Genomic DNA, 133,020 nt, shown 5'->3' on the forward strand with positions numbered 1-133,020 from the left:
CACAGCGGGGGCACGCCAGCCTGGTGCCTCATCATGTCCCCACACCCGGAGTGTGTCATCTAAAGCCAGGTTGGGTAGATGAATGAGTTCCTGACGAGCTGGAGGTCCAGGCTGCCCAACTAGAAGGTCCAGAGCCCCGACCTGCAGCAGAGGGGCTCTCAGTGACCATGGGTGGGACCCCACAAAAGGGGCTTTAGCTTGACCTCCTCCCGCGCGCAACAAGGCCAGAGTCCATCACTCCAGTTGGAAAACCTGAGGCTTTGATTCATTTAAGGAACAGTGGCAGGCTGGGCGCCCACCAGTTCCTCAGTGAAGGTCTCCACAGAGTCCCCCTGGGGCTCCAGGTTCTGAACAGCCCTGCTCAGGGAACCCCCCAGGCTCAGGGATCCCTCGCCCTCCACACCCGGCTGCCCCAGCTGTCCAGAGAAGTTCCTCTTCAGCTAAGTTCCCGCCTTAAAGAAAGAGCCACCAAAAGCAGATGTGCTACAAGCATTTGGGGGTGCGCATGGCCACGCCAGGCTTACGGGCCGGGGCACCCTCCCCACTTCCAGGGCACCCATCCTGGGACTACCCACAAGTGCAACACGAACAAAGACTCATTTTCAAGTACAGAGAATGACAATGCAAATAAGAGGTCCCGGCCGAAAGAGTGACCCTGATCACCAAAGTGTTATCTGTCCATTGCAGAACGTTTGGAAAGAAAAGGCCACATGTCATTACCACTAACGCTTTGCTGTCCAGATCGTCCCAACCAGAAAAAACTAAACCAGCACAGACGGCATCACAGGTATGGTGCAGGGGGCACACACCTGGACACCCCTCGCAGCCTCAGCCTCCTCAGTGGTAAAGCCGGGATGCTGATGGGGCTGCCATGTCTGTGAAGGGCTCACCAGGGCGGCTGGACCGCGGGAGGCTCACAGTGCTGCTGGGGGCGCGGGGAGCAGCCGGCGTCCAGCCCCCATGTGCACTGCCTACTTGTCCCGAATTTCCTCACTTGGCCCTCGGTTGACTCCTTGCCTGGGGGAGATGCTGGCACACCCAGGCATCGCGTGCCAGGGAGCCCTCCCAGCTGACTGCGACCGCACACTGCCGGGCAGCACAGCGTGCCACACGCCAAGCCTATGGCCATCTTTCTCCTGCCACCAAGGGCCAGTCCTCACAGGGGTCATGGGCCCCGCCCTCCACCTCCCAGGTAGAAGCCCACGGGCCCTGCGGCAGGAGCGGCTGCTCTAAGACAGTACCCCGTCCGCCGGGCGAGGCCACACAGACCCTCATGGCTGCCGACTGCGCCACCCCAGAGGGGTTCCTTGTTCTCTCCGAAGAGTGGCCGAGCCTGAAGCAGTCGCAGCTGTTCGCAGCTCCGCAGAGGGGGCTGCAGAGGAGGCGGGGCTCGCGCCGAGCGGGCGTGGCCGGGGGCTCCGCCGGAGACCCGGGCACCGGGATGGGAAACCCCAAGGGCCAGGGAAGAAAGAGGGTTTGCTTGGACTGGACTTGTTTCAATAAAACTCCTTGCAGACAACACAACACAGGCAGGAACGGAGGGAAGAGTGCCCGTAACACTGTGAACACGGTGGGAGCGGAGCAGATGCCAGGGAAGCCTCCCTGCACCCCAGGCAGCATCTGGCGACTGACCGGAACCGCCGCCCAGCGGACGGGGGAGGGGACTCCTTGCGCCCTCAGATCTGGACGTCCTTTCCCGGGGCCTTTCCCCACCCTGCCTGCCCCGTGGGCCAGCTGGGTAGCCCTGGGCATGGTCCCCTACCGGCCTGGGTCCCCAAGTCCACGTGAGCCCCAGGGTCGGGAGCCGCCCCTGCCCCCATGTTCTCCATTGTCTGGCGTAAGGAACGCAGAGGGGCACCGCGGGGTAACAGGGGGCTCGGGGCGCAAAGAGCATACTGTAGGGTCCCACGAGGATCAGCCCCACACAGCGGGCGGGGCACAGCGCCCCGAGCGCCCCCGCAGGCAGGGCCCCCGGCGGGCGAGGGCAGGACCGCCGGAGCTGCCTGGTGGGGGGGTGCGGTCGCCTCCGGGGGATGGGAGGGGCGCGGGGCCCGTGACAGGGGACACGGAGAGTGTGCGGAGGGCCCCGAATGGGTGCGTAGGGACACGGGGCCCTCGGGGCGACAGTGAGTGCCCCTGGGGGGCGCCCCGGATACGCGAGTGTGCGGGGCTGGGGTGCTGGGCGGTGCGGCCGGCTGGGGACGTGGGAACGCGTGTGGCGGGCGGACCCGCGGGGTGTGTGTGTGGTGCGGGGGGACAGCGGTGCTGGGGAGAGGGTCCCATCCCGCCGCCCCCGGGGGGCGGGGCGGGGTGGGGCAGGCGGGGCGGGGCCTGTGCGCAGGCGCGAGCGCGCGCTCCCGCGGGCCGCGAGCCGGCGGACGCCTCGCGAGTCGGCTGCAGGGAGCGCGCCCGTCCCCGCACTTCCGGCCAGAGATCCGCGGGCTGCGATTGGGCGCGAGGCGGCGAGCGCGCGCCCGCCCCGCCAATTGGCGGCCGCGGCGGGGCGGGGACGGGGCGCGCGGCGGGGGCGCGCGGCGCGGGGCGGGGGCGGGGCGCGCGGCGCGGGGCGGGGCGGCCGCAGCCTGGTTGCCGCCCGCGGGCCTGTCCGCCGCCCGCCCGGCCGTCCCCGCCGCCGGCAGCCATGTGACCGCGCCGCCGCCCTCCGCGCGCCCGGCCCGCCCGCCCGCCCGCCCGCCGCGCGTCCGCGGCCCGGCCGCAGCCCAGGCCGCCGAGGGAGCGGCGGGGCCGGCGCCATGGCCGAGCGGGGCCGCCTGGGCCTGGCCGGCGCGCCCGCCGCGCTCAACACGCCGGTGCCCATGAACCTGTTCGCCACCTGGGAGGTGGACGGCTCCAGCCCCAGCTGCGTGCCCAGGTACGCCGCCGCCCGGCCGCTTTGTTCCCGCGCGCACCTGCCGGACACCGGGGATCTGCGCCCGGGACCTCCCGCCCCGGGCTGTCCATCCGGGCCCTGCGCACCGCGCCGTCCCCGCCCGGGACCGTCCGCCTCGCATCGTCCACTCGGGACCTGCGTCCTGGGCCGCCCCCACCCGGGACTGTCTATCTGGGACTCCAGCCGGGACCTCGTGCTTGGGGCCGTGCCGCGAGTCCTCGCGCCCGGGGCACCCACCCGCACCGTATGTCCCCTCGGGGTCCCCCACCCCGGGCCTCGCGTCGCGCGGCCCGCTCCGGCATGCGCATTCTCTGGGAGCAACCTCTGACGCGTGCAGGGCCTCTGAGGTCCGGGCACCGCCGGGAGGGAGTGGCGCGGGCGTCTCTCGTCCCGCGGTCTTGCGAGGCTCACCTGGCTTCGCTCACGGGCAGCATCCTTGCACCTGCCACTGATGCGGTGCTGCTGCTGCTGGACTTGACTCACGCGCTCTCCTCGCTCCACTGCTGTTAGGTTTCCTTTGCGTGTAGTGCGGCCACACTGTCAAGTCAGAGCGTCCTGGGAGTGACCTGCAGGGCGCCCCTGGTCCAGAGGACATCTGAAGTCGGGACCGTGACTGCTCTCTTTCATCTGGCACACACCTTTTTATTGGTGGTCTCGGGGGCCCGCTGCTGCCTGCTCAGTCCTGCTGGCCCTTTACCTGTTCGCGTTGCGTTTCCTAGTTTAGAGACACCTTCGTGTCCATAAGCAGAGCGCTTTGCACAGGGCTGTTAGTTTTGCCAGGCAAAGGCCTGCCTCCCTTAGGAGGGGGCAGTGGGGAAGCGGCTGGACCCCAGTGGGAATGTCTGGACTAGGTCTACCCACAGGCCAGTGCTGTAGCCGAGTCACCTCCACTCAGACCGGCCGCCTCGCTGTTTTTCTTGCCGGCTTGGCGCGCTCTTGGTTTCTCCGGACTCAGTGGTCCCTGACGATGAAGCTCTCAGGCTGAGGGGGAGAGACAGACTCGCACCAGGGTCCATTCTGGAATAGACACCAGGCCTGGAGGGCTGCAGAGAGGAACACTCCCTAGGGACTAGATCTCCTGGTGAGGACCTCAGGATTGCCATCCAGACCTGGGGAGTGGGTGGTGTACTGCCGAGGGGGACCCAGCTCATTCTATATGTGTCTCGGAGCGAGCCGTTGTGGATGCCAGTCTGTGGGGTTTGTCCCCCTGGGGGTGTGGGGCTGGGAGCTCAGGGCATTGGCTGTGCCAAGTGGGAAGGATGGGCCCTCCACGCACCTGCCAGATTTGCATGGGGCCCCCTTCAGGGTGCGGTGACCCTGTGAGACCTGAGGGTCAGTGTCAGCCAGGGCTGGGGGCCAAGGACTCCAGATCTGCCTGCTCGCCTCTTCTCTGGGAGGTCTCCGGGCCTCACAGCCAAGCCCAGGAGTGGAGCCAAGCCCTTTCCCATCTTGGCATTTGCCCTGGGGTCGAGTCCCACAGCCAGGGGTCATTATGGGCAGCTCTTACCCCCCAGTGTGTCTGTCTGTCCCTCTCTGCACTGTCACTACCACCACCAACCCTTAGATCTCTCGTGTCGGCGCCCCCCTGACAGAGTGTAGAGTATAGCCTCTGTTTGCTGCACCTCTCTAGCCGTTTCCTGGGGCCCCCCAGAGACCACTGAAGTCTAACTGGAGGGAGGTGGGGGGAGATTGCAGGAGAGACCAAGAGGGTAGGAGCTGGATTTAGGGGCCTTGCAGCGCCTTGTGGAGCTAGTCTGGGAAGCCCACTCTGGTGAGCGTCAAGGGAGGGTGTGGGGTGTGCGGGCTGGGAGAGGAGGGGTGACGTGGGGCCGTGCTCTTTGAGGCGAGCACACCAGCCACCGGGAGAGGCAGGCCCAGTTCATGGGTTGGGCATAGGGAACATTGGCTATAGCACGCGCCCCCTCCCTTTCCTGGTGAGGATGACCCCTCCCTGAGAGGTGGTGCCGGTCCCCTGCCCCCCTCTCCTGCACAAGCCTGTTCTTCGTATGTAAAAGGGGTGATACTCTCTCTGTTCATTTGCATGTCTTGCTTTTGCCCAGTCTTTAAGTTTCTGAGTGACATTGTGCCCATGTCATCATCCCTGCAAGATGACAGCGTGGGTTTCTGCTCTTCAGGGGACCTTTAGCTTGTTTCCAGGTTTTGGCCAATTTCGAACGTGCTGCTGTTGGCCTCGAGTCCCTGCCCTCCACACGTGTGTCCCTGGTGGGCGGCCAGGCCTCCACGGCAAGCACGTGCCGGTAGTAGGGTTTGGGGGGTGCCGGTGTTACTACCAGGCGGCTTTCCGGGGCGTCTGCGCCAACTCCAGCCCCCAGCGGCAGGGAGGAGCATCCCCGGTGCTCCACGTTCTTGCCAACACTTTGCCTGACTTTTCATTTTTGCCAGTCTGGTGGGTGTGAAACGGTCTCGTGGTTTTAATTTGAATTTCTCTGATTCCTGATGTAGACCATTTGCACTTCCTCGGCTGCTACATTGAAGGACGCTTCTTTTGCCATTTTTTCTTTCTCCTTCTTATTTTTATTTTGTCCCCCCTGGATCCTGGGCAGTTTCTTGAGGGGACAGTAATCCTTCCGCGGCCACACGGGTTAGGACCGTCTTCGTCCAGTGATGCGAGTTCTTGGCGGCCCGCGAGGTCTGGGCACCTTTCCTGGTGGTGGCAGAAGCTCCCTGCTCTCCCGGGGCTCCTGCGAGGTGTCCGGGCTGTAACTCCAGGGAGGCCCAACTTTGCGGGTTTCCTCGAGGGACCGTCAGCAGTGGCGCCCGACCGTGTCCGCCCTTCACTGCCGCCGCTGCTGGGGTTCCACAGGTGCCCCCCGACCTCCGCAGGTTCTGGTCACTCTACGCCCTTGCGTGCCCCATTTATTTCTTCTTTCCCGTTGGGGGTTATTGATTAATTTTTAAATGTTGGGAGGCTGGTCATGCCCTCTCCTCTCGTCATCCGCTCCCCTGGTTTGCATCCTTGGCCCATTTCAGGGACCGTGTGGTGGGTCGTCCGCTGGCAGGGGACGCTTGGCGGGTGTGTGTCCAGCGGCCACAGCCCAGCAGGACTGAGCGGCCGCTGCGCACCTGCAGGCTGGTCCCCTCCTCCTAGGGCCCCCCGTGGGGGGTCAGGCAGCCTGTGGCTCTGGGGCTCACCCACGCCCAGCCCGTGTCCGCGGCTCCTTCTCTGGGCGCGCGGTGTCCTGTGGGAGGAAGAAACCACGCTTTGTTTACACCTGCCCTGTCAGCAGGCGTGTGGGTTGTTTCCAGCACGAGGCGCCTGGGGTCAAAGCTGCTGCGGCCGTTGGGGGGCAGGGCTGTCACTTCTCCTTGGTGACAGCTGCCCACGGGGGAGGTGGGTGTGCATCAGTTTCGGAAGAAACTGCCAGTTTTCTGAAGTGGTGGCACCGTCTGCTGCTGCCCCTGGCTGCCCTGTGTGACATCGCCTTGTGACTTCTAGCCCTTCTGACAGCGGGTGCTGGCTTCTCAGGTTTTGCTCTGGGCTTGTTGTGCGTGGATGTTGAATATAACCAAACAGGTTTTTTTAAAAAATTAAGAGCATCATCTGAATCTCCGCAACCTGTTGCGGTACGTCACGTGATATAAATACATTTGCTAGTATTACACTGACCTCGGAGAAACCCCAGCCGGGTCGCGCGGCGTCACCCTTCCCGTTCACTGGCGGGTGTGGACGATTAAGGTTTCGTTTAGGGTTTGTGCCTGTGCACGTGTGGCCTGCAGTCTCACCGGATTCTGGTGCCAAGAGACTGTAGAAGGCGCTTCAGAGCGCGCCCCTTCGGCCACGCTGCGCGTCCTAGACGCGGGCCGAGCCGCTCTGCGGGGCGCTTGCGGGGCGCCGCCCGAGAGGAGGCTCAGCGAGGGGTCGCTGGACGGGCAGCGCCCAGGTTAAGCGGCTTCCGTAGCTGCGGGACACTTCTCCCTCTGGCTGGTGTTTTAAAATCTGTTTTCCTGAGAATTTGTCCATTTTGTCCAGATTTTCGAGTTTTTTGGCACATGGTTGTTCGTAATATTCTCTCGTTTTTCTTCAAGTGGCGGCGGCAGGGTCTGTAGTGCCGTCCCCTCGGGCCGTCACGCCGGCTGTGCAGGTGCACGAGCTCGGCCGTCTCGGTCACCAAGGGCTCAGCGGCGGGTGAGGCGACACCGCTCCCTGGTCTTCTGCCGCTCATGCTCAGGCCTGCGCTGCTGTTGCTTGTAATTTCTTCAGGTAAACGCGCGGCTCCTCGTCCCCTTGCCCGCAAGCATGTCTTCGTAGGAAGTCAGCTGCACCTCGCAGGCTTTTGTACAGTCGTTCCACCGAAGATGCGTTTTTCACTATTTTTTCTGTAGCCTGTCGGGATACTTCCAAGTTTCTTAATATGCAAACATATGGGTTTTCTTCCTACTTAGTTCTCCGTGATGCAGTCCATCTCTCTTCTGCCCGTTGTTCTTTTCTAACTTAATTGTGTTGTGGTCAGAGAGGGTGGGCAGGATGGCACCAGGCCCTTAACGTTTTTTGTGACTTGCCTTATGGCTCGGTTTGAGGTCAGTTTTCATACATGCTCTGTTTGTACCGAAAAGGAATGTGTTTCTGGCAGTTGTTGGCGTTTGATGTCTGTCCACACACGCCACGCTCGGTTCAGTGCCTTCATCAGATCTGGTCCCGTTTTCGTCTACTGGAGACGTGTGTTAGGATCTTCCGATGTTGGATTGATCTCACACACAACTCTTGGAGTTGTGTCAGCTAAGCTGTTAGGCACACACGTGCTTGGATTATGATACCTTCCGGCGGTTTTGAACTTTGAGTGCATGTGACTATCTGGGAATGCTGTCTGTCTGAACGTGGACTTTGGTGGCAGGAAAGCTCTCTGAGCTTCTGGAGAGCACCTGCCTGTTCTTTCTTTTTCCACCTTTCTTCAGCCTTGCCCGCATCCTTACATGTGACATGTGTCTTTGGTTATTCGACGTGGATCTAGTTTTTGGTCACTCTGAGAATCTTTAATTTTTAACTAGAACGTTCAGTCTGTTGTCATTTGTCCGAATTATTGACGTTTGGGTTCGCGTCTACCTGTTTATTTTTTGTGCTCATCAGTTTTTTATTTTTTATGTTTGCTTTCTCTTGGGTCTTATTTTGTACTGTTTTTTTTTTTTCCTTTTTTCTGTTTCTCCATCGTATATTAGTTTGAAACTTACCACTCTTTCTGTGTCTCAGTGGTTACTGTGTAGATTGTAATTTCCATACTGGTTGTATTTTCAAGGTACTTTATCTTATTCCGCTCCTGACAGACGCAAGGACGGGCCCTACAGCGTGTTATTTTGACAGAACCCTTTCACGCGTACATGCTCTTGTCCGGTGTACAGAGCCGTCCTGGAGACCCAGGAGGGCTTGTTCCCTCGTTATTCTGCTAACACGTGATTAACCTCAAACTCACTGCTTCCTTTCCTTCATTCTTCTTCTTTTTTTTTTTAAATACTTTTTTATTTATTTCTAGGAGAGACAGTGTGAGCAGGGGAGGATCAGAGAGAGAGGGAGTCACAGACTGAAACAGGCTCCAGGCTCTGAGCTGGCAGTCAGCACAGAGCCTGACGCGGGGCTCGAACCCACGAACCGTGAGATTATGACCCAAGCGAAAGTCGGACGCTTAACCGACTAAGCCACCCAGGTGCCCTTTTCCTTCATTCTTCTGGCGACTCAGATCCTGGAATTGATTTCCTCCTGGTTATGTCGGAAAATGCATCTTGAGAATTTTCTTTAGTGAGGCTATGTTGATAACTGTTCTTTCTGTGTATCTGGAAACGTTTGGAAACGTTGACCCTTTCTTCTGGAGGATGTCCTGTGGGTGTGGACGTGCAGGTGGCCTCTCCCCCCCCATGTGCAGGTGTCCTGCGGGTGTGGACGTGCAGGTGGCCTCTCCCCCCCCCATGTGCAGGTGTCCTGCGGGTGTGGATGTGCAGGTGGCATCTCCCCCCTCCATGTGCAGGTGTCCTGCGGGTGTGGACGTGCAGGTGGCCTCTCCCCGCCATGTGCAGGTGTCCTGTGAGTGTGGACGTGTGGGTGGCCTCTCCCCCCCATGTGCAGGTGTCCTGTGGGTGTGGACGTGCGGGTGGCCTCTCCCCACCATGTGCAGGTGTCCTGCGGGTGTGGACGTGCAGGTGGCACCTCCTCCCCCATGTGCAGGTGTCCTGCGGGTGTGGACGTGCAGGTGGCCTCTCCCCCCATGTGCAGGTGTCCTGCGGGTGTGGACGTGCAGGTGGCCTCTCCCCGCCATGTGCAGGTGTCCTGCGGGTGTGGACGTGCAGGTGGCCTCTCCCGTCTGCACACGGAAGGCACATCTTCCTGACTTTGCACTCAGTTTTGCTCTTGGGAAGTCAGCTGTCAGGTGAGACTCATCTGAAGGTCTGGCCTTCCTGGTGGCTCTGTGGTCGCCTCCGTTGCTGCAGGTGTGCCTTCCTCCTGACGCTGCCTGGTCCGGGTGCGGGCTCTCCAACTTTGTGGGTTGGTGGTTTTGACCGGTTCTGGGAAGTGCCAGCCAACCTCTCTTCAGTAGCCGTCTGTCTGCGGTGTCCTCGCTCGCGTCTGGAGCCCCGTCTGGATGCGCGACAGCTCATCCCACTTGTGCAGGTTTTGTGTCCCTGTGATGGTGGCCGGTTCTCAGCTCTTCCTTCTACTGGCCGCCCAGTGGGGACCGCACTGTGTCCTGCCCAGGGCTCGGCCTGGACGTGGAGTGGCTACTTGGTGAAGCTCCCAGAGCTGAACAGAGGTGCTTTGCTCACGGGTGTGGGATTTGTTTCGAGCGTGCGGGCATGTGCCGGGGGAGCCGCGCACTTGGCTGGCGGCGGGGCTGGTGGGTGTGTGCGAGGGTGGGGGTGGGCCCAGGGTGCCTGCAGCGTCTGAAGGATGAAGTCTGCTCCGAGGGGAGACCAGGGAGGCCGGCATTCCACGGCCCATGGGCTGGCAGCTGTGGGGGGCGCTGGGGCCTGCCGTGCCCCGCGCTGCAGCTCACCCGTGCGTGTGGGCCGGGCCGCGCTCTGCTGCCCGTGCTGCCCGTGCAGAATTGGCTTTTGTGTGGCAGGAAGCAGCTGTCACAGAGGACCTCTCGGCTGCCGCGCTGGGGCAGGTGTGCAGTCTCACATGCTGCTTAGGTGGGGACCCTTTGGTTGGGCTCCAGAAGCAGCTCTCCCCTGCTCCTGCCCCAGGTGCTGGCAGTCCCACCTGGGAGGGAGTCTGAGGGGAGGGCCGAGGGAGGGAGGGAGGGAGTCCGAGGGGGGGGCCGAGGGAGGGAGGGAGGGAGTCCGAGGGGAGGGCCGAGGGAGGGAGGGAGGGAGTCCGAGGGGAGGGCTGAGGGAGGGAGGGAGGGAGTCCGAGGGGAGGGCCGAGGGAGGGAGGGAGGGTGTCCGAGGGGGTAGGGGGACCACTCCAGACAGTGGCTGTAGAATCAGGAAAAGTGATTGGTCTTTTTGACCCTGTGATGGATCAGATCTCGAGGGTCCGACAGGAGCCCAGGCGGCGTGTGGCCCAGCCGGAGTGACCCGTCCCAGGGACGCAGACAGGCAGGGTGGAGGGCACCCTCCCGCAGCACAGCGGGTGCCCTCCAGCACCTCGGCAGCCCCAGGCAGCTGCGCCCGGGAACTGGCACACGCCTGCGTCCTGGCCGGCGGCAGTTTGGACTCGGTGCAGAGCGCGGCAAGTGTGCGGAACTGCTGGCCCGCGCCTGCCCCTTGTCGGCTCCCGGGGATCGCTAGGCAGCCTGGGCAACGGAAAGCCGGCCCTGAAGACCGTGTGGGCGGGTATTTAGAGGCCCAGCTCCCGTCTGCCCTGGAGGTGCCTCGGTCACGGCCACTGAACCAGAGCCGCAGCGTCTCGGCCGCCCGGGCCCCGCTCCCTCTGGAGGAAGGCCGGGTTCTGTGCTCTGCACCTGACAGCTGGGGGGGCCGAGCGCAGAGCGGCCAGGGCGGCTCCCCTGTGGAGGCGTCTGGGGAACGTCGGTGTCTGCACCTCAAGGGCAGGGGTGGTGGGGGGGCACAGGTGACGCCCGGCCATGGTGCCCTCACCCTGTGGGCACCGCTGCCCCGATGGTGGGAGAGGAGGGGTGGGGGGCCAGGACAGGCGGTGGGCACGGAGGGTCAGGCCAGGGAGGGGTTTGGGTTTGGGGCCCCCCCCTCTGAGCTGGGTTGTGCTCCTGGCAGCAAGGGAGGTGCCTCGAGTGTGTCACGGCTGGCTGTCAGCTGGCTCCGTGTCTGGTTTCCACGTGGCAACACCACCGTTCCAGCCCCCTCCCCCCGTGGGGTCTGAGGTGAGCAGCACGGTCACAGGCGTCTGTCCACACTGCCACCCTTTGCCCTCTGTGTGGGCGACTCCTGTTGCCAGGGGTTTAGCCCCTGTCGTTGCTCCCTCTCCCTGCAGGCCCCCGCCGCCCCCCACCAGGTAGGCCCTCATACCCCCCCAGCCCTCGTCCCCCCCCCGGCCCTCGTCCCCCCCAGGCCCTCGCCCCCCCAGGCCCTCGCCCCCCCCCGGCCCTCGTCCCCCCCAGGCCCTCGTCCCCCCAGGCCCTCGTCCCCCCTGGCCCTCGCCCCCCCCAGGCCCTCGTCCCCCCCGGCCCTCGTCCCCCCAGGCCCTCGTCTCCCCCCGGCCCTCGTCCCCCCCAGGCCCTCGCCCCCCCAGGCCCGGCTCTGCCCTGCGTGGACGGCACCGTCTCCATCTGTGTGGCACCCACCTCCTTTCTGTCCCCGGCTGACCAGCTCAGTGTGTAGGGCACACGTTGTCCCCACTGGGAAAGTGGCGACGCCCCCCAGGCAGGCCTGCGGTGACCTCTGGGGTGGCTTCTGTGTGAGTCAGAGCCTCAAACTGTGGACAGCTGGACGCCTGCATCTTCCACTACATTTTTTTTCCCCAGATATTTTTTATTCCTTCAAGTTTATTTATCAGGATCTTTAGGGTAATTTGAGTCTCACTTCGTGGCGTGACTATGGTTGACCTTGCGCCCCAGCTGGTTAGGCCCCCCCTGCCCTGGGCGGAGTGGGGCACACTCCTGGGCAGCAGGGGCTGCCTCAGGGCTTGCACACTCATGCCTGCCCACCCGGGAGGGGACCAGCTCCTTGTTCCCTGGGGTCCCCGTGGGGGTGTGAGGCCATTGCAGCGGGTCCTCCGGGGCGTGCGGGCTCTGGCCGGGCCCCAGCTTGGGCTGTGACCAGTGGCAGCGTAACTGGATGGCCGTCGCTGCCCGGGACGGGGCTGGCACACCCCTCCTCTGGGCGGCTCAGGCAGGAAATGTGTGGACAGGACCATGTTTACAAACACGGTGCTGGCCTGATGGAGCATCAGGGGCGGGACGACCAACTCGGGTGTGGGTGTGGGGCCCCCGAGAGAGGAGTGAGCGTGGGGGGCTGAGCAGGGGCCTGCTCGGGGTGAGCCCACGGGAGGGAGGGAAGACGACGGGGTTTCCTGGACAGAAGGGGCGTGGTGGGGGGGTGATGGGCCATTCGCTTGTGAGGGGCACGGGGTCCTGGCTCCCTTCCAGCCACTTGGCTCTCAGGCTGTGCTGTGACAACGGAGGCTGCCTTCCTGGTCTGTGCTCAGCAGTGTGGGCGCTACAGCCGAGCGAGGGGCCCTGCTGGGGTCCCCAGTGAGGAGACATGAGGCTGAGGCCTTGCGGTCTGGGCGGGAGGCGTCTGACATCTCTGCCTCCGACTTGCCCGCATGTGCTGGGGAGGATGGGCCACACCCATCTGTGGGTTCTAGAAAGCCACCTAGACCCTGGCAGGTCATGGAAGGTTCTAGATGTGTGGTTTTCGTGGCCTCGGTCTGGAGCAGGACTGTCGACAGCTGAGCTCCCGGAAGGTCACCAGTGGCATCGGTCTTGGCAGATAAAAGCCCCGTGCAGGCGGCAGACCAGCGTGGGGGCCACGGTGAGGGTTCCCTGGGGGAAGCCGGTGTGGACAGCCCGCGCCCCGTGGACAGGCAGACATTCCATCCTGTGCCACCACGGCACAGAGGCCCGCCAGGGAGGGGACAGCTGTGTCACCAGCCGCCGCCGTGGGGGACGCAGGAAACTGCTGGTCTCGCCTCGCCGTCACTTGAAAGCTGGGGCGTCCGCATGTGCTGTCCCTGCAACAGGAGCCCCGGGCGGTGTCTTCAGGCAGAGGAGGCAGCCCAGTGGGTGGGAAGACACCGCCCCGCGGACTGTGGCCGGGGCCCACGGCCTGGCCGCTCTCGGGGAGCACGCTGGGCGGTGATGGGCTCTTCGTGTCAGGAGCACACAGAAAACGTGTCTGGTTGGACTGGTTTACAAGAGGGCTCCGGGTGAACTCGCTCCGGCTGGGGGTTTCCTGTTTCCTTTAAGAGGAGGGGGAGGACAGGGTCCTTTCTGCCCAGAGCGTGGCCTGGCCTGGCCGCCCAGAGAGAAAGGCAGGCCGGCTCCTCCACCCAGAGCCCCAGAGCGAGGCCCGCCCCCAGGCCACGGAGCCGTGGGCGCGGGAAGCCAGGGCAGCGCTCCGGCGCAGGGGCCCGGGGCCCCCCACACGCCCTGCTGCCTCCATCTCGGCTGCTCCTGGCGCCCAGCTTGGCATTCCCGTGGTCATTTGAGATTTGCTCCGTGGCAGCTGTTGCCTTTCCTGCCTGGACGAGAAGCCCCTGGAACCAGGCCCAGCCTGCTCCCCCCTCCCTGCGGCCCCCCGGCCTCCCGCACCGTCCTGGGCACTGGACTGGCTGATGCTTGTGGGGAGGACGGGGGGGGGGGCGTCCAGAAGCTCCAGGAGAGTCTCAGGGGAGGGGGTTGCTGCGGTGTAAGCGGCCAGAGTGCCGCTGGAAATGGGGAAGCCCGGGGAGTGTCGTGGGCCCAGCGCTCTGAGCGAACAGGTGACTGGAGGGTCCACACAGGCTGCTTCCTCTGCACATGGAGCCCGTCTCCAGCTGCCGGGCACGGCGGGGCGTGCGCAGCCGGGACTCAGGGCAGGTGCGGGGGAGGGGCGAGCGCCCACCTGCACCTGCACCTGCCTCACACCGGCTCCACGCGGCACCCCACCCTGCCCCTTCCTTTTCGGGGTCTCGTGGCCCCCCTGGGAGGCCAGGCCCGCCTGAGCCAGTGTACCTCATCCTGTGCGATGACACCTTGACTCTTTCGTCCCGGCCACCCAGCGAGCTGTGGGCAGGATTCTGGCTCGGCATGGGGAGCTGTGCCCACAGAGGGTGGTGGGAAGTGGCCGCGCCTGCAGGCCAGTCCGCCTGACTGTTGGCCTGACTTCGGTGTGACCCTGGCCCTCACTTGGTGGGGTCCCTGGCAAATCTGAGGTGGTCCCTCCCGGATGGGCCCGAGGGCAGGGGTGTGGCTGAGAAGAGGAGCCCTGCACTCACTGTTGGGAAGGGTGAGAACCTCCCTGGATTCTGGAGGCTCGAGACCAGGGAGGCTGCTGCTGGAAGGAGATGTGTGAGCACAGACCCCTTGTTGGGACCCTCCAGGAGTTTCTCTGGCTGGGGCTGAGCCTGCTGGGGTGTGGCCCGCAGAGAGTGGGAGACGTGGGCACCGTCTGGGAGAGGAGGGGGTGGTGGTGGCTGGAGGGAACTTGGGGTCCGTGTCTGTGTGCCTTGGTTGGGAGGAAGGAGGCGAGGGGTGCGCGCCTGGGGGAGCAGGTGGCCATGTGTTTCTCCCTGACTGGTCACCTGATCCTCAGGAGAGCAAGTGGCAGAGCAGGGGGTTGGCGAGGCAGGGGCCCAGAGAGCTTAGCACAGACCCGGGAGCGCCTTGTGGACCTGGGTGGGCAGTCGGTGGCCGTGGCCAGCGTGTCTCGGGTGTTCGCAGGTGGAGCCAGTGGGGGGGCTGGCATGGGGTGAGGGGGGCCCTGGTGCCAGCAGAGGCTGCACGTGGTCTGTGTGGTGCTGGGAGCCTGGTGGCGCCCGGGGCGGACGCAGCCCAGGCGGGCGGGATGTGCAGGAAGCCCAAGATGGGTTTGTGAGAGGGGGTGGACGGGCTTCCTGGAGATTTCGTCTCGTCCTTTCCCAGCCGGGGCTGTGCTGCTTCCTCGAAGGCCTCTGGTGACGCGCCCCCGGCCGGCTGGGCGAGTGGCGTCTCCCCCTGGACCCTGGCCTGCTTCCCAGGTCACCGCTGCCGGGTGTGCCGCCTGCCCTCCTGCGCAGGTGGTCTGGGCGTGGCTGGGGCGGCCTCGGCTCAGCTTCCTGGTGACAGGCCCCTTGTCATTTCTGTCCTCCTCGCTTGAATCCCTCTGTCTTTAGCACCTCCCGGCCGGCTGTGTCTGCGCAGCCCCCGCTCTGCCCGGGGGTCAGCTCACACACAGTCCGCTTCTGACCGGCAGGCTGGCACCTCTGCGGCACTTGCTACGTTTGCTCTTTTGTCATGCTTTCTTTTCCTTTGCTTTTTTGTTCATTTTTTTCTGGGAAACAGATCAAGATTGATTTGCTTTCCTTTATTAGTCTCTCCAGGAAAGTTTTCTGTTCCTCTATCTGTTACTGGCGTGTGCTGCCCCCTCCCCGCCGCCCTGGCCCCAGGCCCTGCAAGCACAGTGCCCGGAGACCCCAGTGCCTGGCCCCTGCCCCACCCTCCCGGGCCCCTGGACACTGTCTTCTGGCCCCGCAGCGATTTTGAGAAGCTGGGGAGAAGCCTGCTCGTGGTTCCTCATGGGGAATGAGTTCTCGCCGGTTGCTTGGAAGGGCCCCCTGTGGGTTCGGTGTGTGCACGGTTGGCGTCACCACTGTCCTGGCCCGGGGTGGGGCCAGCCAGCACGCTGCCGCCGTCCTGCGCCCGCCCGGCTCCCTCGGGACGGGGCCCCGCTGCCCTGTCGGTGGAGGGGTGCGGTCCCGGGGCACCCGGGCTTGCTCGGCGGAGGCTCCCCTACCCGACACGGGGCACAAACGGAGCAGTGCCTGTGGGGGTCCTAGTCCAGCAGCCGGGGGCACCCCCCCCCGGGCCTCACCGTCCAGGCCCCACCTCCTGCCGCCATGATGCCGGAGGGGGTGGGTTTCTACTCGAATTTTGGAAGAAACAAAATTTAGCGCATGGCACCCACTGCCCCCAGTGTTTGGGAGGGTGCCCACCGCAGGCCTCCTCCGACCCCTCCCCGGACGGCGCCTGTGGGCAGCCTCATGCCTCTTGTCTGCCGGGACCCGGTGCCCAGCAGGGCCTGGTGGGGGCGCCCACTGAACCCCGGGCTCTGCTGGGTCAGAGCCCTTGAGGACGCCCTGCTGTGAGGCGTCAGCGATGCCAGGACCACACCAGCCCCTTTGCCTCGTGACTCCCCCCGCCCCGGCCCCCTTGGGGCTCCTATGCTTCCCTTCACCTCTGGGAGGTCAGGCTGCCCCAGGTGCATTGTCGTCATTGGACAATGTGGAACCACTCAGTGCCCAGCGGGGGCTGGTTCTGTCCCTCCACTGGGCCTGCCCGTGGGGGGAGGGGGGGACAGCCTGTGACACAGGTCCCTGCCACCAGTGTGGGCCCCACTCCTCTCGGCCCGCGTGGAGACCCATCACTGAGGGCAGTTCTGCCCAACATGGGGCACGCTTGAGAGAGAAGGTTCTGGCTCCTTTCTGGGTTAGCCTGGAGACACGCCTGGGGAGGCTAGGCTCGAGGTGAGCCCCTGGGGAAGGAGGCCAGACTGGGGGTGAGCCCCCAGGGAGGCCGGGCTGGGGGTGAGCCCCCGGGAAGCTGGATGCTGAAGGAGCTGGAGAGCGAGGCTGTCCCCCCAGGGTACCCTCTGAGTGTGCTCACAGCCCTCTCTGCCCTTGTCAGGGAGGGGCAGGAAATGGGTAGATTTTGGCCAGAGAAAGGCCTGCACTTGATCCTGTGTAGGCAGACCTTAGGGCTGGCAGCTGGCTGAGCATCCCCTGCCTGGAGCAGAGCCACCTAGGACCATCGTTGTGTCTCTGAAGTCCAGCCTGCAGGCTGCTCAGGAGGGACACATGGCTCTACCGAGGTACCCTGGGGGCTCCCCAGCCTGCCAACCCCACTTCCTCCACTAACGGGAAGGCCTCAGCAGGCGGGAGGGACAGCGCTGGGCGGGGCCTCGCCTGCCAGAGACCGTGTGGGGTTCCCCTCATGCCTGGGGCTGCTGGGCTGGAGGCCGAGGGGCCGAGGGTGACCTCTGGAGCACTTGGATCACCAGGTGGAGGACACAGGCCCAGGAGACCTCCCTGTGGCTGGTCCCAGAGCAGGCGCGTTGGCCAACAACCAATGCCCTTGTGTAACATGGTCATGTTGCTGGCTGGCTGGAGTTTTCGGGGTCCCAGGCCCCCTTGAAGCTCTCCCCGACAGACACATAGTGCTCCCTGTGGGTGGCCACGCTGGCCTCTGACAGCAACACCTCCCTTGGGAACCGGCTGTTTCCCCGCCTCCTCTGGTGCCCTGGCCCCACTGTGGGCAGGCTGGCTGGGCTGGGGCCAGAAGGGGGGCCCACGGTGACCCCGCCACTCCTCCTTCCTCCTTCCAGGATTCCCCAGCTCCGGTGACAAGGGCCATTCTGGCCCCACATGCCGGCCGGCGGAGACACTGAGACGGCACCTCTGACCTCGCCTCCTGATTAGCAGGAAGCAGCCGTGTCCAGATAAGGCTGGACAGCAGAGAAAGCTGAGCCGGGCCCGAGAGCTGGCGGCCACCCCGGGCTGCCAGGGGCAGGTGACCTGCTCTCAGGGCGTGGGTGGTTCCGAACTGTCCGGCCACAGCTCACCGCTGCTGGAACATTCCTACAGGAAGCACGCTGGGCCAAATGCCGGTCTCCAGGCCTCCAAGTGCCCCGGCCTTGCCCCGAGACTGGGCCGTGGCCCGGCTGCGTGGGCTTGCAGCCCTGCTGGAGCTGTTGGGGCAGCCGGTCTGTGTCCACCCCAGCCCTGCCCTTGGGCTGGCTGCTCCCCGAGCCATGGGCAGGGCGTGGGCACCCCCAGCCAGCTGCCAGCACAGAGCCCCAGCTCCCACCAGGGCAGACACGTGGCTGCACAGACGGGGCAGCTCCTGAAGACAAAGGGCCCCTCAGTTTTCCCTCTTGCCAAACACAGAGTCAGCGCCTTTGGGACCACAGAAGTGCGCCCCACGCGTGGCCGCCGTTTCAACCATTCCGCTCGTACCTGAATGAAAACCATAGAAGTCAGCGTTTGCTCCAGGGGCCAGCGGGTGCTGATTGTTTTGCAGAAACCCATAAAATGTCCTTGCCCCCTTCGGGCGCCGGGTGCCGTCCAGAGGGCTGCACCCGCCGGGGCCCCAGCTCGGCCGCCCTGGAGCAGTGTCCAGGCCCTCAGAAGGTTAAACGGAGTTACCACGTGGCCCAGCAAACCAGTCTTTCCTGAGAGGGGCGGGGGCTCCGGCAGAAGGTCGCCCAGCAGTCCGTCGTGGTTTTCTGGGTTCCCCACCATCAGCCGCCGTCTGGACAGGAGGTCCCCTCCCGACGTGCTCGGAGGGCAGTGCAGCCTCGCGCTGCGCCACAAGCCAGCGTCACTCACCTCATTCACCTCGTCCCCAGCGTCTCATGTCCCCCATCATCTGGGCAGGGTGAGTGCAGGTCACCACGGTCACAGCCTCCCTTGCCGGGTATCACTAGGATTGTCCTGTTACCGTCGCTCACGGCTGATGACCCCTTCCTGTGCCTGATTTCTGACCCCAACCTTATCCCGAATGTGCGCGTAGAGGAGATGTGTACGTGCGGGGTCGGGGCTATCCGAGGTTTCAGGGGGTCTCGGCGCACCTGCCTCAGGGAACGGGGGGCTCCTACACGAATAGGCACAGCACTGTCCCCAGCTGCCAGACAGGGGACGCCGCGTGTCCCTCAGTGGATGACGCATAAACAGGACATGCAGAGAGGTTGCCCTGCCTGTAAAGGAATGAGGATGCAGCGCAGACGAGTCCGGAAAAGTCGCTCAGCGGAGAACCAGGCACTGCAGCTGCCTGTACGTGTGGGTCCCTTTCTGTGAACCGTCCCTCACCCTTCTGTGAGGAGGACCCTCGGGAGCAGACTGCTGGCCGCCAGGGGCTGGGGGCGGCCATGGGGCTGACAGCCAAGGGGAAGGGCTTTCCCTATAGGCTGATGAGAATGTTCTGGAATTAGAGATGGTAGTTGCTCAATGCTCTGCGTGTACTAAGTACCACTGACTTGAACACTTTACGATGGTCAATTTTGCATTATGCGTATTTCACAAGAGTAATTCTAAGACAAAGGGGGCAGGATGGGTGTAGATCGGGGGGTCAGGATGGTTGTAGATTGGGGGGTCAGGGTGATTGTAGATTCGGGGGTCAGGATGAGTGTAGATTCAGGGGGCAGGATGGGTGTAGATTTGGGGGGTCGGGATGGGTATAGATTTGGGGGTTCAGGATGGGTATAGACTGGGGGCAAGATGGGTGTAGATTCCGGGGGCAAGATGGGTATAGATTTGGGGGGCAGGATGATGTAGATTGGGGGGTCAGTATAGGTATAGATTTGGGGGGGCAGGATGGGTATAGATTCGGGGGGCAGGACGGGTGTCGATTCAGGGAGACCAGCAGCAGGTGAGCCCATGTGATGCGTGGCCCGTTTGGACCCTGGCTTCCAGCAGTGGGGGGGCACCCCAGGTCGGGGCTCAGGAGTGGCAGTGGGCAGCCGGCCGCGGTGTGTGGCTGACTGGCGGGCGTGTGGACATCTCAAGGGACAGCCCACCACTCGCAGGGGACGCTTGCTGGGGGCTAAGGGTCTTGATGCCCTGACTCATCACAGATCCTCAGTCCACACAGGAGGGGAGGTGTCCCTCCGTGGGGGGGAGGGGTGAAAAGCACGACCTGCTGTGCCCTTGGAGCTCCAGGCAGCAGGGGGCAGACAGCAGCCCTGGAAGGTTCTGGAGCCTGAGGTCACTGGGGCTGTGGGTCTGCACTTCTGTGGGTCGCCTCTTCGCGGCTGTCGCCTACGTTCTGTGGATTGTTTGTCTCTTTGTTGTGCTTCTGTAAGAGGCTTTGTTCCCGGGACTTTGGCCCTTTGTCTGCCAGCAGCTGTCTTCCCGCATCTGTTGTGCATCTCGGACTTCGCTGTGCTAGCATCCGCGTTTCCCATCTCAAGGAGAGTCGGGGTCTCGCCCTGGGGTCTCGTGCCTTCCTCCACTCAGCTTGGTGCCCCTGGCGGGGACGTACCTGTGTGTGCTGGGCACTGTTCTGGGCCCTGCTGCCAGTCCAGATGGCAGGGAAGTGGGCGCTTCCCAGACCCGAGGGCCTTCGTTGAGGAGGGAGGAGGCAGTGACATGGCGGCAGGGCCTGGATCCTGAGCTGCATGTCGGGCCTGCCCAGAGACACCTCCATAGCAGCAGCCACCGGCAGGGCCACACGGGGCCTCAGGGCGGTGCGGAGGAGGACACGACAGCACCCAGGAGATGGAGAGAAGCAGGCGCAAGGGGTCCTGGGCTTCACCTCCGGGTGGTCTGCAGGGCACAGGGGCTGATGTGCCTCCTTCTGATGCCCGGCAGAGCCAGGAAGGGCTGGAGCCTCTGGAGGAGCCCTGGGAGGGCGCCCAGGGCAGAGGCTGGAGCCGGGTGGCGTCCTTGTCCCTGCTCCGGACTCCAGCGGCCACCAGTGTCCAGGATCAGCAGAGCAAGGGAGAGTGGGTGAACCGGGGGCAGAACTCAGCAGTGGCACACCCTGCATCTGTGAGATGGGAATGGGAGCCTCTGGTGAGAGAACATTCCAGAACATTCCATCATGGCCGCCAGAACTCAATGGCAGACACAGAAGGTGTTCAGAACGAGGGGCCAGACGAAGCTGAGAAGAGCCAGAGAGTGGAGCAGAAACAGGTGGAAACAGACAGAAAAGAGACTGGGGGCCTTGGCGCTCCTCCAGGAAGGGTCCGTCATCTGGGCCCCTCCCCCGGCCATGCAGGCACCGAGCTGCAGGCAGGGCCCAGGCAGGGACGAGGCCCCCTCCTCCAGGTCTCCTGACATGTTGGTCACGTGTTCTCCACGTGCTGTCTGCCCAGCGAGTGAGAGTGGCACACGGGTGTCCCCACTCTCTGGACAGGCCTGGGGGACACTTAGGAGAGACAGCCTTGCCTTCCTGTCAGGGTTGTGAGCCCTGTTTGTGGGAGAACCGTGCTGGCAAAAGTTTTTGACCAGAAGTTAAAACCGGAACCCCGCGCTCTGTTGGCGGGAATGTAAGTGGCACAGCCCAGGGGTCGTAGGGGAGGTGCTGAGCACAGAGCCCCCAGCAGCCGGGCTCCGGGGTCGGTGTCCTGAAAGCACTGGAAACGGCATGACGCACAGTGGCTTGTGTCCATCACTGGGTGAGTGGATAAACAAGCCCATCCGAGCGGGGGTAGCCCCCAGCCTTAGAGGCCGAGGAGATTCTGGCCCAGCTCCCACGTGGGTGGACCGTGAGGACACTGCCCTGAGGAACAAGCCAGCCCTGAAAGGACGCGATTCCACTCCCGCGAGGTCCCTGGAGGAGTCAGGCCCGTTTGGACACAAAGCAGGACTTGGGGAGGGGGTACCAGGGGCTGGGGACAGGGTGGGGTGAGCATTTCATGGGGACAGTTTCAGTTGGGAAGATGGAACGTTCTAGAGATGGACGGTGGTGATGGACATGTGACAGTGTGAATGTGCTTAATGCCTCCCAACTGCACAATGAAAAATGGTAAATTTTATGTTTACTTATATTTTACTGCAATAAAAAAGGGAACTAGACATTGCCAAACTGTTCCCCAAAATAATGCTGTGGCGATTAACACTCGCAGAGGGAGGGGTGGGGGTTGGAGCCATGGTGGTGACGAGCTCTGACCCTCAGTGCTGGCTGGACTCGCCTGGAGACCCAGGGAGGAGCCCGCGCGGCAGGTGACAGGTCTTCCTGCAGTGACGTGTGGTCGCCAAAGCCCCAGACCAGCAGGGGTCCCCAGGCGGGGACTGACCTTCCTCTGTCCCTGACCTCCTGGAGCCCGAGGGACCCCTGTGGTGCCCCACCCAGACCCCACTCTCGGAGAGCCGTCCCCACACAGCTCCTCATGAGTGCCCGCTGCCGCCCAGGCCCCGGGGAAGTTGGGAAGCGGCGCTCACACGTCTCCTTGGCCGCCGGGTGTGCACGGTCCCGTCTCTCTGGATTGTGTCACACGTGAGGATGTGGGGGAGGGGTCCCTCTTCTGCTCCAACTTGGAATTGAGGTCCTGGGGAGGGCGCAGGGGCTGGCCCGGTCTCTGGAGGCAGGAATGGGGAGCAGTGGGGCGGCGTGTGGGTCCCGAAGGTCGGGGCGGGGGAGGGGCAGGCGACAGACGCTCCTTGCAGGCCTCATGTATACACTTATACACTTACTCTGCAACTCACCAAAACCGGGGGGGCTTCCGGGTCTTGTCCCCCCCATGTCACTGCCCTGGGGGAACAGCATTGCCCCCTGCCGCCTGCCCTCCCCAGAGCGCCGTCCCCGACCCCAGGGCAGAGCGCCTGACCCTGCTCCCCTGGCTGTGCGTGTTCTGGCCGGCGGGACCTGCCGAGGGGCCCCACTCTCCCTTCCGCAGGGTGCTCTGCCCTCGCCCACCAGCCTTCTGTCCCCGGTCCCATGGCTCCGTTTACACCCACCCTTCACCCCGATCCCACACCCCTGTGCCCTCGCCCATACAGGTCCCCCGGAAGTGGTCGTGGCCCCCCTCCAGAGCCCCTCTCCTGCGCGGCCATCTCCTTTCCTCGCCTTCCTCCACCCCAGCTCCCAACCGCTGTCCCCTCCAACCTGCCGGCGCCTCCCTCTTCCTCCACACGCTGGCCCTCACGACCCAGGGCACCCAGGCCGGCCCTTCGGTTCGTGGTCTGAGTGTGGGGGGCTCCCTGCAGCAGCCAGGGTGCCTGCCCTCCTTGCAGGGACTCTGTCCTGTTAGCCCCCTGCCCCCCCACCGAAGACCACTGACCCTAGAACCCATGGAAGCCATAGTGCCCAGAGCCGGTGCGGAGACAGGCCCAGGGATGGGGCCTGGCACCTGCTCCAGCCTGATGACCGCCCGGCCCGGGGGGCCAGTTGTCCTGGGTCAGGGGCCCCTCGGCTGGCTGTCCTGTGGGCCGGCTCTTCCCTCACGGCAGGAGCCAGAGACCCTCAGGATCGAAGTGTGTGTTCAGGGCCCTTCACACAGAGGCACGGGCACCCCACCCCCTCACCAGGACCAGAGGCACGGGCACCCCCTCGCTGGGAGCAGAGGCACCTCTCGTGTGATTCCCCCGCATGCGTGCACACCAGGACTGACCTGTGACAGGCAGCTTCAGTAGATGCTGGGGAGGCCGCTCTGCCCTTACGCACGGCCAGGCCACTGCTTGGAAAGACAGGAGGAAGCAGCTCTTGGGCACACGCCCATGCTTGCACAAACGCACGGAGGCCCCCAGGTGCTTCACCTGCATGAAGAAGAACCCAGGGCCAGGGTGGGGCCAGGGAGGGGGCCAGGGCTGGCTGGTGGGCCCCAGTGGCACGTCTGTGGTGGGGTCGCAGGAGACAGGGGCCGCCCTCCCTGACCCTCGCTGAGGTGGTGTGAGCAGGACAGTGGAGTCCAGAACCCCGTGTTGGTGTCCACGCCAGCGTCGATTCTGAACACCGACACTCCTCACCCTAAGTGCAGATGTTAGGGACTAAGTGAGCGTTTCGTCACGGACACTTAAAGAACAGCATAAGTCTAAAACAAAAATGGAGGGGCCCCGGTGGTTCAGTGGGTTAAGCGTCCGACTTCGGCTCAGGTCACGATCTCACGGTTCGAGGGTTCGGGCCCCGTGTCGAGCTCTGTGCTGACAGCTCAGAGCCTGGAACCTGCTTCGGATTCTGTGTCTCCCTCTCTCTCTGCCCCTCTCCTGCTCACGCTGTCTCTCTCTCTCAGAAATAAATAAAACATTAAAAAAAATAAATTAAAAAAACAAACAAACCAAAAATGGAGATGCAGAGCAAAGCTTATTGAGATTGAAGCCGGAGGCCCACTGTGGGGAGCGGCTGAGCGTGGCCAGCCTGGGAGAAGTGGGGAAGGGGCAGGAGGGGCACATACAGGCGTGGCGGGTATGCACCGACACACAAAACGTCGCAGAGCGCTGCAAACGCCGGTCAATATGAAAGCTGAGAGGGCAGTTTGTGAGATTATGAATTAGTAACTGACTTCGTGAACGAAAAACCATGAATCACACTACAGTTTAATCACGTTGTGTTAAAACCACCTGTTTCCTAAACAACATCGGATGGTTTTATTGGTGAATTTTACCAAATCTTTAAGAAATAAGTCCTATCATACAAAGTGCTCCAGACATTGGAAAGGCATCCACTTTGTAAGGGCAGGAAGACCCTGAAAGCAGGAGTTCTGGAATGTTGATTGGCCCAAGATCAGCGTCCGGAATCCGTGTTGAAGTGCCTGCAGTAACCAATTGGAAAATAAAAACAAATTACCATCTATCCAGTTAGACATAAAAACAAGTAGCGTCTATCCAGGAATCAAGTGGACCACGGGCATTGAAGACACATGGCCCTCGCCCAAGGACAGGAAGCACCGGGGTGAGGGGTGCACAGACTCCTCTCTCCCCGGACAGAAATCAGGCGTGCGAGGAACCCGCGAGCTTAACCCTACAGTTTACGTGAAACAGAGAAGCAGCTTTAGGGAAGAGTGAAGGGTGTCTGTGCCTTCCTTCCCCGGCAGGTATTTATTTAAATAAGCCGTACTACTTAAAACTATGAATTTGGCAGAAGTACAGACTGATCGGCTGTGGACAGGATAGCGCAGAATCACACATGTGACCGAGGCAGGCTTCAGAGAGGGCCCGGGCTTCCGTAAGGACAGGTGTGCTCTCGAACAAGTGGGTGGGGGGCCACTGGACACCTATGAATGATCGTCTCCACGTGCACAGAACAGCCATGGGCGCCTGACCGACCTGGGCGTAACAGAGCAGGTGAGCGGTTGGGGGGGGGGGGGCGCTCGAAGAACAGTGCCCTGAAGCACAGGCCGCGGGAGACGTGTGTTACGTAAACACACTTTGGAAACACCTTCGTGTGATGGCCTACAGCCAGGAGATGGTGTCTGCCACGTTCATCTGGGGTAAACGAGTCCTGGACGGTCTGAAGTTACCGCACTAGAAAGAGAGGTGGAGGGCGCAGACAGGCTGCAGGCTGTGCTCGGCCCGTGGGCGCGTCCCCGGCAGCAAGTGCAAGCTGAAAACACAGCCGTGAACCTAAAGACCGCTGCTTCGGGCTGTTGGTGAGCCACGGTGTGGCCCCCTCGAATTCGCGTGTTGAATCCCGGACCCCAGAGCAACTCGGAGTGTGAGTGTGCTTGGAGCCGGGGCCGTGCAGAGGTGATAAGCTGAGAGGGGAGGCCACTCGTCGGGGCATTTAGGAAACATGAGGCCGTCGGCTGGGTCCGGGTCCGTGCCAGTGCCGCCAGGGTGCACGTGTGCAGAGGGAGGGGTGTGAGGGCGCTGCCCCGGGGCACACCCTTGTCTCAGGAGCGCCCCGAGACGCTGGTCTTGGACTTCCCACCTCTGGAAGCCGCCTGGCCCTGGTGGCCGTCGCAGCCGCCGAGCACGAGTGCGAGTCAACACGCCTCTGGGCCGGTGGGATGCATGTAGTCCCACAGCCCGGGAGCCTGGCGTGACAGCGCCCTGCGCAGAGCCCGGAGTGGGCGTGCTGCTGCGTGTCCGTAGGGGCCTGGCCAAGGGCGGAGCGCGCAGCGGGCAGGGCCGTGCGACACGTTTATTAGGTGGCCCAGTGCTGCCGCTGTCTGAGAGAAACCAGGTGTGGGGTGGAGAGGGCACATCACCAACACGTAGGCAGCGTGACATGCACTGTGCAACCTCAGAAACAATGCCCTGCCGTGTGTGTGTGTGTGTGTGTGTGTGTGTGTGTGTGTGTGTAGTGAAAACAGTGTGCCTGGCAGTCTGGCGCCAACAGGGAGCCAAACACTACCCCCCCCCCCAGCCTGGCGTAGCCCTGCAGGTGTTTGTGGTCCGGGGCGGCACATGGCATCCACGTCAGGGTCAGGGTGGCTGCCTAGGCCCTGGGGCTGCAGCCTGGAGAAGGACCCGACAGGGGAGCCACACGCCCCCACCCCCCCGTGGGTCCACCACCTGCCTGTGGAGAGGCCTCACCCAGCTGTCTGCAGGCAGGACTGTGGCCTCTGGCTGGGAAGTGGACACCCCGCTAATAGGGGTGGGGGGCCAGTTCGGGGATGGCTGGCCGACTCCTGGAAGGAGACCCCCCCGACGGTGACTCCCGCAGCAGGCAAGGAGGGAGGGGCGGGAGGCACATAGCGGGGGTCTGCAGTTCTGGTCCTGATCTCGACTTGATTCTGGATCTCGACTTGATTCTGGTCGTGGTGTAGGTGGGTGTTAGTGATGTCACTGTGCGATGTTTCTGGAAGCCCCACACTTCTGTGTCTCAGAAAACCAGAGGGCGCCTGGGTGGCTCAGTTGGTTAAGCATCCAACTTCGGCTCAGGTCATGATCTCACGGTTCGTGGGTTCGAGCCCCATGTCAGGCTCTGTGCTGACAGCTAAGCCTGGAGCGTGTTCAGATTCTGTATCTCCCTCTCTCTCTGACCCTCCCCTGCTCACGCTGTCTCTCTCTCTCAGAAATAAATTAAAAAAAAAAAAAAAAGAACAGAACAGTGCTTCTCCAGGGTTGTCTGTGCTGTGGGCTTTCTGGTCCGGAGCGGATGCCATCGGAGAGGAGGGGGAGGTGGTGCCCATTGGATGGGATGCTGGGTTTTTGCCTGTTGAAGGGACCGTGTGTTGTACTGACAGCATGACTCCTGAGGCCGGTATAATTGCAGGGCGCCTCACACAGTAACAGCCCTGTTTAGTGACGCATCTTCCTCTGTGGGGTTTTTAGCGGATCTGCTCACAATTTCCCTGAGGGCCAGTGCCATGCGAGGGTCTCGACCTTGGCTGTAATCTACAACCCGGCCCTCAGGCCTTGCTCTCAGAGCCAGCTTGGGTAAAAACAAATGATGTTTCTTCCTCCTGGCTCAGTGTCTGCGTGCAAATGACTCTCTGCTTTTCATGTTGTTTGCACAAGTAGCATCAGCTCGAATGTATCTTAGAATTTAAAAAAAAGGAGGGGGATCCAAATGGCGTGTGATTGTGCTGCCTGTCCGGGATGCGTGACTCTGAAGAGACCAGCCGCTCAGCACCCATGTAGACGGACCCTCTGCACGGCCACAAGCTTGCCTTCCCTTCCCACAGAAAGCCCGTGGCTCAGCTCGTGGCCTCTGAAGGGGCCCCCGTGCCGAGGACACGTCAGAGCCGGGTGCCGCTGGGCTTTCCAGATACAGTCGTCTCCGTCCCAGTTGTGGACACAACCAATTGTCTAGAAACAGGCGTCGTGAAAGTGCTGGGGAGCGCGAGACCCCATCCCAAATAAGGGCCGCGCCAGCATTTCAGATCATGCATTTCTTCGCAGCAGGACCCAGATAAGGCCTCCTGTTTGCACTGGCTGATATTGGGTCTTGCCGCTTTTTTTAATTTTTGAAAACTTACTGTTTACAACCCCCAGTGAAGTTCAGCCTTGCCCTGAGTTTGTCCACAGCTCTGACGTCCCCAATGCCCCCTCCACCAGGCTCAGGACACCGCACAATCCGCCAGAACCCGCCCTGCGGGAGGCGGGAGGTGGCGGCCCCTGTTGTTTTCATTTGCATATTTTCACGCACTGGTTTACTGCCCTTGTGCTTTTTTTGGTGAAGCATCTGCAAGTGTTTTGCCTACTTTTTCACTGCATTCTTTATTTTCCCATTGTTGAGTTTTGAGGGTTCTTTATATATTGTGGATTGAACCATTGGTCAGATAAGCAGTTTGCAAGCATTTTCTCCCAGTTCCAGCTTTTTTCCATTTTTTCACAAAACTTTGGTGAAGTCTGGTGTAGTGGGCTTCCTGCTTCTGCCCCGCGCCTCCCTGCTTTGCGCCACGAGCCTTGAGTGCCGCAGGCCCCGAAGATGTGGACAGCCCCCCCCCTCCCCATTCTCCTCCTCAGAGCCCTTTGGATCACTCGAGTCTCTTTGCCGTTCCGTGTGAACCTGAAAACCAGCTCACTGGGAGGTGCCAAAGAGTCGTGCCGGGATTTCACGGGTGCTAAGCCTGCAGGTCTGGTCTGCACGCTGGTGCCCGTGCAGCAGCTCAGGCCACCCCTGAGCCCCGCGGCCTCTCTCATCCGCCGGCAGGTCCTGCACTGGCCTCATGTTCAGGTGTTTCCATTTGGCTTGGAGTTCCTACAAATGCAAGTTTTAGGAAGCTGACTTCTAGTCGTTCGTTGCTAATATGTAGACCTGGGACTGTTTATCTGTTGAACTTGTATCCTGTGATCTTGCTAATAAGCTCATTAGTTCGGGGGAGTTCACGTTTTCCCATTTCCTTGGGGGTATGCTGCATACGCTGTTGTGCCGTCTGTAAGCAAAGCTGTGTTTTCCCCTCCAACCAGCGTGACTTTCGTTGCCTTTTCTTGCCTTATGGCGCGGGCAGCCCTTCCTCTGTGTGCCGGGCGGCTGAGGGGGAGGCCTGTCTCTGCTGTCCCGCCCCCAGCATGACACTGGCCGTTCAGGGTGCGCCGTCTGCCCCTAGTTCTCCAAGAGTTTTAATCACAAATGGAGTTGAATTTTGTCAATTTTTAAAAATCAGTTGAGGAGATTTTGCTTTTTTTTACTTAGCCAGTCGGTGGGGTTAATTACATTGATTGGTTACAAATTCCAGGCCTAGAATTCCTGGAACAAACCTACATAGTGGTGGCAGATTATATTCGTTCCTTTTCATGTATAAGGAGTTCAGTTTGCTAGTATCTGGTTGAAGATCTTTACGTGTGTCTTCATAAAGGAATATTGGTTTACAGTTTTCTTTTTTGTATGTTTTCATCTGGTGTTGGCGTCAGGGTAATTGCTGACCTCAGAATGAGCTGAGAAGTAGTTCTTCCTCTTCTGTTTTCTGGGAGACATGACGTGGGATTGATGGTGTTTCACCTTTTGGTGTCAGGTTAAGTCCGCCTGGAGTTTTCTTTTTCAGAAGGTGGCTCGCTGTTCAGCTTCTTTGATGGATTAGGCTGTTCAGATGATCTGTTCACGATCAGCCGCAGTGTGTAGCTTCGGGATAGCACTGCGTACGGAGACACGTTGTTAGAGTTGTCACATTGTGTCCAGGCTCCCAGTCCCCCTCCTGGGCTTCTTGTTGATGAGACCCCTGGACCTCCTTTCGTTTCTGGTATTGGTGGTTTTGTCTTTTCTTTTCTTTGTTGGGCTACAGGTCTTATCAATTTCATTGCTCTTCCCAAAGAACTAGATTTTGTTTTTATTTTATCCTTTACTCTACATTTTATTTCCGTATTTTTTTTTATCTTTGATTTCATTTCTGCTTTTGTCTTCTTATTTCCTGGCCCCGCTCGCTTTGGGCTCCGTTGGCTCCTTTCCCGGGGTAGTGAGGTGGAGCCCAGCCCGGGCACTTGAGACCCTTCTCACTGCCCAGCGTGAGCGAGCTCAGGACCGGGTGTAGCTGCCTCCCGGGGTCTGTGCTCGGATCACAAGCCCACAAAGTACTTCTGGCTTCCCCTGAACTTTCCTCCTGGGCCGGAGTGCTGCCTACTGTCCCCAGTGGTTGGCGTTACCAGCCGCCTGTCTACTGTTGATTTCTTTTTGTTTGTTTGGGTTTTTTGTTTTGGTTTTAAATAGGCTACGCAGCCAACATGGGGCTCGAAGTCCTGACCTTGAGATTAAGAGTCTTGCGCTCCACCGACCAAGCTGGCCGGGTGCCCCTCTACTGTTGATTTCTAGCTGAGTCTCTGTGGGTCAGAGAACACACTTTACGTGACTTCTGTTTTTTAGAGATGAAGCAACTCTGGCTCTACGTGACATCTTTGCAGTCTGTTTCTGCAGACTCAGAGTGGCCCACCGGGCAGAGCAGGCTGGGCTTCCCCAGGGTGCATGTGTCGGGGACCGTCGGGGACCGTCAGGGACCGTCAGGGACACATCCCAGCCTGGAGCCTCCTGCTGCCAGTCACCTGCCTTGCTGCCCGGGAGGCCCTCACATCTGTGTCTGGCTCCTGTGGGCTCAGTGGAGTGCAGTGGCCCTGAGTGCCGCATTGTGACAGCCTGGCGCTCGGCCCAGGACGGGAGGGCATGGTTTGTGCCTGTCCTGGCTTATCAGAGAGGTGGCTGCCGTTGAGAGGAGAGTTTACTGTCTTTTACTGTCCCTAGATACAGAAGGCAGCAGGTCCTGGGGGCTGGCCATGGGTGTTTAGGGCAGGGGATAGTAGGTTGGTGTTGAGGGTGGGTTAAGGAGGGCTTCAGAGTTTGGGCTCTGGATTCAGGGGAGATGTAACGGGCCTGGCCATGAGTTCGCCCTATAATTAATGGATGTCAAATAGGTAAATACAGAATCTAATAAAACACAGAACAGGAGGGTCTTCATGCCCAGAATGGCGGTGGGGTGTCTGCTCCATGCCCAGGACCATGGTGCGTGTCTCTGCCCCATGGGTGGTTGGCAAGTGCTCAGGGAGCCCATGGAACTTTCCAAGGCCACACCGTTGACCACAGGCCCCCAGGACCCTGCCCCCTCTCGACCCAGGGCCCCGTATCCAGACTGGAGGCCACCTGCCTCACAGGGTCGCTCCCTGCTGTCTGGATGTAGAAGTGTGAGCAGGCGGACTGTCTGAGGTCAGCGGACGGCCGCACCCCTGTCCTGGCCACAGCCACGCCTGTCCTGCTGCTCGGGGTTAGACGCACCCTTCGGAGACTGAGTGACGACTCAGCGGGGCACAGACAGTGTCTCTCCGAAACAGGCCGGTGCCGGCACAGGGGTCTGGGGCCCGTCCCGGCAGCGGAGCTGTGTGGCAGGCGTGGCGGCCCTGACCCCAGGTGCACCTGTCGCAGGAGCAGCTCACCGGCTTCCGGGGAAGGAACCGGGCTAGGGCTTCAGGGAGCCGCAGAGGGAGATCCGGCCGAGTTCCGTGTTGCCCCCCGCTGCCCCCCATCCCCCCTGCCCGGGCTCCCTAGCTGGGTTCTGGGGGCCCTCAGGGGCCGCCGCCTCTCAGAAGTCCAGGCTGCGTGGACGGGGTCCTGTGATGTCAGGTGTGCGAAGCACACGCTGCAGCGACAGCAGAGGGAAGGGCGCCCAGGGACCTCGGGGCGCAGTGCGGGCGTGCCCCCGGGCCCCTGAGCTCCGAGCGGGGAGGAGGTGTGAGGAGGGGACGGTCGGGGCGGCTCAGGGCCTTGGTGCAGCCCTGGGGTCAAGATGAGGGGCGGGGCCGGGGCGTGGTCTAGAGGGGGCGTGGCCGGGAGGCCCGGTGGGCGGGTCGAAGTGAGGGGCGGGGCCGAGGGCGGGGCCTTGCTGCGGTAGCTGGGCTTCCGGTGGGCAGCCCGCACCTGGTACTGGGGGCCCATCCGGGTCCACGCGCCCCTCCCCGCACTCCCCTGCCCACAGACCTGCGTCCAGCCTCCCGCACAAGCAGGAGACTCGCCCCTGGAACCGCCTGGAGCAGGGGCTGCCGAGTGGCACGCACCACGGGCAGGGAGCCCTGAGGGCGGCCCTGGGCCTGGCCGAGGGCCCCGGGGAGACGGGAGGCCCACACCTGGGGCTGGAGCTGCCGAGGGCCCGCCCTCCCCGGGCTCGAGGAGCCGCGGGCGGGTGCGGGCCGGACTGAGCAGCCCTGTGCCCCCGGCAGGTTGTGCAGCCTGACCTTGAAGAAGCTGGTGGTGTTCACAGAGCTGGAGAAGGAGCTCGTCTCCGTGGTGATCGCCGTCAAGATGCAGGTGGGCATCAGCGCAGCCTGCCGCGCCGCCGGGAGATGGTGGGCCCGGCTGCCCGGCAGGCCCCCGCCCCCGGTGCTTCACCTGGAGGAGGGCCCTGATGCTCGGCATGGCTGGACCCCACATCCCCGTGAAGGGAAGTCCGTGTACAGGTCACTCGCACGTGCGCCTTCCCAGAGCAGAATCGTGGTGCAGGCCGGCCGCCACACCCTCACATGTATGCCTGGCACCAGCTGGCCCTTCTCCACCAGCCCTGACCCAGGGCCAGCCCGGCCGTGCCCACCTCTCGTCCTCACCCCCTCTCTGTCCCTCTGGTCCTCACAGGACCCTGCCTTGGAACCACTCACTGTTCCGGGAGGACCCACCCTGGGGGACAGTGACCCTCAGCACCGCCCTCACCCAGCCCCCGGCCACCGTGCAGGAGGGTCTCCTTCAGGGACACCAGCTCCTCATCCACTTCCCAAGTCCGGGGGCTCTCAGCCCTCGGCTGCTCATACCGTGCCTCACATGGCCTTTTGCAGACGCGGCCCCCACCGATGGGCCGGCTCTGCGGACCCCTCCCTCTCCCAGGGGCCATGCTCACAGGCGTCCGCACGTGCTGGCACCTCCTCCGAGTGGCCCCCCTGCAGCTCTGCCTCACGTTGGAGCCCCCAGACCATCAGCCCCACGGGACACAGTGCTTGCTTCACCCCCGGCTCAGGCTGCTGGAGCCCCCACTCACGGACTCTGTGAGCTCAGGGGCAGGGGTGCTGGTCCACACACTTTATCACTCCGCGTGGGCTGGGAGTAGCCAGTGCCATGTGGTCCTGAGCCGTCCACCCGCCCGCACAGCTGTGCCCGGGACCCCTCCCCACTGCTCGTCACCCGCCGTCCTGTTGTTTTTGTCCTGCACCCACGCCTGCTCCTGCTCTCGGCCGCTTCTCTGCACCCTCCTCTTGGGCAGCCGTCTCAGGCCCCCCCCCCCCGGTAGCCACTGCTCTCCTTTGTGGCTCCAAACCCACCTGCTCTTGGTGCCCTGCAGATGTGGGGCCACACCGTGTCCGTCCCGTGGCTTCCTGCACTCAGGATTCAGCCTCCCGGTCGGTCCACGTTCTCCTGCTCTGTCCATGTTGGGACAGCCGTTTAAAAATTTTCTTTTATGGTTTATTTTTGAGAGAGACAGAGTGCAAGTGGGGGAGGGGCAGAGAGAGGGAGGGAGACACAGAATCCGAAGCAGCTCCAGGCTCTGAGCCGTCAGCACAGAGCCCGACGCGGGGCTCAGACCCACGAACCGTGAGATCATGGCCTGAGCGGAAGTCGGACGCTCAACCGACTGGGCCCCCAGGTGCCTCTGGGTAAAACAATACTGTGAGGAACATCTTTAATGCATTTGGGATTAATTTTGGTAGAGTTTGAGGTTAGGATCTGTGTTTGTACAAATGACTGGCTATTCTCTTCCTGCAGCTGTTCAGTGATTAGCCTCTCCTGGTATCTGAGACCTCATCATACACGGGGTTTTGTGCATGTGTCTGTGTGTTTGCGGCTGTATTTCTAGACGCCTCATCTGGTCCCCGTGGTGGTACCCGTGCCGGGTGTTAATCATCACACCTTGCACCATGTTTTGCTTCCTGGGGAGGCATCACCCTCAGAAACGCTTGGCCTCTCGCACACCTGCCCTTCCAGGTGTTGCCCATTTTCCCCTGACCCCGCTGCTGCTCTGTCACGCGGAAGGCGGTCCCTGCCACACCGTGGTCAGCAACAGGAGGGCTCGGAGGGTCGAAGGACGTGGGCGCTTTTAAGCCCCTGCCCGGCCTGTGGCTCTTCATCCTGAGCGGTTTCGGGAGCCCCCGCTCGGTCCCCCCCCCCCCCCGTGAGAAGCTGTGCTATTGTATCCCAGGGCTCCAAGCGGATCCTGCGGTCCCATGAGATCATGCTGCCCCCCAGCGGACAAGTGGAGACCGACCTGGCGCTGACGTTCTCGCTGCAGGTGGGCCTGCCCTCCCCGCCGGGCCCCTTAGAGGATGCGCGCGCGCGCTCGGTTAGAGTTTTCCCTCCTGCTCCTTCCGGGAGGAGAACGTAGTGAGACCTACACCCCCTCAGAAGGCCGTGTTGGGAGCACCTGGCTGGCTCCGTCGGCGGAGGTTGTGAGTCCGAGCCGTTGGGTGCAGAGGTTACTGAAATAAAGAAAACCTTTTTAAAAAGGCCATATTGTTCCCATGTGTAGAAGAGGCGGGGAGAATATACGGACCCTCAGTACTGCAAGTTCAGGCCCCTTTGAAGCGTGCTGGGTTCAGTGCAACCAACCGAGGCACGCGCCCCCCAGCAGGAAGCAGCCCTGCCCTGGGACCCCCGGAGCACTGGCCTCCCTTCCTCTTTGTGGGGCTGTTTTGAGGGTCGCTGCCACCCTTGTCACACACTGGCTTTAAAGATGAGCTGCTGTGGTGCCAGATCGAGTCTCTCCTCCGGTGAGAGCCCCGCCCGCCCAGGCCTGCCTGGCTGTGCCTGGGGCAGGGGGCTCGTGACCCTAGTTCTGGCCGCCACAGGACCTTCTGGGTTACGTGCTGAATTTTTTTGAGGGGCCAGTTGTATGGGAGTGTCGTTCACAAGGTGTGCAGTGCAGTCCACCCTCATAGGAGCTCAGCTCCGGGGCCATGACAGCTGTGCACAGTGTATGGCCTCTGCTTCGGGCGCAGGAGCCCTGTGGCAGCAGCCCCGGCCTGCTCGGCAGGGCAGCCTGGACCAGCCCAGCTCCAGGCCCATGCCCTCTGCAGTCTGCATCGTGGGCAGCTGTGCTGGGTGGCCACAGCCCCACTGATTGCCCAGAGGCCCGGCAGTCTGCTCACATCTGCCAGCGGCGGCTTTTACTGTGTCCCTGGCTGAGGCACACGGTGGCCCGGCGAGGAGTGAGCCTGGCTGGCGTGGTGGCTGGCACAGATGGCGGGTGACTCCCCCTCTCTGCAGTACCCTCACTTCTTGAAAAGAGAAGGCAACAAGCTTCAGATCATGCTGCAGCGGAGAAAGCGGTACAAAAACCGAACGATCTTGGGCTACAAGACGCTGGCAGCGGGCTCCATCAACATGGCCGAGGTGAGCACACCCTGCTCGGCCGGCTGACCACCCCACCCCCTCCGTGTGCCCCGACCCGACGGCCTGGGTGGCCGGGCTGCCCTTTGGCCAAGGGTAGATCCTGGCCCAGTGTGGGTCCGTCCCGCGCTCTTCTGGAGGGAGTGTCTGGCAAGCACCCCCGCCCCAGCTGGTCCCTCCCGGGACATTCCCTTCCAGCGGCCCTGCCTAGGAGGGTGGCGCGTGCTTGCTCTGGGTCAGGGGTTGACGTATCAGGAAGCTCCCTGGGGTATCAAGGGCTGTTCATCAGAACAGCACCCGACTGACCGATGCCACCTTGTCCTGGAGGACCTGGCGTCCCACGGTGTGGCTGGTGCGGGGCTCAGGAACGGAGCTCTGAGCCTCTCCCGGGGCCTCTGGGAGCCGTGGGGTGGGCCCTGGTGTCTCTTGTGCTGTGGGGTCTCCGCCACTGTGGGGTGGCAGTCCGTGCTGTCTAGGCCAATTTGATGCCCACACAGAGCTGTGCTAGTGCCCGCCTGGGGCAGGGCAGGGTGGCACGTGTGAGTGGGTGGCCAGGCTGACCCTGCGCCGTCCTCATGTGGCCCGGGACTCCCACGCGGGGCTCAGACGATGGCAGTGCTGGGTTGAGGGACCAGTGTGGGCCGCAGGCTGTTACCACGGGTGCGCGGAGGCGGGTGCCCCTCTCCCTGGTGGGCCTGCCTGGCGGGTGCTGGCTTTGCAGCCCGAGCCCTAGCCCTAGCCCATGCTGCTGGCCGGTCCTTCATGGGCCCCCACAGACATAGGCCCCTGGACTTGGATCCCGGGGGTTGGTGGCCCAAAGTCCCAGTGTTGGCTGCTGAAGTCCCTCCCCTCTCTGGCAGCCTCAGTCCCAGTCAGTGCCGACCCCCAGCTCTTGGCCGGTGGCCTCCTGTGACCGGAACACCCTCTCCCAGAGCCTCTTGTGCCGCTGCCCCCCAGTCCTGTCTCTTGCCTGCTGTTTGCCCTTGTTCACACGCACCCAGGAGGTGGGGCTGCCAGGTGCTGGCCCTGCCCTGTGGAGCCTTCTAGAGCTGAGCTCTGCCCCCAGGTGATGCAGCACCCGTCCGAGGGCGGCCAGATTCTGAGCCTCTGCAGCAGCATCAAGGAGGCCTCGGTGAAGGTGGCTGAGATCTGGATCTTCTCCCTGTCCAGCCAGCCCATTGACCATGAGGACAGCGCCATGCAGGCTGGGCCCAAGGCCAAGTCCGCAGGTGCGTCTGCCTTCCTGTCCTGCTGGGTTTGAGAAGCCGGGGAGGGGCCGAGAGGGTTTGTGGGTTTCCCTCTGGGCTGCAGCCTGACAGCAACATCATGCCTGCTCTGGACGCCTGGCCTGGGGGTCCCATCCCCGCATCCCATCTCTGTGCCCCGCGCCCTGTGCCCCATGTCCCAGCTCTGTGCCCCACGTCCCAACTCTGCCCCGCGTCCCAGCTCTGCAAGCTCAGCGGAGGTCATGGAGCTGACCGCAGTGCCTTCCAGGGTCTGGCACAGGTGCCAGCATGGCTGTTGCTGCCATCACCATGGGGCCACTGTCCCCCTGAGGTGTGGGAAGGCCCGTGGGGGACACAGTCAGGCACAAGGTCCAGGCTCAAGTGTCTGAGGCCCGTGGGGGCTGCTGTGGGAGTGGAGCGGTGAGGCCCTGCCCCCACCCGGAAGTGCTGTGGCTCCCATGTGCCCGGAAGGCCGGTCCTCTGGCTGCCGCCTCATTGCCGGGACACCGGTCGGAATCTCAAGGGGCTCCCCATTCTGTTTGCTCATTCCGTAGATAACTATTCTGAGGAGGAGTATGAGAGCTTCTCCTCCGAGCAGGAGGCCAGTGATGATGCCGTGCAAGGGCAGGTAACTGGGTGTGGCCCGTGCGGCCTCAGGGCTCCCTGCAGCCCCCAGCAGACAGCCCAGGGCGCTCCCGCTGGTCCCCAGTGCAGGCGGCGCTGGGAGGGGAGGTAGAGGCGGGGGTGCAGACCTGCAGGTACGGCCCTCCCAGCCCGGGGCTCCCTGTCTCCCCAAGGACTTGGACGAGGAAGACTTCGATGTGGGCAAGCCCAAGAAGCAGCGGAGATCGATAGTAAGAACGGCGTCCATGACCAGGGTCGGTGGAAACTGGTTTTACTAACACTGGGGGAGGGTGGGGGTCGGGGGGCCCCGGGTGGGGGGCTGGGAGGTGAGGCTGCCCCCTGGCCTGGCCCTGCTGGCTTCCCCTGAGGCCCAGTCCCTTAGATGCTATGTGAACACGCCGCCTCGAGCCGCTGACCATGGTCCTTCAGAGCCTCCCTGGCAGGGTCTAGGCCTCACCCCAGGCTGCTGCTTCTGGCCCCTGGGGCAGGAGAGGAGGCGGGGGGGGGGGGTGCCTGTGTTCCCAGACCACCACTGCTCAGGCCACTGCAGCAGCAGAGCTGGGAGGCTGTCCCCTTCCCTTGTTTCTGCTCAGCGTCTGGCCCGCCCGCCCGGCACAGGGGCCCTGGGGGTGGGCAGGCCCGCGGGGCTTCTCCTCCAGGGGGAAAGCTCCACGCGGGGGCCTCAGCCCATCACGGGGCGCCCACCACTGGGAGAGTTCCCAGAGCCATGCGGCTCCTGTGTGGGGGACGTCCTGCACGGTGGTGGACACGGGAGCCTCGAGGAGAGGGGGCCATGGCGCCCAAGCCCAGACTCCTCCCCACCCCCTCTGGAGGCCCTGGCACAGCGGGTGGGGCGGCACCCGTGTGAGCCTCCATTCACATTGAGGGTCGTGCAGGGGAGCGTGGGCCCCCTCTGCTAGGGCCGCCCCCTTGAGGGTGGCTAAGGGCGGCTGTCGCACTCGTGACCAGAGCTCGCACCCTGAGGCCCAGAGCAGCACTGGGCACACACGGAGCTTGTGGTCTCTGTTGAGGCTTCCGCGTCCCCGCCGCCCCGCCCGTGTCCACCCCTGGGTCCCACAGGAGGGAGGTGGTGCCACAGAAAGGGGCCGGTGACAGGAGGCGCACGCCCCCCTGCGCCCCTCTCGGCACCCCTCCCAGGTCTGTCCCCAAGTCCAGTGCCACTGGGGTCCCAAATGCTGGCAAAGGGCCAGTGCTGTTGGCAAGTGAGAGCCGCGCTCGCACAGCCGGGTCAGGCTGTGCATCCGCGCCTCCCTGCCGCCAGCTGCAGCGGCTGGCCGCGCCCTCGGCAGGGACCCCGCCCCTTCGCCCTTCGGTTCTGATTCTGTCCTCGCTGGTCTTGCAGCAGCAGAACTTCAAGCAGAAGGTTGTGGCCTTGCTGCGGAGGTTTAAAGTGTCAGACGAGGTGAGTGGGGTCCGCCCGCACCCCTGGCCCACGGTGGGCGTCCCGGCGAGGCCAGGGCTCTGGGGGCACCTGGACTGCGTCTTGGCTCTGCTCTGACAGTCCTGGGTCCCCCGGCCCCCACGACACCTCGGGGGTCGAGCAGCGGCTGCCCGAGCGTCCCTCAAATCACAATGCAGTGAGCAGACCGGGAGGGAGCTGGACCACATTCGGGTGCGGCCACGAGTTCTGTGTTCTGGTTGGTTCTCAGCCGCCTGTATGCTGGAGCGGCTTCAGGTTTGCAGAGCTGAGCAAAGAGCAGCTTCCGGGGGCCCCGTCAGCACACACCCAGCCGCCACCACGGACGCGCCGTGGCACTCGAGCTCCCTCTCGTAGCTGTTTGCTGCACCAAGTGTGCAGTGATGGGTTTGCCCACCTTTATGACCAGAAGAAAAATTCTTGGTTTTACCGTTAACGTGGGCAGAGGGAAACTAGTCCGTGGGTTCTGTATACACCCGGGAGAGGTGGCAGGTAAGTGTCCCAGGTGTCACCGCCACATGTGGATGTGGCAGAACTGAGGGCGACGGCCACTCATGCGCACACGGGAGGCCCCCGGGCGCAGGCGCTGGAGTCGGGCTCCCCCCAGATTGCCCCCCAGACTCAGGACAGTCCCTGTCACCTCCTAAGCTGCCAGACCAGCTGGTCCAAAAACTTGTAGAAACGCAAGGGACTCAGATTACATAGAATAAATCATCTTTAAAAAAAAATTTTTTTTAATGTTTATTTCTGAGAGAGAGAGAGACAGCGTGAACAGGGAAGGGTTGGAGAGAGAGGGAGACACAGAATCAGAAGCAGCTCCAGGCTCCAAGCTGTCCGCACAGAGCCGGACGCGGGGCTCAAATTCACAAACCATGAGATCATGACCTGAGCCGAAGTCGGACGCTCAACCGACTGAGCCACCCAGGCGCCCTAAATCCTTCTATTTATGGCCAACTGATTTCGGACAAGATTGCTGAGACTACTTGACAGGGGAAGAATAGGCATTACAGCACAGCGATGGCACAGCTAGGTTCTGACGTGCCAGAGAGAAGCGGGACCCCTGCCTCGCACTGTGTGTGAACACTGACTTGAAGTGGATCCAGGACCCAGTGCAAGGCTGTACGCCGTGGGCGTCTCGGGAAGGCAGAGGAGTGGTGTCCGTGGACGGGCCGGGCAGTGGCTTGGATGGAACACCGGAAGCACCAGCAGCCAAAGAGAGAACAGGTGGTTGGACCCTCAAAACGTAAAACTCCTGTGCTCTGAGCAGCCGTCCCAAAGATGAATTGGCGGCCGTAGGATAGAAGGTTTTTACAGATTTTAGACCCGACACGAGACTAGTACCCAGAAGGTGGAGAGCACGCTTCCAACCCAAAATAAAAAGACTACACGGGTAAGAAATTAATTATTCAGCATAACAGTTGGTCAGAGAGTCTGATGAGACGTTTTCTCCCAAGAAGATATCAAAACAGCCGGCCACCCTGCGATAAGACGCTCAGCACGGCGGGGTGTCCGGGAGGCGCAAGTGAGAGCCTCACCGGTACACAGGCGCCGCCCGCCAGCGGCTGCGACTTCGAGCGGAGCAGGCAATGCTGGCGAGGGTGTGGAACCCCAGACACGGCGTGCAGGCGGAGAGCCGCCTACACTCCTCCAAGTGATTCCGCCAGCGTTGGCGTTCCTGGCATCCACAGTCGAGAGATCCACGCGCGTCCACGCAGAGACCGGCAGGCAGTCACGGAGGCTTCGTCTGGGGCAGCAAACCCCAGGACCTCCACCCCTGGCAGCGGGTCAGACCGCGGGCCGCGTTCGGGGCGCGCAGCAGCGAGGACTCGCGGGCAGACGCGAGGCGGACGCTCTCACGTGTCCACCGGGTCCGAGAAGTGCCACGCGGGGGGCCGCTTGCCGTGTGGCTCCATCTCTGTGGCGTTCTGGACGAGGGACAGAAGTGGGTTCCGTGGGAGCCTGAGGAGGCGGAGGGGGCAGGGAAGGGCCAGGGAGACCCCGGGGAGGGAACCCCACGCGGGGCCGTGCTGCTGGCCACACAGCCGTGCCCGGCGGCCGGCGGCCCCGCATGTGACCCCAGCGCCTGGCACACCCGGGCTGCTGGCATGTGCTGCACAAGGGCCTCCGGCGGCTCGGCACCGTCTTCCCGCCTGTCCCGCTGAGGGGCCCCGCCGAGCCGGCTCGCCCACGCACCTGCTGTCGCCTAGGTCCTGGACTGCGAGCAGGACCCCGCGGAGCGTGTCCGCGAGGCGGAGGAGGACCTGGACCTTCTGTGTGACGCGCTGGACGTGGAGCGCGCCAGCGACAGCGGCCCCGACCTGGAGGAGGATGACAGCGTGCTCAGCGCCCCCAAGCCGCGGCTGCGGTGAGCGCCGGCCCGGGCGTCGCGGGGAGCTCGCTTTGCAGCCCCTGCTAAGCATGCTGACAGGAGAGCGGTCGGGAGGCCTTGGGGGCTCAGGGATGGAGGGGTGCGGGCTCTGCGTGCGGCGGGTGCTCGGGTCTTCCTGGGGTCCCGGTGGGGCCGAGCGAGGCACCCGTCACAGGAGGGGCCCTTCCGTCTCGTGGGGAGACAGGCTGCTGGGGTCGCAAGGCCTCCCTGGGTGCAGAGGCGGGGAGCGGGCGTGTCCCCAAGGAGCAGGGCGTCAGCCTGGGCAGGCCAGAGAGGGCAGGCCCCAGCCCTGGGGGCGTCACTGTGGGGCCCAGGGAGGCCGCCAAGGGGGGCCACGTGGGAGTCCAGAGCCTCCTGGGTCTGGTTTTCACATCTTGATGGAAGTCGGTTGGATGGAGACTCGCACACAGGGAGGGGGGCTCTCTTTGCAGCCACTGACCCTCCAGTCGGCCTGTTGTGGGGGCGCCTGTGGCGTCTGTGGCTCTGGTTCAGGGTCAGTCTCTGGCCTTTGCTGTGGCTCCGGGGGTCCAGCTCGGCCCACTTGGCTTCCTGCCTGCCACCCACCCACCTGCAGAGCCAGCAAGGCCGGAGGCCCCTCGGGCTTTGCCCCCGTCCGCTGGACCGGGTCTCGTTTCTGTCACCTCTGGGTGACCCAGGTCACCTCCAGGTCGCTGGCGGCTGGCACTCACTGTCCTGGGAGCCTGCATGGCACCGCAGGCCCTGGTCCTGCCCTCACTCTCACGTTTCCACGTCCCTGGTGGCGCTGTCACCAGACTCTGTGCACCCCGTCCACTGTGTCAGCCCGAGAAGCTGCTTTTTTTTTAAAAAAAAACAATTTTTTATGTCTTTATTTTATTTTGAGAGACAGAAACCACGCAGGGGAGGGGCAGAGAGAGAGGGAGTCACAGACTCTGAAACAGACTCCAGGCTCTGAGCTGTCAGCACAGAGCCCAAAGAGGGGCTTGAACCCACGAACCGTGAGATCATGACCTGAGCCGAAGTCAGACACCTAACTGACTAAGCCACCCAGGCGCCCCAGCCTGAGAAACTTAGTTGTTTGTTTTTTTTTAACGTTTCTATTTATTTCTGAGACAGAGAGAGAAAGAGAGAGAGAGAGAGGAGAGCACAAGCAGGGGAGGGTCAGAAAGAGAGGGAGGCACAGAATCTGAAGCAGCTCCAGGCTCCGAGCTGTCAGCACAGAGCCCGACGCGGGGCTCGAACCCATGAACTGTGAGATCATGACCCGAGCCGAAGTCAGACCCCCAGCCGACTGAGCCCCCTAGGCGCCCCCAGCCAGAGAAGCTTCTAAGTCTCTTTGAATCTGTGTCCCCCATCCCCCTCCCGGCTGTCTGCTGGGGACAGTGCATTTGACCTGGCCGGCCTGGGTTCGCTGGACCCTGCGGACAGCCCCGTCGTTGTGCTGTTGAGCCTGCACTCCTGCGAGCTGGGGCCTGAGGTCCCCCGGCTGGAGGACCGCTGGGTGCAGCCACCGGCCTGGGCACCAGCCGCCCTGCCCAGGGTGCAAGCCTGGAGGGGCCTCTGCTGTGGGCGTCAGGCCGGAGAGGGTGTCGGGTCCAGGGGGGTGTCAGGCTGGGAGGGGCCGGGTCTCGGGGATGAGGTCCTCTGCTGTGGACGTCAGAGCCAGTGGAGGACCTGACCTGACGGGGACTGCAGGGCGTCCTGTCTTGGGCTGTGGTTCCCTTGCCCCACACCAGCCCTGTGTGGCCGCCAGACCCCAGGGCGCAGCGGCTGAGCCATCAGCATGGGGAAGAGTCCTGGAGGGTGACCTCTGTCCATCCTCATGCCCAGGCCCTACTTTGAGGGGCTGTCACACTCCAGCTCACAGACGGAAATCGGGAGCATCCACAGCGTCCAGAGCCACAAGGAGCCCCCGAGTCCGGTGAGCGGGCTGGACGCGGCCACTGTGCACTCTTGCTGGGACCCCAGACCTCGGGCGGGCTGTCCGGGGTTTCCCGTCTCTGGTCGCTCAGGGTGTTGCTTGCTAGCCAGTGTCAGACCAGCCCAGAGCCAACCGCGCTCCTGGGTCTGTGTGTGGCCGGGACCTACCTGCCTGATGCCAGGAGGCTGTCACGGGGAGACCGAGCCTGCGGCCTAGGGAAGCCCTGGCCAGTCTTCCCAGGCTGCCCCCCAAGCCCAGATCCCCCTGCCCAGAGGTGAGCCAGCCTCAGCGCCCACCAGTAAATGTATCCTGACTCCCATCTTGTCCATACAGGCTGACGTGCCCGAGAAGACTCGGGCCCTGGGAGGCAAGCAGCCGAGCGACAGCGTCTCTGACACCGTGACCCATGTGAGCAGGCGCAGGGCCCACTCACACCCTGTCTCAGGGCTCTGAGGCCAAGGTCCTTAGTTTACACCCCACGGCGTGGTCAGCGTCCCCTGGGTCACTGGGGACAATAGGTGTCCCCCGTGTGGCTGTCAGCACAGACCCCGTGCACGCTGTGGTAGCCTCTGTGCCCTCATGGGGGTTCTCAAGGAAAGTGTCCAGGGCCACAGGACAGGTTTTAGGGGGATTTGGGGGAGGTCTGGTGCTTGGCTCCTCAGGCCAGCGTGTCCAGAGGCACGCAAAGAGCAGAGAGCTGTCAGCCCAGAAAAAGTCCAAGCACCCCCACCCACACCAGGGACTCGTCGCCTAGGAGGCCGACCCTCAGGAGGCCCCCACAGGGTTCCCAATGAGCCTCCTTCTCTGCACATCAGAGCACCCCCGCCCCTGGGGAGCAGCCGGCACAGCCTGAGGACAGCCCGGAGGTGGGGACCTCGGCCCTGGATGTGTTCACTGAGAAGCTGCCGCCCAGTGGGCGGATCACCAAGACGGAGTCTCTGGTCATCCCCTCCACCAGGTGACGGCACGCCCTGGGGGGCTGTCGGCTGGGCATCGCCCGCGTGGGCCAGTGTGGCGGGCAGGGCCCCGGGTGACCAGACGAGAAGCACAGAGACGTGTGGGCCTACTCAGAGGCCCACAGTGGGCCCCCCGCACCCCTTGCTGGGGCTGAGGTGTGGTCTCTGTGGCCGCTCACGTTCTCGGCCACCTGCACCTTGCGGCCCCCGCGTGGCCCCGGGCACCGGTGTGGGAGGAGGGGGCCCAGTGCCGTCAAGCTGGAGCCCCACACGGTGGCACCGGGTCCAGCGCAGGAGCCCCAGGGGGCCTGGACCCTGCCCCGCAGGCTCGTCGAAGAGGCGGGGCTGCGTTGCAGCTCTGCAATGGAAGATGCTCTCAAGGGGGCTCTCGCATGCCCTGCCCCCCGCCGTCTTGGTCGGGCTCGGGGTCGTCTCCGAGCCCCTCCCTGGGATGCGCCTCGGGCCCGTCTTCCTCACCTTCCTCGGGCGCCTGGCCGAACTCCCAGCCGCGGCCAGAACCCTCGTTCCTACCCCAGCAGCGGGGCTGGTGTGGCGCCCCTGCCCCTTCTCTGCTTTCACACGTTGAACTGGGCCTCGTGCCGGGGTTAAAGCACGTGTGTGAGTGTGCCTGACCCATCCACGCTCACCCCGCGGATGGGCCCTCGCATCCTCCACCCGCCCCACGGGAATCCGCCGCTGCCCCCAGTGCTCGGCAGCCCCCTTCCCTGGGGCAGTGAGCGCACGCGTGCGGGCCTGCCCCAGCCTCTCCTGGTCCCCCAGGTCCGAGGGGAAGCAGGCCGGCCGCCGGGGCCGGAGCACATCCCTGAAGGAGCGCCAGCCGGCCCGGCCGCAGAACGAGCGGGCCAACAGTCTGGACAACGAGCGCTGCCCCGACACGAGGAGCCAGCTGCAGGTGCGTCTCCGGGAGGGGCCACGGCCACCCACGACCCACCCGGGGCCAGATCCGACCGTCCACGCAGTCTTCAGCCCACTGACCTCTGTCCAAAGCAAAGCCACGTTCCTGAGCAGGAGCGGGCCTGGGTTGTCCTTCCCACTCCTGGGCGGCTGCTGGGCGGCGAGGGGACGCAGCCCCTTCCCACCTGGTGTGGACGGGCCTGTGTCTGCAGATCCCCAGGAAGACCGTGTACGACCAGCTAAACCACATCCTCATCTCTGATGACCAGCTGCCTGAAAACATCATTCTCGTCAACACCTCCGACTGGCAGGGGCAGGTGGGGGGGGAGTCCTCCCTGCAGAGGGGGGGTGTCCTTCCTGCAGAGGGGGGAGGGGAGTCCTCCCTGCAGGGGGGGTGGTGTCCTCCCTGCAGAGGGGGGAGGGGAGTCCTCCCTGCCGGGGGGGTGTCCTCCCTGCAGAGGGGGGAGAGGAGTCCTCCCTGCCGGGGGGGGTGGTGTCCTTCCTGCAGAGGGGGGAGGGGAGGCCTCCCTGCCGGGAGGGTGTCCTCTCTGCCTGGGGGAAGGGGGAGTCCTCCCTGCAGAGGGGGGAGGGGGCCGTGGCCGTCCCGCGAGGCGTGGAGCCGGCAGGGAGGCCGGGTGGAGTTCTGAGGCCCCCGCGCCCTCATCCCCAGTTCCTGTCGGAAGTCCTGCAGAGGCACACGCTCCCCGTGGTGTGCACGTGCTCCGCGGCCGACGTCCAGGCGGCCTTCAGCACCATCGTCTCGCGGATACAGAGATAGTGAGTCCAGCTGCCACGTGTGAGGCGGCCGGGGGTGTGTCGGGGTCCCTGCACCCCAGCCTGGCCTGACGCTCTGTCCTGGGGGCTGTGGGCGGGCTCCAGATGAGCCCAGTCACAGGCTCCCCACGGCCCGTCCCCCGTCCAGATCCGGGGTTGGTGGGAGTTCCTGCAGTGGGGGGGGGGGGTGCTGCTGGGTGTGGCCAGCAGGGGGCACGGTGCTCGCTTCCTCCTGGGCTGGGGACCCCCTCAGGCTCAGTGGGGTGGTCCTGGCAGCAGGACGGCGCCCTGAGGCCTCTGTCCCCTCTGTGTCCTGCCCTCGGGGCCTCAGCTGCAACTGCAACTCCCAGCCCCCGACCCCCGTGAAGATCGCCGTGGCGGGAGCGCAGCATTATCTCAGCGCCGTGCTGCGGCTGTTCGTGGAGCAGCTGTCCCACAAGACACCCGACTGGCTGGGCTACATGCGCTTCCTCATCATCCCGCTGGGTGAGGGGCTGGCATGGGGGCGGGGCTGTGCTGTGCACACACCCCACGTGCCTCCTTGTCATCCACTGGGCGAAGACACCATTTGTCTTATGACGAAACTTGTAAACGTCAACGTGACGGAGAGTGCTGGGTCTTGGGGGAGAGACTGGCCGGTGCCCGAGCCCCGCTTGTGGCCTGCAGGACACCCCCGGGCCCGTGGGGAGGGCTCCGGTGGGGCAGGCGCTGCGGCCTGACCCTCTCCCCGTGGCCTGCAGGCTCCCACCCCGTGGCCAGGTACCTGGGCTCCGTGGATTACCGCTACAACAACTTCTTCCAGGACCTGGCCTGGAGAGACCTGTTCAACAGGCTGGAGGCCCAGAGCGCTGGTGAGGCCCAGGGAGAGCCGGCGGGCGAGGCTTCGCGGCCTCTGTCAGAAGCAACGGGGCCTCGGCTGGTGCCCCCCTCTGTCCACCATGGGCCTCAGGGCGAGGGCTCCTAGAGATTGTAGGGGCCTCACTGCCCTTGCCCGGGACCCCTTGAGGGTGGAGGGCAGAGGGCCCGCTCAGCCACCCCCGGTATGGCCCCTGCTCCTGGGCAAACGTGGAGAGGGAGAGAGGCGTGGCACCCCACGGACCCTGCCCGAATTCCTCCTGCAGTGCAGGACACCCCGGACATCGTGTCCAGGATCACGCAGTACATCGCGGGCGCCAACTGCGCCCACCAGCTGCCCATCGCAGAGGCCATGCTGACCTACAAGCAGAAGAGGTACCTCATTGGGCCCTGGGCTGGGCAGGCTGTGGCGGGGGACGGGGGGGTGGCTGGGTGTACCCGGCTCCACACAGCAGACACGGACCCCCGGGCGGCACACTGGGGGCCCCTCAGGGTGGCCATCAGGGACAAACCCGGCTGGGCTTGGGGGCAGCCGTGAGTGGGCGTGGCAGCCCCGGGCCGCCCTCTGCGTCACTCACAAGAAGGCAGCCACCTGCTTCCTGGAATGCAGGCACAGGCTCCTTCCCCACCCTGGGCTTCCCGGGCCGTCAGGGCGGAGGGCAGCGGTGGGCACTGGGGCTGAGGGCGGGCCGAGGCCCGGCTGCCGGGCCCACGTGGGCGAGGGCCAGTGCCCGGGAGGCGGGGAGGTGGGCTGCAGACTCCGCAGCATCTCTGCTCACGTCTGGGGGCGCTGCACGGCTCTCCTGAGGGCTCAGCTCCGGCTCTTCCTGCGCGAGGGCCGTGCTGTCCCCGAGCTGCATCCCCGCGCGTAACAACGGGTCTGTGTTTTCTCTCTCGGTGGCTTTCTGAAAAGGAAAAAGAACTTTCATTTTGACTTTACCCTCAGGTACCGCTGTCCCTGGGTCTGCACCCCTCTGCCCCCAGGCTGGTCTTTAGGGCTGTTTAGCAGTGTGAGCAGGTGGGGTGCGTCCCTTACCCCCCACCCACCTCTCCGTGGGCCGCGAGGGGCAGCACCTCGCCAGGCAGGGCCCCGCCCCCCAGGCAGCGGGCAGGTGGCCACCCCGGGCCAGGACTTTGCTCACGGCCCGCGGGGTTGAAGGGGCACCGAGATGGAGAGCCGGCAGGCCGTCCTGTCCGCTTCAGCCCAGAGTCCGAGTTGGAGAAGTGGCCGAGTTGAGCCCCTCAGCGAGTTTCCGTGTCCGAAGCCACAGCGGCTCCACTTCCTACGTTAGAAGCAGGTGCTTGGGTGTCACCATGAGACACCGACCACTGATCCCACGCTGGCCACGTGCGGGCCTCCTTGTCGGCACATGGTATTTGTGCACCTGGCTCGGGTCACCCCTCTGGAAGGACAGCGTGGGTGCTGCTTTTGCACGTGGGGAGCCTGCCCCGGGGTGGCCCCGGCCCCGGGACCCCGGGCGGCCGACACAGCATGGAGGGTCTCCCAGCCAAGCCTTGGGTTAGGCCAGACCACTAAGACCCCACGTGCAATAAAGGGCTTTTCACCCCCAAGGCGGCTCCGCCATCTGAAGAACCCACAGCCCCAGGACCCGCCCACAGCTGCCCTTTCATCTGGGGCCCCCTTTCCTGTCTGTCCTGGCGGCCTGCCTGCCGGGTCCCTCCCCCGAGGCCCTGCTCCGCCCCGGGTCTTGGGTTCTTTCTCTCCTGGAAAAGCACAAACCAGGACAGGGTCACTGGCTCCAGACAGCACTCTGGCTGGACCCTGAGACAGTCCAGGAGGAGGGGTCTGAGCCCCCACATTGTCCTGCTAAACAAGCCTTTGTGAGTTAAAGAAAGGCCAGCCGCGGTGTGCCCGCCGACCGCTGCGGAAGCCTGCAGCCTGCTTCGCTGCCTGGCCACAGCGTCTCGTCTCCCCCACGCTGGCTCCTCTGAGCCTCAAGCCAGGGCTTTAGGGGACCCTGTGCCTCCTGCCCCCACGTCTGCGTCACAGCGGTGACACCGGCACCTGGGGTAGGGCTCCAGACACCCTGGGTGGAGCCCTGTGAAGGCCCCGTGTGTTGGCCACCCTTAGAGCCCAGGGCCAGGGGGTCAGCAGGTGGTGATGGAGAACAGAGGGGCCAGGAGACCAGGAGCAGGCGGGCCCCGTGGGAGCACCTGCACAGAAGGCCTACACAGCACCCAGCTCGTGGGCCGTGGCCAGACCGCCCCGGCTGTGTGCGGCCCGGGCGGCTCCCTCAGGGCACCAGGGTCGGGGGACGCTCGGGGCCCCACATCCTCAGTGCCCCTCAGCTTCATGTCCCTAGTGTCGTGTTGAGGCACGTTTCGTGGTCTCGTGAGCCAGACCGAGGGGCCCTCACCACGGAGCCACATGTGTGTTCTGTCTGCGTCCTGAGTTTAGGCAAGCCGGTGTCACCCCTGTCCCGCTGGGCGCGTGTCAAGTGCTGAATGTTGTCTGCATGGCCCAGCAGCTCGGCTTGGCTTCTGAGAGCCCAGCTACACCCTTGTGTGGGGGCGCTTCCTGTCCGCCCCTGCGCGCCTCCGTCTGCCTCCCCGCACAAGGCTCATGGGGCGGGTCCTGGGGCCCCGTGGGTGGGAGCCTCCCCTGCACCGGGCTGGGGAGGCCCTGAGGGACCCCCTGTCTTGTGCCGCCTCGCATGCGAAAGTCGGCCCGGTCACAGGGTTCAAACTGCTGTTCTCTGAAGTGGACAAACTGTTCCCCTCAGGTCAGAAAGGCGGGGGTTTGGTCATTTTCAGTGGGACGGCCTGAGTCTCTAGGTTCTTTTGTCCGAAGACGTTTTGCCGGGTCGAGTCGTCTTTGGATATGAAGGGCGGTGCTGGGGTGCCGCCCCCCCCAGGTGGCGCCCTGGGGCCCTGCCGGCTGCTGTCCCCTCCCGCAGTGCTGAGCGGGGACAGAGCTCCTGCCGGAAGGGCCCTGGGTGCTGCGCGCGCCCTCCGTGCTGGCGCCTGTCCCCACGGGGGCCAGCCCCCACAGGTGCTGCTGCAGCCGCTTCTCCCCGAGGGGCCCTGGGCCTGGGGACCCTTCCGGCCAGCCCCTGGGCACAGCGGAGCCGTCTGCAGGAAAGTCGCTTTCTGAGGGCGAGCTCTTCGGTGTGGGGACGTGAGACCAAAGCAGCCGAGCTGGGAGGATGGCCCGCAGAGGCCAGGAAGCCACAGGAGGGACAGGGACTGGGCCTGCCCTGTGGGGCTTCCCCACGCTCCTAGAGGCCAGTGGAGCCTGGTGGCCGAGTCCTCCCCAGGGGGAGCCTCTCAGGCTGCAGCCCAGGCCCCCAGCTGGAGGCCCGTCATCGAACAGCCCAGTGCAGAACTGGGCGGCAGGGCGGGCCATAGCCTGGGCCACAGAAGACAGAAGGGGGCTCACGTCCCCTTGGCTCCTGCCAACCCCCTGCCCCCCTGCCCCCCCCCCCCCGAGGGCCCTGGGACATGGCTGCCTTCACCGAGGACAGGCTGCGACCAGCGATCGCAGGGAAGCTCCGACCGCAGCACGGCCCCGAAGCCTCCATCTCCCCTCAGGCTGCTCTCGGGGTGTCGCTCTGTCAGAGCGTGGTGTGTGCAGGCCCGCGACCTGCCCGTGCCCCAGCCTCGTCTGTCTAGTTGGCCCGGACTTCACCCAGACTATCTGGAGAAAACCTCGGTCACCCTGAAGTGCTGGAGGAAGCCCACTGTCTTCGGGGGGTGGGGGGGGTCCCAGACATACGCAGGAGGCCGCTGTCCGGGGGCTGAGCGGGAATGCAGGGTCCCCGTGGGGCACCGGGCACCTGGGATGGACAACAGATTCTCCCAGGAAGCTAGGCTCCCGTGGGGCTCCCCACTGGCCTCTTGACCTCAGGTGCAAAGAGATGACCCCGGGGTCAGAGGTCAGCCGATGCAGGGACGGGTGTGGGCGTGGTGTGGGCGCCACTGAGGGAGGAGTAACTATGTTTCTCGTGTTCCTAGCCCTGACGAGGAATCTTCGCAAAAGTTCATCCCCTTCGTAGGGGTGAGTACTCCGCTGTGGTGCTTGTGCTACCTTTAAGTTCTAGAACATTCTTCACCAATTTGAGCAGACTATTCCTTAAAATCTGCCCCCCACCCCATCTTAAAGCTTCTTGTCTTCCCCCCACGTGGAGCAGGGCTGGGCCCGGAATGTCTGACCGCTGCACGCACACACACACCTAGAGGCCGGGAGGGCTCCCTGCCAGCACCGCCTGGGCACGGGGCCTGTGTCAGACTTGGCTGTGGGCGGGCGCCCCAGGGGGGCCGGCGGGGTGTCTGTCCCTTGGGAGCTGTGCTGGGATTGAGGTGTGTGTAAATTGGGAAGTTCACCTTCCTCCACACCAGCCGGGCCGGTGCCCCAACGTTTCACAGCCGCTTACCTCCCCATGTGGCCCCCAGCCTGGGCACCTGCTGTGAGAGCCAGAGGCAGAGGGGCCCAGGCGCAGGGGACAGCAGGCTGTGGTTTGACCCCCGCCAGGCGTCAGGGTCCCCGCCAGCCCTCCTGGGAGGGAAGGAGTCCAGCCGGTCTCGGGGAACCTTAGGTAGTGACGAAGGCGTCCCACCCGAACCCCATGGACACTTGCAACACCATCATGTGACCAAGGAATGAGTCACCACTTAACGTGACCACACAGGGGTCTGGAGCAGCAGCTCTCTGACCAGGCACCTGGTGCTGGCCATGGGGCCACCTGTGCCCCTCGCTGGACAGGGGTCCCACACACCAGCGCCTGGAGCTCACCAACCTCTGGCCGGGCCAGCCACACGTGCTCACGGTTTGCTGTGGGCCGGAGTGTGGAGTCTTGCCCCTCCCGGGTGGGGGACGGCCACAGAGGGTGCTGCAGCTCCGCAGAGTCTCCCCAGCATAGCCGTGCAGCCACGGAAGAACCGGGTCTCTGCTCCATCCCAGGCGCCCCCAGGGAGGGTGGGGCCGGGCGCAGCCCAGGGACCCGGCCCGGCCGGCGGGCTGGCCACAGCCCCACTCTGCTGCCAGCCAGCATCCCGTTGCCTTTTAGGTGGTCAAGGTTGGAATAGTGGAGCCGTCCTCAGCCACATCAGGTAACCCTGTCCTCCCTGCCCTTGGGGCCAGGAAGGGGAGGGACGCCCGCTGTGGGAGGCTCCTCTCCGCCTTCCACACAAGCCCTCCCGGCCCCCCCCGGGGCTGCCCTGGGGGCAGAGACACAGGGCGCTCAAGGGTGCCCCACTTCTCCCCAAAGGTGACTCTGATGACGCGGCCCCCTCGGGCTCCAGCGTGCTCTCGTCCACCCCACCGTCCATGTCTCCCGCGGCCAAGGAGGCCTCGCCCACCCCGCCTTCCTCGCCGTCGGTGAGCGGGGGCCTGTCCTCCCCCAGGTAAACGTAGCCGTGCCACGCAGGTGCCCCACCGCACCCCCGATGGTTAAAGAATGCACACAATCACCGCCACTGGCCACAGCTCTGGGATGCCAGGGTCTGACTGGAGGGTGGGCTCAGAACAGTCTTGGGAAGACAGGGGCTTGCTGGGATGCGGTGCCCATGGGGTGGGGCCAGCGCAGGCTCTGGCCAGGCCTGTCCCCCCAGCCCTGGCAGCGCTAGGGACCGAAACCACACAGAGTAAGCAAGTGGGGGTGCTCCACACGCACACGGGCGTTGGGAAAGATGTGCATAGATGTGGTTCCCTGTAGGGACCAGGGCGGGGGTGGTCAGCAGCCTTCCCAGCTGCCCTCGGGCCTCTCTTGAGCAGGACTCATCCAGACAAAACCTGAGGGGTCTGAGGGTGTCCTCACACCCACATGGGCCACAGGGTCACAGGGCTGCTCCCGACTCCCACGGGGGCCACACCTTAGATGAGACTGGTTGACCTTGGCCCTCTAGACTCAAATGGGTGGCATGAGAGGGCAGGCAGGTGGCAGACCCAGGTGCTCCCAGGTGACCTCAGCGCGGCCACTGTGCCCACCCACAGGCCCAGATGGGGCTGTCTCCAGAGCCCAGGGACGGGCCACACGGGCTCCAGGGCTGGGGCTCCCTCCGCTGGGCAGCTCCTGCAGGCGGTCCCCCAGTACTCAGCAGCGCGGCCGGCCACTGGGCCAGGACAGAGGAGTGAGGCCCCTCTGCTTTCGCAGCCAGGGCGTCGGCGCTGAGCTGATGGGGCTGCAGGTGGATTACTGGACGGCGGCCCCGCCTGCAGACAGGAAGAGAGAGGTGGAGAAGAAGGACCTGCCTGCCACCAAAAACACGCTCAAGTGCACCTTCCGGTCTCTCCAGGTCAGCAGGCTGCCCAGCACTGGCGAGGCTGCGGCCACGCCCACCATGTCCATGACCGTGGTCACCAAGGAGAAGAACAAGAAGGGTGAGGTGGGGGTGACAGGCTGACTGTTGGGGTAGTCAGAGGAGCACCTTGCAGGCCCCGAGGCCACCGTGGGTCTGGGGGCGGCTTCTGAGGACAGCCCTGAGCAGAGACCACTTGGGCAGATGGGAAGGCTGGTGGCTGTGGCCACAGTGGACTGTGGTGGCTCGGGGAGGCAGGGATCCGAGGGCTGTGGCTGAGCCCTGCGGCCCTTTTCCTTCTAGTGATGTTTCTGCCCAAGAAAACCAAGGACAAGGATGTGGAGTCTAAAAGCCAGTGCATCGAGGGTATCAGCCGCCTGATCTGCACAGCCAAGCACCAGCAGAACATGCTGAGGGGTGAGTGCCGGCTGCGGAGTGGGGGTGGGAGTGGGGCTCCCAGAATTCCCAGAACTTATCCACGTGTCCTTCTTCAGAGGGGAACCCACAGAGAGTTGGGTTCTTGACCCAAGTTACCATTGGTCCCATCTAAAGTATGAAAGTAAACCAGAGGAGGCCGAAATGTTTTTTAAAATTCACCTCTGGAAACACTTTCGCTTTGCATGAAATGCTTTTACCTATCTGGATAAAGCACGTGTGTGCATAGAACAGCTTTTTAAATTTTCAGAAGTAATTTCTCAATCCTTTCTGTTCTTTTAAAATATTGATTTGTACATCTCAGACTTTTTAGAGAAGATATTCTGCAGCTAATTAATTCAGAATACGGAGCCCAAAACGGCTTTCTCTCTGTGAGCTCCCGTCTGATGACCACTGTGGTCCAGAACTAACCCCCCTTCCTCCGGAGGAGGGTGTTTTAATCCGCTCTGCGGATCCCAGCCAGGGCAGAGGGGCTGTGGGGGAGCGGGTCCCCGAGTTCAGGGAGAGGCCGGCCGCCACGGGTGGCTGGGAGCCAGGGGCAGGGGAGCGGCGGGCGGGCAGTGAGGCGGTGCTGTCCCCACAGTCCTCATCGACGGCGTGGAGTGGAATGACGTCAAGTTCTTCCAGCTGGCGGCCCAGTGGTCCTCCCACGTCAAGCACTTTCCCATCTGCATCTTCGGACACTCCAAGTCCACCTGCTAGCCCCGCCCCCGAGCCCTGGACGGCGTGCGCCGGGGGCCCAGCTGCTTCTGTTAACATTTCAGTTTACTACAGAGACACTTAAAAACACAAAGAGAAACAGTCTTAAGTATGAATGTGCTCTCAACCTGGAAACTCACGGGGAGGCTCCCCACCGGGGCCGTGAGCTGCTCTGCTGGATGACCGGATGTGCCGCGGGGCGGGAGGTCAAGCAGACGGCGCTGAGCTTTGAGATCACGAAAGGTGTGTTGGCTTCAGGACCTCCCGAGCCCCCCCAGCAAGAAGGGTCCTCACCTTCGTGTCCTGTCCTTCCTGAAAGCCAGGACTGCTTCCTCAGGGAACTGGGGTCAGGCCGGTGGCCACGCAGATCCATGGGCTGCCTGTGGGCCCAGACACGGGGCTGGGTGGCCGGAGGCTGGAGGCCAGACGGCCCAGGCCTGGGCCCAGCCGCCCACCAGCCGAGACGCCCCAGCAGCGCCCACTTGTGGTTCCTGATAAACTCCAGCCTCACGGGGCAGCGGAGGTTTTCTAGTAGCAGATATTTTTAATGCTTTTAAATACATGTTATAATGTAGCTGCCAAACAGACACTGCTCTTCTGACGTCCCGGCGGCCCCTCGGGGCTGGGGCAGAGCCAGCCAGCACCGTCGCACGCCCTAGCCCCCAGCACCTGCCTCGCCCCCGAGCTGCCCCACCCCCACCCCCCGTGGTTCTTGAGCCGTCACTAGGCTTCTGCCGGCCGTCTCTGTCCCACTCCTGGCACAGTGGACCCCAACACTGGCCCCAGCCCCCTCACCCTTCTCCCCCCAGCCCCCCGGCCACCTGCCGGCTGAGCAGTGTCTGGGCCCACGCACACTTACGTGGCCAGCGAAAGCTAAGGCAGGGCAGCCTGGCCACAGGCACCAGGCACCAGTGGAGCCGTAGGTACAGCTGGGAGTACCCCACGGAGGCAGGAGCCCTGGCGTCTCTGGGCCAAGCTCCCAAGAGTGAGGGTTTGGGTTTGGGTCCCGCCCTGGGTGGCAGCCTTGCTGCCTGCCTTCCCGTGTAGCAGGAAAGGGACATCTTGACCTGAAGCTAGAGTCCAGCCCAGTGTCCACAGGAAGAGCCCACCAGTCCCCATCCTTTGGCAGCTGGGACCCTGGTAGCCCACTCGGGGCCACCCAGGCTGTGCTCAGAAAACAGTGCCAAACAGCGCAGGCTGCAGGCCTCACCAACGGCCTGTGCCACAGGCAGGCCTGACCTCGGGGGAGTGAGATGGCCCCCTCCCCTTACCTGTGACCTACCTGCTTCCTCCCCCAAGGCAGGAAGGGGTTCCTGGGCTAATTACGGAACAGGACACGGGCCTGACCTCGTGTGCGGCCTCAGGATTGCCTTTGGGCAGAGGAGGACCTTCCCCAGGACGGCCTGTACTCCTCCTGACAGCACGGGGGACCAGGCTGACTCCTGACTCGGAAGGACCAGGGTTGGGGTGCTGGCCGCTGAGCCCAGCACCTCAGGCAGCCTGTGCGGTGTCTGCAAGCCGCCACCCTGAGAAGCAGGCCCTGGGACCGTGAGCCTCCCTGCGCTGGTTCCCACCACTGGGCCTCAGGGCCTTGGTCACTGCTCCTTAAGGTTCCTTTCCAAAGGTCAAACTCCGCAGGAAGGAGGTACAGCCAAGGCTCCTGACGTAGCTTTTGAGCTACAGAGCTGGCTTTAGAGGAAGGGACCAGAGAGAGCAGTCACCCTATTGTGGGACCATCCCCCTCCCCCCTCAAATGTGCCTCCCTGTCCACTTCCATAGCTGCGTCCTTGTACACACAAGGGGAGGGCACGCAGCGCCTCCACCCTATGCCCCTGGGCCTACAGAGCCCGGTGGCCATCCGTCCTGTGCCTAAGTGCCATGGGGCTCACCCACCACACTGTCCCCGGGGCCGAGGAGGTCATGCAGACAGCCCCAGCCACCGTGATTCTCAGAGACCTGTGCCACGGTTTCCCCATTGGCTAAACGGGGATGGTCACGTGCCCTGCCTACCTCATGGAGCTGTTCTGAGGACCCACGTAAAAGCACTTTGTTCCTCAAAGGAAGATGCAGAAGCCAAAGCCATCTGTGAGCGAGCCAGTGCAGCTGTAGGCACTCGGAGGAGGCAGCGGTGTGGGGTGCGAGGCACATGGGTCCCAGGCAGGAGCAGCTGCCAGTCACCACCAGGCAAGGCCAGGTGGGGGCTGGCCACTGCCCTCCAGCCGGGTCCACCGCTTCGTCTCTCCACCCACATCAGCCCCCCCACCCTCCCAGGGTCCCGGGTTGGCCCTGCTGCACTGCCCTCACCCCCAGACGGCAAGACCTGGCCACACTGCGGTCGGGCCTTTGCTCTGGAGCAGATTCCTCATTACAGGACAGGGCCACCTGCTTCCGTGGGCCAGCCACCTGACCGCGCTTGTCCTCGCCGCCTTCCCCAGACCCGCCCCCACGGGTGGAGGAGGGAGAACGCGTCCCGACATTCCCCCTCCTGGCCTTGGGGGCCACCGCGCGGTCCGAACCTGTAGCCCAAGGGGTGCCCCTCTACGTCTCTGCAGACCCCCATCCATCCGTCGTGCATTGTTTAGTTTCTAGGATGTACGTGTTGCGAGGTTTTTTTCTTTTTCAATGAAAAACAGGATTCATGTAAATAGCCTTTTGGGGGAACAGATTCTAATCTGTCACGTATGTGACCACGTGGACTATTTTAAGGTGCTGATGCAAAACACTAATAAACCTGGGGGGCAACCCCAGGCCTTCCCTGGCCTCCTGTGTGATTCCTCCCGGGCCGCCCGCGCGCCCCGGGCCCCGCCCCGAGCGCGCACGCGGGGAACAGCGTGGGCGTCGCCGGGGGCTGGGGGACACCGCCGGGCCCGGGGACCCATGAGGGGACAGAGCCTGTGGCCTGAACGGCCGGGTGGTGGGGGAGGGCTCCGGCCGAGGACCCCCGAGCTCCGAAGGGCGCCTCAGAGGCCCTCCAGAGGCGGAGGAGGGCAGCATCTGAAAGATAACTTCGAGCGGCGCTGGGTGACACTCCGAAGAGGCCCGAGCCGGGAACCCCCGGGCGCGGAGCCGGATCCCCCCTCCCCCGACGGCCGGGACTACGGCGCAGGCGCAGCGCGGGCCGGAAGCGGAAGGGCGGGGCCAGCCGCAGCGGAACTTCCGCCGGGTTCGGTTCCGCCCCTTCGGGGGCTCCCGGAAAGGCTGTGGGCTCCGCCCATATTTGACTGCCTTCACACGCGAGGGCCCTCCCGCCGCCTCCCGTTCCCCGCCCCAGGCTCCTAGTATACTCGACGTCTCTCCGCCTCTGCTCCCGCAGGAACCCCATCTCTCAGCTTCCGTCACTCCTGGCGTACCTCACCCCAAATTCCCAGCGTGCCGCCCCCTCCCCGCAGCATACCGCACCCCTTCCCGAATCCCCTCCCCCAGCGTACCACACCCCTCCCCGCCTCCCTCTCCGCAGCTTACCGCACCTCTCCTCTCCGTACCCCACTCCCCCCGCCTCCCCCGCAGCCTATCCCACAACCTACCGCACCCCTTCCTGCCTCCCTACACCCAGTGTACCCCACGCCTCCCTGCCCCCTATCCCCAGTGTATCCCTCCCGCCCCCCTCCCCGCAGTGTACCACACCCCGCCCCGCCTCCTTCCCCCCAGCGTACCGCCCCCTCCCTGCCTCCCTACACCCACTGTACCCCACCCCTCCCTGCTTCCCTACACCCATCACCCATCGTACTCTACACCTCCTTGGCCCCAGCGTACCTCACCCCTTCTCACTCCCTACCTCTAGCGGACCCTGCCCTTTCCTGTACCCTGTACCCAGCCCCTCCCCCACCTCCGTACCCTCCCACTACCCTGCTCCTCCACCAATGATTGCTGCCTCCATAATGGTCCTCTCCACCCGACCTTCTACCATGTGCCCTCCTGACCCTGCCCTAACTCCCCTCAGCCCACTCCTCACACGCAGAGCCCCTGGAGGGGAGAGGGGCAGTGTCCTAGGGCTCACCGTCAGCCTTGGGGTGTGGTCCGCAGCGTCTAGGTGAGGTCACAGCGGGTGGGAGGAGGGAGGCAGGGAGAGCTGGGGGGCCCTTCATTCTGTGATCCTTCCGGGCTTTCTCTGTAGGTCCTCAGCAGGTCCTCAGCGGTCGGTTGGGGGCACATGCCACTTCCCACCCACCGGGCTGGAGCCAAGGTGGGAAACCTGGGCGCTGGGAGAAGGGCTGGCAGGGCGCTGCGGCTGCTCCAGCCAGCGGTGATCCTGTGGGGGCGGGGAACAGCAGTAGGAGCTGGGGGACCAGGTCACCCACTGGCCTGAGGCCTGCCCAACACTGTCTGGCTGATAGAGCGCAGGTGAGCCCAGCAGAGCCTGATGCCGCCTCCATCTGCTTGAGGGGCGCAGGGAGCCGTGGGGGCCTTTCCCAGAGCCCGGGAGGCACAGACACGCAAGCTGAAGGGCGGACATGGACGGTGGGAAGCATTTGGCTGATGCCCCCCTGGGGAAGAAGCCAGGGCTGCCGCGGCCCCAGGAGCATGGGCACCCCCCTCCCCCGGAGAGCCCCACCACAGCCTGGGGCCAGCCGGGCGACTGGAGCGGAGGGCCGCAGGTACTGCAGACTCAGGACTGGGTAAGCTGGACCCCAGAACTGGCTTTGAAGGCGGGCTGGTCGGGGCATGCGGTTTGAGTGGTCCCTCGGGCCTCAGGGAGGGCCGATGGGCACTGATGGGGACACGCACAGTGTCCCCTGGGCGGCCACCACCAGGTGTGCTGTCCGTTTCTGCACCTCAGCGGGGCCTGCCTCAGTCCCCCCTCCCCCATCTGCACCCTGGGCCGAGAGGGCGGCACCACTGAGAGGAGGCCCCACGACAGCCACCCTACCCCAGGGGGTGCTCCAGGAGCCGAGAAGCCAGACCCCCTGAGGTTGTGTGCGGTTCCCTGTGCGGAAGGCTCGGAGCCAGCAGGGTGCGTCCCAGGCGTGAGCGGCCAGGCACGCACAGTGCTGGCCGTGGGCGAGGGTGGCGAGCGGCAGCATGCCAGGCTGGCACGTAGGCCTGTGTGCATGCGCGCTTGCTGCGCTCACAGGTTTAGGAGAAAAGGCGGCAGAGGGAAAGCAGGCCGCGCCCCAGCGCCTGTGAGAGTCCTGGAGGGCCGGGCAGGCAGACCCCCTGTGGGGGGCTGACCTCTCGGGTCGGGCTGTCTGGGACATAAACACAAAGGCGTGTCACTGTCGCGAGGAAGGAGGGACTGGGAAGCCTGGGTCCCGAGTAGGCAGTGGGGACTTGGGGGCACACTGACAGCACTTAGAGGCCACTGCTCAAGTTTGAGGTTCAGAGAGGTGGGCGGCCAAGGGCCGAGGAAGCAGCAGGGGAGCAGGAAAGAAGGGTCCAGCGGGAGGTGGCCAGGGACAGGGAGCCGGGCAGAGGCCGGGAGAGGGCACAGACCCATTTCTGCAGACCCCCAGCTGCCTGGTTGGGGGGCGGTGCCCCCCGTGTCAGCCTGCCGCTCCCCTCCTCTGCTTCAGCCCTTGGGGAGCGTCAGCTGCTCGCTGCAGTCTCGAGGGATTCCCTGCGCTACTCTCTGTCTCGGTGTCCTGCCTGGTGTCCTTCCTCTTTGTCCCCCTCAGCGTGGAGTATTCTTCCTCCTGACCCTGCCCTTGGAGTGCAGCCTCCCGGGAGCCTCCAGTCTGGCTGACGTCATTCAGCCTCAGCATTCCTCTCGTCCCACCCCGAGCCCCCAGGGCCGCCTCCACCCCACATGGTGATGACACGAGCTCACAGAGGGCAGAGACCTCAGGCTGAGGCCAAGGTCTGAGGAGACCTGCCCCTGGCGCAGGGGCTGCCAACATCCATCTCTCCCTGCGGGCTGGGCCCGCTTCCTGACAATCTCACTGAACACAACAGGAGGGGAGGGCTTGCCACCAGGGATCACAGCTTGGGCAGAGAAAGAAGGTCCACTCTGGGCTGCGAGATGGGAGGCAGCGGGAACAGGTTGCTGCCTCAGCCCCCGAGCGCCGATCCACCCACGTTGCTAATCTATGAAATATGCACCCCGTGAAACATGAGCTAATGGCCAGGGGTACCAGACATTTGAAGAAGACCTCTGTCACAAAGGAGAGCAGGACAGTTCGGGGAAAAGACCAAGAAGAGTCACAGCAGTAGCCATGTCGCCATCGTCCTGGTGGCTTGTGCCATCTCGGAAGAATTAGCCCTGCAGCCAGACGAGGGGGACGTAACGCGGCTGAGGTGACACCAGCAACAGACTAGGAGATGAGTGAGTGGGAAAGGAATACACTGGACAGGAAATGTGCAGACCTGTTTGAGAGGAGATTAAAAGCACCCTGAAGCATCACCGAGAGACTTGGCAGCAGCGGATGCCGTCACTGAGGGGCCTCCCTAGACATTTCACAATTCAGCGTCATCAGCGATCAGCGTGGTGAACATTTGGGGCGCCTGGCTGGCTCAGTCAGTGGAATGTGCAGCTCTTCATCTTGGGGGCATGAGTTCAGCCCACGCTGAGTATAGAGACTGCTAAACAAATAAACCTAAAAATGCTAAACGTTTGTCTTCTCATTTTCAATATGTCAAACTGGTCAAATAGAAAAATAAGCAGGAGTACGTTCAGCGCTAACAGATGTGAGTTCATATCGCAAAGTGTCAGTTATCAAAGCAGTGGAGTCCTGGCACTGTGACGCATTATCATCAGAACAGAATAGAAAGTCTGGAAATTGACCCAAACGCCCACAGACACTTAGTGTAGGATGAAGATGAGGTCTCAAGTCAGTGGGGAAGGCAGTGGTGTAGCGCTCCAGAGGGCGGGCAGTGGTAGCCATGCCTCATCCAACACCGGGCGCGTGGGGCGGCCTTTCCAACCTTCTCCAGGTCCAGGAGTGTGAAAGGAACGGTGGTTAAGGGTGACCACACGTGGAAAACCAACAAAACTGAGGGAGGCAAAATGCATGGCTCGAGCAAAGGCAGACATGGCTGACCAAGCCCCGGGACGCCTGGTGGAACAGGGCGGCGCCGGGAACCCTGGGTATGCACAAATGAAAGAATGAACCCAGACTCTTGCCTGATGCCACACACAAAAATTAACTCAAAATGGATCAAACACATAAAGCCACAAAACTCCTAGGAGAAAACGAGAAAGCTTCACAACAATGGACTTGGCAATGATTTCTTGGATGACACCCAACAGCTCCAGCAACAAAAGTAAAAATAGCTAAATTAGGCTTCATCAAAATTAAAACCTTTTGATCATCAAAGAACATGGAAAAGTCAACCTGAGGAATGAGAGGAAACATTTACAAATCACACATCTGATAAGGGATTAATGTCCAGAATGTATAATGAACTCCTAAAACTCTAAACAGAAAAATGGCCTGAAACAAAAATGGCCAAAGGGCTTGGGCATTTCTCCAAAGTTATACCAGTGGTCGACAAGTAGATAGGAAGTGCTCCATGCCATCCGTCCTGGGGCCAGCAGGGCAAAGGAAAGCCACAGCACACGCCGCTTCACAGCCGTTAGGATCGCTACGATCAAAAACAAAGAAAACGAGAAGCACTGGCGAAGGTGTGGAGAAACTGGAGCCCGGTGCGTGCTGCGGGAGCATAAAGTGGTGCAGCCGCTGTAGGAAGCAGCGTGGAGTCCCTCACGAGGCGAAGCGTAGAATTGCCGTGTAACCCAGCAAGCCCACATCCGGACACGTTTCTGAGAGAACTGAAAAGCAGGGACTCAAGCAGACACGTGCACACTCACGTTTGCAGCGGTGTGATTCACACTCGCCAAAAGGTGGAAGTGGCCTGGGGGTCCGTCCGTGGGTGCCCGTGAGGTGTCCCTAGAGTGGTCAGACTCCTGGAGACAGAAAATAGCATGAGCCTGGGCAGGGCATGGGGAGCTAGTGTTCATGAGGACAGAGTTCTGGTTTGGGACGAGGAGAAGGTTCTGGAGACGATGGTCGTGGTGGCCGAATGTGCTTCACGGCACCGAACTGTGCACCTTAAATGATTAAGTTTATGTGTCATTTACCACACAGAAGAAGGAGACGTAGGAAGTTAAGAAGAAATGGGAGAAGGTCATGGTGTGGAGCAGGGCGACCACAGGGCGACCAGCAAGCAGGCGGGAACCTGAGAGCAGCCTGTATGTGATGGAAGGTCCAGAAGGCCCAGGGAGGTACGGAGTGAGGCTGCCCCGGGTCTGGGGCCACCAGCTGCCCCGCGGGGCTGGGGCCGGTCGGCTGGACACAGGTCAGCAGGTTGCACCAAAAAGGGAGACGAACAGGAGCTGTCCCCAGGCCCTTCCTGCCCGGACACCCAGCACTGACAGAGGCCAGACATCAGCAACCCGCACAGACACGAGTCGTCAGAATACGGGGCCTGCTGCAGAGAGCGCGGCTCCTCAGGCCAGAAAGAGAGGGAAGGGGGGGCGTCTGGGGGGCTCAGTTGGTCAAGCATCTGACTCTCGATCTCGGCTCAGGTCATGATCTCACAGTTCGTGAGTTCAAGTCCCACATCAGGCTCTGTGCTTGCAGCATGGAGCCTACTTAGAATTCTCTCTCTCTCTCTCTCTCTCTCTCTCTCTCTCTCTCCCTCTCCCCCACCCCCAGGCTCAGTCAAGTTCATGTACACACTTTCTCACTCTCAAAATAAACTTCAAACATTTTAGAAAAAGAAGTAAAAGGGATTTGGTGCCAGGATGTACATGAAATTCAGTTGTTTGACAAAAGCACAAAGAGCCCGAGGACACACCTGGCGAAAGTGTAGGGTGCAGAGCGAGCCCCCCCACCCCGGGGAGCTGAGTGGCGGGAGTGCACGCACCGCATGGCGGCTTCATGGGGGACGGCATGTTCCGGCGAGGGGGCCAGCACCTTGTGCACCCGGGAACAGCTGGGGAGCGCTACAGGAGAGGGACGCGGGGAAACGTTCTCCACCCGGCGCCGGGCCTCCTGTCCTTCACGACCGTGGTCACAAGTGTCAGGAGCAAGAATGCGTGACTGGGACTCAGCACACACCAGAGGAAGGGACCTCAGACAAGGAGTCCTTATCAATCGTGTTTTATATCTTATGGGAAAAAGTATTCACTTTGGATAGTGGATTCCTGTGTTTTAAAATACGTTTTCTTCTGTGTGTTTCCCATACAGTTATGGTTCCCCACTTTAAACACGCCTGCGGCCAGGCTGGGCTGGGTGAGCCCTTGTACCAGCGGGCCCCGGGGTACAGGGCCACCCGCCCCAGGAGGCTGGCACAGCCCTTCCCTCGCCTGCAGTGACCGTGGCCAGCACACTGGGTGCAGTGCCTGGAGGCCGGGGGCAGGGGGAGGCATCTAACAAGTGAGTTTGCAGACACCTAGGGCATCACGTTCGTGAGAAACGACCAGATCCCAGCCCGGTGGAGTTTACACACCTGTCTCAGAGGGAAATGACCAAGCGTCAAGTCAGGGAAGAAAAAAAGGCACCAGATTTGAGGAGCACCGCTCCTAATGCGCTCGCCTTACTGGCCCTGAAACGCAGCACACGGCAAGCAGAGGCTTGCCTTTTCTCTGCACTGGAGTTTAGGGCGTCGGCAAGCCAGTCTCCTCATCCCTCCTGAAACCCTGAAACGGGGTAAGAGTGGTGCTTGAGAAGCAGACACCCCTGGGTCCGAACCCCAGAGAGGTGGGAGCAGCCCAGGAAGAAAGTGGGAGGCAGCAGGTGACCAAGAAAGGACAGATGTCACAGTCACTTCTGCTGACGCTGTGTCCGACGGGCCATGCCCCTTCCACGGAGCCCTGAGCAACAGCTCACATCTCCACTTGACATGAATGTAGAGCGAGGACCCCGAAGCAGAGGTCTGGGTAGTTCAGGGAGCGGAGAGGTTCCAGAATATTAAAGTGAGACCCTAGGACCTGGAAGAGAGACACTCCCATATAACTCGGAACGGACTGTTTTTTAAAAAAGAAGCTCCACAAATGATACAGAGCTCTTCATAAATAAGCAGAACAGAACTGAAATGTTCAGTAGAAGGGTTGGAATATGAACTTGAGGAAATCAGCTGGAAAATCAGAGAGATTGGAAGCAGGAGAGGAGATGTGAGGCTGAGGAGCCTTCCAGAAAGACCCACGTGCAGCTGAAGGGGTGTGAAGGCGGCCGTTGGACAGGCCAGGTCTGCAGCATGGCACTCCCGCGAAGGGCAGTCAGCCACGAAATCTCACAGCGCTATTAAGCAAAGGTGAAAGCTGATTATCTGAATTTGTATCACCCAGATTAACTTTTAAAAACCTGAAGATGCCAATGACACCCCCAAAAATTCTAAAGTTGTCCCAGAAATTCCCTAAATGAGGAATGTATGGGTGGGCAATCCCAAGCGATTAGGAAATGAGTCCTCCCCGCCAGTGAGGTTGAAAGCGTCGAGCCACTTGTACGTGCAGAGCAGGCTGCACCCCGACGCCAGTGCCATGGGGGAGGAGGAGAGGGACCGGGGAAGGAGAGAGGGGCCGGCCCCTCAGCTGTGGTGCAGATGGAAGAGTCCTGAATGCGTGGGCAGTAACCCAGCAGCATCTGAGAGACTAAACTTCACAACCGTGCCACTGGCTGCCTCCCATGCTTCCATCCCCCAGGAGAGCAGGGACGTTGTCTCTTCACAGCTCTGTTCCCAGCGCCTAGGATGGTGCTGGGGCTCACAGAGTAGGTGCAAGATGAATATATATTGGGTAAAGAAAGTTGTGGGTATACCCAAAAAACCCATACCCTAACGACAAAGGAATTTGGAAATCCGTTTAGTAAAATGGTCTACATTAACAAAGGAGGAAGACCACAGACTATCTCAGTAGACACTGAAAAAGAAATTGCAGTATCTTTCCTTAAAACAAATATAACAATTAAAAACAATTTTGTGAAATTGAGGTATAATTAATATACGGTTAACCTATTGATTCTTAGTAAGGTAGGGAGAGATGGATATGCCTGAAACCCGATAAAGCACAGCTATCAAGAGCCTTGGGTGGCCTTCACCGAAATGTTTCCCACAGGCACGGGCAGCAGGCAGGAACGCAGGGCATCACCATGACGATGGACACGCCGGCACGGAGCCTGTGCGGAAGTCAGGAAAATGAAAGGAGCTATGAATACCTGAAGATGAACCGGTCACTCTGCAGCCAATACACTGTCTACCTCGAAAATCCATGCAAGCCCCTTAGGACAGAAGAGCACTAGTAAAAGAGGAAGGGTGAACATATGATCCCCAATTAAAACTTCATCGTTTTTCAACATACAAAAAATAACCAACAAGAAAATGAAAGTGGAAAAAAGTATGCATTCCCTTTAACAACAGAAACTGCGAAGTCCCTGAGAGTAAATCTGCTCTTGGGACGAACGCTACGTGCAGCGTGAGACTGAATAACACAGAGGATACCTGATGGAAAGCTTTACCACCTTGCTCGAATGGAAGATTTAAGATTTAAACCTGCCACATTCCCCCAAAGTAACTAATTCAGTTCAATACCATTTTAAAACACCAAACTTTTCATGAATCTTGAAAATTCTATCCTAATGTACATATGTTTCTGTCCGTGTATTAGTTACCTGTTGCTGTGTAACAAGTGTCCCCAGGATTTAGCAGCTTAAAACAACAATAAATATGTTTGTCCCAGTTTCTGTGTCAGGAACTTGGGAACTGCTTAGCTGGGTGGCTTTGGCTCCGGTTCCCATCAAGGCCATAGTCATCTGAAAGTCAAACAAGCCCAGAGAATCCACTTCCACAGTGGCTCACTCCCGTGGCTTTCGAGTCGGTGCCGGCCGTGGGCAGAAGGTCTCAGTTCCTCACCCCACGGCCCTCTCCCTGGGGCTGCTCGAGTCCTCACGTCCTGAGGCTGGCTTCCCTCAGAGTGGGTGGTTCAGGAGACAGCAAGGAGGAAGCTGCAATGTCCTACGACAGCCTTGGACTCGCGCTCCATCATTTCTACAACATCCTGTTGGATACAAGTTCACCGCTACGTAACGTGGCAGGGAGGACACTGGGCCTGAGCACCAGGAGGCACAGATCGCTGGATGCCACCGTGGAGGCCGGCTAACACGGGCAGTGTAATGTGGTCACGTGCCCAGCAAACCTAGAGCAGGGGACATGAGGGGAGTCTATACCAAGAACTGCCATAGTGCCCTGCAGGGCGCCAGGGACAAAACAAGATGTCAGGAGCGATCAAAGAGGAGACAGTTTTGAAAGGAGTGACCTCCTGGCATTCACAACATAGAAACTTAACTCAGCGGAGAACATAACCATCAACCTGGAATTTCATGCCCAGCAACAGTAATCTTTTAAGAAGAAGGAAAAATAAGGTCGCCTGGGGGGCTCAGTTGGTTAAGCCTCTGACTTCGGCTCAGGTCATGATCTCATGGTTCGTGGGTTCAAGCCCGTGTTGGGCTCTGTGCTGACAGCTCAGAGCCTGGAGCCTGCTTCAGATTCTGTCTCTCTCTCTGTCTCTCTATCTCTCTCTCCCTCTCTTCTGCCCTGTCTCACTCTCTCAAAAATAAATAAACATTAAAAAAAATTAAGAAGAGGGAAAATAAATAAATAAATAAAATGATAGGCAAGATAAGACAAAACAGACCTCAGGACCTCAGTCAGGTTGTGAAGAACAGAGCTCACACAGCGGGAAGGTGATGTCAGGCAGGCGGGGGCGCCAAGAAGGAGGCGAGCAGCCAGACACCCGAGACTCGGGGTGGACAGACGTGCACCCACGGTGGCGTGAGCATCTGGAGCTGTGTATTTGAAATGCCCTCTGGTGCCCTCCGACGGGCATGTCCATTAGCTTAGACTCTGGTGAGTTTGCACGCAGCTGGTGAGTACACCAAGGGGGAGAAAGTGGACAAGTGAGACGGCGGAGAGAGACCCTTGAAACGGGCAAGACAAAGCACGAGTCCCGCGGTGGGTGTGGTGCCAGTGTTGGTGCAGTCGATGGACTAGAGACCAACCGCCCCACTTACAAGACAGCCCGGTCCCTCGATGTGCGCATGAATGTGCATGCAGGGAAAGCTGGGAACATTCCAGACAAGTGGGACGGGGCCTCCCACGCACAGTCTCCCATCTGTTGGCAGCGTGCTGTGCTGCCCAGCTCTGCCCTACGGTCTGGGGCTAGAGCGTTGGGGGCCCCTCCCCGTGGCAGCAGGATGACCCGGCAGACGTACCTGTGAGTGAAGGAAGTAAGTGGCACCGTATGTTTGCAGTGTGGCTTCTTTTATTCAGAATTCGGAAATGTGCATATATCACTGCATAGCAAAGATATTACTTGAAAAAATAAAGATCTGTTTTTTTGAAAATTTACTTGGAAAAGAAACCGGGCCCGGATTTTGAAACATATGAGCAGGCATTGCTTGTCTGCTCTAAGCTCCAGCAATTAAAATTGTATGGCATTGGGACAGACAGACGCGGGCAAGTGGCCCACAATCCAGGGCCAGTAGTCTGGAAATGGGCCCCGTGTGTGTCTGGGGACTTGACCTGTGCTCCGCCTGGATTGCAGGACAGAGGGAAACAGACTTCCCCGATGAATGGCGTCGGGGTAACTGGCTGCCCGCTGAGGAGATCATGAGGTAGATTCCTCACGTGTCCCAAACCCACGCCAAACGTTAGGACCGAACCACAGACGTGCCGGGACGGCGTGGGAGAGCGTCGTCAGGATCTCGCAGTGGGAAACTCCTCCCTGGGGCCACGCACAGAACCCACTGGGGGAAATCCTGACAAACCCGACCGCAGTTTTTCAAGGCCGCAAAGACACAGGCGTCTTCCAAGACGGGAAGGAAACGCCAGCGACGTGTGTGCCAGCACCAACCAGAGTCTACGGAGAGGCGCAGCCAGAGTGGGGGGAGCGCCTGACGTGCGTGGACGCCCAGGTCGGGGACGTGCGCTGGAACCGGGCCAGGAGACTGGCCGACACGACGCTGACCATGCCTGCGGCCGGTGGGGACGCCAGTCGCTCTGTCCTGCTGGTTTCTCAGGGAGCCAGCTGGTGACAATTGTCCCTTGTTTTCCTGTTTGTTTTTTTCAGTTTCACTTCTTCATTAATCTTTCCTCCTTCTGCCTTTAACTTGTAGTGGGTTTCTGTTGCTGTCGTTTTCCTGGCTTCTTGAGTTTCCTGCTTCGTCATCTGTTCTGTGGCTCTTTTCTAACTTCCCTGCATCTAAAGCTCCGTCTTCACAGGACAAGAGCGTGCCCTGGACCCTCGCTCGTTTCTCAGTGAGTCGGCACGTAGTCCAGACTTTCCTTTTCACTCGGGTGGATAAGAAGGGTGTTTGGGAAAGCCCTCGTCAATACGCCTCTGCTATTAATTTTTAATTGCATCGTGTTGCCTTGTGGTCACCTACTGTGACTACGTGCGAGTCCTGTGCTGACACATCTGCGTTGGTGGCCTCAAGCGTGGCTGATGCATGCGATGCTCCGCTTGTTGGGTGAGAGTGTGGTTCTCTGTGGGTCAGACGTGTGCATGTCTTGCACATCTATCAGATCACTCTTCTTAATTACTAAAGTCTTTATTTTTTTATTTTTCTGCTACTTTTACTTATTTATTTATTTTAAAATTTTTTAAATGTTTTATTTATTTCTCAGAGAGAGAAGGAGACAGCGTGAGCAGGGGAGGGTCAGAGAGAGAGGGAGACACAGAATCTGAATCAGGCTCCAGGCTCTGAGCTGTCAGCACAGAGCCCGATGCGGGGCTCGAACCCACGAACGTGAGATCATGACCTGAGCCGAAGCAGGAAGCTGAACCGACTGAGCCCCCTAGGCGCCCCATCTGCTACTTTTATTAATGCATGTGCACATGTAATTTGGAACGACAGGCCTGCCCCAGCTCTTGGGGTCACAGGTGGCGCCGCCCTGCACCCACTCTTCCGGCTCCTGTGGCTGCCCCCACAGCTTAACACAGCATGTGGGCACTGCTGCTTCTCGAATCCTCACTTTCCCATTCTGTCGCCTCCCAGAGACTGAGGGCGCCGCACCCTCTCCCCCCACATGCCTTCCCCTTCCCCCACTATGTGGTTTCAGGCTTTTTACCTAAATCCACTTGCAGCGTTTCCTGTCCAGTGACTATGTGCGCTTCACCCACGTAGCACATCCACCGAGCACAGAGCACCACGACCAGCAGGTGCTCACACACGCACAGCCTTGTGTTTCTCCCTGGGGTTAATCGTGGCGCACCCCCTTCATCTCCTGTGCACAGGTTATTAGTCCTTTCCCAGACTCTCCCCCGATGCTGGATACTTCCCACAAATGTCCCGACACATCAGGCAGGGCCCCTCGGGGTGGCTGCATAGTGATGTCCCCCTCTGTCCCTCCCAGTGCTACCCGTGACCATCCCAAACTGTGATGCAAGGATTTGGGGGCCTGTCCCCACTATGCGCACTCTCCTTGGGGACCCCAGCCACACCTGGAGCTGCGATGCCTGTGCTAATGAAGCCCACTCCTCCTCAGAGCCCCAGGCACGGGACAGCTGCCGGTGGCCACTCCGGAGTCCCACAGGCCACGCTTGGGGGAAGTCTGGAGGCCAGCTCTGTTCCCAGAGGAGGCTGCTCCCCAAGGCTGCTCATCTGGGGTGCCCTGCCAGCACCTCCTCTGCAGGACCCCTGTTCCTGGGCCCTCGGACTCCCTACTCGCTGGTTTGCTCCCTTGTTTCGGTGGACTGCCTCATCTAGCAGCTATTCCGGAAGGGTCCAGATGTTTGAATCCTCGACTGTAAAGTTGTTAGAATGTCTTTATTTGGCCTCCACACTTGTTTGGTACTTTAGTGAGTGGAAATTCTCAGTAGAAAATCCTTTTCTTTCAGGATTTGTAAGGCATTGTTGTATTGCCTCTAACCTCTAGGGTTGCTGCCTGATGCCCTGGATGGTGTGGACCACAGGTCCTTTGCATGTGCCCTGCTTTTCAGCCTCTGCAACTATCTGAGCTCTTCCTCCACTGCCGGGGTTCTGATGGCACAGCTCTGCCCCTGGTGCAGGTGTGTCCACTCTCGTTGTCCTGTGTGAGTCCGTTCAGTTTGGAGCCCCGTCCCCCTCGACTCTGGAAGTGCGTGTGCACCCTCTTCTGGCTCTCTCCTCCTGAATCTTTGACTACCTGGATGTTGGCCTACATGGTTGATTTTCTGTTCTCGTGATTTGTTACCTGTTCTTCATTTTTGGTGGGTTTTTGACATCTTTTTTTCTTTAATTTATTTAGTTTTAGAGAAAGAGAGCATGCACATGTGTGCAGAAAAGGGGAAGAGAGGGAGAGAGAATCCCAAGCAGACCCCCCCACTCCTCTGTCAGTGTGGAGCCTGATGTGGGGTTCGATCCCACGAACCATGGGACCATGACCTGAGCCTGAGCTGAGAGTCCCACACTCAACTGACTGAGTCCCACAGGGGCCAGGTTTCTGGGGTCTTTCCAGTCCTCAGATTATCAGTCAGGATTTGCTGTGATGACGCTCTGTAACGACTTCCTTGATTCGCAGCCGCACACTCTCGCTCTCAGCTCGGGGTCTGAGGTCAGGGGACCTGTGTGCCCTCTGCTTGCCTCCCAGTCTCAGGGGGGCCCTGGGGGCACTGCACCCACAGCAGGTGGCAGGCACCTGAGGGGCACCCTGAAGCACACAGGCTTGGTGGGAACAAGTGCCCTGGTGACCTGCTGCGGACCTGCCCACGGTCGGTGGTGGGCAGCAGACCCTGGGGAACCCCCGCCCCCAGGTGCTGGGACCGGTTGAGGGAGGGACACAGCACCTGTCCGAGCGACCCGCCTTCGCACTGAGCCCGGCGGCTGCCCCACGCCACGGAGAGCCACAGGTCCCGGGCGAGGGGCTCTGCTGCCCCGCGGCCTCTCCCAGCGGTTACTCTAGACGGGCGTGAGGAGGAGCGAGCCACCTGCGGGCCGTCTCCCTGGGGCTCCGGGGGCGAGCTGGAGAAGGACCCTCTGCCTCCCACCTCCTGGCACCGGCAGGAAGGGCCAGGGCCTTGGCTCTGCGGACTTCCCGCCTGGGCGCCGACCCTCGGGCAGAAAAGCCGGCAGGTGGTGGGGCCGGGGGCGCAGGCGCCGAGCCACCTGAGGCCGCAGCGCGGGCACCTGGAGGCTGCGCCCGAGCTCGGGGGGGGGGGGGGGGGCGGAGCGAGCAGACGGCTCCGAGGGCCGAGGGCCGGGCTCGGAGCGGGCACAGAGGGTCGCGGCGCGGACGGCGGGCCGCAGGCGTGGCCGGCGCCGACCGCCTCCCCGTCCCTGCAGGTGTGCGAGCCGCCCGGGAGCGGACGCCCGGGCCGCCGCTGGAGCGTGAGCATCGACGAGCGCCGGAGGCGGGCCGTGCAGGGCGCCGCCGGGCCCCCCTCCCACTCCAGGGTGTGCGGGGGGCCGGGGAGACGCGGGGCGGCGGGGGGGCACGGGGCCGGGAGGGGGCGTAGGGTGCGGGGCGGCGGCGGGGGTGGGGACGCCTCTCTCAGGCCCGCCCCGCCCCCTGACCCCGCGGTCGCCCTCAGGACATCGCGAAGCTCGTGGCCCAGCTGGTGTCGGAGGACGTGGACAAGGACGTGCTCCTCCCCCGCCCCCCGAGGCCCTCCGAGTCCGCCAGCGCCTTCCTGGACAGGAGCGCGCCCTTCAGGCCGACCGTGACTTTGAAGGCGCAGGTCCCGAGGTCCCCTCCCTCCTAAGAGACAACTCAAGCCAGTGTCCGTCTTCCAGCGCCTTTCCGGGGGGCACCGAGGGCGTTTCCCTCCTCCTTCCTCCACCTCACTGCCAGGCGAGACTCAGCTAAAGCCCCAGGTTTGAGGAGAGGCGCGCCTTTCTGGTTCTCACTGTGGCAGGGGGGGGGGGGGGGGGGGGGGGGGGGGGGCGGCGGCTGAACCCTCTTCACACTCAGACTCATGAGTCTTGGATGAGAGAACAGATCCTCAGGACCCTCTGGCTGCCCAAGGCCTTGGAGGCCACCTCTGGGAGGGACCCTGGGGGGCAGGGCAGAGTGGGGCCTTCCAGGATAGCCCTCTGCTGCCCGGAGAGGCTACCCACACCTTCCTGGGGTCCAGCAGCTGGGGTGGCTCCAGGGGAGGGGGGTTGGGACATGGAGGGGGGCATGATGCCCTCGCAGGCCCCACTTACAGAGCCTGGTCATGACCAGGTCCTCTGCCAGTCCTCCAGGAGGGTGGGCATAATGTCATGAACTGCTGGGGACTGATGCCACCCAGCTTGGGGATGCCAGGTCTCATGTTAGGCCCTGCCCCCCTGGAGGCCTAAAGGGGCACATGTAACCCTGGGGGAGCAGAACACGGGGTGCTGAACACAGAGAGAGGCTTCCCGGAGGAGGTGATGCCTTCCCACCTCCGCACAGTGCTTGGTGGGCAGAGGGCGTGAAGAGGTGGCCCTGGGCCCACTGTGGTCCCTGGTCTCTGCTTCTGGAGGGTCAAGGGGTGGGGGATCCTGGGCTGGGGGTGATGAGGCAGAGCCACATTTGGGGAGATCAATGTGGAGAGGGCCGGAAGGACAGAGGTGACTGCAGTCTCCCAGCCCTCGGGGGCACCGGACAGACAGCAGTGGGGGGCAGGCGCCATCCCCTGGACTTGGTGACGGACTCTTGGGCCGACGGGGCATCCATGTGGGGACAGCTGGGGGGGCAGAGCTTTGGGCAAGATGAGGCCATCAACCCCAGGCCCGTGCACCCCTCCCTCCCAGAGCATCCAGCCAAGATGCTGCTGCCCCCCAGGGCCTGGGGGTGTCCTGAGAGCTGGGGTGAGGTCTGGGCAGGACCTGGGGGACATTGTGATCCCCTCCCTCTCCTCCCTAAGGACCTCCGATGATGTAGGGGGGTGGGTGTCAGGCCCCAGAGCCTGCTGCGGGCCAGGCTCTGTGCTGGGCAGGGAGACCCCTGCCCCCACCAGTGCTCACAGTCCCGAGTGGGAGCTAAAGTGTCAACAGCTAGGACAGAGTGACACGCGCTTTGATGTTCTTTGTCACCCAGTGGCTTTAAAGGACTCCGTGTTGTCACTACAGACCCAGGGGCTCCCTGGGCTGTGACCTACCCGTTCGGTCTTGCCTGGGGAGCCTCACCAGGATGCAGTCAGCGGGCAGCAGGTCCAGGGTGCTGGAGGAGCAGCCCCGCGCTTTCTAGGGGTGTCAGGGCCTCTCCCCTGCTGGGAGCCCGGCACCCACCGCGGCGGCGGCGGCGGGGGCGCAGAGGGGCCTGGGGGTGGGGCAGCTGGGGTCCCTCCCCAGGCGAGCGGGGCCCGGGACGGGGTCACTCACCACCCGCAGACCGTTTTGCTGTCACTGGGAGAGTTGCTTCCTGCGGCTGCCCTGACAGAGGGCCACCGGCCACGCCCTCAGGCAGACGCGGGACTGAGGCTCTGCAGAGGCCACAGCAGGTCTCAGCAGGCTAAGACCAGGGCGCGGGCAGGGCTGCTTTCCCTTCCAGAGGCCCTCAGAGAGAATCTGCCCTGGCTTTCCGTAGCTTCTAGAAGCTGCCTGCAACCCTTGGCCCATGGCCCCTTCCTCTGCCTTCAAAGCCAGCAGCGTAGTGTCCCTTTGTCCCTGCTGCACGTCTTCTCTGGGCTCCGTCTTCCAGCTTCACGGCTCCAGGCCCTGCGGCTACTCTCAAGTCCTGGCTGGGCAGTCCAGCCCACCCCACCCCCCGCCGTGGAACCTGGCACACGCGTGTTCCGGGTGAGGCACGGACAAGCACGCGTGCAGGTTCGGGGTGAAGACGTGGACATCGTTATGGGGCGCTCTGCCTTCCGCAGGGTCTCCTGGCATTGAGTGGGCAGAACTGGGGGTGCTGCTTCAGTCGCGTAAAGCACAGGACTCCCCCCTGCAACCAAGAATGGTCAGGCCCAGATGTCCAGTGCCCCCGCTGAGCGTCCCTGCGAGGGAGGAGGGCCCACCCAGCAGACAGTGGACAGCAGCAGGGAGGGGGAGTCGGGGCGGCATCCGTCTGGTGAGGGCCCCCCCAGGCCCCCCCGATGCACACTGTAGCGCTCCCCGCTGTACGTCCACTCTTAACTGCTCCTCCCCTTCCTTTCAGCCAGGTGGGTTTCTCTTCCAGCTCCAGGAGCAACAGCGCACCCCCCCACGGCTCATGGTGAACCCCCAGCTGGTTGGCCATCTGGGGACACTTCTGAGTACGGAAGACCTTTGAAGACATCCCTGGGCGGGGGGCACTGGGGTGCTCTGGTGGCAGGGGTGACAGCGTCCCACACGCAGGCTTGCCTGTGCTGGCCACGTGGTGTCCTAGCACCTGTCTGTGCTCACGAGGCAGGCCAGCTTGGGACAGGGAGCAGAGGCTGCTGTGGACACCCCAGGTGGAAAGGGGGGACCTTGCAGCACCCCAGGACTGCTGTGTGCCTGGGACGTGTCGTTTCTGTCCTCCTCCCCAGGGCCAGCACTGCCCCTGCTGCAGAAAAGGACGTCGTTGGCTTTGCAAGAGCACATGGCTCACCGTCCAACAACCCAGATCTCGCCCACAACTTCATCCAGATGAGGCTGTGGATGTTAGGTGAAGGTCACCCAGGTGTTTCTAGAGGCCCGGGCAGGGAGGGCACGTGGAGATAAAGTACAGAGCTCCCCCTTGCAAATTAAAATTTTTTAATTTAAAGGGAAAACATGATTGCTGAATTAGATGAATGCGTCTTCACCCCAAATCTAAAAGCTTCTCCTAAGGTTATTTTTAGAAATTGCAAAAATCAAGAGATAGTGTCACGTGGCTTTGGCAGCGCGCTCCCCTCAGTCAGCGCTGGGTGACGTCCGGCTTCAAGCGCTGAGTCCTGCCCGACAGCCTCAGGTCTACACCGCCCGCCAGAGCTCACCACCCCCATGTGGCCAGGTCCATACCAGCTAGGGGCGGGCAGGGGCCTCAGGTCTACACACGCCCAGGCTCAGCGAACCCCCCCCCCACGTGGCCAGGTCTATACCCACCGGTGGCTGGCAGGGGCCTCAGGTCTACACTTGCTGGTCCCCCACCAGCCTGTGCTCCCACCATCTCCATGTGGCCACTCAGGCTTTGTTTTGCTTCTGTCCTCACTGGCTGCACTTAAAGTCCAGGTTTACGTGTTTGAAGAACTTTATTTCTTGGATTCTTTCGGATTTATGGAGGTTTTTCTGAGGGTCTTAGACTCACACCAGAACTGGCCGTGGACCCTTCCAGTCTTCGGTGACACTGTCCGTCAGGACTGGGTCTTCACGTGCTGAGCGTCGCGCAGAAGTGAGGGTCAACCTGGTCTTCCGTCCGTGCCTGCTGGGTCTGTGATCTGCGCTTTCCGATAAACAGTCCTGTGACCGCTGACGGCCCGGGGTCAGGCGCCATAGGCCTCGGTGGGGATCCCTCGGTCAGTACTTCCGGCGTGCAGCCTGCAGGCCCTTGTCACCCGCGGACACAGATCTCCGCACCCGCCTTCTAGCCGCCGGAGCCCTTGCCCGCGACTTCTCGCCCTCGCTGTGCCGCAGCCAGGTCCCCCGAGCCCTCGAGAGGCGAGGCCCGCGTCCTGTGGCCTGCGGGCGCCGCACCTGCGCAGGACCGAGGGTCCCTCCCTCGCCAGTGTCCTGACCTCTCTCAACAACTTCCCCCACCCTCGTCATTTTGTCTTCAGAGCACGTGCCCTCATGGAGTATTATCCCCGCCCTCGTCCCCACGAGACCGACCTACCCCCGACCGCCTGCCCACCTCAACTGCGGCCCCAGGTAGCTGCTCCCCAAGTCAGTCTGACGAGCAAATCGCTCCCGTTGCTTTGTCTTGCCCCGTCAGACGTTCCGCCCCCGACTGTCATCTCCGACTGACTCCAGCAACGGTGGGGCTGTAGGAGGGAATGGGTTTCCTCAGTTGTTAACTGGAGCTCCCGTTCTGCTGTTCTGTCATCCGGCATTTGGGCTTCTGACGACTGAGCGCACGTTCCTCTCACGTCGCGTGACGGGTGGCAGTCCTGGGGAGGCGTCTTCTGCTGCTTCGGAAGGGTTTTCTACAGGGTTTGCACCAGCCCCTCCCCCCTCCCTCCCTCCCTCTTCCAGTTTCTCTGTTGTCGGTTGTGTGGACGGATTCACACAACATCCCTGTGAACGTCTATTTGCGCTGCTAACTAATGGATGAATTCACAGGTCTTTCCCGCAATTTCCCTGAGATCTGTCGACCTCCTCCGAGTTGGCGGAGGGCAGGGCGCCGTATGCAGCCCCCTCTGTGTCAGTCTGGAAAGGGGAGGACGCAGCGTGCGAGGCAGCCGGGGCTCGGTGGCGTCTCCTGGGGTCTTCTTAAATGTCACTGTGCTCAGTGAGGGGCGTATCCTTCCCTTGCATGGGGAAGCTCGGGATCCGGACGGCTTTCCTGACACGCTGGCCCCCAGTGGCGCCCTTCCCACGCGAGTGCCCGGCCCACCCCTCCCCAGCAGCGCCTCCCTCCCGTCCGTCCCCTTGCAGGGAGGTCTGCATCCCGTCTCCCCCGCTGGCGCAGGGCCGGGTGCTCCGGATGAAGCCCTTCCTGCAGAGGCAGAGGCAGGCACTTTACAAGACCCGATGGACGTTTTGGGCTCTCTCCACCGTTAACAGCCACCTGGGCATTTTTTGGTAGTTGAGACTTTTTGGTCAATTTGTTCAGTATTGGAATACTTTATGACACAGCCTCACTGTCAGGCCCAGGGCATCAGGAAAGGGGCCTATGGGGGGGGGGGGGGGGAGGGACGCCACTCTACCACCACGTCCACGTTCCCGTTTGGGGAAATCACCGCACCAGGTTCACCCCGAGTCCTGTACCTGAACTCCTCCTCCCCCCTCCTCCAGCTACCATCAACCCCTGCCCCTCGGCTGCCCTTCTAGTTAACTTCCTCAGAGAGAGGGTGGGCATCTCCTTTTCTGGAGCCTGAGCTGCACTACCCTCCTGGGAACCCCTCCTGGCTCTCGGCTCCGGTCCACTTCCTCATCCCCGCAGGGACCCTATGGGCTGGGGGTCGTATATGGCTGTCCCTGCCCCGCCCCCCACTGTGGAGACCTGTGTTCAGCCTGGGCCGGCCGGGGGGGCGGGGGGAGGAACGTCCCTCAACCAGACTGCACCCCCTCCAGCCACAGACCTGCCGCCTCTCCGTAAAGGGCAGGAACACACAGTGCTGTTCAGACCACCAACCTGGAGCGCAGACACTTCCTCTTCTTCGCCCCCTCAGAAGTGATATCACTCCTGGCTCCAAACTTCGGCTGGGACACCTGCTTCTCTCCCCCCGGGATGCCACCCCTCCCCCTCATGCTCAGGGGCCACCGCCTTGCATTCTCCATAATCCTTGCACCTTAAGCACCAGGCGCACATGTGCACGGTTACGGATCCTGATGGGGGTTGGGAAAGACAAGCAGGTGTCCAATTCATTCCAGCCTCCCGGCCCACCTCCCCAGCCTCGGGGGTCTCAGAATGGGCTTGGCTTTTTCATGAGGCCACAGTTCAGGGAGGCCGGACCAGGCTAGGGAACTTGCCCAGGTGGACGGGGGCGCCATCAGCGTCCAAACATGGCCATGGGGGCTGGGCAGTGAGGGCAGAGACAAAGACCCCCCCCCCCCCGGGGTGGGTGGAGAGAGCCAGGCCTGGAAGGGAGGTGTGCAGCGGGGCCATGTCCCATGTCCGAGGCTGGGCAGCTGGGCAGCTGAGATTCGGGGGTGGGGGGGACTTGGAGAGCCACCGTCCCCAGGGAGGGGAGAGTGGGAGAGAGGGGGCTGGAGGTCCTGGGAGGGGCTCTGGACCAGCGTGGAGGCTGTGATGACCACTGCAGGAGGGGCAGCAGCGATGCTGGCAGGGCCCGGGTGCAGAGGCACGGGGAGGGCTCACCTGGGGCGAGGGGGGCAGCTTGGGTGCAGGGACAGGACCCTCCGGGGAACGGGCGATGGGGATGCCAGGAAGACCCGGGCACAGGGAAGACCCGGGTGTGTGTGGGGGGCGTGTTGTGGGAGGACCCACCGAGCAGGGGACGCGCGGGGAGGGCTCACCCTGGCCAGCGCGCGGGGGGCTCCCGGAAGGACGCGCCCGGGGCGGGGGGCGCGCGGCGGCGCGGGGAGGGCCGGCCGGGTAACGGCCGCGCGGTGGGCGGCGGCGCCCGAGGCCCCTCCCCTGCCCGCGGCCGCTCCTCCTCTTCCTCTCCCGCCCGCGCCGCGGCCCTCGGTCCCTGCGCGGCCTCGGCGGCCTCGGCGGCGGCGGCGGCGGCGGCCCCTTTAAACCGCCCGCCCCCCGCCCGCGCCCGCGCCCCGCGCCCCGCGCCTCCGCCTCCAGGCCCCGCGCCCCGCGCCCCCGCGCGCCCGGCCCTCCGCCGCCGCCGGCCCGGACATGGCCGCCAACATGTACAGGGTCGGAGGTAAGGCCGCCGCCGCCGCCCGCCCGCCGCCCGCCTTTATGCGCTTCGGGCCGGGCCCCGGCCCCCGGCCCCCGCCGGCCGCCCCCGGCCCCCTGGCGCCCCGGGCCCCAGGCCCCGCCGGGCCTCCCGCCCCACACCGCCGCCCCGGGCCCGCGCCAGCCCCCCCTCCCCCCCCCGCCCCCACCCCGGGCACCCGTCACCCCTGCCCGGGCCCCCGTCTCGGCCCTCCCCTCCCCCATTTTCCTCCATCCCCTCCCCCACCCGCTCCGCCCGCCGCGCCGTCCGCACGGCCCCCCCGCGGCCCACTTCTGGTCCCCTCCCTCCACCCCTGCACCCCTCCCCCACCACAGGCCCGCCCCAGCGCCGACCATCCTTCCTCCCACCGCGGCGGGCCCCCCCTCCCCGCGGCACCCCCGCCCTCGCCGCCTTCCCCTTCCCACTCCATCTTTTTTCAGCGGCCTGCGCCTCCTCCGCCACCTCTGCCCTGGCCTCGCTCGCCCCAGTCCGCAACCCGAAATGGCCCCTGGGCCCGGCCCCAGCGGGGACCAGTGGGTGGTGGTGGCCAAGCGGGCTGCAGGGAGGCGGGGGCTCTGCCCACCTGTTGGGAGCCCTGGGCACCGGAGCTGTGGGAGACGCGGGGCAGCACCGAGCATCCTTTGGGCCTGGTGGGTCTGAGGGCCCCGCGGCTGGGGCCGGCTTGAGCCCCGCTCCCCCTGAGCTGGAGCACATGGTCTTGGGAGGTGCTGGCTGCCCCCCTGGGACCAAGTTTCCGGGCCTTTGTGGTGTGGAGGGCCTTGGGGGTTGGTTGGCTCCAGTGCAGGGGTGGGGAGCCCCATGCCGGGGCCACATTCCTTCCTGGGAGCCCAGGAGCGCCTCCTGTGTGCTTGGGGGCTCCCCGCGCAGGATTGCCTCTGTGGGGCCCTCAGCAGCCCGCGCTCGCCCTGGCGCACTTCTGATGCACCCCAAAACTTTTCACTGCCTCCTGTTGCCCCAGCCCAGCAAAGCAAGCAACCGGGGCCAGGCAAGGAGCCCTTGGGGGGATGGGGGTGGTGCTGAGTTGGCTGGGGCCAGCTTCCCCCACTTCCTCCCTTGGTTTGGGTCCTAGGAAGCCCCCAGTGTTGGGCCCCACTTTGTTCCTTGGGGTCCTGGGCCTGTCCTTGGCTGGCCCCTCCACAGGGGGGCAGGGTGCCCTTGCTGTCCCTGCATTTCTTTGGTTGCCCACCCTCCCCCAAGACCTCCAGATGCTTGGTTGCCCTCTTTTGGCGGAGTATGTCAGGGCTGAGAACTCTCTAGGTGGACTCTGGACCAGTCTCCCCTCCTCACCGGCCCCCCCCCCCGCACCCCCCAGCTTGGGACTCCTGTCTCCTCCAGCCAGGCTGGCCTTGTGACCTTGGGCTTGCCCTCATCTGTGCAGTGGGTCAGCACGGCACCTGCCTGGCCATCAGCACCCCCCTCCTGCTCAAAGGCAGTCCTGGGAATGGGGCCTACACCCCATTAGGAGCAGGCCCCTGGTAGACGTGTGTGGACAGCAGGCAGGGATGCAGGGGCCCGAAACGGGAGCTGTTCGTCTCCCACCTTGAGGGCGAGGCCAGAGTGTCACCCCGAGGGTCCTTCCTCGTCACACTGCCAGCAAGGCGCCTTGACAGGTGCCTGGACCCAGGAGGGCTGACTCGCCCTCCTCCATCCCAGGAGCCCCCTGCTCCTCCCTCAGCTGCCCCCCTTCACCCCCACTGCTGTGGCTTGGGGCTCCTCCCTGTGTAGTAGTGAAGTCTCTCCATCCTGCTCCCCCAGTACGTGCCCCCCCGCCCCGCACCACCTTCCTGCCCATGCAGAACCCCCCCTTCCTGGTGCGAGGCCTCCAGGCTCCAACTGACTAGTGACGAGGCCCCGTAGGCCCCCAGCCTCCACCTGCTTCCCACGTGCTGCCTGGGCCGCAAGGGCCGTTCGTTGTGAATAAATGAAGAAAACGATCCCGGGAGCAGAGGCGCCAGCTCCCGGATGCAGATGAGAGAGGGGCAGGGCGGGATGGCGGGATGCGGGCCCCTGGGCATCATATACCTTCCGCGGGGCCGGAGGCCCTCAGCTGGCAGCTGCTGTGCCTTCGGCCTGGGCCTTCTGGGGCACGGCGCCTTAGCAGAGCCCCCCCGGGACCCTTGGTGTGTGGGTGGGGCTGCTCGGCTTTTAGGCCTATTGGCTCTGAACTTGGTGGGGGCCTGGCCGCTGCTCAGACGCTCCTCTGCCTCAGTTTCCCCCAGTGGACAAGGATCTCTTGAGCTCCGCAGGTGTGACCAGGCGCTCCCACCTGAACTCCCTGTGGGTCCCTGCAGAAGAGCCAGCATTTACTGCTGGTCTGTGGATGGAGTCTAGGGGCCGCCCCCTGGGTCCTGGCAGAGTCGGAGGGGGTTGTTGGCAGGTTGGCGTCGTGTCCCTCAGCACCGCTTGCTTAGGGAGGGGGCATCTGGAAGACTGGCCCTCTGGTTCAGAGCTGATGGCAGCCCTGATGTGGTGCGGGTGCCGCAGGGACAGTCTGAGAAGGGGACGCCCCCGCCCCTTGCTATCTCCACTCAGGCCCTAGGAACAGAGCCTTTTCCCAAGATGCCGGACCCAGCGAGGACGGTATAGGACACCAGCTAGATGTGAATGTCACATAAGCAGTTCCTGACTAGAACCATGTCCCAAATATCGGGGAGGACACACTGATGCTGGCAGATCCTCGGCAGAAATGCAGTTATCTGGGTGTCCTGCATTTCACCTGGCAGGCTGCTCCCAGGCCCTGCCGGGGTGTCTGGGCGGGGCGAACGCTGGGTGGCGGCTCTGTGCCAGCTGACCAGCTGGGTGGAGTGGGTCAGCCGGGGAGGGGACAGGGCCTGGCTCTTCCCAGGGAAGTGACCTGGCTGCCGACAGAGGCCTTCTGTTGGCTGCTGCAAGTGTGGCAAGGCGGGGCCTGGCCGTGGGTGGCAGGGTCAGGGTCCATGACCTCTGCCCCTCCCGGGTCTGTCTTCTGAGGCCTCGGCAGGCTTCTGAAACAGACTGTGTGCTGAGGGCACCTCGGCTGTTCTCTCTGCACATTTCATTCAAAGGTGTTGAGTGAGGCTTCAGGCCTGCAGAGCCTAAGCCGGCGCCCGTGAGCCACCTGACAGCACAGCCACCGTTTGGGACGTTTCTTTCTGATTGACAAAATACAACCTTTTCCGTGGAGTTTCTCCCCCCCCCCCCCCCCCCCCCCCTTTCATTGCAAGAAGTTAACACCCATTCTTTTGGATAGTAATTGGCCTTTTAAAAATGTACTTTAAAAAGGTGACGGGAGTGCCCTGTCACTCCTNCCCCCCCCCCCCCCCCGTTTTTTCTTTCATTGCAAGAAGTTAACACCCATTCTTTTGGATAGTAATTGGCCTTTTAAAAATGTACTTTAAAAAGGTGACGGGAGTGCCCTGTCACTCCTGGCCACTTGGCAGTGTTCCGTTGGGGCCGCGCTCGGGGCTCTGTGCCCCCCAGAGCCCCGTCTTACCGTCAGCCAGACGCATCTGTCGTTTTCTCTGTACTTTAAAGTTCTGACCAGGCGAGAACTGTAGGGGCCAGTGGGAAGCTCTCTGCTGCCTCTGCTGCCCTCGGTCTCGTCCCTCGGGCGGGCCTTCCGGGTCTCTTTTGAGAGAAGAATTTGGCCATGAAACTTTGGATTAATAAAAAAGAAGCTGTTGATGAAGGATGTTGGAGTAAATGGGCCACAGGATGGAATCCGTCATGCCTGGAGCCCAGGGGACGAGCCGCCAGCTCCAAGCAGGAGCTGTGGGCATCTGGGGGTGTGGGCGTGGGGCTGGCCACGCTGGGCACAGTGGGAGCCCTGGGGTCTGCGGGGAGGGCCGGGTCCCGCTGGGGTCTGCTGCCTGGAGCCCTGACTTCCCTGGGACCCTTGTGTCCCTCTCTGTCCCCCCACCTCCCATTCGGGGGCAAGTGGGCCCGAATCAGACTCAGAATGCAGCTTTCTCAGGGCTCCCGAGGGCTCTGTGGACGGGTGGACCAGGGGTGCTGTCTTCAAGGGGACATGGGTTAGGGTTAGGGTTAGGGACACATCCAGGGTCCCTCCAGTCCCAGCTGCCAATTCAGGCACCCATGGACCCTGCCTGCCTGTCCCTCTCGCACTGGGGCCCCCAGGCTGGCCCCCAGCTCTGTGGTCTGTGACCTGCCTTAGGAGATGATCCTTCTAAGCTGTCTCACTGCTTAAAACTGCTTAACGGCTTCCGAGGAGCGGAGGGTCCAGTCCAAAGCCTTAGAGAGCTTGTACCCCGCCCCGCCTGGCCCTGTCGCAGTCCCCAGCCACAGGGGCCACCTACCTGGACCCTCAGGTCAGGTGCAGACAGCAGCACCTCCTGGCAGGGGACCCCCACCCTCTTCAGGGCTGGGCTCCCAGGAGGCCGTGTGCCATGTGGCCAGCCAGGGTGGGCTGCCCCGTGCCCAGCACCCACTCACCCTTCATTTGAAGCAGCAGAACCAGCAGAGTCCTCAAGGAAGAGGGAGGGGGTCTGGAGGGTGACGTGTCCAAAGGAGCACAGGGGGCCCTGCCCACTCAGGCCCCGGTGCCTGGGAGCCCTCCGCCATCTGGCCACCTGCACGCAGTGGGCATCAACCGCTGCCCCTGTCATCGGTACCTCCCCCTCCAGGCAGGATCTGGTCCCCAGACTGCCATGGGGATGGTGACATGGCCCCAGGCTGCTGGCTGTCCTTCCAGGGGAGGCCCGGCTGGTGAGCGAGGACGGGAAAGGATGCCTGCGTGAGGGTGGCCAGGCTCTCAGCCCGCAGGGGTCGTAGGGTTAGAAGGTGGAAGTCCCGGGACCCCTGTGCGCGGTCTGGGAGAGCGTCATGCAGAGACTCGAGTCAGGTTCCACACGGTGTCCTGGGCTCGAGGGCTGTGTGCCCAGCCGGCTACTGCTGTGTCTCCTGATGCCATCCCCACGTTTGGAAGAAGTAACATGCTGGGCTTACGGGTGTCCCTGGTGTGGAGGGGCAAAGGGGGAGCCCAGGGCTGGGGGGTCCCCGGCCCCCGCAGACCTGGTGGGAGCCGCTTCTGGAGGGATTCTGACAATCAGGGCATGGAGGGCAGGTGGTGGTGGGGCCTTCCTGCGATGTGCTGGGCCGTCCGTGTCCTCGTGGGACGCCCCCCCCCCCCAGCTGCCCATGGCCCCCAGCCCTGTGCCGGCCGGGTGTTAGCGGGCCCAAAGACCACAGTCACTGCTGAGCGCGCCCTGTGTGGGTGATCGTAACGTTTAAAGTCAGGTTTGTAGGGGCGCCTGGGGGGTGCAGTAGGGTTTTTTTTTTTTTTAACATTTTATTTATTGAGAGACAGAGCATGAGCGTGGGAGGGGCAGAGAGAGGAGAAGGCACAGATCGGAAGGAGGCCCTAGGCTGTCAGCAGAGCCTGACGTGGGGCTCGAACTCACAAACAGCAAGATCGTGACCCGAGCCGAAGTCGAACGCTCAGCTGACTGAGCCACCCAGGCGCCCTGAACATCTGATTCTTGATTTCAGCTCAGGTCATGATCTCACGGTTTGTGAGACTGAGCTCTGCGTCAGGCTCTGTGCTGACAGTGCGGAGCCTGCTTGAAATTCTCTCTTTGTGCTCCTCCTCTGTTTCTCTGAAAAAAAAAAAAAAAAAAAAAAAAAATATATATATATATATATATATATATATATATATATGAAGTCCGGTTTGTTGTAGTCGGGCTTGTACAGTTAGGGCTTTCTCAGGCATAGTCCTGACTCTGACAGATGTCAGGTGTGCACCCTGGAGAGCATTTCCACGGCCCCACGAACTTCCTCCCTGTCCATGTTCTGAACCCTTGCTCACCTCAGCTCCTGACAGACACGGACCCGTGTCCATTCCTGCCGGTCTCTGTTGTGCGGAATGTCCCGGAAGTGGAGTCACACCGTCTGCAGCGTTTTGAGCCTGGCTGCACTCACTTCCTGTGACGTGTCCAGCGTTCCTGCAAGTGTCAGCAGCGGGTGGACACTTGGGCCTGTCTTCGTCCACTCCGGCTGCTGTGACGTGGGGGCGGGGCCGGGGGCGGCTTGTAAAGGACACATTTATTTTTCAGGGTCCAGAGGCTGGGCGTCCGAGGGCAGGGCTCCAGCAGGTCTGGTGTCTGGTGAGGCTGCTTTTCTGGATGAGGGGGACCCACTGGTGGGGGCTTTTGTGACCTGGGCACCCCCAAAGGCCCACCTCTCGATGCCATTAGCCGGGGAGTGAGGGTTTCAGCATGAATTTTGGAGGCATGCAGAGCCTGGCAGGGCCATCGTCGGCTTTGGGCGGTGATGAGGGAAGCCAGCGTGGACGCCTGTGCCAGGTTCCGGAGGTGTGCTTGCCTCTCGAGGATGGAGGCGCCCAGGAGGGGGGCTGCTCCGTTGGACTGGGAGCGTGGATCTCACTGGTGGGACGCTGGCAGGCTACGCAGCGCGACAACAGTGCCATGTCGCCTTCCGCCGGCACCTCTGCGCCGCGGCTGCCCCAGGGTGCTGGCGGCTGCCTGGTGCCGAGCGGCCCTGAGCATCCTCCCGCGGCTGTGCTCCTCACCTGTGCTCGCCGGGCGAGTGTCTGCGTGGGCCTCGGCCTGGCTTAAAAATCGGGTGCTTGTCTTCTTACTGTTGAATTGTAGGAGCTAGTTTCACACTTGGTTTCAGGAGCGTGTTTTACAGGTTTTCCTCCTTTATACTTTGTGCATTTTGTGCATCCACAGAATCTGCCTGGCCCCAGCTCACGAATATTTTTACCGTTTTCTTAGAAGTTTTATAGTTTTGGGTTTTTCTTTTGAGTTTGTGATCCATTCTAGGTTAATTTTTGTGAAGTAAAGGTTGAGGCTCACACTTTTTTTTTTTTCCTGGCACATTCATGAGTGTCTGGGAGTCCAACTTGGGCCCAGGTCACGATCTCACAGTTCGTGGGTTCGAGCCAGCTGTCGGCCTCCGTGCCGTGGGAGTCTCTCTGCCCCTCCCCCACTCATTCCCGCGAATGTTTTTTGACTGTGGTCTCCCCGGCCACGCTGGCTCCGTGGTCACATCGTTTTCAGGCGGGTGCAGGCAGCCCCGGGGCCAGGACTGCAGATTCGGGGTCATCCTTCTCCTCGGTGGCCCCGCCTGCTGTGGTACCCTGGCTCTCCCATAGGTTTTTTTTTTTTAATTTCCTTTGTTTTTAGAGAGAATCTTAAGCCGGCTCCACACTCCATGCGGAGCCCAACGCGGGGCTCGATCCCTCGACGCTGGGATCGTGCCCTGAGCTGAAACCCAGAGTCAGAGCTTAACCGGCTGAGCCCCCAGGCCCCCCCCCCCCCCCGCGGGAGGTTTTCCCCACAGACACGCAGCAGCGGGGCGCGGGGCGGAGGGCGCGAGTTGTCGGGGACGGTGCAGCGTCACACCCGGTGCCCGCGGTGACGGCTGCCGCGTGCTTCCCAGTAGCCACGCTGGCGGGGGCGCCGGGGGTCCCTCCGACTCACGCGCCGTCTCCTCACGGGAACCCGGCGCGGCGCGCATGCGCAGCGCGTCCCGGCAGCCGGGGGACAGACGCGGGGCGGGTCTCCGAGGGCGCGTGTCCTCGCAGCCGAGCCCCCCACCGCCCCCGGAACTGCGCTGCTGCCGGCCGCGCCTCCTGGGCAGGGGGGGCGGGGGGGGGGCGGCCGCCGGCAGGGGGGCCGCGGGACCCCGGCACCTCCGCCCACCTGGTTTGCGCACGACCCTTCCCACCCCCGGGAGGCACCCGCGTGGCGCGCGTCACGTGACGCGGCGCCGCGGATGCAGCGGAAAGTGGCGACGCTCCCGACCCGGTGGCAAGTGTGCGGCGTTGCTGCCTCGTCGAGCCCGGGCATCAGCGCGACTTAACCACCGTCGCTTCTGTGAATTCTTTGTATTTAAAGATTGGATTCATTTTGAGAGAGGGCGGGGCCGGCGGCAGAGGCTCCTCGCTGTGAGCCCGACGCGACACGCGGGGCCCGTGCCCGGACCCGGAGCTCCTCACCGGAGCCGACGTCGGGCCGGTCGCTCCACCCACGGAGCCCCGGCACCCCAGCTCTGAATTCTTCTCCGAAGTGGAAGTGTCTTCCCTTGCCCTGCCATGCAGCAGCTCCGTGACACAACCGGGGTTAATTTTTTTTTTTTTAATGTTTATTCATTTATTTTGCGGACGGAGAGGAAGACAGAGAATCCCAGGCAGGCCTTGCGGTGTCAGCAGAGCCTGATGAGGGACTTGAACCCATGAACCGGAAGATCATGACCTGAGCGGAAACCAAGAATCAGATGCTTAACCAACTGAGCCACCCAGGTGCCCCGTGGAGTTAGATTTTATTGTGATTTCTTTAAAAAAAATTTTTTTTAATGTTTATTTTTGAGAGGGACAGCACGCGCAGGGGAGGGGCAGAGAGAGAGGGAGACACAGACTCTGAAGCAAGCTGCAGGCTCCAGGTTCTGAGCTGTCAGCACCGAGCTGGACACGGAGCTCAAACTCACAAACCGTGAGATCGCAACCTGAGCCAAAGTCAGACGCTTAACTGACAGCCACCCAGGTGCCCCTTATTGTGATTTGTTAAATTCAGGGCAGAAAATTGAAGTTTGTGGAAGGAGAAGGACCACTGGGAGCCACGGTTTTCACTGCGTCTTTGGAAACTGGTTTTTCCCGCGTACTTGGTTATGGTCTTTGGTGAGATCATCTGAAAATGATGCAAAATTGCACCTTTGCAAACTTCTGCTGGTAAAGCCATTTTGGTGACGACTCGTGTCTGAAGCTCCAGCCTCTCTGGATAATTCCCTCAGTGTCCCGGTTACAACGAGAGGTGGAGCTACACCCCAATCCACTCTCTTTTTTTTTAATGTTTATTTTTGAGACAGAATGAGCAGGGAAGGGGCGGTGAGAGAGGGAGACACAGAATCCGAAGCAGGCTCCAGGCTCTGAGCTGTCAGCACAGAGCCTGACGTGGGGCTTGAACTCACAAACTGTGAGATCATGACCTGAGCCAAAGTCGGACGCTTAACCGACTGAGCCCCCAAGGTGCCCCCACCCTAGTCCACTCTTCCAGGAAGCTCATCTCCGACTCCAGCAGTGCTTCCGGGCTCCATTCTGCATGGAGGGACTTCCTGTGTTCCCAAGTCTGCCTGACTGTCGGCAGCTCCCACGTCCCCTTCTGTGGAGGGTCCCCTGCTGCGCCACTGTGGGCCCAAGGGCTCCTTGAAGACTTCATGCCCCTCCTTACAGTTGGTTACAACAGAAGCATTCACACCAATGTCAGCAGAAGTAAAGAGCACACCAGTCAGGACCCAGGCTTCCAGCCGGCCTCTCCCAGGGATCGGCGGACAGTGCTTGGCTCTCCGGGCACCACCTGTGACCGTGTGCCCGAAGCGTGCTTGCCACGGCAGCTGAGCGGTCATGTCCAACCTTGTGTGTGTCTGGCCCCACCACAGGTCACGTTAGCACTCTGTGTGGCCAGCATCACCCAGTGAGCCGTGGCTCACCAGGCATGGGACTCCCAAGGGCTTGGGGTTATCCCCCAGGATCAGTTTAGGGGCCACGCTCTCCTTTGGGACATGCAGACATGCAGGGTGTGGACAGTCTAGGCCTTCCCATCTGCTGAAAGGAGACGGTCAAGGAGAAGAACTGGTGGAGCTCAGTGTACGCCTTCCAGGCGGTGTGTGTGCTCAGGAACGTGTGTGCTTGCCCGTAGACACCGCACGCCAGCAGTCAGCGCCGACGGGGCATCGCTGTGGGTCTGGACGGTGCTCGGCCCGGACTCGACCGTGGTGAAGCGAAGGGTCCTCCTGCAAACAGTTCGGCTCTTCTCCTCAGCAGGGCTCGTGTTGTTCTGAAAGCTTGTGTTCGAGGATCATCTGGGCGGCTCAGGGCATGATCTCACGGTTCGTGGGTTCAAGCCCTGCGTGAGGCTCTGCACTGACAGCTTGGAGCCCGGAGCCTGCTTCGGATTCTGCTCTCCCTCTCTCTCTGCCCCTCCCCTGCACTCTTGTGCTTGCTTGCTCGCTCTTTCTCAAAAATTAATAAACGTTAAAAAATTACTAAAAACATCATAAAAGATTGTGTCCATTTTTATTGTTTTATTTTAATTTCATCGATAAAAGATGTGTGGAAGTGTTGCGTTAATGCCTCCATGATGTTCTTGGTGTAGCATCCTGCCCTGCAGGCCACAGGCCTTTGCTACCGGGCCCTTTACTGCGCCTGCGTCCTAACCTGCGACCTCTTAGTTCATTTTCCTCACCAGTGTTTCATAGTTTCCAGCTCTTTGCACAGGGCTTTTGATGTTTTAAGATCTATGGGTCTTACATTTAATGGATACTTAAGTATTTACTGCTTTTCGGACCTGTTATAAATGGTATTGTCCATATGCGGTCTTGTGTTCCAGGAGTTTGCTAAACTCTCATTCATTTTCATGGCTTTTGTGTGGACTCAGGATTTCCGTGCGCACAGACATGTCCTCTGCGTGCGGAGCGTCCTTCCCAGCATCTGCATCTTCTTCGCAGTCCTTGGCTGTGAAGTGTGGCAGGAGAGCCGATGTGCTCACGTCATTCCTGATTTTAGGGGGAAAGCGTGTGGTTTTCATCACTGGGTGTGATGTCAGCTCTAGGTTTTCCATGTGTGCCTTTTATCGGGTTGACGATGCTTCCTCTAATTTCCAGTTTTCTAAAAGTTTCTTTTGGGAGCACGTGTCTGTCCCATACCCGCCGAGGCAGCCGCGCGGTGGGCTCCCGCTGAACCAGCCTGTGTTTTCAGAAGGATCCCGCTGGCTGTGATGCGTCGTCCGCTCCGTGACCGCTGGCCTTGCCGACTGCCGCTTCCTCCAGCCACCTTGCGTTGTTCCCGCGCTCCGGTGGCCGCGAGGGCTGGTGGGGACCGTTCCCTCCGCGTCTGCTCTCTGCGTGGACTGGTGGGCTGGTGGCGGTGGCGTCAGAACCTGCTCCGGGGTGTGGTGACACCACCTGGGCCTGGAGGCCATCTGTCTGTCTGTTTTTACTTTGTTGGTTGATTTCGGAAGATTTTTTACTTATGAGCCCGATTTCCTTAGCAGACGTCAGGGAACTGGCTTCCGAGTGAGCTCGTGGGTTTGGTCTGTGAAGCCATTGCTCCGTCTTCCCGGGGTTCCGTCCCGGTGCGAAGCTGTGCCCGGTGCCCGTCCCGCCCCGGCGACTGTAGCTCGGCTCCGTCCCTGGGGTGTGTCTGCTTCCTGGGTGAGCCGCGTTGGTCCTTCGCGTTCTCTCCCGTGCTTGGTTTCACTTGTACTGCGTTTTGCTCCTTATTCGCGGTTTTATGTTGCTCGGTTTCCCGTCGTCTGGGGTGTAGCTTACGTGCGGCCCCAGGCGCTCCTCAAGCGGGCGGCTCTGGGGAGCGCGTGGGCCCCCGCCCGCCCCCCGGGGAGGCGCCCTCGAGGGGTCGGCCGCTGAGATCCTGAGCATTTGGGTTGTCTCCGGTTCCGAGTGCACGTGAATGACATTTTGGTTTAATTTGTTCCTAATCTAGTTTCTTAGAGCAAAAGCTTTGAAGCTTAGTGTGAGGCTGTGGTGTGAACAGTGCGTTTCTGGGATGTGATTTACACGAGGGAAAACCCACCCGTCCCGAGCGCGCAGCCCGCTGAGCCTTCCTCTTCTGCCAGCCGAGCGGCGGCGCCATGCTGTACGTTCAGAGCATTTCCACCTCCCTCAGGCCCGTCCACGTGCACCCCCTGCCCCCCACCCCCCGTTTTCCGCTAGCCCTTGAGCCTCCGCTCTGGGTTGTGGTGTCTTTGCTTTTCCGTTCCGCGGAACTCTGGGGAAGGCATGGCCGCGTCTGACGCAGCTGTGTCCCCGCAGCACGGGGAGCCTGCGGGTGTGTGCCAACAGCAAGCGCATGCGTGTTTGGTTCCCTCCACGGGGTCCCAGGCGGCACAGGGGGGCCCTCTCGTGGGGATGGAGCCAGGCCAGGTCCTTCAGACGAACCTGTGCTCAGTGTGGGCATTTGGCCGTATCCAGCCCTTACCCGGATTCCAGCCGTCCCCTGCGGGCACCCAGGAGCAGGGGGAGGCGTCCCTGGTGCTGACCCTTCCCCAGCATCAGGGCCTTAGCTAGGTGGCCCCGCTGGCAACTGAGTGGCCTCATGGCCGTCCCGGGCTTTCCACATGAGCCTCCCAGCCTCCCAGTGTGGGTCTCCCTGAGACAGAGGCAGAGGGAAGCTCATGCTGACCTGGCGTTCCAGGGGGCCTGCCTGGTGGTGGCGGCTTGTCTGGGCCTCGTTCCTCTGGCCCTTGACCCCATCCTCACCCCAGGGAGCCCTGGGCTCCACTCGCTGCTAGGGGCGCATGGGGGCAGGGGGCGGAGATGCAGGAGCCCGGCAGCCCCCCGCCCAGCACGCTGGTCTCTGGGGCTCATAGTGGCAGTGCTGGGCTGTCCTGCCTGCCCAGCCTGCATGACACGGGGCCCACCTTTCAGCTGGCAGCGGCCCCTGGGAAACTGTCCCCAAGGCGAAGCTACAGTGTGGCACCCCCAGCCTCACCCAGGAAGGACAGAGCTCCCAGGGGGCAGCTGGTGTAGAGGGTGCAGGCTCCTGCCTGGGGTGGCCCCCTCCCACCTTGTCTTGGGACCGTGCCCAGCCCCCACTGGCATGTCTCTGGTTACTTCCTCTCCCCACTGGGATGGTGGGGACCCCATGTTCTTTGTGTCCTCCTGTTCCCTGTCCCCCAGAACTGTAGCCGCAAGCATGGGGGGTTGGGGTGCCCTGCTCCCCAGGGTTCAGTGCTGTGGGGTGACACTCTCTGTTCCTATCTGCAGACTACGTCTATTTCGAGAACTCTTCCAGCAACCCGTACCTGATCCGCAGAATCGAGGAGCTCAACAAGGTAGCGTGTGCGTGCGTGGGTCCCGCCGTGTGTGTGGGGGGGGGTCCTGCGGGGCGGGGGGAGGGCTGGCCGCAGACCCTCTGGAGGCTTTGTTCCGAGAGTCACTTTCCTGGAACCGAGTCGTGTCCTTGGAGACCCAGCCGGCAGGGCCCCCCGTGGCCTGATGACGGGTGTGCCCAGCAGGGTCCCGGGCGCTGGAGGCCCCGCTGAAGAAGGAAGACAGCTCCCTGGGCAGCCACGTTCCCCTGTGGGCCCTGCCGTGGGCTCCTCCGGCCGCGGTCTCCGCCCGCACGGTGCTTCCTTCCGTTCCCGCGTGCTGTCCCTCCATCCACGTCTGTGGAGCTGTGGCAGGCCCTCCTGGGCTGGGCGGTCGTGGGGCGAGGCTGTGACCGGGGCGGGCGCTGGGCCCACGCTTCCCACCTCTCCTGCTCCCTGGGTGGTGCTGGGGGCCAGGCAGGCACGGCCGCCGTGGCCGCAGAGGCGCCGGGTCAGCGCGCTCCCTGGCCTGTAGGTCCTTCCCTGCCCTGGTTGCTGTGGGGCAGGGCTGTGGCGGTCGCCGACCGACCACGGAAGACCTTGCTGTGCTCTTCGAGGCTGCTTTCCTCGGGCTGTGAGGCAGTGTGGCCGGGGACGCTTGGGAGGGGGCGGGAAGGGCGGGCTGAGTTGCGCGAGTCCTGACCCGGCGCCCGTGCTCGCAAGAGGCCCCGCAGGAAGCTGGGGGCCTGTGGCCCGAGGCCGGGTCTGCAGGTGTCAGGGCCACGGGGAGGCCATGTGCTGCTGGACCGTGTGGCCCACGGGCGCCTTGTTGGCCGGGACCTGCTCACCCTGGCCCGAGCCGCAGGGGGGGTGCCCTGGGCCAGTCAGGAGCACGTGTTGGGTCACAAGGAAGCAGCACAGAGAGAGATTGTTTGAGGGGCAGTGGAGTGAAAGCGTGTGGCTCGGGGGGCAGGTGGCCTGGTTGACCGGGCCGGCACTGTCCCTGCCCCTCACCGTGGCCGTGACGTGGAGAGGCCGCTGTGTGACCACACGGCACCGACAGGGCAGTGGCGGCGACCGGTGCTTGTCCACTCTGAGCCTGGCGGGGCCTCTGGGTCTGTGTCCCTGCGGCCCCCCTCGCGGGGCAGGTCGGGTGGGGCGGCTGGGCTCACACCTAAAAGGACGGGGGGCCCTGAGGACGGGGCAGTAGGAATTCCAGGGCTCTGGAGGCCAGAGGGCAGGCGGCCGGTGGAGCGTCTGCTCTGTTCCCTCGGCCTCGACACCCCTCGCAGTGGCGGAGGGGTGGCCTGTGGGCTCGGCCCCCATCAGCCTCCCCTGCTGCCCCGCGGGACGTGGGGCTCAGGCCTGGTGGAAAGTGGACTCCAGACCCACTCGGTGCGGCCAGGCAGGAGGTCTGCGAGGGGGTCAGCTGGCAGGCCCCCCCCGGTCACTGGCCCCCGGGGCCCCGGACTCCAGAGCAGTGTCCCCCGCGGGGTCCTGGCGGCTCCCCTCTGTCCCTTGGGCGTGGGCACAGGGGGAAGACAGGTGTTCAAGGAAGGCCTTGACTTTTAGTCAAAGCCCCGTCTGCACGGGGAGCGGGGAGGACGGGGAGGCAGTAATGTCCACATCTGGTAACATCTGAGTCTGGTGACGTCCACGTGCGCAGAAAGGGGCCGCTCCGAGGTGGACGGTAAAACCCGGAGCTGCTGGTGGCAGCAAAACCAGAGCCCAGGGTCAGGTGACGGTTTGAGGGTGACCCCAGGCCCCGGGGCGGGGACGGCGGGTGGCTGGTGGGCCCCGCGGGACTGGCACCTTTGGACAGGGGTGAGTGTGTCAGCAGGGGGTCGGTGGGGGCAGGGGCAGCACTCCCTCTCTTCTCCGCGGATTGAAAACAAGATGAGTTTTCTTTAAAAAAATCCTGTCAGAAAAGCTGCGGCAGCGATTAGAGTGGGATTATGGTGGTCCCGGGTCTGCCTTTCTGAGGCCTGTTCTCAGGAGTCACGCCTCCTCCTGTGGGGGGGAGCACGGGGGGCCTCTGTGTGGCCCCTCCCTGGCTAGCCGCAGGTGCCCCCCACTGCCCCCATCTCCCTGGGCACGGCCCCCCCGTGATGGGCCAGTTCCTGGTCACGCTCAGCCCTGCTGGGCCGTCGGTCAGGTGAGGGGGGCTCAGACCCCGCCTTGCTGTTGCAGACGGCCAACGGGAACGTGGAGGCCAAGGTGGTGTGCTTCTACCGGAGGCGGGACATCTCCAGCACCCTCATCGCCCTGGCCGACAAGCACGCCAGTGAGTCTGGGCCTTTCCTGCGGGGGAGCCCCCTCCTTCCCCTCCCCCTCCCCGGGGGGGCTCTTGGGGTCCTGGGCTGGTGAGGCTGCCTGTCCTGTAGCTGCAGCCTGGGCTTGGCCCCCGGGGTCGCCCCTTCCCTGAAAGCCGGGCCTGCTGTGTGCTCGCCGCAGGTGGCTCTCCTGCTGGGCCTGACTCTGGAGAGCACCCCTGGGATGGTGGGGAGGCCTTGGGAGGGGGCAGGGGGGCAGGGGCCAGGCCTCTGCTGGTCTCGCTGCACCTCACTCGTTTCCACCTGACCAGGAGGTTTACGCTGACGTCTGGAAAGTGCTTTTAGAAACGGGGTCTCTCTGTAGTTCGAGCCTGAGTCTCGGGGTCAGTGGCGTGGGGGAGCTCCCAGCAGCCTGCTGGGGGCCCGGCGGCGGCCGGGGCTCCTGGTCTGAAGCCGGCGTCCGCTGGGGCCTGGCCTGCATCTGCTCCCACGTACATGGGGGCGCGGCTTCAGAGGCAGGGCTGCCTGTGTGTGCCCCAGCCCCGGGTCCCCCACGGCCCCTCCTGCAGGGCAGCGAGGGGAGGGGTCCAGACTCTCCTTTTTGGGGTGGGTCGCACCGGTGGTTGTGCGGTGTGACTGATCCTGGCCCCAGGTGCTGGCCTACGGGGCCGTCCAGCCCGGGGACAGGCACTGTCTGGGAATTCATCGGTGTCCTCCCTGGGTAGACAAAGGCCCCACCTGCTGTCCCTGCTCCCTCTCCCCAGCCCCAGTTCCTCTGGGTGGGAGGTCCAGACACGGGGGAGTCATGAGCTCCTGGTCAGGCTCCAGGTCAGGGCGGGACCCAGGCCAGGGGACCCCCTCTGCCTGCAGCTGCAGCACGGTGCTGTGAGAGGCAGGACGCCCAGGCCAGATCGGCCTCCTCGGTGGGTCCCAGAGGGGTCAGGGTTGTCCAGGACTGGGTCTCCCAAGGCCTCAGCGGTGAGGAGAGAACAGCAAGGTCTGGCATGTAGGGCTGTGCCCTCGCCGGGACCAGGACAGCCCGTTCTGTGCTGGCGTCGCCCGGCTTCCCACAGGGCATCCGCTGAGGGGAGGCTGTGGGTCTAGGCCTCCGTGCGTGTCCTGTAACCCTAGGCCTTGTAACACAGGGGGCTCTGTGTCTAGTTGTGGATGATGAAGTGGTTCCCCCCACCCTGCCCCAGGGAAGCATACAAGATGGGGTGCAGTGGAACCTTGACCTTCAGCTCTAAAGCCTGCGCCCATCACCCCTGCAGTCCTGGCTCTGGGTGTCAGGGCAAAGGGCAGGGGGTCTCAGGCTCACAGTCCGGAGGACAAGTCTGTTTGGTTGCTGGTCCTACAGGCGTCAGCAAGGCTGGCCTCTGTCCTATGCGGCAGGGTGGAAGGGACCTTGAGGGGTGGGCTGGCCAGGCCCGGTCCCCGAGGCCCAGGTGGGGAGGGGTCCCTGTTGACTTGCAGTGTGGATGCTTGAGGATCTCTTCACCCGTGTCCACTGCCTGGCCCAGAGCAACCGCAGTCCTCACCCCCTCAGCACGTGGTGGCACGTGGTGGCCTCGGGGCCTGGCCGTCTTGCTGCCAGGCCCGCAGAGGCCAGCTGGTGGCTAGGAGGGCTCCAGGAGGAAGCTGGGGGGCAGTGTTGGGGACGGCCACGCTGGAGCTGATGGGGTGGGCACTGGTCCCCAAGGCTGCCCAGAGCGCTGTCCCAGAGGGCACGTCATATGTGACGGGGCCCAGTGAGACCACTAGTGTGGCCACCTCAGGGCAGGAAGCTCCGTGCTCTGTGCCATCCCCCCGGTGTTACAGAGGTTTTCCCAGGAACCACATTGCTTGAGGGCACCTCTGCTGATGTCCCCATCCGTGAGCCCGCTGTGGCCAGGGTGAGGCTGGTCCACCCTTCTGCCCAGGCCTGAGCCCACCAGTGTCAAGGGGCAGGTGTGAGGACATTCTGGGGGCCTCCTTGGGGCCCTTCTGGCCAGAGGGAGAGATCCAGGGAGACCCCAGTCAGCTGCTAGGGTTTCTTCTGGGTCTGGAGGCCTGTGCCCACCCCTGCCAGGGCATTCAGCCGCCAGCATGGGCTGGGTGTCCCTGCAGCAGTGAGACCCTTCCGGAGGTCTCCCAGACACCCTTTGCTTAGCCCTTGCCCCTCGTGGGGAACCAGAACAGCCTCCAAGCCATAGCGGGCGTGGAGATTTGTGTCCTGAGATTTGTGCGCTCACACACGTGCTCACGTGCACGCACACACTCGCATTGCTGTCCGGAACACAGGTGACCGAGTAAGCTGCCGGGGCTCATGGGGTGTGTGCCGAGCTAGGCGTGCGATGGGAGCGCAGAGCCTGCCTGTGCCTGGAAGGGTGGGCCCCCAATACCGCCTGGGGCCAGGATCCCAGTGCAGCGTTTTCTGCGCCCCAGGCTGCCTCCCCCCACCAGGCACGAAGGAAGGCTTGGAGCACAGGGGCTGTGGGAGGCTCGCCCTCTCCCCATCTCCTCGGGTGCTGATGTGGCCCAAGCCTGTGGCCACTCCTGGGGCCCCTCTTCGCCACTGCTGATGGCGGCTCTGACGGGTGGGGGTCTCCCAGCCACTGTGGGGAGGGGCCCCGGATGATGGTCTCTGGCCCCATTCCTAGCCATGCTGTCTGGGCCCGCGGTGCCTTCACAGGATGGGCGTGGGCATAAGGTGGGCTGTTTGGCAGGCGTCTGCACAGTGGTGATGACCCCAGGCTGGGGGGTGCGGTGTGCCTGGGGATCTGCGGGAGTGGGCAGGGGGCAGACGAAGCCAGCAGTGGACACTTGGACCCTGGTGGCCCACACACGTGGAGCAAACACCTCCCATGGCGTTCCTAGCCTGGCCCTCTGAACTTGGGGCGCCTGGAGACTCCCTTTGGTCACCACCGGGGGGCAGCAGAGGACTGTGGGTGGGGGTGGGGATAGGGCCTTGGATGGAGACTAGGGCATCCCAGATTATTGCCCAGGTGCAGCAGCCCTGTGGGGTGGCCCACTTCTGCGTGTCCCTGCCCCGGCCCCCACGTCCCCCGCACCGCCCCTCACTGCCCCAGACCTCCGCCGTGCCTCCAGGGTCACCCGACCCCCAGTACCGTGTGTTGCCCCTGGGCACTGCTGCCCCAGCCCTGGAGGGGTGGCCGAGGGCCCCTGGGTCCACACTCTGGGGATGACAAGTGCACTGCCGACCTGATCTGGCGCTGCCCCGGGCCATGGGTTGCCCGGTGGGCGGGCGGTGCTCCCTTGCTAACCTGTGGTCCGGGCCCTGTCTGTCTGTCTGTCACGTAGCTCTGTCAGTCTGCTATAAAACCGGACCGGGGGCCGACAACGGCGAGGAAGGTGAGAGCCGCCTACGTGGAGGGTCCTCATGAGCGGGCTGGGCGGGTGCCAGGCGGGGGGGCCCCGGGTCAGCGGGCAGGGCAGGCTGCTCAGGGGGGCTCACAGGAACCCCTCACCCTCACCCCTCAGGGGAGATAGAGGAGGAGATGGAGAACCCCGAAATGGTGGACCTGCCCGAGAAGCTGAAGCACCAGCTGCGGCACCGCGAGCTCTTCCTCTCTCGGCAGCTGGAGTCGCTGCCTGCCACCCACATCAGGTACCCAGCAGCCCGGCGGGTGCCCAAGGTCTGCCCTGCCCCCCTGACGCGCGCCCTTCTCTTGCAGAGGGAAGTGCAGCGTCACCCTGCTCAACGAGACGGAGTCGCTCAAGTCCTACCTGGAGCGGGAGGTGAGGCTGGCCTCCTGCCCGCCCCGCAGGGGCTCAGCCCGGGACGCGTCCCCCTGCGGGCCCCCCGCCCATCCCGTCCCGGGGCTGAGCCAGAGCCACGGCTGCCGGGCCACGGCAGGTTTCCCGAGTCTGTGAAATCAACAGCATCGGCGTTGCCAGGAGTGGGGGCCGTGGGGCCGCCTCCTGGTCCCACAGACAAGCGTGGGGACCTTGTGCACTTGTGGGATGGTCCCCACTGATGCCACCTCCGAGTTATGACAGCTGAAAATGTTTCCAGACAGTGGGTTTGTCCCTGGGGTGCTGCACGGCCTGGGCAGAGCCCACACTGGGGACGTGGAGGAGGGGTCTGCAGGGGCTGAGAGGCAGCCGTGGCGGCGAGCCTCACAGGACGGCCCGCTGTGGGCATGGACGGTGTACCTGCGGCCCGTGTCTCCCAGGGGCAGGGTCTGGCCCTTTGCTGGTGTCCACTTGCCTGCTCAGGGAGCACATGGTCCTCACAAGTGCAAAGACCGGCCACTGAGCCGTGTCTGCACATCCCCTCGGGCGTCGGGGAAGCAGCGCAGGCAGGGTCACCGAGTTGGGGGCCTGGGGCAGTAGAGGGTTGTGGGAGCAGGGCAGGGTGAGCCCCGAGGGTGGGCCAGTCAGGCCTCTGAACTCGCTGGAAATGACCAAACAGCTCGACGCAGTTCCTACGAAACACAGCCGGGCAGCGCCTGTGTGCGCATCTGCAGTGACCGCCACCCGTGAACTGGGCTGTAGCATTTTTGTGGCTTGGACGCTCCCCTGTGTTCGCGGTGACCGCGGCGCTGGCCACAGCGTGCCGGCCCGCCAGCGCCAGCGTTTGCGTGTCCTGCCCCCTCACGGCCCCGCAGCGGCCCCTGCTGACGCGGCCTCCTGTGCTGTTTTCCAGGACTTCTTCTTCTATTCTCTGGTCTACGACCCCCAGCAGAAGACCCTGCTGGCGGACAAGGGCGAGATCCGCGTGGGGAACCGCTACCAGGCGGACATCACCGACCTGCTGAAGGAAGGTAGGGCTCTGGGCCGAGAGCGGGGCAGCCGCGCGCTTCCTTTGGGCAGCTCTGGAAGATTTTTCCCTAAACACTTGCTTGAATGGAATTTGCCTGCGTTGCTGGCTTCTGCTGTGGGTGGTGCCGTCCGTGACTCCCGTGTGGCCCACGGCGACCTGAGGGGCCTGCGTCTTGCCTCGGCAGGAGGACACCCGGCCTCAGGTCTCCCGGCCCTCGGTGGGCTCCTCAGTGCCTGTGTGTGCAGCGAGCCGTGTGTGTGGCCAGCGGGTCTGGGATCCTCGGGACCCTTTCTTTGCTCCCTCCCTGTGGGCCTGATGGCCCGTTTCTCTGAGGCTGGTGTAGTTTTTAAAAACACCTGGCCTTGGCCTACGTGCGTTTTTTCCTTTTACGCACATGCGCACACTGCCCCCTACCTACCTGCCTGTGTGACGTACCACACGCGCGCGCGTCCATGTGCACTCACACTTGCCTGCTCACATACATGCTCACACTGACGTGCACGCATGTATGTGCTCACAGACACGTGCCACGCGCCTACACACACGCGCGCACACACACACACTGGCATCCCCTTGTTTGATGTTTGTCAGGGCGGTGGCGGGGGAGGGGAGAATCCTGCTGGTTGGAGTGAGGAGGTGGGCGGTGGGGACCTACACCAGGAAGCACACAGGTGCCCTCTGCCCTGCATCCGCTCTCTGGCCCTTGGCCGCTTCTGGGGGCTGCCCTGAACCACCTGCACCCCTCCTACCCTCCCGCACTGGCCTGCTGCTTGCCAGCCACATGCCAGTGTGCCCGCGGCAGCCCCACTCTGCTAGCGTCTCTGGCTGATGCCGGGTCCCACCTTCCTGGCCCGGCTGAGGGTGAAGGGACGGTGATGACTGGAGGCTCGATCGTCAGCTGGCCTCGGTTTCTGGGGCGGGGACTTGGGTACCAGGTCTGGGTCGAGCAGCATGGGCTCCCCTGCCCTGCCTCTCGCTCCCGACTCCAGGGCACTGCAGCACGGTGGGCACACGGTGAACAAAGGCGCATGCTCTCGTCTACACGTTTGAAAGTCTCACGTGGGTGTGCGGTGGTTGTGGGCCTCAGACCACAGAGGCCAGGAAGTGTTGGACCCCAAATTGGGGGGGGGTCCAGGGAGTCCCCCTAGGAAGGACACCGCCTACGATGCCAGGAACTTCCCACCCGTGTTCCGCCTGCTCCTCGCAGTAGCCCCAGCCGCCCGCTCCCCAGGCTCCCAGTGGGCTTCCTGGGCACTGACCACGCTGGGATGTGCCCAAGAGGGTTCCCGCGTGTGGTCAGGAGCTCGCTGCCTCCACAGCCCAGGGGAGCTGAGCGCCTCCTGCACGTGTACAGCCTGAGCGCCTGAGCTGACTGTGGACGTGGCCTTGGCCAGGGAGCCAGACACCGATGGCTGTGGGGTGTCCGCCCTCGGGGGCTGGCCTCGTAGGGACCCCACTGTTCCCAGGCATCTCCCATGGCCTCCGCTCCGTTCTCCCTGTGTGAATTTACTTCCTGCAGAGCAGCCGTGCCTGCTGGATCCGGGAGCCCTGCCCTGGCGTCTGCAGTCGGGAGCGGCCGGGGGTGGGGTCCCCTAGAAGGAGGATAAACTGAAATCCAGCCTTTTGGGCACCGTGAGGAGCCCTTGGGTGGCAGACGCCACCACTGGACGAAGCCGCACCGGGGTCCCACGGCCCGGGAGCTGAGTGGGCCTTGTGGCCCCGTGGGGTCTCGGGATTGGGAGCTTGATTAGAGCCAGGCGAGCTGCCTCTGCCTTGTCGCCACTCCTGGGTGCTTCGGGCCGCAGGTGCCCCCCCCACCCCTAGGCCTCTCCTCAGCCTCCTCCAGTCCCTGCCCGGGAGCTCGCACTGTTTGCAGAGGTGAAAACCCAGCGTGTGCGTGCGCCGAGCAGACCTGGAAGTCCGCACCCGACAGCGCACGTGTGTGCCTGTGTGCGCGGCCGTGTGTGTGCATGTGTGTGCCCGTGCGCGTGCCCGCTGCAGCCTCCCCTTCCAGGCTCACTAGCCCCCCTGAGCCCCAGCAGAGGCGAGAGGGTGTGTGGCCCTGCGGCCGGCAGGCTGATCCCCCAGGACCCTTGGCTCCAAAAGGCCGCAAGCCTCGGGCTCTGCTCGGGCCCTGCTGGCAGCAGCGTTTCTCGTAGGCGAGGAAGACGGCCGAGACCAGTCGCGGCTGGAGACCAAGGTGTGGGAGGCACACAACCCGCTCATAGACAAGCAAATCGACCAGTTCCTGGTGGTGGCCCGGTGAGTGGTCACCGGGGGGGTCTGCCTGGACCCCAGGCACGGGGGCCAAACGGCTGCCCTGCCCCTGCTGGCTGGGTCCTCACTCTGTTGAGACTCCCCCTTCCCCAGTTCCAGAGAGGTCTGGCCCGGTCTTTCCCATCCCTGCTGTACGGGGGGCTGCGGGGCTGCTGTGGGGGCCCTGAGGGTCCCAGGGGCAGCGCTGCCTTGGAGGGGCTGGCCTCGGCAGCTGCCTGCGTACCTCAGGGGCCACCCACCAGCGGTGGCCTCACAGGCCAGGCACAGACAAGGCTGGACCCCAGGACTGAAGGACTGGACAGAGAGGCTGGTCCCACGTCTGGGCGGGCCGTGGGCTGTTGTCCTGAAGCCCTGGGGCAGAGGTAGCTGGGAAAGGGGGACGTGGCCCTTAACATCCGGGCTTTGGGGAGCAGGGCTCCAAGAAGCGGCCTTTGCTCCAGCATGCCCCTGGGCTAGGCCTGGGGCTGGGCCCGTGGGAGGGGAGGCCCCGTGAGGACACGGGTGGCCACATGCCCAGAAGGCCCCCGCACGTCTCCTCGGACCCTGCGCCTTCACCACAGGGAGGGCCCCGGGCGGTGGCCGCCAGCGGCAGGCTCTGTCCCCGGGGCCTCCTGGCCAGCCGTGCCCTCCTAGCCTGGTGTGCTCTGGGTTTGGCCAGGGTACCCTCTGTAAGTCGGGCTCCAGTGGTCAGTGTCTCCCTGCCCCCCGCCCCCAGCTCCGTGGGCACCTTCGCGAGAGCACTGGACTGCAGCAGCTCCGTCCGGCAGCCCAGCCTGCACATGAGCGCCGCAGCCGCCTCCCGGGACATCACCTTGGTGAGCGGCCTGCGTGCTGGGGCGTCTGCGTGGGACCCAGTCTGTCCGTCCTTCCGGTGCTGCTGGGGCCATCTGTGTCTGGGCTGCTGCGTTCCTGCCCCGCCCCTGCCCCACCCGGGGCCACTGTTCCCCCTCCCCACCCCCACGCGGGTCTCCGCAGCAGCCTGGTGAGGCAGGGACTGGCCAGCAGGTGGCTCCACGCGGCTGGGCTGGCCTGTCCCACGCCCTCCCAGAGAGTCCGCCAGGCGGCCCACCGCCATCTCTCCTGCTCCTCAGAGACCCCCCCCCCCAAAGACCCCCAGACTCCCCTGGGCCCCCTGGCCGCCGCCTCGGGCTGTCCTGGTCCTTTCCCGGGTGGGTGTGTGGCCAGCCCCACGTGGGGCCTCCCTGGGTCCTTGAAGCAGCTGGGACACAGCCCCGAGTGACCCCCGCGTGTCCTGCCACAGTTCCACGCAATGGACACGCTGCACAGGAGCGTGTACGACGTGGCCAAGGCCATCTCGGCGCTGGTGCCGCAGGGCGGGCCCGTGCTCTGCAGGGACGAGATGGAGGAGTGGTCGGCCTCCGAGGCCAGCCTTTTCGAGGAGGCCTTGGAGAAGTACGGAAAGGACTTCACGGACATTCAGCAGGACTTTGTGAGTGCCACGGGTGGGCTCGGGACCCCGTTCCCCAGGGCCACCAGTGTGTCAGCCCCACCGTCCGCGTGTGGCTCTTGGGAGGGCTGCGGCCGAGAGCCCGCCTGCTGCCAGCTCCGAGGTCAGCACTGGGTATCACCAGGGTCTCCTGGCACTGGCCGCCTGGGCGTGTGCCAGCTGTTGGTCGTTTTTAACCAGCCGAGCCTTAGGCGTCCTTGTATTGTGTCCCCTGAGTGTGTCCCCCGGGAATGGCAGCCCGAGCAGGGCTTGTGCCCTCAGGGACCCCTTGCAGCCCTTGTGACCTGTGAGAACACACAGTCATCTAAAGGGTCAGCCTCCACCACAGTGAACCCAGCGGGTGGTCTGGAGGGGCAGCAGAGCCGCCAGGAGCGGGGCGGGGCCCCATCAGGAGCGTCGCTCGTGGGCTCCTGGGAAGCCTCCAGAGGGCAGAAGGGACCCCCCCAAAGGTGGGGGGGCTGAGTGGACAGCCGAAGTCCTGCTTACCCAGAGCGTGACACGGGAATCAGGTGAAGTCCCAGACGCGGTGAGCGAGGGACCAGGAACGAGCACCCGCTGGGAGATGGGGCCGCAGATGACGCCCGGCCAGGCTCGCCCGGCGGCCACAGGCCTGTGCCCCAACTTTGAGACCACGCTGCCACCTCCGTGGCGGCTTGAGTGAATGCAGTACACACAGCATCTGCATTTTGGACGCGGCGGGGCGGGTGTCATAGTTAAATCCACGCCACAGACACGCTTCCTCCGCATATGGAGGACCCTGTTTCCGCAGGCAGAGCAGGAAGGGCTGGCCCGGCAGGAGGCCCCGGGTCTCCAAGCCGGTGCCGGAAACAGCCGTGTGAACAGAACTCGGAAAGTTGTGTTGCTGATGCCTCAGGAACTTGGAGTCCTTGGGAGGGGCACCGCCAGGCCACGAGTGCAGGGGAGAGGGGGCGAGGGAGGGGCCCCTGGTCGGGGAGGGGCCCTCTGCGGCCTCACGCCCGCCCCTCTCGTGTAGCTGCCCTGGAAGTCGCTCACCAGCATCATCGAGTACTATTACATGTGGAAGACCACCGACAGATACGTGCAGCAGGTGGGCACCCCGGGGACACTGGGGGCGCGGGGGGCCGGCAGGCAGCCCTTCCCCCACGCGCAGCCCCTCACATGTGGCTCCTGTTTCCAGAAACGCTTGAAAGCAGCAGAGGCGGAGAGCAAGTTAAAGCAAGTGTATATTCCCAACTAGTGAGTGCTGTGTCCCCGTGTCCCCACCACCCCTGGGGCTGCGGGCTGGGCAGGCCCCTGTCATCCCTTCGGTGGCCAGGGTGGGCGTGGAGCGGCTGTCGGGAAGCAAGGGCGTCAGGACTCAAGCCCACCCGGCCTGGGGTTCCAGTTGGAGCAGAGCACAGCCCTGGTGGCAGAAAGCCCATGCACCCTGGGCGTGGACCAGGGCCGCCAGGGCCCAACAGCCTCGCCTGCGCCTTCCTGGGAGCCGCGCACGGACGTCGTGGCGCTCCCGTGACGTCCTCCCTCTCTCCCTTGCCCTAAGTAACAAGCCAAATCCGAACCAGATCAGCGTCAATAACGTCAAGGCAGGCGTGGTGAATGGGGCCGGGGCGCCAGGCCAGAGCCCTGGGGCCGGCCGAGCCTGCGAGAGCTGTTACAGTAAGTGCCCGCCGCCTGGCACCGGGACCCACCCCCAGCGCCGGGCGCCCTGCACCGTCCCGGGGTCCTGGCTGGGGGGCAGGGGCGGGGGTCACTCCCTGCCCGGGGGAAGCCCTCGTCGCGGGTTGGCGGGGTGCGTGGGCCCGCGGTGGGGCGGCTCGGCGGGTGGGTGGGCGGGCGACGCTGTGTGATGCTCTCTGCCGTCACTGGTTCTGCTTAAGGACCCGTCTATCTCCAACTTTGTTGTCCGTAGCCGCCCAGTCTTACCAGTGGTATTCTTGGGGTCCCCCTAACATGCAGTGTCGCCTCTGCGCATCTTGCTGGACATATTGGAAGAAATATGGTGGCTTGAAAATGCCAACCCGGTTAGATGGAGAGAGGCCAGGACCAAACCGCAGTAACATGGTAAGTGGACGCCCCTCCCCGCCCCCACGCGCGGCCGTGCACCCGGCCTGCGGTCATGGCGCTGTGTCGGGGCGGCGCGCCCCCTTCCACAGAGCCCCCACGGCATCCCAGCGCGGAGCAGCGGGAGCCCCAAATTCGCCATGAAGACGAGACAGGCCTTCTACCTGCACACCACCAAGCTCACGCGCATCGCCCGGCGCCTGTGCCGAGAGATTCTGCGCCCGTGGCATGCGGCCCGGCACCCCTACATGCCCATCAACAGCGCGGCCATCAAGGCTGAGTGTGAGTGGCGGCCCCCAGCCCCATGCTCTGTTCCCACAGGAGGGGGATGATGGTGAAATGGGGGTGCCGCGTGGGGAGCCCTGGCCCCGGGCCCCCCTCACGTATGCCGGGCCCCCACAGGCACGGCACGGCTGCCCGAAGCCTCCCAGAGCCCACTGGTGCTGAAGCAGGCCGTGCGGAAGCCCCTGGAAGCCGTGCTCCGGTATCTAGGTGAGCCTGCCCCAGCCCTGCGCAGCCCAGCCAGCAGGCACCTGCGGGGAAGGGGCGTGCCCTCCCACAGCTCCGGACCGCGGCCTGGGCCCCGGAGCTGCCTGTGTGTTGCTGCAGCCCGCGCACTCCCCGGGGCCCGGGGTTTGGGCTGGGCACACCCCAGACAGGCCCCCGCTGCAGACATCCACAGGGGCTCTTCACCCCCCACCCCCAAGGGGAGGCTCCCTGCGGGGCGAGCCGAGCCGGAGCAGCTAGTCAGCAGCTCCCAGGGTGGGCCTTCGTGGCCTGGGGACCCTCAACACCTCGGCCAGCGGCTTCTGCCGCCACTTTGCCCCCCGCTCCGCCAGCCATAGGCGGTTTGTCCTGGGGGCTCAGCCAGGGAGCCTGGGCAGGTGGGAGCAGAACCAGCCACTTCTATGGGCTTGGGCGGGGCCGCGAGTCAGTCCCTCTTTAGCGTGGAGGTGTCTGACCTTCTGAGAAGGACATTCCAGAACCGTGAGCTAAGTGTGTTCCATGTGGACACAAGCGCATTTGGCATCATTGTGTGTCTGGGGTCTGGGCCTCGGGGCTGGGCCTCAGCCCGTCCTGAGAGCCACGGAGAGCTGGGGAGCCTGGGCAGGTATGAGCCTGAGCCTGCCGTCGCCAGCCCTTAGCGGGGTGTGTCCTTGGCTGGGCCAGCCCGGCCGTTAATTCACCGTCTGGCCAGCTGCCAGCCCTCTGCCATCAGCTCCGGTGGCCTGGACCCCGACGCCTCTGATGGGCCTGCTTGTTTATGGGCCTGTGTCTGAAGCTCTCCAGCTGCTGGCAGTCACCCAGTGACCTGCTGGGCCCAGCCCTGCTTGGCTCCTGCTCACAGGATGCCCCGGGTGCAGGATGGGGGTGTCTCCCCCTGGTGGGTCCTGGGGTGCGGGACTGGGGGTGTCTCCCCCTTGTGGGCCCTGGGGTGCGGGACTGGGGGATGTCTCCCGCTGGTGGGTCCTGGGGTGCGGGACTGGGGGTGTCCCCCCCTGGTGGGCCCCGGGTGCAGGATGGGGGTGTCCCCCCCTGGTGGGCCCTGGGGGTGCGGGACTGGGGATGTCTCCCCCTGGTGGGTCCTGGGGTGCGGGACTGGGGGTGTCCCCCCCTGGTGGGTCCTGGGGTGCGGGACTGGGGATGTCTCCCCCTGGTGGGTCCTGGGGTGCGGGACTGGGGGGTGNCCCGGGTGCAGGATGGGGGTGTCTCCCCCTGGTGGGTCCTGGGGTGCGGGACTGGGGATGTCTCCCCCTGGTGGGTCCTGGGGTGCGGGACTGGGGGGTGTCTCCCCCTGGTGGGTCCTGGGGTGCGGGACTGGGGGGTGTCCCCCTCGGTGGGCTCTGTGGTCATCCTCCGTCAGGATGGGCCGGAGGTGCTGCTGTGTCCATTCGCTGCCCACAGAGCACGCTCCGCCCGTGTTGCTCCCAACAGAGACCCACCCCCGCCCCCCCAAGCCCGACCCCGTGAAGAGCGTGTCTGGCGTGCTCAGCGGCCTGACCCCTGCCAAGTCGGCCCCCGTCATCAACAATGGCTCCCCCACTATCTTGGGCAAGAGGAGCTACGAGCAGCACAACGGGGTGGACGGTGAGTCTCTGGCGGGGCGGCCGGCATAGCCTGCCGGCCCTGGGGTGCCCGGCCCCGCCCCTGCTGCACCCCTGCGTGCTGACCGTGTTCTCTCTCCCTCTCTCTCCTGTCGCCGGGCACTGGCAGGCAACATGAAGAAGCGCCTCTTGATGCCCAGTAGGGGTAAGGCCTGGGGCGGCCGCCGGCATGGGTGCTGCGCTCTCGCGTGCATGGTGCACGGCGGGCGGCTCAGGGCACGCCCACGGGGCAGTCCACGTGGGCTGGGCCGCACCGTGCTCCCCGTGCTCCCCTAACTTGCCCAGATGCCGTCTCCCACCCCGGGGTCGCTGGCTGGTGGGCTACCCCCTCCCTCCTGGCCCGGTCAGTGGACTGTCCTCTCGTGTGGCCCTGGTGCCCCCGCTGCCTGCCTGTGCTGTCTGCCATCGCACTGTGACCGCCCGCATGCCGTCAGCCTCAGCTCGCGTGGCTGCCCGTGCTGTGCCTACAATCCTCTGTGCGCCCTGCCCAGTGGGGGGGGCTCTGGGGCCCCAGCCTCCCGAGTGGAGGCACATGGGTCCGAGTTGTGGGCTACGCGTGGTCCACACGGCACAGGGAGGCACCCTGGGGGAAGGGGTCCCAGAGCCAAGGCGGCAGCAGCACCCTCTCCTGCGTGGGGTGGGGCACCCAGGGGAAGGGGACTGAGGCCGACACGGGGTGCAGGGCCTGAGGGGCGAGGCAGGCGCACCGAGACGCTGCCACCACAGGCGCCCAGGTTGGCTGTGCTCGAGGCGGGACTCTGGAGCGTCCAGGCCCGTCTGTAGTCCTTCCGCCAGTGTCTCCGGGCCTTGCTTTGCCTCCTTAGCTGGGCAAGGGGCCTCTGCGGCCTCTGCGGCTGCTCCCGGACAGGTGCTGGGGTTGGGGTGGCCCCGGCGGCAATGAGGGGCCGCTGGGCTCTGGAGGGTCGGCCTGCAGCAGGGTCCGCGTGGGGGGGCAGGAGGGGTGTTGGGAGGACGGGGTCTTGATGCGGGCGCCCTGCACTGTGAGCCGGCAAGCACAGTCCCGCCCTGAGCCCCCTGCACAAGGTGCCGGCCACGGTGGCGGGCCAGGCGCGGGGGCCTGCGAGTGGCAGCAGGCGGTGGTCATCCAGCCTGGCCTTGTCCCGGGTGCTGCCTCTTGGCCGCGTCTGGAGCCCCCGCAGCACATCCTGTGGGACCATCCGGGGGCTCTGGCGCCGCTTCTGCCGCCGCGTTCCCTGGCGCCTGCGCTGGGTCCCCAGTGCCCCTGCTGTCACGCCCAGGCCACCCGCCCTTCTCTCAGCGGCCAGCCCCCCCACCGTGCCCGTCTCTGCGTGGGGGCCAGGCTGCTTGCTCTGTGCTCACACATCCCAGGAGCAGGGTCATCCCACAGAAGGCCGCGGGCAGCTTTGAGCTTTGGGGCTTCCTCTTTAAAAAGCTGTTAACGAGCAGGGAGCATAAAGTTAACGACTTCTGTGGTTCACCCGTCAGTGTGCTGCTGTGTCTCCTTCAGCCCCAGCACGACAGGAGACCCGCTGGCCTCCTGAGGCACCGCCGGGCGGCCTAGCCCCTGGGGCATTGCCAGACTGTTGGGCGGGCATGAGCTGAGCTCTGGGCCAGGGCCTGGGCCCTGGTGCCCTTGCGGCCTTAACTCACTAACCCAGCCCACCCGGGCATATGCGCTCGGCACCCAGCGACTGTCCTTGGCCCCTGGCAGCGCGCACACTCGCCATCTAACTAATGCTAACCGTGTGTTTTCTTCCCTCTGCACCCGTCGCTCTGATAGGCACTTACCTGGGTAAGTAGCGCTGGGCCTCGGGGCTGCAGGCCACGTGCAGCGGCCCCCACCCCCCGCCCTGGCCAGGGCTCCCCCCGCTAGCAGGTGGTTTGCAGAGGGGAGGTCTGGGCAGTCGCTCAAGAGATGGACCTTGGCCAAGAAGCATATCTGGGAAGAGCTGGTCCTAGGAGGCCTCTGACAGGACTCGCTCATGCGGGCACACTCACGTGCATGTGCACACTCACGGGCCCAGGTGGAGCAGGGGAAGCGGCGGCGGCAGGCGCGGGCTTGCCTGGCTTCTCTGCCCAGGTCTTCACTCAGTGTGCACGCGGGAGCCAGGGGCCTTGCGTGCCCGTGGCCGGGGTCTGGGGGCTGAGGGGACTGGGACCTAGCACTGGGCTCCTCCAGAGGTCACTGACAGAGGCCTGCAGCCCCAGACCCTCAGCCCATGGGGTGGGAGTGTCTGTGTCCTGGCCACTCCTAGAAGCTTCTGTCCACTCCTCCAGGGCGCGTGGCCCCAGGGTCACGAGGGATGCTTGGAGCCCCTTGGGAAGCAGCTCGGTGCGGCCCAAGGAGGGGAGGTCCTGGATGAGGGGTTCCCACCGCCGGGTTCATTGCTGTACGCGGCCTTGCCTGGCTGCCCTGCGGCCTGGGCCCCACTGTCGAGCCCCGTCCAGGGCAGGCAGCCCGCGTGGCAGGCACAGTGCCGTCAGAACCGAGGCTCCTGGCCTTTCGCCTCGACCCCCAAGACTGTGCCGCTCTTGCTGGCTGGGCCGGAGGGGCCCTCCAAGCCCCCAAGAGCTGTGGGATCCCCTGGGGGCTGTTGGGGCTCGGCCAGGACCACGGTAGGGTGTGGGCCCAGGTTTCCTGCCCTTCGGCTACGGGGGCTCACGTTCTGTTCTCCCCTCGTCAGGTCTGGCGAACCACGGGCAGACCAGGCACATGGTAAGAGGACGGGCTGGCTGAGCGGCTGGGCCTAGCGGGGCCCTGGCTGGTGGGGAGGCCTGGGCGGCCCTGTCGGGCCCTGTGTGGGGAGCACCAGGGAGGCTCAGCGGGACCAGGCGGGGGCCGGCTCCAGCGTGGCCCTGGCCCTCTGCGGGTCCCCTGCCTGCATGCCTCCTGCGGGGACTGCCGCCTCGGGGGTTTCGGGGTGCAGCACGGAGGCCCCCAGGGTGCCCTCTCAGGCCTCCCCTTGCCACAGGGACCAAGCCGGAACCTCCTGCTCAACGGGAAGTCCTACCCCACCAAAGTGCGCCTGATCCGCGGGGGCTCCCTGCCCCCCGTCAAGCGGCGGAGGATGAACTGGATCGATGCTCCTGACGATGTGTTCTACATGGCCACCGAGGAAACCAGGTGGGGGCCTCTCTGAGGCTGGCGGGGGAGGGGGCGGGGGGCCTCCCCAAGCCTGGGGGGGGGGCCAGGGGGCCTCCCCGAGGCTGGCGGGGGGGGGCGCCGGGGGACCTCCTTGAGGCCAACAGGGGTGAGACTGAGGGGGCGGGGGGGCCTCCCCGAGGCCGGTGGGGGGGCCACCGCTCCCTGGTCACCTGCGGGTGGCGCTGCGTCCACAGGAAGATCCGCAAGCTGCTATCCTCCTCGGAGACCAAGCGAGCCGCCCGCAGGCCCTACAAGCCCATTGCCCTGCGCCAGAGCCAGGCCCTGCCGCTGCGGCCGCCCCCACCGGCCCCCGTCAATGACGAGCCCATCGTCATCGAGGACTAGGCGCCCCGCTGCCCGGCAAGGCCACTCCGACCACAGCCCGCGCCCCCGCCCGCCCGCGCCCGTCCCCGCCCGCCCGGTTTTGGTAGTGCTCCCCTCCCGCCCCACCCCTGCAGAGAAACTGCTCCTCCGGGCGCCTTGGGGGCAAGTGCGCTTTCACTTACTCCCAGAAAGCCCTGGAGTCGTTTTTAGCTTTGTGTTTACTTTCTGGCCGGAGCGGAGCTGAGGAGCCGCCCGGTGCCCGCACCCACTGCGGGCCTCGCGTGCGGCGGCAAGTTTCGTTGTGTTCTGTTGAAGGTGCCATTTTAAATTTTATTTTTATTACTTTTTTTGTAGATGAACTTAAGCTCTGTAAACTTACATCTGGAATGTTAGGATCGGCATGGCCAGCGGCCGGCCGAGCTGCCTGGTGGGGTTGGCCCCTGGTCTTTTCAAGTAATTTTCATATTAAAAAAAACAAAGAAAAAAAAAGTTATAAAAAGAAAAAACCAACCAGCCCTTCCTGTGTCTTTTGTCCCGTCCCTCTCCTTGCTGTGAGCCTTGGGGCCGTCCTGTCCCCCCAGCACCCGGCACAGCTCACGTACCGGGCTGGGGCCAAGGGCGGCCTGGCAGCGCGCCAGGCGGGTGGACAGCTCAGGGCGGGAGATTCTGTCTGTTGGCAGGCGGACCCTTTGGGGTAAAGCCTCAGTGAGCAGCATGTGACCCCTGGCTTTCCTGGCCTCCAGGCTGAGCTGGGGTTTCTGGCCTTCTCTCCCCTCTACCCCCACAGCTGCTGGGCTTCCGCAGGGCTGGCCCCGTGCCCCCCTCTCTCCCACGGAGGAGCTGAGACCCCTGTGTCTGGCTGAGGCGGCGGGTGGCCTGGCCCTGGCCTGGGACACAGACTGGCAGGTGCCTGGCTCCCGTGGCCGCATGGCTCCCCCCCCACCAGGGCAGCCAGCACAGCTGGGGCCCACCTCCCTGTCCTGGAAGAGCCCTGCCCCAGCTGTCTGAGGATTTCTGCCCGCAGCCGCAGGGCCAGCCCCTGGCAGGTGTGGAGTTTCCAGAGGGAGAATTTGCTCAGATTTCAGCAAGTACATTGTTTTCAGAAATTCTACCTCCAGCCATCCCTCCGCACCCACACTTGCCGGCCAGCAAGACAGATGTGAGGCGTGTAGCCACTGGGAGCGGTCTGGGGGGGGGACACCTCTCTGTGCCGCCCCAGCTGGGCCCCCCCGGGGTGCGGCTCCCTCCTGCTCCCCCAGCCCCACTGTGACGTGTGCACATCGCAGCTAGGAGCTAAAATAGAAACTACTTGTGCTCCTCCACTGGAGACAGATAAGAGGGTGCTGGTTGCCCTCCTCCAGCCCGTGATGGGGCCCCGTAAGGTGACAGGCCGGGGTGTTGAACAGTGGCCCCACCCAGCCACTTCAGTCTGCAGCCTGGTGCCCCCCCTCCCCCCGTGCCCACCCCAAGACTCAGGCCTGGTGTCTCCCACAGGAGCCAAGCTGGCAAAGTCCAGCTTCCTGGGAGCCTTTTCCCCGACCTGGGGTCTCAGGAAGGGGCAGGGGTCTTCTCACACCCACTTCCTTCCTCCTCAGACCCAGGGGCATTTCCAGTGGGCAAGAGCCATCCCCATGGGGGGCCCACCGCAGAGGCTGCACCTCAAAGCCCCCTGCCCTTCCCAGGCTTCCCATCACCTACCGCCGAGCCCAGCTCTGGGGTCCTCACAGCAGAGCCAAGACGTCCCAGCGTGCTATTTGTCAACGTTGCCAGGACGCCGCGCCACTGTAGCCCTGGGGGAGGGGCCTCCCCACACACCTGGCTGGCTAGCTGCTTCCCTAGAAATCCGAGGTCCTCCTCCGTCCCCCGCCTGGGAGCCTGCCCTGCCCCTGCCCCCGCTGTGGCCCTCAGTGGTCTCAGGGGGACCCTGCTGTTCCGTGTCCATCGATCCAGAATAACGGTCACATCAGGGGGCCTCCTGTCAGGCCCCGGGGCTGTAGCTGGGGGGGCACCTGTCCCCCAGTCTGACCCCCACCATGTCCCTGAGGTGTCTGGCCCATGCCAACACCTTTCCTTGGCTCTGCTCCTCACTCTCCAGGCGGGGCTGGGCCCGGCCCCTCCCACATAGCCTCCTTGTGGAAGATACCCGATGCCCAGTGTCAGCGGCAGTGGGCTGTGACCTGCAGGGAGCCCCATTGCCGGCCTCCCCACCCCCATCACCTGCCTTGCCTGGCAAGGGGCCAGAGTCAGGGTGCAGACAGGAGAGGGGCTGGTCAGGCTGGTCGGTCAGGCTTGAGGGGACCACGTGTTTCTAGGCCGCTGTCCTCACAGGAGTAGCAGGGGCTACAGAGTGTGCATGCAGGGCAGGGGGGCCAGGGGGCTGGCCAAGGCCGGGGCTGCCGTGAAAGTGTAGCTGCTGGAGGGCCTGGTTCTGAGGGCCGTGGGACACTGGCTTGCTCACTCCAGTGTGCAAATATGCCTGGCACCAGGGACCTGGCCGGTGCATCCGGCAGAGGGGAGGAGGGCGGGAGAGGCAGACCTTGGTGTCTGGCACAGAACCTCCAAGATACAGGGTGGGGGGCCCAGGGGCCTGGGTGGGGCTGCCCAGACGGGGTGGGGTCACTGGGCTTGTGGTTCGGTCCATCTGCCAGGCTGGAGGCCCAGGGAAGGGCTTATTGGGAGGTAGAGCCCCAAGGGAGGAGGTAGAGCACCCACTGGGTGGGTAGGGCCAGTTTTCAGGCTCCAGGATGGGGCCAGAGAGGAGTGGGGGGGGGGGGACGAGGCAGGCCCTGCTGGGACTCTGTGGGGCCCTGGAGGGGAGGCCTTGGGGGGATCCCTAGCACTCCTGCTTTGAGGCCAGGAGGCTGGAGGTCAGAGGCCCTGGGCCCGGAGCTAGTGAGTCCAGGGGAGGGATGCAGGCGGACGGCAGTAACACAGAGAGCGGCCGGGGTCATCCCCTTTCCCTCCCCTGTCTACCCGCCTGGGGGCAGAGCGCCTTCCCGCCTGCCTGCCCGCGGCCGGGCGCCCTCCCCCTCCTGCTTCCAGCAGTTTCTCTCCCTCTGTTTTTGGAAGTGCCGGGCGCCCTGCCCTCCACCCACTGAGCCTTCAGCACCATCGACGGTGTCACGCGGGGGCGGGCGGGGCAGGACCAGGCCCGGGCCAGGTGGCCGCGCCCCGCCTGGGATCCGGCTCCGGCTCCGATCCCGCCGCGCGGCCGTTGCTATAGAAACTGAGCAACAAAGGGACACGGGGCGGGGGGCGCGCGGCGGGGTGGGTGGGGTCCTCCGGGGACGGGAAGGGGGGAGCACCCGGCGCCAAGGCCCGGCGTCCGTCTGCGTGTCCAGGGGCCGGCCTTCCGCGCCAAGGCCCTTAACAGCCTGGAGTGGCCCGGAGCCGAGGGGGATGCGGACCCCCGCCCGCCCCGCCCCTGCCCCGACGTTGCCATGGACACGGGCTAGGCACCGGCGTCGGGGCGCCGGGCGGGTGCAGCGGCCTCGCGCCCCCGGCAGGTGCGCCCCCGCCCCCGCGGCGCCCCCCCAGGACCCGGGGAGCGGGCTCCCGAGGCCCCGCCCCGGCCGCGGAGCCAATGGGTGCGCGGGCAGCCGGCGGGCGGGGCGGGGCGGCGGCGCGGTGGCGGCGGCGGGGAGAGGGCGCGGGCTGAGGGCCGACGGGCGCACCGACCATGGCCTCCAAGTGTCCCAAGTGCGACAAGACCGTGTACTTCGGTGAGTGCTGGGCCGGACCAGCGTCCGCTGCCCTTCGCGGTCAGCCCCCGGCCGCAGAGCCGCGCGCCCCGCCCCGGGATGCGCGGCCCCGGGATGCGCGGCCCCGAGCCCGGCCAGGCGCGCTGCCCACGCGGGTGCGGCCGGAGGGTGGAGCTGGACGAGGGGGGGGCAGCCACGCCCGAACCCCGCAGTGGCCGGTGGGGCCCAGCGGGAGTGCGTGGTCCTCCCAGGATGAGGCCGGGTTGTGGGGGGGCGTACGGGGTTCACAGGCGCGGAGCGGGGTGCGGTCGGGGTCGGCAGGGCGCACTCTCTGGGAGCCTCCCGTGCGCTTCTGCCTCTCACGGACCTTCCCGTGGACACGTGGCTGGCCCCCAGCAGTGACCACCCCGCAACCTGCACCTCGACCTCTGCCCACACCGGGCCGGGGTCAGATACGGGCTCTGTCTGGACTCGGTCCCCGCGGGGGCGACCTTGGCCTCCCAACTCCTGCGTGTCCCAACGTGCTCCCTCCCTTGGCGCGAGTTCCCTCAGGACTTTGCTGCGGGTGAGGTGGGATGACATGCGGGCCCCCACAAGCGAGGGCACTGGGGCCCAGATGGCCAAGTGCCCCCTGCCCCTCAAGGTCAGGGCAGGCCGGTCAGGAGTGTGGCAGGTCTGCCAGGACGGCCCCCGGGATGCGGCACCCCCGGCGCTCCCGCCCTGCTGTCCGGCGTGCTCGGCCACTCTCTTCTCTTGGCTGATCCTCTCCTGACTTTGCCAGGGTGGCAAAGTCCCTACCCCCCCGATCCTCCCACCAACACCCTCCTGGAGGGGGCCCTCCAGGACAAGGGGGCCCTTCCCTGGTCGTGTGGGGACGGTGGCCGGGGTCTGGGCTGGGGACAGGCCAAGGTGAAGGAAGCCACTTGGCTTCCCTGCTGACAAGAGGGAGGAGGTGGCTGGTTGTTTGCTGTTCCCGCAGGGGAGGGACCGGATTTGGCCTGGAGAGCTTCTGGCCTGGCCGGGAGCCGAGGGGCTTCCGGCTGGCTCCCCAGTAGCTGCCCTGTCCTCCGGCCCCATCCCAGAGGGCGCTCAGCCCTGTAAGGCTCACAGTGGGGGATGGCCAGCCCCACTGCCCACTACTTGGCCCCCCACCAGGCCAGCCTAGGGCTCTCCAGGGCTGGGCGGGACAGTTGTGTGGACAGCCGGGAAAGTGCCTCTGCCTGCCTGGGCGCTCGCTGGCTCCCAGCAGAAAACAAAGGCAGCTCAGAGGCTGGCTTCTGTCCTGGGCGGAGGCGCTGGTGGGGGCGGGCGGGGGCTTGGAGCTGGGATCCTGCCCATCCCCCAGTCGGGCACCCCATCCTGCTCCCGCGCCAGCAGCCCACACCCTTGAGCAGAGTGGAACCTGGGCCAGGACACCCCAGAGTGACCTCACAACGCTTTGCCTTTGTGTCCCTAACAATGGTGTAGCCCGGTGGGGAGCTGCTTCCCTTCCACGCCAAGAGACCCCATCAATTCTGTCTTCCCAATGGGGCTGGTGACGTGTGGCCATCCCCCCGCACAGTGGAGCCTGAGGGTCATTCCCCTGTCCCCGCACAGCCACATGCTAGCGCTGGCCGGGGCAGCCCTGGCCCGCGGGAGCACAGGGAGAGGGTGCTGGGCTGCGTGGCACCCGACTGCCCAGCGTGCACACGCGGCGGGTGGCTGGCCAGCCTGTCCCAGCACCCTCGGTAGAGTGGCCGTAGGGCTCTAAGCCCCAGCTGCCCCCAGGAAGGGGCGGGCACGGGCGGGGGGCCTGGCGGCTGGCACTGGTCCGGCAGGTCCTGCCAGCGCTACGGGGAGCCAGCACCCAGGACCCCGAACCTGGGCCTCTGGGGGTGGGGAGTGGCCCGGCCAGGCCCTGGGGGAAGCCTGGCCTGCGCAGCAACCGCTCTGCTAGGGGACAAATGACCAGCGGGTCCTCGGGCTCCTCCTGGGGCTCTGCTGTGCGCAGGGCCCGGTCAGCCTGACCTCCTCCCCCCGCCGCTTCTGCCCAGACCCCTTCCCTTCGGAATTCCGGCTTGGCTCCAGCCTTTCTTCCTGCCCTCTACTCCACCGCCCTTTTCCTGCCCTGCTCTCCTGGGGAGGCCCCCCCCACTTCCGTCCTTTAGGAGGTGGCCCAGCGGGCAGGGGGTGGGCTGGGGCTGGGGCTTGAGTGTGGACGCAGCAGCTGGAGGCAGTGATGTGGGGGTTCTCAGGGCTTCTCGTGGAGAAACCAAGTGTAGACAGGTAGGCTCTGTCCCACTGGGGGGGATGGCAGTGCCCCCCCCCACCCGCACACAGGGTCTGGAGGCTGGGGCTGTTCCCTCGGCAGGGCGCTCTGCCGACCCCCTTCAGGGCCCAGTTGGGAGAGTTCAGGATTCTGGGAGGGAGGGGAAGGCGTGTGCGTGTGAGGCCAGTGTTTGAGGGAGGGTCAGCTGTGTCTTCGAGAGGGTTCCCCGGGGTGTGAGGGTGACTGGGAGGGACCCAGCAGGAGAGCAGGGCCCCCGAGGGGCAGAAGGCAGTTGTGGCTCAGAGGTCGCTGTGTGGGGCTGGAGGGAGGGCCGAGGAGCCTGCCGTACACCTGCCCTGACCTCCCGTCCTCCCCCAGCTGAGAAGGTGAGCTCTCTGGGCAAGGACTGGCACAAGTTCTGTCTCAAGTGTGAGCGCTGCAGCAAGACCCTGACCCCTGGGGGCCATGCTGAGGTGAGCCCCCTTCCCCCGGGGCCGGTGGGGGCGGGGGGGGGGCAGGCCTGGGGCTGCGGGCCGGGTGCCAGCCCTCACGCCTTGCCCCTCTGCCTAGCACGACGGGAGGCCATTCTGCCACAAGCCCTGCTACGCCACGTTGTTCGGACCCAAAGGTGAGCTTGGGTCCCCTCCTCAGCCTGGGAACCGCTCTGGCCCTGGAAGGGGTGGCCGGTGTGCCTCGGGGACCCAGCACAAACAGACTTGGGTCCAGAAGACGCCAGGGGCCCCGGGGTCCCCTAGCCCCCTTCTCCTCCAGCCCCCTTCTCCCCTCACCCATTCTGGACCCTCCCCCAACCGTCTGTCTCTTCCCTCCTGTGATTCTAGCATCCTCCACACCCCTCCCAGAAGTCTGCCCCAGCCGGCCGGCACCCTCTGGGTGTGGGGGTCCAGACCCTACAGAGTGGGCTGTGGAGAGAAGTTCAGTGGGGTGTGAGCGCTGGGGTGGGCGAGGCCGCTCGCCCTAGCGTGTGCCACTCCACAGGCGTGAATATTGGAGGTGCGGGCTCCTACGTCTATGAGAAGCCGTCCGCCGAGGGTCCTCAGGTCACCGGCCCCATCGAGGTCCCCGTGGTCCGGGCTGAGGAGCGCAAGGCGAGCGGCCCCCCCAAGGGGCCCAGCAAAGGTGAGCTGGGCTCCATGTCCGGGCGGAGGGGTGTCCCGGCGGCCAGGCCGGGCCCTGCCCTGACTCCTCTTCCCCGCAGCTTGCAGCGTCACCACGTTCACGGGGGAGCCCAACATGTGTCCTCGCTGCAACAAGAGGGTCTACTTTGGTGAGTGAGTGCGCCCGGCATAGCATCTGGGGGGGTCTCCGAAGAGGGTCCCCAGCATCACCGTCTGTCTCCCCTCCCAGCCGAGAAGGTGACCTCTCTGGGCAAGGACTGGCACCGCCCGTGCCTGCGCTGTGAGCGCTGCGGGAAGACCCTAACTCCTGGCGGGCACGCGGAGGTGAGGGGCGGGGCCACGGAAGGGAGGGAGGGGCAGGGCCAGGGAGGTGACGGTGGGGGGGGGGGATGTGGAGGCCAGCACCGGGAGGGGAGTGAGGGACGGTTTTCCGAGGTGACAGGTGACATGGGGTTGGGCCCCGGGGAGGTTGGGGGTGGGCATGGGGCGGGGGTGAGGGGCAGGTTTGCAGAGAGGTGACGCGGTGGGGGGGGCACGGGGAAGTGGGGTGAGGGGCGGACCCTGGAGGTGATGGAGGTGATGCCCAGGCTGGCCTGGGGGTGGGGGGTAGCTGTGGGTGCTGCGGTGGGTGCTGCCCCCTGGTGGGCGGAGTGGAGGCCTGCAGGTGCACACATGGCCTCGCACTGTGTCCCCTCACCTCTGCATCAGCTGAGTGGAGCTGGGCATGGCTTTGGGGTCCTTGAAGGCTGTAAGGCAGGGTGGCCAGGTGGACGAGGAGTGTGGGGGGAAGACCTCGGGAGTCTCAGCACTGTCCCTGTTCTGCCCCCAGCACGATGGCCAGCCCTACTGCCACAAGCCCTGCTATGGGATACTCTTTGGACCCAAGGGTGAGTGCGCCGGGAGGGCTGGGATTGGGGTGCCCTCCTGCCCGCTCTTCCCCACGACCTTGTCACCTTTTTCTGCAGGAGTGAATACTGGCGCGGTGGGCAGCTACATCTACGACAGAGACCCAGAGGGCAAAGTTCAACCCTAGGGCTGCCACTGGTCCAGGGAGCTGGGCCTCTGCTGGCCCCGCTCCAGAGCCCACTGCTTGGCCCTGGGGGGGAGAGCGACCAGCCGTCCAGCCCCCCCTGCACGTCTGGGGCCCGAGTGTTGTGGGGGAGGAGGCCTGCCTGCCCCTCCCTCTTTCTCTGGGTGTGTCTGCCCATGACCCTCTTTTATGTCCACGTGGCTCCACATGGCCCTGTGTGTCTCCCGGCCCTGGGGGGGTCTAAGGCGGGCATCCCGCTCCCCCTCCTGCGGCCCCGGCCTGCCTCACAGTGTTACTTCTGCTCCCCGCGCCGTGTCGGCCCAGCCACGCTCTACACGGCGTCCCCAGGGCGGACCCAGGGCTTCCCTGCCAGGAGCCCTCCGCCCATCACCCTCACTGCCCTGCAGCGCTTGCCTGACACCCTCACACGGCTCATACTTAACTGCTGAGTCTTGCTGTCAATAAAGGTTTGAAGATCGGGGGACCCTGCCTGCCTCAGGACGCCTGTGGGCTGGCTTCTGATGGGAGCGGGGTCCTGTTCCCAAGGCTGGTGGGGGCTGGTGGGAGGCAGGCAGCTCCGTTTTGACCTGTGATGCCAGCCCCGAGGTGGAAAAGGCGGCTGACACGGGCCAGACCAGCTGGAGGTGGAGCATGGGAAGCATCCTGGGTTTGGGGTCCTGGTCCCCAGAAACGTCAGCAGTGGGCACTAGAGCCAGAAGATGCCCGGGTCCATCGGGGCGGGGTCGGCCTTGGGACTGAGAGCCAAGGGCATGGCACGTGGAGGGAGGGGCGGGTGACTGGGGGACGGTCCTCGGCAGGAGTGCGGGGCCTGAGGGGTCGGCAGAAGCAAGGCGGGCCTTCGGGTCGGGGCCCAGAAGTACAGTGGGCTTGGACGGGGAAGGGGTGTGGTCAGCCTTAGTGGGGGCCAAGAGACAGAACCGGGGCCGCCTGAAGGTCAGGCCTGAGGGCCTGAGTCCCCCTGTTCAGGTGCCCTGCCCAGCCAGCGTCCCTGTGTCCGGGTCTGCCGTCATAGTCGAGTCACCCCGGCCGCCCCGGGCAGTCCAGTTTCTGCCCTTTGAACCTCGTGGCAGCTGCCAGGAGCCCCCCTCTTCCTTTTCCCACCACTTCTGGGCAGCCCAGCAGAGGGCGCACCTTCTTCTTCTTCTTCTTCTTTTTTTTTTTTAATAATTTTATTTCTAGGAGAGAGAGAGACAGCGTGAGCAGGGGAGGGTCAGAGAGAGAGGGAGTCACAGACGGAAACAGGCTCCAGGCTCTGAGCTGGCTGTCAGCACAGAGCCCCACGCGGGGCCCGAACCCACGAACCGCGAGATCATGACCTAAGCGAAAGTCGGACGCTTCACCGACGAAGCCACCCAGGCGCCCCTGAGGGCGCACCTTCTGTTCCACTCCAGGCTCTGGCGGAAACCGGCCCACCTACCCTGGCCTGCCCCTAGCACCGCCACCCCAGATGCTTTGCCCTTCCTGAATCCAGGGCATTCTGGGCCCAGGTGCCCTGCACCCCAGGACCAGCTCCCTGAGCCTCAGCCCTTGGCGCAGGGCCTCTCCCCAGCCCTCCCTCCAGTCCACTGGCTCAGACACAGCTGAGCCTGCGTGCCACAGCCATTGTCCTTTGAGCGGCCATCCGTATCCCTGGGGGTGGGTCGGCCGGCTCGGGTGTCCAGCAGTGCCAGGCCGTCCAGTCCCACTGCAGGCGGCAGTGTCTCCTCCCACCTGGCCAGCCCTGGAACGCAGCCAGAATGTGCAGGGCAGGTGGCCTGCGGCGGCTGGAGTGGGGGGGGAGGTGTGGGAGCAGGTACCCCAGGGGCAGCCAGTGTCCCCGAGGCAGAGAAAGTACGACCTGGGCACTTGGCGCAAGCTTGGCGGAAGGCCCCACCTGCCGCCAGGCTGTGGCTCCATGGCTGGAGGGGTCCTTGGGGGGAGAATCCAGACTTTCTGAGCGGCACACGCCCCCCTCCCTGCGATGTCAGATGGGAAATTCCTGCCCTCTGTCGGGGCGGGGAGCCGCGAAGGGCACAGCTTGGGCCCTCCCTCGGAGACTCCAGTGGAAACTATGTGGGGAGGAGACAGAGTGGGCGGCATGCCCTTTCCCCAAACCGGGAGCAGAGGGGCCTATAGGTGGCTGAAAGCCGGGCGAGGGTGCAGGGACGGCCTGGGGGAAGGTCGCCCGGCTCCGCCTTGGGGCGAAGTGGCCCCCAGCCCCCGGGGCTGGCCGGGGAGGCGCGCCCCATTTCCTGCGGGTGGAGGATGACGCGCCGCCGTGTTTGTTTCCAAGGGGTTGCCATGGAAACAGGGGCGGTGCCGCCACCAGCCGTCTCCGCGCGCGTCGCTGGGCGCGTCGGTGTGACCGCGGAGCCCGGCTGCCGGGGCGGCCTCGAAGCCACCAGCTCCAGGAAGCGCCCGAGTCAGGTGCTTCCTCGTGGCCCGCGGTCCCCGACGCTCCCACAAACGCGGGAGGAGGCGGGATCGCGCCCGTGTGCGGGGTGTGCCGCTTCCCCACTTGCCCTCGCCCGACCTCCAGCCCCGCCCCTGGCCGGAGGCGGCCGCAGATGCGCTAACAGCCTCCTTCCGGTCCAGAGCCCGGGGCTGCGTGTGGCGCCCAGGCCTCCTTCACCACCGCCCTCCCCAGCTACACCCCACCTCCTGCCAGTCCAGTCTTCCCGAGTTAGGGAGGGCCAGGCCCCTGCAAGGTGGCTGCCTTCCACCTCTGACCTGGGCCAGTGTGGCCCTGGCTGGTGTCCCCAGGCAGGCGTCCCTGGGGGCCCTGCTCTGCCTGCACCTCCCTTTGTCCCCACCTCCCTGAGGTCCAGACCCCAGATTCCCTCGTCCTGGACCCCCAGCACCTCTCCCTCCAGGACCTGCCCAGCTTTCCCTGGGTCAGTGACCCCCCAGCATCCGCCCTAGGCAGCTCTTCCCCTGCTGGGGGCTCCCTGAGGACCCCACGCAGCTCAGGCCAGCCTCCCTGCATTTCTTAAGGACTGGCGGAGGGGGCGTGACTCCCTTCTGTCCCTGGGTCCAAGCACCAGCTCACTGGCCACCAGCTGTGGTTCCAGGGGCTGCGTGTCAAGAAATCAGCAAGTGCCGACGACCCTGGCCCTGGGCTGCTGGGGGCTGGGCCAGGTGAAGACTGGCAGGGGACCAGGGCAGCCATGTGTGGGCAGCACATTTTCCCAGGGCTGGGCCGCCCTCCAGCAGTGGGGAGGAGGGGCTCAGCAGGCTGCTGGACCGGTGAGGTTGGAATTTGAGGTGGTTCTGCATCAGCTGTGGCTCCAGGACACAGATTCTTGGAACAAGGCTCAGCCTTCAGGGTTAAGGGAGGGTCACCTCATCTGTCCAGACCCTTGACCCCAGGCAGGGCTGACTGAGGGAGTTCAAGGTCATATGCGCCCCCCATCGTCTCTGCATGCTGCCTCTGCTTCAAGAGAGGAGGACAGGAGCTGCCCTCTCACCTGGTCTGGGGGTTCCTGGGTGGATGCAGCAGAGTCCTGGGAAAGTGCAGCATCCAATCCCTTCTCTTGCCTCAGGCCAAGGAGGGTCCATCGAGGGCCCAGCAGGCCCACTCTGGGGCAGAACCTCAGAGCAGACAGGGGGTCCCGGGGGACAAGCTGCTGAAAATAGGCCCTGGGAATGTCTGACTGTCCATGACTCAGCTGAGCCTGGGGGAGGGGGTGGGGGCAGATGGAGCCAGCAGCTGCCCTGGGGCATTTGGCCCTTCAGCCCTAGGAGGGGACACCCTCCCGTGTGTCCACATCCCTGCTTGTCCACCTTGAGGAGGGGGCCTGGAGGCGAGGGCACTGGGTGCCCTCAAGGATGGTGGGGGGGAAGCCAGAGCAAGTGTCACAGAAAACAGCGGAAGAGAGTGCAGGGGTGCTGTCCCGCTTGAGCTGCAGGACTTTCCCAGTGGGTGAGGGTGGCTGGCCCCGGGAGGGGAGCAGACCCCTCAGGGGTCACTGGCTCTCGGGCGCTTGGAGCCCAGCACTGCTTGGAGGTTCACCTGGGCCCTCTCTGGGATCGGCCTGCGCGGCCACGTCCCTCTTGGCTCCCATCTGGGTCCCCAGCCAAGCCTGGGTGGTGCATAAACAGGCAAGGGCATGGGCGGTGGGGTGAGCAGATGGAGGTGGTCTCAGCCGATGCACCCAGAACCCACAGCCGCCTCCCACAGGTCTCGGGGCTCTGGGGCGCCCTGGTGCTGTCCCGGTGCAAGGCAGGATGTTGTGGGCGCAGGGGCGGCCTGGGGCAAGCGACTGGGTTGCTCTGTGTTCCTGTCCTGACCACTTTGTCCCTCGTGCTCCAGACACAGCCCCCGTGCCTGCTGGCAGCTCTAGGGGGCAAGGTGGGGGGAAGGCTACACCTCGGCACGTGTTAGGGGGCTTACCATGTCCTCTGTTTGGGCAACAAATGCAAACAGTGCCCTCAAAAGAGTGGGGTGAGGGGTGGATAGCTGGACAGGCAGGTTTGGGTCTGGAGCTGGCCTGGTGGTTGTGAGCCAGGCTGACCCCCCGGGCCAGGCCAGTGCCCCTCTCCTGCGGGTGCCCCTGAGCTGGGCGTGCTGAATGAAGTAGGAGGTCTTGCGCCTGGTGGGCCCCAGGTCTGCGGGGAAGCTGTCAGGGCCCTGCCCGGCGCCCAGCCGAGCCACAGATGGAAGTGGGCCTGGATATACAGAGCCTGGGGTGGGGGTGGGGGGCAAGAGGCCGATGCAGGGCTCCTATCCCCTCCGTGGGCAAGGTGCATAGGGAGCTCAGGGGAATGGGAGGGGCATTGCCAGCCTGTGGCTGAAGATTTGGGAGAGTTCCAGGGAGTGTGTGTGTGTGTGTGTGTGTGTGTGTGTGTGTGTTTGAGTGTCTGGAAAAACTGTGCTGTGTACCAGCTCAAGGGCGAGGCACATGGCCCTTGGCTACTTTTGGCATCCCCCCCCACCCCCCCGCACAGCCCTGTGACCATGGCAACGGGAAATAACAGCAGGAAAAGCTAACAAGAACCTCATCAGCCCAGTTTTCAAGGGGGGGTGCTTCCCCACGGTGGAGTCACAGTGTGTGGGTGGGGGGCATCCCCAGGGCAGGCTCGGGGAGAGGAGGGCAAAGCTGGCTCCCGCCCCACCTGCCTGGGGGCTTAGGGTGGTGCCGTGGGCTGGACAGAAACATGGGAAGGCAGCTGGGATGCCCGGATAAGCACACACACACACAGCGATGCCCTGTGTGGGGCTCATGCACCCCTTTAGCACATCACCCTGGTAGAGCAGAGGCAGCCCTGCCCTGGAGCCCCAGGCCTCCACCCAGCATGTGCCGCACATCCATGCAGGGCAGTCTTCGCAGGAAGCTGCCGGTGCAGCACGTGTGTGGTGGAGCCCATGACCCACTGTGACAGCTCCCGCCCCCGCGGACCCTTCTCCAGAAGCCCCTGCCTCTCTGGCCTGTCTACACCTCCGTCCCCTGCTCCCCTGCTGTGTCTGTGTTTCTGTGTACGCATCCCCTGCCCTGCACGCTCTTGCTCTTCCCATCCCGGCCTCCTTTCAGATCCTGGAGCCACAGGAGATGAGGGAAGTCAGGATCCACCCTAGTGACCCCCATCTGTCTGCAGCCGCGTCTGGCGCAGGCCAGGGAGACACCAAGGGATGGGCAGGGGTGGGGGGGCAGGTTGGGCTGGTGGCCTTACCTCCGGAAACCGGCCCCAAGTGCCCCAGCGCTGGGCAGGGAGGGCCACGGGCCCAGATGTGACAGTGAGTGTGGAGGCTTCAAGGCTGGAGCAGGCCAGTGTCGACAGGGGGGCGGGGGGGGCGCTGGGTCTCCAATGGTGCGTGTGTGCACCCCACTCCTGAGGACAGTGGACAGCCAGCCACTGAGGGTTTGTGGGATGTGGTGCAAGCCTTGCAGACCCCAGGGTTTGCAGAATCCCAGGTAGGAGCAGAACTGTGGTCTCAGAAAGGGGGTCCCAGGGAGGAGGGGGTGACTGCAGGGAAGCATGAGGGGCAGGACATGAGGGTGTGGGGTCTAGTGGGCCATCCTCACGGAGGGTTCACCTTGGACGTAGCCTCCGTGGTCCATAACCCCTGGCTGCTGCCACCCTCACTCCAAGCCAGGCTTCCTTGGGGGGGCAGAGGCAGGCCCAGTGGGGGTGCTGGTGGGGGCACCCATGGTTCCCCTCCCTTCTCCCAGTGCCAGGCAGGAGGCCTATGGTGGGTAGGCAGGCTTGGAGTCACTGCGTGCCTTGTGGGGAGGCCAGGAGCCCTGGAGGAAGGTCTCTAGCACCTTCCACGAAGATGGGGCCCGGACAGGCCCAGGGATGGTTTGGTTTTGAGAGACGGGTGTGTCAGGGATGAGGAGGAGGGTGGTAGTTGAAGGGAGGGACGGGGACACCCAGGAGGAAGGGCAGGAAGGCAGATGGGCAGGGGCTGCAGCCTAGGCGCTGAGGAGCCAGGAAACTGGGTGTGGCCGGGGCGATGGATCTTTGCGCAGGGAGGTGAAGGGTCCACAGAGAGAGGGGCAGCCCCTGCCCTGCCCCCAGGAGAGGACGGTGGCCAGGAGGGAGGTGGGGTAGGCCGAGCAGTGCCCTACCCGGCAGGGATTTCCTAAGGGGGCATGGAGGCCAGGACCCCAGCCAGGCTGAAGCCTAGGTCTGGGCTAGAAGGTGGCTGGGAGACCCCGCCAGCTCCCCGGGCACTTCCCACTCCCAGGGTGGGTGGAGTCGGACGTCTCCACCTGGCACCAGCCCCCACTTTCCTGGGCGGTGGACTCAACCACTCCCGTCGCGCGATCTCGTGTTCTTCCCGCAGAGATAAGGAGTCCTTCTTGCAGAGATGCCCTTTGCGTGGCCATGCCAACCTTCCCCGCCAGGGCCTCCGCCCCCTGCACTGATCACTGTTACACGGAGGCGAGGGAGGGACGTCCCGTTTCCGAGTCGTCTCTTCCAGATTCCCCAGGCTGCTGTCCAATGGACGTCCCAGGCAGCGGCGGGGGTGGGGGGCTCGCAGAGGCCGGGGTGTCCCTCGGGGGTGGGGGGCTGGGGAGGCGCGGGCCTCCCAGATCCACGTGTGATGAAGGGCGGAGGAGAGTTTCTGCAGGGGGGAGCGGGCTGCAAGGCTGAAATGTCGCTGGTCCCCAACCCTCTGTCTGGCGGAGGGTCGGGTTAAAGTGTGGGGAGAAGGAAGCTCGCACACGCTGGTTTGCGTCTATTTGCATTTTAGCGGTAACTCCCTGGCTCCCAACTATCTGGGGTTCGAGAAGTTGCGGCGGGCTGGGACTGGGGCTGGGGCCCCCTGGTCCTGGGAAGCCCCTTCCCTAGATCCTGGACGCTGGGCGAGAGGCGGGGCTGTAACCCCCGGAGGAGTCCCGCCCCTTCAGCCTATCCCTGGGGATCCCGTGCGCTCCTTGGTCCCCCTCCCCTCCCCGTCGTCTGTTAGGCTTGGGAGCTGCCTGAAGGCGGGGGTGGACCAGATGACCTTTCCTGGCTGGTTGGCCTGGAATCCAGGTCCCCGGGTCCAAATCCTGGACTCGGCGGGCGGGGCTCGAGGGGCGGGCCCCAAAGGGGCGGGGTCCTGGGGTCCCTGAAAGGCGCGCACCCAGCGGGACCCACCCAGTACGGCTCTCCTGTCTGCTGCTGACCCGTCGTCCGCGCCGGACCCCTTGCCGCCATGCCCAAGTGCCCCAAGTGTGACAAGGAGGTGTACTTTGGTGAGCGCCCCCCCACCCCCAGTCCACTCCCGGCAGGGACCGCGGGGCAACGCATCGCCCCACGCGGAAGCGCAGCCCGGGGACTGCGAGAGGGCTTCGCGGGAGGGCCGGGCGCGCGGGGGACCCTGGGGCAGCGTGCGGGGGGCCGGCCCTCCAGCCACACCGGCGACCGCCTGGGGGTGCCGGTCACGACCCCTGCGTGGGGCGGCCCGGGCGTCTCTCCTTCGGTCCCGCTGGGTCTCCCCGACTCTGGGTCTCCCCGACTCTGGGTCTCCCCGAGTCTGGGTCTCCCCGACGCTAGTCTCCCCGACGGTCCCGTGCCGCCTCGGCGAGCCCTGGGCGGGGACCGCGCGGCCGGGGAGAAACGCGGCGCCCTGGCCGCCCCTCCCATCGCTAAGTAGAAACAGACGCGGAAACCGGCGCCCGGGGCGCGATCCCGGGCGCGCTCACACCCCGGGTGCCGCTTCCCTGTCCCGCGCCCCGGGGCCACCCAGAGGAGAGGCGGGAGGAAGTGGGAAGTGTGTCCCCCGCCCTCGCCCTGGCGAAGGGCGCCCTGCAGGCCCACACCCCTGGCCCTCGGGGCCTCCCCTTGCAGCACCACCCAGCGCCCCCTGCCGTTGGTTTGGCTGGGTGCGCCTTGGGGACTGGAGGTGCCGCTCCCCACACACTAGCATGGGGGCCAGCTGAGACCCGGGGTGGGCCACCAGGCGTGCATGGGTGAGACAGGCGCAGAGGGAGCTGGAGAAGGCTGTTGCGTCAGCAGACTTAGCAGACGGGTGCGCCCTGTGATCGTAGAGCAGCGTCTTAAGTGTGTGCGGGGCTCTGTACCTCTGCAGCCGAGCGGGTGACTTCTCTGGGGAAGGACTGGCATCGGCCTTGCCTCAAGTGTGAGAAATGTGGAAAGACGCTGACGTCAGGGGGCCACGCCGAGGTAGGTGGGGCCTGGAGGGCAGTGAGGGGTGCAGGGCGAGGGGTGACAGCCCCTCACGGCCCCTGTCTCCGCAGCATGAAGGCAAGCCCTACTGCAACCACCCCTGCTACGCCGCCATGTTTGGGCCCAAAGGTACGCTTCCCATGCATGGCCCCTGGGCTGCCCCACCCCCCAGCCCCCGACCCCCTCTCTAACCTGCCTACTCTCTTCTCTGCAGGCTTTGGGCGGGGTGGCGCTGAGAGTCACACTTTCAAGTAAACCCAGGTACACCCTCAGCCCCCAGCGCAGACCCTCAAGAAGCCTTCGGGATGGTCCCTCGCACTCCTGGGTGCGGTCTGACTGCGTGCTGGGCCTGCACTCACCCCTGTCCTCTCTGCGCAGGTCATGGAAACGCTGTCCCTGGCAGCTCACCGGGCCACTGCCCTTCCAGGCTGATTCCAGGCCCTTTCCCCAGGCACCGGGGGCTCCCCGGTAGTCTCCCTGGCCCTCAATAAAGCTGAGCACTCAGAAGCCCTGCCAGTGTGTGTGTGTGTGTGTGTGTGTGTGTGTGTGTACACGCACCTGCGCCGTGCCTTGACGGGGGGGATGGTGCAAGGGAGCTGCCGCTCGGGGTTCTGACTCCAGGCCCTGCCGGGAGCCCTGCTGCAGCTGGCCTTGCTGCCCACTGTGCTGGCGGGTGCTGCACCCGCAGCCACCACAGGCTGAAGTGTCCTCTGGCCACCCTGGAAGGCCCCATGGTGGCTCAGCTCCCCAGCTGCCAGACCCCCAAGTGTCCCACCGATTCTGGGATGGGGTGAAGGGTGGGTCAACAGGTCGCCGGGAACATGAGGCCTGGGAGTCAGTGGATGGTGGCCACCGGGTGAATCGGCTGTGCTAACGCTGGTTCCGTTTTTGAGAAGCTTTCGGTGCCTTGTGGTGCGGAGTCCTCACCTGCTTTCTGCACTTCCTGCCCCACCCTGTCCCCAGTCCCCACCTGCCCCTGTGGACCAGGCCAGCCACATGCCTGCAGGGGCATCGGCCTGGACACCACCACCCCTCTTTTTTTTTTTTTTTTTTTTAATTTTTTTAAATGTTTTATTTATTTCTAGGAGAGAGAGAGAGAGAGACAGCGTGAGCAGGGGAGGGTCAGAGAGAGAGGGAGGCACAGACTCTGAAACAGGCTCCAGGCTCCAAGCTGGCAGTCAGCACAGAGCCCGACGCGGGGCTCGAACCCACAAACCGCGAGATCATGACCTAAGCGAAAGTCGGACGCTCAACCGACTAAGCCACTCAGGCGCCCCACCACCCCTCTTTTGTACACCCTCCCTCCAGAGTCCCAGGTAGCCAGAGGCCACGTGGGGAATTCGAGGACTAGCTGGGCAGTGGATAGTCGGGGGCCTTCTGGAAGCGCCCATGTGAATCTGGCAGCAGCTTCAGACGGGGCCACACTCGGAGACCTCATTCTCTCCCCTGGCCATCCAGTCTCCAGCCCTGGCAGAAGGCCACTGCTCCCAGGCTTCCCCCCTACCCCAGGCCCTGCAGGGCTGCTGGACAGGCTGTTGGGGGGCCTCAAGGGCTGCGTGCAGGGTGTGTGCGTGGGGGCGTTATTTGGTGGCTCACAGAGCTCCAAAAGGTGGGAGCCATAGCACATCTGGTGGGGAGGGGGTGGGGGAAAACAGATGGTGCTAAAGCGAGCGGGATTTCTCGGGACAGTGGAAGGGTGGGGGCTGGGGGCTCCGAGAGTCAGCAGTGTCTTGTGCCAGAGTGAGGAGAGGGGGGACACAGGAAAATCTGCGCCAAGTGCTGGGAGAGGCAGCTCTGCCCCCGTGTAGCCCACAGCCGGGTGGGGCAGACGAAGGGCTGAGTGCTGAGCCCTGAGGCCTGCGCCAGAGGGGGCCCGACCAGGCCAGGAAGCCCGGGGAGCACTCAGATGATAGACCCAGAGAGAAGACCCGGTGGGCTGGGCGGGTGGGTCAGGGGTGTGGTCTTTATTTTGAGGGTCGCAGGGCGCTACGCCTGGCGTCAGCAGCGGCCTGCGGAGACCCGGCCCCCGCGAGCTGAAGGGTCTGAAGCTGGGGACCTGGCCCCAGCCCGCGGGGCAGGTGACCGGCTCCGCGGCGGGGCGGGTGGGGTGGAACACAGGCCTAGAAGCGGCCGCAGCGGAGAGGCAGGAGGGCAAAGGTGGGACCCGGGGCACTTCCTGTGGGCGTGGCTCCGGCCGGCGGTGAAGGAAGCGTAGGAGGACGGCGTGGGCAGGGCTGGGGTCGGAGGGCCGGGCGCTCCGCCCTCCTGACCGCTGCGCCGAGGGGTAATCCCCGTGCCGCCCGTGGTTCTCACCGCGGTGCGGGATTGTGCAGCCGCCCCTCGTGCCCTGGGCGCGCCACCGGCCGTTGGGGGGGGGGGTTCCGCGCGCACGGTGGGCACGCGCCCTTCGCGGGCCGGGGCGTCCGTGTGCACTGCCGGGCTCTGCGACCGCGTCCCTGGCCGCGCCTATGCTGCGGCGGAAGGAGGGGCCCGGAAGCAGGACAGCGAGGCCGGAGGACCGGGCCGGGGTCCGGGGGAAGGCTTGGGGGGCGGAGCCCCTGAGCGCAGCCCCCGCCGGGCCCGCGGAGGCTGAGGGGAGCCCGCCAGGGTCAGCGGCGCCCGGCTGCGCTGCGCTCTCGGCCGCAGGGGGCGCCCGGGGCGCGGCCGAAGGCCCTCCGCGGTTGCTAGGCTGCCATTTGGCGGTAGAATGAGTGAGGCGCTGATTGGTCTGGACCAGGCGGGTGTCGGGTGTCGCCCCGATTGGGCCGCAAAAGGCGTACCCCGCGGGGCTGTCGTCGCCAATTGGTTCCTGCGGCACCGGAAATGCCTCCGCACTGGACAGAAGACACTGCACTCAAAACCCGGGGCACCGCTCATTGGACCGGCGCTGGAGGCGTGTCCCAGCCCGCTCGCTGACTGGGCGCGGGCCCAGCAGAGACAGCGCCTTCGTGGTGATTGGACGCTGGGACCCAGCGGCCGCGGCGCTCAGTGCGAGGGAAGCCGGGGCCACCGGGCTGCATGCGGCGGCGGCGGCGCAGGGTGGGCCGGGAGGCCGCGGTCGGGCCCCTGCCCGAGGCCGTCGCCGCGCTGAGTCGGGCGCTGCCCGCCGGGCCCAGCCCCGAGATCTTCCGCCGCGCCAAGTTCGACCGTCCGGAGGCGGTGAGGCCCGCGGGGCAGGCGGCCGGGCCCGGCAGGAGCCGGGGAGGACGCAGGGTGGCGGCCGGCCCCGCTGACTGCCGCCCTTCGATCCCCGCAGGCCCCGGTGCTCTGGCGGCTGCTTTTCCACGTGCTCTCACCGCTGTCGGCCAACGGCGCCTCGGCGTCCCCAGCCCAGGGTAAGCCCCGCTCCCGGCGGGCCCTGGCTCCGCCCGCTCACGCAAGTCTCGCCCTGTTAACCACGTCCCCGTAGTGAGCCGTGTCCCGCGGGCCCAGGGGCTTTCGCGCTGCATCGCTGTGTCCGCCTCGCGTAAAGCCTCAAACCGGCGAGCCCCGCCTCCCTGGAAAGCCCCGCCCACTCACCGGGGCCGTCCTCGGCACGCAAGCACCGCCCTAGTTAGCCACGCCCCAACAGTAAGCCACGCCCTCCTGGGCCCTCGCCCCGCCCATTCCGCCTGCTGCCCAGCTCCGGCAGAGCCTCGCCCACCTCGTAAGCGCTGTCCCATTAGCCCTGGGCCCCTCGTCCTGTAAGTCCCCTGATTGTCCCCCCCAGACCTGGCCTTTGCTGGGGGTCCTGCGGGCGCCCCTGGAAGGCCTAGTGGCGCACCCCTAATGGGTGGCTCCCTGAGCAGGCGGACCCCCATGTGCAGAGGCCCAAGTCCGCGTGGTGAAGTCGGAGCTGCGCTCCCAGTGTTACCCCAGGCGGGCCCTGGCACAGCTCCCCGAGGACGGCTCCCAGGGCAGCCGCGAGCTGCTCCTGGCCCTGGCCTGGCTCCTGGCCCGCGGGCCCCTGCTCGAGCGGCTGCTGGCCCAGACCCGCGTGCGGCTGGGCGATGAGATACCCCTGTGCGAGGTGGGTGCGGGGTGAGAGGGAGTGGGGCCGGGTCCTGGTGGGGACCCTGGACCCTGGGACAGCCCCGGGACAGCTCTGTGGGGGCGCTGTCGCCCTCCCCACCACTCCCTCCTCCTCCCCTACCCCTCCCTCAGGGCAGAGTGCAGTGTGTGCTCCTGGGTCAGGGTGTGGCCCCCAAGCCTCCCCTTGGCACCCCTGGGGACCATGGCGCTCACTCCAGGGGCCTCTTTTCTCTTTCCCCCTGTGTGGTCTCTGCTGGGGGTGTGGGAGCAGGGCGTGACCCTTGTCCCTCTCGAGTGTGATGCCCTGGCCAGGCCTGGCCCCCCTGCACCCCGTGTGGAAGCAGACGGCCCTGTGGACATACGCTACTTGCAGTGGCTGATGGGAAAGCTGTTGCTCCAGTGGCGGAAGCTGATGACCAGTCAACAGGAGCAGTGTGCCCTCCTGGGCAAGGTACTGTCACTGGGGAATGTCCCACCGGAGGTGCTTACTCTCCATACTACAGGCTGGAGCCTGGCCTTTGGCTGCACATGGCCCTTCCCAAGCCTGGATGGGAGCTGACAGGTTGGCCACTGCCATGCAGGAGCCCAGAGCCTGAACCCGGGCTCCCGGTGGCCCAGGAGGGATCGTAGGGCAGGTGGAGCTGGGCATCACTGGCGCTAGCAGGACAAACAGCCTGTGCGGTTGGCTTTCCTCTTCCCAGAAGTCATTGGAGGCCTCAGACTCTGTGTCTGAGCCACGAAATGGGCTCTGGGCACTGGGGGAGCCGCTGCTGCCTGGGCATGTTTTGGGAAGGAAAGTACCCCCTCCTTCTACCACAACCTGGGTGGAGGCTGACAGGCAGTGGGCAGCTTCTGTAGGCTGCTCAGGCTCAGTGTGGGGGCACAGGTCACCCTTACAGGTCCAGGGCAGAGCCTAGGCTGAGAGGGAATGGGGCAGGGGCCTCAGACTCCCACCAATGCAGGGCTCCTTGATGCTAGGACCCCCCACCCTGCACGTCTGCCCCCTTCAGGGGCCTGTTAATCCCTCGGCCCTTCTTGGGAGCTGTGTCGCTCTGGCTTGGCCGGGCCTCCCATTGCTCCTCCTGCCTGGGACATGGCCATGGTTGACCTCCGTGATGCCTTGAGGCCAGACCTTGCTGAGAAGCCTTTCCAGCCCCCCAGGCCCAGGTAGTCACTCTGTGTCTCTGCTGTTGTCGTCACTGGCCCTCTTAGCCTGTCCAGAGGCTCCCACCACACGGGCCTGGCCCTCAGCAGGCTGAGGGAGAAGCAGAGCCGCCCCATTCCAGCCCCCCCACACCCCTGGGAGCTGGGCAGATGGGGAGGGTGTGGGAGGGACTGCCCGTACCCCACCCTCTGCAGGGGACTCCAGCTCCCCGGCAGTGCTGACTACTCTCTGAGCCTGACTCAGGCCCATTTCCTCGCCTGCAAGGCAGGCCTCACAAGCCTCACCTGGAGCTGGGAGAGGCACCCCTTCCTGCTCAGTCTGGGGTTTACGCTGCCTGTTTCAGATCCATTCATACACCCGCGGCTGCCACAGTGACCGCAGCCTTGGCCACCTGTCTGTTGCTGAGACCGAGCTGCTCAGGGACGCGGAGGGCGGCCGGCAGGTGAGGGGGTGTGTGTGTGTTGATGCCGTAGAACTGCAGATGGCATGAGGTGGTGGGGGTCGAGGAAGGGAAGGTCCTGGGAGGGAGGACCCAGCGACCAGCTTTGAGCTGTGGGTGACTGGCCCACTCACCATCTTGCTGCTGGTGGGGCGCAGACACGTCCTCGGGGCCTCCCCCAGCTCCCTAGACCATCCGGTGTTGCAGAAACCCAGGCCGGCTGCTGGGTATGCAGGCGGCTGGGCACGGTTAGGGCCCCGGTTAGGTTAGGGCAGGGGTGCCTAGACTGGACTGGCAGCTTGAAGGTTGGAGCTCAGGGTGTGGTGGCGTCCAGAGCCCATGCAGGGCTCAGCTGGCACCTGGGGGCTGGGAGGGAGCTGGTCTAGCGCGCCCTGTACTTTGCCGACTTTCTTTCCAGGAGGCCCCACCGGGTCATTCTTGTTTCCTCCCCTCAGGCTGGCACGGCCAGGGCGTCCTGGGACAGGCTCAGGGCTGGCTGTCACTCGACGGTTGGGGGTGCAGACTGTGAGGCTGGCACTGTTCGGCCTGGGGGGCGCTTGGCCAGGCAGGAGGGCTGGGGCTCAGGGCTGGTGGCCCCTCTCTCCAGCCCCAGTGGACCCCAGCTCTGGAGTTGTGTGCTCTCAGAGGCTTGTGCATCCCTTTTGTGGGGTTGGGGTAGCCCCAGCGGGGGCGGGGGTGCCTGCCAGGCCTGCATCCCTGGCCAGAACCTGCCCGGCCCTCCCGGGCAGGGCTGCACTCATCTCTGGAAGTGCTGAGGCAGTGTCTCGGTGACCCGAGGTGCCCTCGGCTGGGTCCCCTTATACGGGTGACTCAGCGAGGCCCAGGCTTCCTGCCCTTGGTCCCTCTGTGTTGGAGCAGAGCTGAGGCTGCACCAGCTTCAGCCAGTTGTGGCCTGGGTCCCTGGCCTCTGTGGCGCCCCAGCCTCTCTGAGGCGAGGGCGTCTGGGGGCCTCAGGACTACAGACATTGTGAGGTAGTTGGGGGCCACCATTGGCTTCCTCCCAAGGTTTCTGGAGGGGGAGCTGGCAGAAGCCTGGACCAGTGTACCCAGAGCCTGCACTCTTGGGATGGGTCCCAGAAGCTTCTGGAGTGATGTATGGTTGCTGTGTGAGTGGCCAGGCGCGCTGCAGGGGGGCTGGACAGTGAGCATGCTTGGTTACTGGCCAGGCCTGCAGCCCTTCTCATACCCCTGTGCCTCCCCCCCTGCCCTGGCCACAGTGCAGCAGTGGGGTGGGGCAGGGAGGTGGCTGCCTCAGGAGACTCCAGTGCAGGGCCTGCGGGGGGGGGGGGGAGGCGGCAGTGGGGGCGTGTTGCCTCTTCCTGTGGTGCCTGTCCCACTTTCCCGTAGCCTGGGAGGTGGGGAGCACCCGGGCCCCGGGCCACATTAACCTAGTGCAAATGCGTGCACAGACGTGGGTGGGTGCACCTGGCACCTCCATGTCTCCGTGCTCCGGGCTGTGCTCCCTCAGGCCCACAGTGGTTCTCTCTGTGGCTGGCTTTACTGGCGATGGGTTGTGTCCTTGGCCTGGCATTCAAGGCCGCTCTGCACCTGGCCTCCTGACCCCTGGAGCCCCAGGCTCCCTCTGCAGCAAGCAGGCCCCCGGCTGTCAGTCTGTATGCTGTCTGTAGGGGCAGAGCCGGGATCCCTTCCCGGCCAGGGGAGACCCTGGGTCAAGGGTGCCTGTTGGGCAGGGCCTGTGCACTGGCCCTTTGTCCTGGCCCCAGAACATGCTGCTGTGTTCCCAGGAAGCGCAGCGAACCCGCGTTCCAGAGGGAGCAGTGCCTGTGGCCTGGCTTGTAGGCTGGCTGCTGCCTTCAGAGAGGGGCCACAGCAGGTGCAGGCCTGTGGCTTCCTGGTGGGGGCAGCCTGGGTGAGGGTGGGGTGGGAGGCCTCAACGGCACCTCGCAGGTTGGTGGGCCCCCTGGAGGTGGAGGTCGAGGCTGGGGAGGCGCATGGCCACATGCTGCTGTGGGGCCTGCGGGTCTGGAGCTGCGTGAGCCTGGCAGGGAGCTGTGCATGCGCAGCTGTGGCCTGCATGCCGGGGCCCTGCCTCCGCACTGCCTCCCTGAGGTTATACAGAGGGGTTCTCGCACCAAGAGCCCGGAGGGCTGCCCTTT

The 133,020-nt window shown here is 64.2% G+C and overlaps 6 protein-coding genes and 1 long non-coding RNA gene across 18 annotated transcripts in view; all 7 read left to right on the forward strand.

Annotated features, from left to right (window-relative positions):
* Positions 1 to 2,750: 2,750 nt before the first annotated feature.
* Positions 2,751 to 55,830, forward strand: PACS2 (phosphofurin acidic cluster sorting protein 2). 4 transcript variants are annotated; one of them, XM_039223951.1, is made up of 25 exons: positions 2,751 to 2,872; positions 31,455 to 31,542; positions 33,416 to 33,505; positions 34,480 to 34,605; positions 35,669 to 35,831; positions 36,383 to 36,456; positions 36,626 to 36,706; positions 37,816 to 37,875; positions 40,098 to 40,255; positions 42,089 to 42,179; positions 42,513 to 42,587; positions 42,995 to 43,137; positions 43,916 to 44,048; positions 44,263 to 44,367; positions 44,721 to 44,827; positions 45,156 to 45,310; positions 45,565 to 45,675; positions 45,946 to 46,054; positions 46,593 to 46,625; positions 49,655 to 49,697; positions 50,707 to 50,749; positions 50,908 to 51,043; positions 51,793 to 52,019; positions 52,241 to 52,354; positions 52,956 to 55,830. In XM_039223951.1, exons 1-25 carry the CDS (start codon positions 2,754 to 2,756, stop codon positions 53,072 to 53,074), a joined length of 2,703 nt encoding a protein of 900 aa, XP_039079882.1. In that variant the 5' UTR covers positions 2,751 to 2,753; the 3' UTR covers positions 53,075 to 55,830. The 4 variants fall into 4 exon arrangements, with proteins under 4 accessions (XP_039079882.1, XP_039079883.1, XP_039079885.1 ...); XM_039223952.1 differs by having other exon boundaries at positions 36,626 to 36,682; XM_039223954.1 differs by lacking the exon at positions 46,593 to 46,625.
* A 955-nt stretch (positions 55,831 to 56,785) lies between these two features.
* TEX22 (testis expressed 22) lies at positions 56,786 to 70,699 on the forward strand. Of its 4 annotated transcripts, none has more exons than XM_039223961.1 (4): positions 56,786 to 57,101; positions 57,406 to 57,687; positions 70,264 to 70,374; positions 70,512 to 70,699. In XM_039223961.1, the coding sequence occupies exons 2-4, from the start codon at positions 57,523 to 57,525 to the stop codon at positions 70,680 to 70,682; spliced, it is 447 nt and encodes a 148-aa protein (XP_039079892.1). In that variant the 5' UTR covers positions 56,786 to 57,101; positions 57,406 to 57,522; the 3' UTR covers positions 70,683 to 70,699. The 4 variants fall into 4 exon arrangements, with proteins under 4 accessions (XP_039079892.1, XP_039079890.1, XP_039079893.1 ...); XM_039223959.1 differs by lacking the exon at positions 56,786 to 57,101 and adding an exon at positions 57,110 to 57,254; XM_039223962.1 differs by lacking the exon at positions 56,786 to 57,101 and adding an exon at positions 57,110 to 57,254 and having other exon boundaries at positions 57,462 to 57,687.
* A 2,294-nt stretch (positions 70,700 to 72,993) lies between these two features.
* On the forward strand, positions 72,994 to 73,619 carry LOC120225782. Its single transcript, XR_005526892.1, has 2 exons — positions 72,994 to 73,139; positions 73,395 to 73,619. It is a non-coding gene; the product is annotated as an uncharacterized LOC120225782 (long non-coding RNA).
* Positions 73,620 to 77,234: 3,615 nt separating this feature from the next.
* Positions 77,235 to 109,043, forward strand: MTA1 (metastasis associated 1). 4 transcript variants are annotated; one of them, XM_039223940.1, is made up of 22 exons: positions 77,235 to 77,327; positions 90,108 to 90,175; positions 92,342 to 92,435; positions 95,725 to 95,775; positions 95,905 to 96,031; positions 96,099 to 96,162; positions 97,073 to 97,190; positions 99,349 to 99,451; positions 100,182 to 100,281; positions 100,728 to 100,916; positions 101,929 to 102,003; positions 102,094 to 102,152; positions 102,457 to 102,572; positions 102,826 to 102,977; positions 103,070 to 103,259; positions 103,380 to 103,469; positions 104,913 to 105,065; positions 105,192 to 105,227; positions 106,845 to 106,856; positions 107,749 to 107,780; positions 108,037 to 108,188; positions 108,404 to 109,043. In XM_039223940.1, exons 1-22 carry the CDS (start codon positions 77,300 to 77,302, stop codon positions 108,552 to 108,554), a joined length of 2,160 nt encoding a protein of 719 aa, XP_039079871.1. In that variant the 5' UTR covers positions 77,235 to 77,299; the 3' UTR covers positions 108,555 to 109,043. The 4 variants fall into 4 exon arrangements, with proteins under 4 accessions (XP_039079871.1, XP_039079872.1, XP_039079873.1 ...); XM_039223941.1 differs by lacking the exon at positions 106,845 to 106,856; XM_039223942.1 differs by lacking the exons at positions 105,192 to 105,227; positions 106,845 to 106,856.
* Positions 109,044 to 112,151: 3,108 nt separating this feature from the next.
* On the forward strand, positions 112,152 to 117,146 carry CRIP2 (cysteine rich protein 2). 2 transcript variants are annotated; one of them, XM_039223945.1, is made up of 8 exons: positions 112,152 to 112,255; positions 114,861 to 114,955; positions 115,053 to 115,110; positions 115,479 to 115,619; positions 115,699 to 115,767; positions 115,848 to 115,942; positions 116,448 to 116,505; positions 116,584 to 117,146. In XM_039223945.1, the coding sequence occupies exons 1-8, from the start codon at positions 112,213 to 112,215 to the stop codon at positions 116,649 to 116,651; spliced, it is 627 nt and encodes a 208-aa protein (XP_039079876.1). In that variant the 5' UTR covers positions 112,152 to 112,212; the 3' UTR covers positions 116,652 to 117,146. The 2 variants fall into 2 exon arrangements, with proteins under 2 accessions (XP_039079876.1, XP_039079877.1); XM_039223946.1 differs by lacking the exon at positions 116,448 to 116,505.
* A 7,062-nt stretch (positions 117,147 to 124,208) lies between these two features.
* CRIP1 (cysteine rich protein 1) lies at positions 124,209 to 125,779 on the forward strand. Its single transcript, XM_039223956.1, has 5 exons — positions 124,209 to 124,333; positions 125,170 to 125,264; positions 125,339 to 125,396; positions 125,482 to 125,528; positions 125,646 to 125,779. Exons 1-4 carry the CDS (start codon positions 124,294 to 124,296, stop codon positions 125,520 to 125,522), a joined length of 234 nt encoding a protein of 77 aa, XP_039079887.1. The 5' UTR covers positions 124,209 to 124,293; the 3' UTR covers positions 125,523 to 125,528; positions 125,646 to 125,779.
* Positions 125,780 to 127,785: 2,006 nt separating this feature from the next.
* The window catches only part of TEDC1 (tubulin epsilon and delta complex 1), a 7,983-nt gene continuing 2,748 nt past the window's right edge, over positions 127,786 to 133,020 (forward strand). For both annotated transcript variants that reach the window (XM_039223957.1, XM_039223958.1), the window contains exons 1-5: positions 127,786 to 128,426; positions 128,524 to 128,602; positions 129,056 to 129,276; positions 129,550 to 129,729; positions 130,787 to 130,885. In XM_039223957.1, coding sequence (XP_039079888.1) covers positions 128,286 to 128,426; positions 128,524 to 128,602; positions 129,056 to 129,276; positions 129,550 to 129,729; positions 130,787 to 130,885 — 720 coding nt within the window. In that variant the 5' untranslated portion in view covers positions 127,786 to 128,285. The remainder of the gene's footprint in view (positions 128,427 to 128,523; positions 128,603 to 129,055; positions 129,277 to 129,549; positions 129,730 to 130,786; positions 130,886 to 133,020) is intronic.

This window comes from Hyaena hyaena, unplaced genomic scaffold, assembly GCF_003009895.1.
Source record: "Hyaena hyaena isolate Hyena2069 unplaced genomic scaffold, ASM300989v1 scaffold_1514, whole genome shotgun sequence".
NCBI classification, from domain to species: domain Eukaryota; kingdom Metazoa; phylum Chordata; class Mammalia; order Carnivora; family Hyaenidae; genus Hyaena; species Hyaena hyaena.

Bases quoted from the DNA above. Each gene is read 5' to 3' on its own strand.
- PACS2 (XM_039223951.1), top strand. From the start codon at position 2,754: ATGGCCGAGCGGGGCCGCCTGGGCCTGGCCGGCGCGCCCGCCGCGCTC. The intron at 44,049-44,262 runs GTGCGTCTCCGG...CTGTGTCTGCAG, and splicing joins ACACGAGGAGCCAGCTGCAG to ATCCCCAGGAAGACCGTGTA. The intron at 52,020-52,240 runs GTGAGGTGGGGG...TTTTCCTTCTAG, and splicing joins CAAGGAGAAGAACAAGAAGG to TGATGTTTCTGCCCAAGAAA.
- CRIP1 (XM_039223956.1), top strand. From the start codon at position 124,294: ATGCCCAAGTGCCCCAAGTGTGACAAGGAGGTGTACTTTG. The intron at 125,265-125,338 runs GTAGGTGGGGCC...CTGTCTCCGCAG, and splicing joins CGTCAGGGGGCCACGCCGAG to CATGAAGGCAAGCCCTACTG. The intron at 125,397-125,481 runs GTACGCTTCCCA...TCTTCTCTGCAG, and splicing joins CGCCATGTTTGGGCCCAAAG to GCTTTGGGCGGGGTGGCGCT.
- CRIP2 (XM_039223945.1), top strand. From the start codon at position 112,213: ATGGCCTCCAAGTGTCCCAAGTGCGACAAGACCGTGTACTTCG. The intron at 112,256-114,860 runs GTGAGTGCTGGG...GTCCTCCCCCAG, and splicing joins CGACAAGACCGTGTACTTCG to CTGAGAAGGTGAGCTCTCTG. The intron at 114,956-115,052 runs GTGAGCCCCCTT...CCCTCTGCCTAG, and splicing joins CCCCTGGGGGCCATGCTGAG to CACGACGGGAGGCCATTCTG.
- TEX22 (XM_039223961.1), top strand. From the start codon at position 57,523: ATGGACGGTGGGAAGCATTTGGCTGATGCCCCCCTGGGGAAGAAGCCA. The intron at 57,688-70,263 runs GTAAGCTGGACC...CCGTCCCTGCAG, and splicing joins TACTGCAGACTCAGGACTGG to GTGTGCGAGCCGCCCGGGAG. The intron at 70,375-70,511 runs GTGTGCGGGGGG...GGTCGCCCTCAG, and splicing joins GGCCCCCCTCCCACTCCAGG to GACATCGCGAAGCTCGTGGC.
- MTA1 (XM_039223940.1), top strand. From the start codon at position 77,300: ATGGCCGCCAACATGTACAGGGTCGGAG. The intron at 92,436-95,724 runs GTGAGTCTGGGC...TCTGTCACGTAG, and splicing joins CCTGGCCGACAAGCACGCCA to CTCTGTCAGTCTGCTATAAA. The intron at 102,153-102,456 runs GTGAGTGCTGTG...CCTTGCCCTAAG, and splicing joins CAAGTGTATATTCCCAACTA to TAACAAGCCAAATCCGAACC.